At 37.5% G+C, this 144,179-nt stretch overlaps 1 protein-coding gene across 1 annotated transcript; it reads right to left on the bottom strand.

The window, feature by feature from the left end:
- Positions 1-65,863: 65,863 nt before the first annotated feature.
- LOC131874385 (uncharacterized) lies at positions 65,864-127,963 on the bottom strand. Its single transcript, XM_059217731.1, has 3 exons — positions 127,946-127,963; positions 127,557-127,870; positions 65,864-66,197 (listed from the first exon to the last, which is right to left on the bottom strand). Exons 1-3 carry the CDS (start codon positions 127,961-127,963, stop codon positions 65,864-65,866), a joined length of 666 nt encoding a protein of 221 aa, XP_059073714.1.
- Between the last annotated feature and the right edge of the window lie 16,216 nt (positions 127,964-144,179).

Here is a 144,179-nt window from a genome sequence, read left to right as displayed (position 1 = left end):
GGTAAAGTACAAAGTTGCATTGAAAAACTTTCACCAAGATATCAAAGAGACAGGACACACCAAGCCCCCAGGGACTTTAGGATCTTACTGCTCTAATATCAATATAAAAGGGACAAAACATGAAAGGGAGAGAGAGCATGATTGTACTGGCCTAGTAAGATTTACTTACTATGATTTATGAAAAAGAAAAATACCAAATTACAAAGAAAAAGGCTCAGTTTGCAAAGTAATTTGAGTATCGAAAACACAACATTGGTGTGTGCATAAAGTGTAATATTGAGTGGAGTGAGTGCCCCCACGTTAAAGTCATTGCATATGTCATATTAGGAGCAATTGTTTTCAGGTAGCATGCATCCAAAAGACAAGCACATTACCATATTGACATGCCCCCAAGAAAGGAAAAATCAAAGGATAATGGTTAAAAAACATATAGGAAAAAGCACATAAGGGATCCACTAACTCTGAGGTCAATATGCTCTTATGATAAATAATGTATATCAAAAATATTTGTATTTAATTGACCTAATCCCCCAAAGGTACTGGAAATATGAACATAATGGAATAAGATCACAAGAGATAACACAAAAATGTATTTTGAGTCAACATGGAAGAGACCAAAAAGATATCTCGCTTTGCATTGTTCTCAAGTAGACAACACAAGAGAACATTATGAAGAAGAGCATATGTACAACATAACATATATACAACATATAGAAGAATTGAGATACAAATGGAAAAATGTCACAGTGGATTTGTCCTCTTTATTATCTCATACCAATGGAGCAACAAGGTACATTCAAAGAGAACCAAACATTACACAAAAACATATTGAGCAACACATCACGAGGGAAGCACATTATGAACAAGAAAACACATAAAAGAGAATCTAGGGCATGAATGAAGCTAGTCAAGCGAATCAAACACCTTCCAATCTTTCTTAACATCATCTAGGGATGGTGGACAAGATGCAAGAGGAGCCACTTCAAGAACAACATATGGAGCTAAAACAAGTTCCAAACAAGGACCATGGGCAACAAGATTTGTCTTATTGCATATCAAATACACTTGTAAGCCAAGATGAAGATCATGTATCTATAGTGAAAACCACTTATTTGATGTTTTGACCCTTCAAATTGATTGGTTACATTGTCATTTCTATCTTAGAATTTCACATTCAAAAGTATTGTACATAAGAAGAATAGTTGTGAGGGTCATAGCATTTCATTTTACTCTTGCCCATTACATTGCTTGAAAGTTCCTAAAACCTTTTTCAACAACTCCAAATTGTGTATATCCTCTTAACCATTCCATAAAACCACTCCACTTTGAATAATCTTGCCAAATAATTCACAAATATTTTCTATGCTTTAACGTATTGCATGCATATCTATAAAAATATTTTCTACTAGATTAACAAATAAATGACTTTAGGAAAGAACTTTGTGATCAATTACAAAATCAGGATGATGGAGATAAGAATGCTTTAAAGGAATTATGTCAGAAACTGAGTCAAGAGAATGGTGTCATGAAGAATGAAATGAAAGCTATGACTATGAGGATATCTAAGGAGATTAAAGACCGAAAGAAGAATGAAGAAAATCTTGCTATATCTTTGAAAGACAGATCTGAGGAATGCATTAGGTTGGTGCATGAGAATGATGTTTTGAGAACTGAATTGGTGCAATCAGAGAATAATGAGCAAGAGTTGGAGAGAATGATGATAATCCTACGAGGAGATCTGGATGTTGCAAATGAGTACAAAGATAAGTTTAGTTCTACTAAGCTTGATGAGTTATTGAAGGATCAAAGGGAGATTGGAGACACTAGAGGTCTTAGATTTGAGCATGGAGAAAGCTCTTGTATTGCAAATCAAGATGACACATTCAGTCAGAAGGTTAACTGGAATCAAAATTCACTGGTAAGGCAACCCAATGCACATAAATTTAATGGTAGATGATTTTTTTGCAATAAGTTTGGTCATAGAGAAAGTCAATGCATAAATAGAGAAAATCAAAATAATAATTCAGTTCCCAGTCAGTGTTCAAATTGTAAAAAGTATGGTCATAGGACAAAAGATTGTAGAATGAATATGAGATGTCATGCATGTGGAAAGTTTGGACATATGGCTAATCAATGTAGGTTGAGGAATGGTCAAGGTTACAGTAAGGCAATTCAAAAGACTAATGTTACTTTCTATGCATGCAACAAAGTAGGACACATTGCTAAATTTTGCAGAAGCAAGAACCTACCGGCAGGAAGTGATAAATCTAATGAGAAGGGAAAGAAAAAGGTTGATGATATTCAGAAGGTGCATGAGAAGAGGAAGTCTGAAGATCATCTGGCAGAATCAAATGCCCTAGATGTTCATTCGACTGAAGCATATACCCTAGTTACTCAACTGGCAGAACAAAATGTTCCTGCACCCGCAAGAAACTCATTCGGTAACTAAAGCATTTGCCTTGTGGGGAGGCAAATTGATGACAGATCTTGCATTTCCCCTGGTAGTGGTGTAAAAGATTGTTTTAGACTTTGGAGAAGTCAGTTTGAAGGTTAACCGACGAATATTTGTTGGATCTTGGATCTTTGATCTTTGATATAGTTTGGTTTATCGGTAAGTCACTTTATGAGTTATGGTTTGGTCATACATATATAGTTAAGTACTTCAAAATATTTGGTAGTGAATTGGAATTTTGATCCTAGATGTGAAGAAGGGATATTTCTTGGTTATTCTAATGAAAGAAAAGCATATAGATGTTATAAAAAAAGATTGCAGAGAATTGTGGAGAGTGCTAATGTAAAGGTCGATGAGAAGTATAGAGATCAAATTAGAACTTATGAGAGAAAATCGGAAGTGAAGATGATCATAACTAAACTGATAGCATGTGTACTAGAATAAAATGTTGAACCAGTTACTCTGGAAGTATCAAAAAATTCAACAGTAACTGAAGATCATAGCAAAGGAATAGAAAGTCAGAAGACTCCTAGGTATGTAAGGTTGAATCATTCAAAAGATCAGATAATTGGACAAGAAGAAGGTTGGCAGCTAAAGAGATGTGGATTGGGCTGGAGATATAGGTAATCAGAAAGGCTCATCCAATGAAGTTTTCTTTCTTGGAAAGAAACTTGTTTCATGGATCAGCAAAAAAAAGTTATGTACTTCTTTATCTACTATTGAAGTTGAGTATGTTGTTGTTGTTACTAACTGTACACAAGTTCTGTGGATAAAGAAAATGTTGAAGGATATAAGGGTAGATTTCAATGAACCGATAGTTATTCACTATGATAACTCTATTGCTATTGACATATCAAAGAAACTGGTATTTCATTCTAAGGCCAAGCACATTTCTATCAAGTATAATTTTTTGAAGGAGAAGGTGGAAGCAAATGAAATCAGATTGGTTTGAGAAATCATTTGAGTACTTCAAAGACAGACTAGGAGTTTTTGCCCCTCCGGTAGAGACTTGAGTGATGTTGACTAGCATCAGTCTGACATGCATTTATCAGAACTATCATAAATTTTAGATTGATGAGTTGGTGCTACTACTCAGGGGGAGTAGTTAGTTGTGTGGTTCAGAGGATTTATGACTTTTCTTTGATGTTTATGTCAGATTTGTGGCATTGATGTCAAAGGGGGAGATATATATATATGTGAAAAATAGAGCTTAATAGAGATATCAGTCAAACAAGAAGAAACAAAATTTCAGATTGGTAGTATCCCATTGGGGAGTTTGGTTCAGGTCTATGGATGGTTAATTGGTACAAAGATATTTGTTTCAGAACTTCATTGTTATATCATTTTGGGAGATTGTTGGATGTCTTCCTTTGGGGGAGACTTGTTTGGCATTTCTTGGCACTTGGATGGTTTTCACATCTAGTGTTGCCATCAATGCCAAAGGGGGAGATTGTTGGCAATTTGGATTAATTGATTGTGTTGCATTGATGTCAACACTAGTTATTTTGTTGTCTACCGGGTTCTGGTAGAGTGGTTGGTTTATGATGTTGATTTGGAGATCTTCTTCGGTATGCTCTAGTTTGTGGAATTGGTTTAGATTGGTTATTCATGTGTTCCTGATGCGTATCACATTTAGTTGGTTTGGGATTTGATGATCCAAAAGCTATCATTTGTTCTAGTAAGCCTTTGTTACCGGTAAGGGTTTTACCGCCAGAGCTTTGTTGAAGATCTTTTGATGAATCCAATAAGTGGTGTTGGTGCAGCTTCTAGAAGGTTATCAGGATGTTGATGGTTATCTTGTTCGTGTTCCAATTGATCGATGGTGTTTCATTTGGCTTATGGCGGCCTATTATAGGTCCGGTCTTAATGTTATTATGTTAGGTTATGGACCGGTTTATGTATCGTGTTGGTTGATGCTCTAGATGCGTTATCGGTTGGATTTATTGATTTGTTTGTGTTGTTTTATCCTTAGGCCTTGGTTTATCATTGGTTTGCGGGATTATGTAACAGATTTATTGTATTATCTTTTAGGTGGCCGACCTAATTGTTTAGGTCCCAGGTTGGTATAAATATGATGTGAGATCTCTTTGTAGATCATGGGATTAAGGTTATGGGATTATCTAGTGCGAATAAATTGGTATTCATATGAAGAAGGTTTGGTCAATCATAGGTGATCGAATTGGGTTTGTGTAAGAAGTTTTAGGCCTTCGGTATTGAGATTAACCAAAACTGTACTTAGGCATAGGATATGTTATTCTCGTAGTTCAATCTTCATTCCAGATTGTAGTCTGATGTTTTTTGTAGTCAATGAGGCTCCTTTTGTGATGAGAAGTGTGCTCTAGGTTGTTTCCCTTCTTGCATGTGCAGGCCCCTTATTGTAATATGTATTCATCTGATTAGTAGATAGATATTGTGGGTCTCCAATCCCACCATGGTTTTTCCTCATTGAGGTTTTCCACGTATAAATCTGTGGTGTTATGGTATTCATCTTTATGGTTGCATTATGGCTTATTGTTATATGCTTTTATGTTTACCGATTGCTGACTTGTTGTGTTAATAAGGTTAAATTTCTCCATTCTTGTAGAACACTGATTCACCCCCCCCTATCAATGTTCTTGGATCCCAACAGAGGTTGTTGTAGCAAGAACAGGAGCAAGAGAGAGTTGTGAGAGCCAAGAGAATCAAAGAGATTGTATGGAGGAACCAGAAAGTCTCAGAGAGGTTGAATAACTAAGAGAGCTTGAATGGAGAGAAAAGATGGATTTGAAATGAGAGACGAAGAGGGAAAGAAGGTCGGCAATCCGTTTAGAAGATTCTCAACCGTTTTCACCAACATGTGCAAGTGACAAGTGGAAAGGCACGCTCAGAACCGACATTCGAACGTTGAGATGTCATAGGACAAATGCACAGTGCGCAAACCTCCACATGGCGTGCTAGTGTCCGAATGAATCATGCTCAAAAATAGCAAGAGACAAGGGAGACACATGGCTAACAACAAAGAAAAGCTAAAGGATAGCTGTTGAAAGGTGTCTTGAGCATCCTAAGAGGGAAAAGGCTAATGCAAGGGCTAAAATGAGCCTACTCGGGTGCTAGGGGAATGGACACCAAAGTGGTTACAAAAGATGTAGGTTGAATTACAAAGGGGTATGCAATTTTCAACACTACATTTTGCCCCCACTTTAGCGGGCTTATGAATCAACATGATTATGCACACTAAAGGAAATCTATTGAACATAAAATAACATCATGATACCAAAAGGATACTGTAGAGGAAGCGGATAAATCTCCAAGACATGAAAACATGCCCCCAATCTTAAGACCTACAAAACAAATGCATTAGATAGAAAAACCTGCATGAGAGAACAAGGTTAGAGAATAAGGGAATCCCAAGACAATAGGGTTAGAACATGAAAGCACAGAACAAAGAAACTATGATCCTGAGTCAACAAAGTAAAAGAGAACTCGATGTAAAAGGTTGTATCAGTACCATGCGTCATCCACAAAATAACAAGAAACAACAAATAGAGGAATATTAAAATGAAGAGAATAATGTGAGGATTGATCACTTCAGGGAAGAACACACCCGGAAGTCAAAGAAGCAATCAATGTCGAAGAGATAGTACATGACCTAGACACTAGCTCGATGCATCACTATCGGTCATGATGATAAAAAAGATAGATCTAGCAAGTTGTGTTATGCCAAATGATTAAAGATAAGTAGCACCAACCTCGCTCTGCACTACCAAAAGATAAGATAAATAAGATAGTCACGATAGGGAGGTAGATTTCCTTTGATCAGATGAGATTTGGAATGGATATTGTTACTTGATACATCGCAAACATGCTAGCTACAGACTAACATGTCGGATGATAAGATAAAGATAAATGATAAATAAGACAACGTATCAAAAATGAGCCTTGCTTTGGAGGAAAGCCCCTTGTTACGAAAAGGTACAACATAAACAGTCATCATTGGTACGAGATATGCCAGTATGGATAGAAAAGTACATTATGCTAGATAGCCATATGATAGGATGATGAGATATGTCGGTATGGATAACCATATGATAGGGCACTGAGATATGGCGATATGGATAACCATATGATATAGCGATCAAAAGATATATTTGTTGGCATGGGTAGTGATACACTAGATAGCCATGTGATAGGGCAGATGAAGATATATTTTTTGACATTTGGGTAGTGACACGCTAGATTGCCATGTGATAGGCAAATGAATTTGGTAAGTAGTAGATTGGCCCCTACCATGGCAAACAAGAAAGATAAATTAAGAATGGTTTGGCCCCCATGTAGGCGAACTGGAAAAGAAAAAGATCAAGTGGTTTGGTCCCCACCTAGGCGATCTTGGAAAAGAAAAAGATCAAGTGGTTTGGCCCCCACCTAGACGATCTTGGAAAAGAAAAAAAGATCGATTCACATCAAGTTCACCAAAATGTAGAGGGGATTTTTCACCTCCAAGATGATGAATCTCAGAGTACAAATCGATCCATTGCTACCTCACTCAAACTCGTGCTAAGGTGAGCCAGGGGATGAAAATAATAGAGTTAAGCTAATAGACTGCAGACGAGACTCCCGGATGACTTTGTTGAGTCCCTGTCCTTGGGATGACTGCGTGGAGCTAGGACACCAGCATGATGCGCTATCATCCAGTATAGACAAAACACAGAAAATCGTATGGGGGTAACCGATATAATTATAATATTAAATAAATTTGGAAATATAACAGGATAAACTAATTACATAGAATGAGAAATCTTAGAATGACTTGAGAAGAGGGAAAAGAAGGAAGCTCACAACCAGTCCACGATATGAAGCATCTTGCTAGATGATCTTCTTCCGATGATTATAAACCTACGCACGAGCTAGAAAGGAAAATCTTAGGGGCTATGTTTCAGAGTCTGCCTCAGTCAGACCCCCATTTGGGTGTTCTCACCTCCATGGACAACCCAGATAGATTGATAGAATAAAAAATAAATGCAAGAGAAGATAAATAATAAATGATAGAAGAGGGATGTGATAAATCCCAAGATGTTCAAAGATAGGATAAATAAATAGATATTACCGAATAGGCTTGACAAAAGCCAAGAGAGTTGCAAGAGATATCATGAGAGCTTGAGAGTGTTGTAGCAAACTAGACACTGTTATAACAAGAACATGAGCAAGAGAGAGTTGTGAGAGACAAGACAATCAGAAAGATTGTATGAAGGAACTAGAGAGTCTCAGAGAGGTTTAATAACCAAGAGAGCTTGAATGGAGAGAAAAGATGGATTTAAAATGAGAGAAGAAGAGGTAATAGAAGGTTGGTGAGAAATTTAGAAGATTCTGAGTTGTTTTTAGTGACATGCGCAAGTGACAAGTGGAAAGGCGCGCTCAAAACTGACATTCGACCATTGAGATGTCATGGGACGAATGTACGGCATGTGGATGTATGTGCGGTGTGCAAGTGTCCGAATGAATCATGCTTAAAAATAGCAGGAGACAAGGGAGACATGTAGCTAACAAGAAAAAAAAGTTGAAGGATAGTTACTGAGAGGTGTCTTGAGCATCCTGAGAGGGAAAAGGTTGATGCAAGGGCTGAAGTGAGCCTACTCAGGTGCTAGGGGAATGGACACCAAAGTGGTTACAAAATATGTAGGTCAAATTACAAAGGGGTTTGCAATTTTTGAAACTACAATCTTTGCATATTCATCTTACCTTTTATTTTGGTCAAGACTTTAGTCCATGGTTGAAACTCATTCACAAAGGTCTAGAAGGGAAGCCGAAGAAACTTTAAGGTCTTTAAACATGAGTACTTATGAGTTTGATGGAGATGAATTTACAATCCATTTGGCAATCGTAGTAATATACCAGACCATGACAATGACAATAATGAGAACAAGAATGGAAATGAAATGACAATGATAATGTATCTGTGGATTCTACAGAAGTTGAGGAAACTATCATGGATCCCCATTTTAATAAATTGGTTCAAGAAATCATGAAGAGGGATACACAATATTTCCTACAAGTTATGGAACAAAGTGGAACAAGATTACCCTATGATTTTGATATGTCACAAATTTTGGAGGATGATCCAAATCAAGCAAATCTAGCTAATACAAGGCTTAGGAGGCCCAATAATGGTGGTAATAGGAGAGAGCATCTCGTACTTGAGTCACCTTCCTCCCTATTTCAAAAACCTAAAATTCCAAACACATACACTCATTCTCATGCCAGTTATGATAGAACCTCTCATGAACAACTCTGCAGTCATCCTTTCCCATGGAGAAGAACTACCACCACACATGCTCATGATGATACCCAAGATCATACCAATGCATACAATTAAAATTAAGAGAACATTCAAAATCATGACATGAGGAGACCCCATGTCAGATTTGGGGGCAATACTCAAGATCATTCTTATTATACCTCCCATCTTCATGGTCATGACATGTATCGACCTAGACCTAGTGCTCCTAATTACAACACCATACCAAGTGGTCCATATGCAATCTATAATTATGTCCCTCCTCCATATGAACACATCTATGATCAATACCATCCATATATGCATTATATCCCTCCTTGTTCACCTAGTGGATTAGGCATGGGACTAGCTCAAAGAGAAAAGACACGGCAAAAGAATAACTTGCAACAACAAATCAAGGATTTGCAAAAGCAAATGGAAAACATGAATACACCAAAGCAACAATACACAATGAAAGATATATGTCCTTACCCATTTGATAGAAGCATTCCAATGCCTCCATTCCCTCCACATTTTGTGACACCAAAATTTGATAAGTACAAAGGAAAAGGGGACCTTAAGGCACACATAAGAAAAATTTTCACTTGCATTGAGGTAGCAGGAGAAGAAAGATACTTGATGAGATTGTTCCCACAAAGCTTAGGCGAACAAGAAATGGAATGGTTCTCCCAACTTCCACCTGGAATTAAGTCATGGGGTGATTTAGCAGAGGCTTTTATACAACATTTCTCATACAACATTGAAACAGATGTGTCAGTAGCTACCCTATGCTATACTAAGCAGAAAAATGGGGAATCTTTTGCTTCATTCTTACAGCAATGCAGAGGTCTTGCTTGTCGATGCTCTTATGATATCCCACAAAAACAAATGGTAGAAATGTTCACTCAAAACGTCAACAAGGATATTGGATAGGAGCTAAGAAAAGCTTGTTTGTCTACCTTCAATGAGGTCATTGAGAAAGGAATGGCAACAGAAAAAGTCCTTATTGAGCAAGGTGTCATTAAGATATTCAAAGAGAACAAAGAGAAATCAAATGGGAAAGACAAAGCCTGCGTCTGGAACAAGAATAAGAACACAGTCAATGATGGGGTAGTAGATGCAAATGTTATGGAAAAGTTCTTCCAATATGAACAATCAAGTGAACAATCAAAGGCAATCAAAACTCTGAAGAAAGTACACTCTGTTGGGAGAACCAATTGAAATAGCATTTAAGAAGTTAGTGGCGAACAAGTTCATACCACTATCAAATAATCCACCATATGAGCCAAAAGTAAAACCAAATTGGTGGAATGATGATGAATATTGTAACTATCACAAGAGTAAAGGGCATTTAACTAGCAATTGTCACAAATTGAAGAATATCATACAGGATCTCATTGACAAAGGTGACATAGAAGTTGATGGTCACACCTCCAATGAAGAGCATGCGATGTGTAAGGAGCCATTTCCTAAACATGATAAGGGAAAAAAGCCAAAACTATAGACAATCAAGCTAATTATACCAAGAGACCCTATGATTGTGATTCTATTATTAATGACATCTCAATGGATAATCGTGTTTCTACCATCATCATAAAGGACAAAACTCCTAAAGGTTCCACCCAAAGGAGTAAAGTTGTTTTAAAAGGCATTGTACCATCTTCCTCATCCTCCAACAATGAAACCTCTGAATGTAATGTCACAACCTGTCAAGGTAAAGTCACTTTACAAGGAATTCCATCCAAGACCATAGCCTCATCATCCACCAAGAATGAGTATGACCTTGTAGATCAGCTAGGGAAAACACCCACCCTCATTCCATCCTTGAGCTTTTACACATATCCCCTTCACATAAGGCTATCCTTGAAAAAGTATTGAGAGAAACTTCCATACCCACTGATCTGAATGTGGACCAATTTCAAGCCATGGTGGGATACCTTTATATTTTGCATAGCCTTACATTCACAAAATCCGATGTTACATATGTAACCAAACCTCATAATGCACCTCTACATATTGAAGCCTTTCTCCATAAAAACTGAATAAAATGAGTCTTGATAGATGGAAGAACAGGTTTGAACATTTATACATTGAACACTATTAAACAATTGGGATATTCTGAAAAGGTTGTGAATTCTATACATGCTATCACCATTAAGGCATATGATGATAAAGAGCACTCATCCAAGGGCACAATCACCTTACCTCTTAGAGTTGGGCTAGTTACGAAGGATTTGGTTTGTCAAGTCCTTGATCTAGATCTCATATATAGCATACTCTTGGGACGTCCATGGATTCATGAAATGAGAGTTGTTCCTTCAACATATCATCAATGTGTTGTGTTCCCACACAATGGAGTTGAAGTAATTGTTAATGGTGATCCAAATCCATTCATATATTGCAATGATCTGTGGCCAAAATTGGAAACAATTATACCAACCAATAGAGAAGTAACTCCATCATCAACATATGTGGATCTAGAATCCTTGAAAGCTTCTACATCAAAGAAAGTAGAGCTCAAAGAAAAATTCAAGGTTAAAGACATGGGATGTGGTGAGTATATCTTTCATGTTGATCAACTCCCACTATATCCTAAGAAATTCAGTCAACAAGAACAACCTACAAACAATTTTCAATATCAAGGAATTGGGTGTGAACCACCTAGTGTTGTGGCTACTAAGTTTGAATGCAAATCTCCTCTAGCGGTGCAAGAAACTCTTGATATCAATAGTCCTAATAGTGGTTCCAACAAACAATCTGTTTAATATATCACCAACCCTCTTGAGAACTCATATAGCCTTACCATTTCATCCACTCATTCGATTTCCAATCCACTCCTAGACTTGGATCAACAAGAATCACAAAAGCCCTTACTAATTGGGGATCAAAAATCAAGCATCCAAAAGAAAAATCTAAAACTCAAAAATAAAGAAAATTCCTTTAGTCCAAATCAAAATCAAAAGCTATTGTACTTTGCAAAAATCAAAGTCAAGGATAAAAATCCTATGAAGAAAAAACAACAATAGTTGATCTCCCCTAATACCAAAATAACTTGAGGCAAAATTTCTAATATTTCAAGTCAAGAAGTAGTACTGTTGATCCTAATTCTCCATCATGCTATCCTAATTTCACTTCTTTTTGCAATCTTAAGCCTTCATAACTCATCCACTTGTTCCACACATCCATTCTCTTTTGGCGATATATCACATCAATGGACCTTTAATGGAACTTCCTTGAAGGACTTTGTTGTCAAGGATGCCCAAACTGCTTTAGGTGACACACATATGGGCCTACGTAGTTCACACATTAGTAATTCTACCCTAGTTCCTTCATCAAGGAAGACAATCAATGGAGCAACACATCATTCAGTCAAGGAACGTCGAAGCTACAATCATAAGGTAAAGCTTCGCACATTTGAGGTGGGTAACTTAGTTCTCAGAGAAAATCCTAAAAATCAGCAAGATAGAGAGAAGAAGGGCAAGTTCAAACCAAATTGGCTTCGTCCTTACGTCATCACAATAGTCTATGGATCATGTGCATATCATCTCTCAACACCAGATGGAGAAACTTTGGAAGATCCTATCAACAACATACACCTTCGCAGGTTTTACACATAGCTCTTCAGAATTTCCTAATTCAAAAATACAAAAAACTAAAAAAATATGTCAAAAATATAAAAATAATAAATAAATAAATTGTTACTTGGTGAAAACCTGGCAAACAAGTGCCTTGTGACACAAAAAAAATTAAAAAATAAAATAAGTAAAGAGAAATAAATCCGTCCAATGGTGAAAACCACTTCAGTGGTGCCCTGGGCAAGTACCATGGTGAAAACCGGGTTACCAGTGCCATGTGTAGAGACATGGCTCCTCCCTCCTTCAGGATTCAATCTCATCCTTTCACTTTGCACAAACTCACAACCTATCCATCCATAATAAATTTAACCATTCCCATCATGGCTTGTTATTGATCTACCTAAGATTAGTTATCCATTCATAATAAACCTCCCTTTTCACCCCTTTCCTTCCATAATAAATCAGGTCCAATCTATAACTGGGACAAAAATCCTAAATCTAGTGATGGAAGTGGTACCCTGAGCATCACATGTTTTGAGGAGCATTGTCCTTTTCTTTCTCCCTTTTTTCACACACAATCCACAATAAAAAGATCACTTGCATCACCAATCCGCAATAAAGTTTTGATCTTCTTCACAATAAAGTATTAGTTTCATGGATTCAATCAGTTCAGATGAGATGCAATCAGCAGTGGTATTTCAACAAATCAAATCTTTCAGCAGACTTTGGCAACAACATGGTTTTCAACATGATCTGTCCTTTATTAGGATAACAACATTGTGACCAGATCAAACATGTTAACATATGTATAATAAACACAAATAACTTGAACATTTCATTGCGTGTCAGTGTCAAGTCTTGGTTTTTTTTCGATTTCATCTTTTGGTGACATGTCTTTTAGCTTTTCTGGGATGTCTTTGACTAGAGATTCTATCTCCAAGATGTCTTTGAATAGAAAGGTGAGGATGGGGTATGTTCACCTATTTTTTTATTGTTTGTGGATTGTCTCTTAGTAATGATATGTCTTGTCCAAGGATATGAGGACATTGTGAGTCTAGTGTGAATTGTGCCATTCCTTGTTTGCAATTGTCTAATCTCCATGCAAATGGTTACAATGACTTTTTGGGTCAAACTTATACCTAGATTGTCATAACCTATTTGCCATAATAAATCTCATTGATGATAAAGCACAAGAAGCTCTTTCACTTCCATATCTTCCATCTTCCATTCCCCTTTTGTGATTGACCTCCATCGTCCTTCCTGAGTCCATGTAGCCCACTATCACATGACTAAGTATAATGACACACAAAAAATATCTGCATTTCATTCACCTACATCATCACATGTTATCATATCTCATTCCATACATACATTTAAAAATCACAATCACATCACATCAGGCACACACCGCTAATTAGCATATCATATATATAGTTGCGTTCTCATTATGTAAACAATTATAGCATGTTAATAATCATACATTCATCCACATATAGTACATCTACATTTGCATAAGCATATAAAATAGAAAAAGAACAAAAACATATTGCATATCATCATGGATATATTTTGCATCCATAAGTATCATAACATCATCATAAGCATCATAAAATCAGCATAAAGCATATAGAAACATCACATAGAAACACATGCATATAGTTGCTGCAAGGATGGATTATCTCATATATATATATATATATATATATATATATATATATATATATATATATATATATAAAATAAACATAATGTGTCATAATGTCGATATCTCATAAGGATACAAAATCACCCGAAGGTGTCTACATCATACAAAATACTGATGCAAAAACTAGATCTAAGAGAGCTATGATGAACTCCCTCCCTCGGAGTCAGTTGCCCTTGAAGGAATTTGAGCTCTCAAAGTCCCTACTCTAGGATCACCTCCTTTGTCTCCTCCTCCTAGTGGTGCAGGTGGACCCATAAACCCGCCATAGATTCCTGTCGTCTGTCTCGCTCCCCTATGGTAGTTGTCCTATAAGCTTTCCTGAAGCTCGTAGCCCTCAGCTCATGAGGAAAAACTACGTAGTACATATCTCTCCAATAGGCTATCTCCTCTCCTTACCATAGGACATATGCATATTGAGCCTTGTGTCGTCATCTTCTTGCATGCCTTCCCTTAGTGCCTCCTCAACCTTAGTGTATCTATGGATGGTATGATCCCTCTCCCTTTGCATCTCTGCTAACTATCACCTCAATCAAGTCACATCTCTCTCAAGATCCTCGATCTCATCGGCATGTCTTGCTACAATCTCTTACGGCGCTAGCAGCTTATCCTCCTCCTCATCTCCACCTTGAGCACCTCTCCCTAGTAACTGTCCATGTACCTGTCTACCAACCTATAATACTTTTCCTCCTCTTTCCCTCGGTTGTCTCGGTGACCTCCCTCCCTGTGGATCCTGTCTCTCCATAGTCCTCTCTCCAGCATCCCTATGCCCACCCCTACCCCTCACCACCCTCCTTGATGCTCCTCTCCTCCACCTCCTTCATCTCCCTCCACCCCTATCCTCATCATCCTCATCATCATCATCCTTTGATATCACAGGCTCATCGGATCTGTCAACCTTGGTACTGGATGTGCTACAAAATAGGCATCATACTCTGCATCTATACCTATGCCAACCACATACCTCAGTAGATCTCATGGCGTAGGAACCATCTACTTGAATTGTGTAACTGCAGCATCATAGAAAAAAATCGGCCCCTAGTGAGCCTACTCTCGCAATGTTCGTGCAAACTCTCTAGATCCCTGAGGCATCCTTTGCTGCCACCCAAACTACCTGCATACCCTATTAATGAGATGTTTGTCCAGTATATAAGATGTTCACCCAATCAAATACCTGCTCCTAAAAAACATATGGAAGCTTTGTAGCATCCTCCTCCCAATCCTCACAGTCAAGATAGGGTCTCCATATGACACTATCTATGTCATCTATAACCCATCTCCAATAGTCCACCTTCCCAATCTATGGTTGTGAAGTGATCATACTGTACAAGTGTGTGTAGGACTATCCATGCCCTCTCCCTTTGAAGTGAACCCGTCTAATCACTGCAATGTGTTCATATGACCACACCTGTAATAGAGTCACCCTGCAACCACCGAGATACACAAACTGGTGAAGCTCATGATACAAATGTGCTAATACACATGAACCCCATGCATATCTAGTGTGTTGTGTCACCAACATCTCTAGAGTCCTCCCCTAGCCAACAACCATACCTCGTGTTCCCCTGTCTGGACAAAGGTAACCACTAATCACTCCTCTGGCTACTACTGGTAGTCTGCATCTAGTAGCTAGCATAATATCCTAGCTAACATTACCTAATCTCATCTCCAGCTCTGGGTCACCAAAGACTCATATCAGTGCATCCTTATCACCCTCTCTATCATACGACACTAGCTTGTCTTGGATCGGTATCCTCAGATCCCTATAAACATCCTCTAAAATGACTAACATCTCACCAGTCGACAAATGAAACAAACAGGTCTCAGAGTGTCGTCTCTCTGCTAGAGCAGACAATAATTCTTTGTTCACCCAAATCTCAGGCAGATACATGATGTGTCTCAATCCCATACCCTCGACAATTGCTCGATCCTCAAAGGTCAACTCTGGTTGTAACCTCTGTGTCACAGAGAATCTCTCCCACAACTTTATTTGGGGTAAGTACTTTTGCATCCAAGCAAACCAATCATGTCAATCCTAGTGGTACTCATGTCCATCAGATAGCACTTATGTCTATCACATGGCACTGCATCCTAGTGTATATGTTTATCACATTGCACTTGATCCTATTTAGAGGCCCTACTTGAGTGTATCCTCTTAGCAGCTTATCCAATTGACAACGTATGTTCATCAAAAAATTGTCAATTCTAGCCTATCTCTCAGTTTGTCTCCCTAGGGAACCTACTTGACTGTATCCTCTCAGCAGCTTATCCAATCAACAACATATGTTCATCATAGAACTATCAATTTGATCCTGCTAAGACACAAACACGTTCTTACAACACAAACATGGTTTTCATCAGCCCAAACGTGCTTTCTTGCCCTAGACGCGCATGTATATCACATACGCGCCATTGTCCTACATAGTCGTGCTTGTTTTTCACAAACGCACCCTTTATGACACAGACATTCCTTTTGCACATAGGTGCATCCCTATCAAACCTAGACGTGATTACATTCGCATATGCAACCAAACCTAACCTAGATGCACCTATCCCACCTAGACGTGCATGGCACTTACCTAGACGCGTTTGTAGTGCAAAATACCAATTTCATATTTTTGTTTATCTACCCTAAAATGCATTAATGACAGCAATAAATGCAAAAACGTACAAAGAGGCTTTGAGGTACTAACTGGCTCACCCATGTCGTCTAGTCTCGGATATCGCCGGACTCGATCGAATCTGTGAACTCTATCCATCATCGCTAACTGCTCTAAGTTCTCTCTCTGCACTCTGATCTCTTATGTGTGTGGATGCAAATGAGGATGTTTTCCTTGTTGCCCTATCATATAGGCTACTTAACCCTAGTTTCACGTGTCATTTTTTCTTTCCTGTGTCAGCGTCTTCTTCCTACGTGACCTTGTCACTGTATCTTGTCAATCCTTTCTAGCCTTTGTTTCTTATCAAGAGATTGTCTGTGATCTTTTCAAACATTTTCATCCAATCTCTTAAGGGGGCATATCATTCCCATCTTGGGGCAACTTTCTATCAGTTTATCTTATCTTCTTTAAGCCAATGCAACAAGTTGCATTGTCTCAAAGAGGGGTAAAATGTAGACACCTAAAATTGTCTTGTCTAATTAAATAAATATTTTTATTTATTTAATTATTTTATCCTAAGTCTTCTATTAATTAAATAAATTCTTATTTATTAATTAATTTATTAATCCTGTTCTAAGTCTTTCCTCATTTAAATAAATACTTTAATTTATTTAAATTGTTCTTTTCTTAAATTAAATAAATATTTTAATTATTTAATTAATTCATTAGCCTTTTCTATCCATGACACATGTCATTCATCTCTTAATTCTTCTCTTACCTACATCTTTATCATTTAATTATTTCCTCTACCTACCCTTTAATCCTAGCCGACCATTTATCTTTACACCTCTTAATCTTATCCCTTCATTTCTTACAATGTCTTCTATATAAGAGGATACTCTCCTTCATTATCAACACAAATGAAAAAATAAAGCCTTCTTGCAACCAAGCTATCAACCACATTTCCGTTCTTTGTTGAGCTCTTGTGCACACATAAAATCTGAGAGCAAATATATCAAACAAGATCAATGGAGATAGGAAAAAATGGAGATTGAAGCCCTACTAGACATGTGAATGGTATATCTTGTTTTATTTTGTTTATTTGCATGGTTTTAGGTATCCTCATTTGTGTATGGTGGATGCTTTTCATTGTTAGGCTAGGGTTTTGTGGTTGGATCCTTGTTAGTCTTTCAATATTGTTGTTTCCATTATTCACTTTTCACCATATACAGTTACTACATTATCCACCTTAGTTTGTAATGCAACAATTTCTTTATTTTTCTTCTCAATCTCTTCATCTTTCTGACTAATTATTTCCTACAACTTAAGTTTTTCTTTATTCCATTCTTCTTCTTTTTCTAACATATCCATATATAAATCCAAAGCTACAAACATCCATGAGAAATGAGTGGGTTTTCTCTTTCAACATGGGGCCTTTTATGAACTAATTCTCCTTCTTTTTCCTTTTTTGGTTCTTGCTTGACCATTACTTCTAATGCAACAGCTAATCCAATAAGGCCATTCAAACTTATATTCTCTTGAAGTTGTTCTTCCTCCATTACTGGGCACTGTTGTTCTTTAGATAAATCTCTCATTTCCTCATTTATTGCCACCTCTTCTTATCTTTCTTTTGCGCTAGGGGTAGAGTGCTCGGACCCTGAAGAGTCAATATGAATATTTATCCTACGCTCATTATGTCTAATTTTCCTAGGTTTCCCTCTGAGCCTGTAGATTATTCTTTGTGGTGTCTTCTCAACTATTTTGGAGGGCTTAGCATGTTTAGGTCTTTTAACAGACATACCAGCTTGAGTAGTGGTAGCAGGCGACGTTCTCTCTTCTTTTTTCCTTTTTCTAGGGCTCAGGGTTTCCTTTTCTATTTTTTGTTCCTGTGTCTCTTCCCTTGTTGCTCCATTTTTCTTTGCCTTACCTTTCTCCTTTTGGAAAATATCCCTAGTCCTTTTTGGAGTTTCAATTTGAATATTGACATTAGGGTCTGCTGAAAATTTACTTGTATCACTAGATGAAGGTTCTGCTACAGGAGAGTCTGTACCCTAGATGTTGAAGCTCCTAGGGTTATTTTAACAGTTTCCTCTATTACCTAGCCCTTGATACTAAAGATTGACCCCTACTTCTAGCATTTATTACTTTAAATTTCTTTATTGCCATGAATTCATCCCAAGTCATATGGGAGACATCTTGTAAAGACCTTTCAACAAGCAATTTAATCAAACAATGATGAGAGACAAAGTTTGACCTACCTTTATGAGTTTCAGCTACCATGATTGAGAGTAAATTTTACAGAACATTTGGCACGTTCATCCTTCGACCATGTCTCATGTGGCTTAGCAATTTGAAATGAAGAGAGTGGAGGCATGATTGTCAACCCTCACAGGTAAGATATTTGATCACGTACACTGCTACTTGCTTCCATTTTTCTGGCAAAGCAAGTCTCCTAGTCCCCTGTTTGTTCACATTAAGAGGAGGGTCATGAGGTCTAGAGAACTCTACCCTAGAAGACCTAGCATCTTTAGACTCAGGATATTTTTCTCCTTTCACCATTGCTTCACCATTGGAGAAGGTTTGAGCAAATTCTAAAGCAATGTCATTGTCAAACCCGTTAAGCTTCAGGAAATAATCCATCCAATCACATTGTCTGAATTTCGGCTCACAAAGGTGATCCTACAATAGTATGATATGATTTGTAGGCTCATTCATGATAAGAGACCCTCTCATAGTTTACCTTTAGTTGTATGCTTCAGATTCTTGAAAATACTGTGATTTCTAAAATATTATTCTGAAAATTCAAATGTTTCCTGCAACTGTCGATCTTCTGCCAAAACAAAACCCTTCAAATTCATATTTCTCAGCTTATCACATAATAATGACAATTAAATTCATTGAAGAAGGCTTTTATGACTTAAAATGTTGGCAGCATCAATACAGCTAGGCTCAAGTGTACAATTTTAAAAGAGAAGTTATATCACTTAATACAGACTATCATAAATGACAAAATGGCATATTTCAAAAAGATTTTATGATGAAAGTTTTTATGACGAAAGATTTTATGACATGGATGACACAGATGACACATTATGATAGAATGCACAAGCTCTGGTCCTACTGGAAGTAATTGCAATATTGAATTGATAAATTGGTTGAAAAGGAAAAATGTAAGGGAGTGGAGTGATTGTGGAAGAGAAGAACATGAGATGGAATGATGATGTGTTTATTTATGGAGAATGTACTCCCACAAAAAGTAGAAGTGTTTATACATGTGATGACATGACTAGGGAGAAGGTGGAACATATAGTCCACCTTCTTTGGCTGCAGGAATTCCAGAATGGGAAGTTGCATTGAATTGCTACTGGAACTCATGTTTGGAAGATGGTTTATGATAAATCTTTAGGCGATGACCATTGACTAGCAACTTGAATTTTATAGGGTCAATAGTCATGAGTTGCACAACTCCATTAGGAAAAACTTCTGCAATGTCATATGGGCCTAGCCATCTTATCTATAATTTGCCCATGTTATCCTTATATCTAGAATCATAGAGGAGTGCCCAATCTTTTGTTTGGAACTCTTTTCCCTGATCTATTTATCATGTCATTTGATCCTTTGATTTTGTAGTGTTTTTGTCTGATGTAAAGTTGATTTTATGATTTCTTCCAAGGCATTTAACTACAAAATTATTTCTTTCTATGCTGGATATATGTCTAGTCCAAGTTCAAGTGTTGTTATGAATGTTTTATGTTCAAATTCAATTGGCATCATTGTTGTTTTGCCATATAACATCTCAAAATGAGTAAATCATGTTGTTGTTTTCCATGATGTTCTAAATGCCCATACTGCTTCAGGTAGTCTAGCTTCCCAATCTTTTATATGTAGAACCAATGTTTTAGTGAGAATAGATTCAATTTCCCTATTTGTGATTTCGGCTTGTCCATTATCTTATGGATGGTAAGGTGTAGATTTTCTATGCCTGATATTGTATTCATTTACAAATGTTATGACAAGAGTGGAGGTAAATTGAGCCCCTTGATCTATTACTATTTCTTTGGGAACTCCATAATGAGTGAAGATTTCTTCATAAATAAATTATGCTACTTTGTTATCCCTTGCATGCTTCATGGCCTTAACTTCAACCCATTTTGTCACATAGTCAGTATAGACCAAGATGTAAGACTTTCCATTTGATGAAGGATCAATAGGCCCTACAAATTCAAGTCCCCATTTGTCAAAGGGTGCCACTACCATTATGGATATAATGAAATTTCATCTGATCTTGTTAGTCTACCCATTCTTTGGCATCTATCACATTTTCTGGTGTATTTGGTTGCATCCTTGTGTAGGGTAGGCCAATAGTATCTTGTATTGAGTATCTTAATGGCTTTCCTCCTAGCTACAAAATGTCCTCCATAGGGCTCATCATGGCATGCATGTAGGATGTCATAAGTTTCATCCTCTTGGACACAACTTCTCATTACTTGGTCTGGTCCAGTATAGAATAGACACCCTGCTACCTAAGATAAATTAAAGCTCTTTTGTTGTGCTGGCAATTGAGTAGGTCGAGGTGCACTAGCATTTGGGTTAGGAGGAGGAATTAGGGCTTGCTATTGTTGAGGTTGTTGAGATGGTTGTAGGTGACCAGTAGACTGGTTTGGCCATTGGTGTCCTCCCCTCCATTGGAATGTCTGCTGCCAATTCCCTTGAGGTGATTGCCAACCCCCTTGAGGTTGAGACCATGGAGATGGGGATTTCTTATAATTAGGCCATGTATTTTGATTATTCCAAGGTTGTGAAGGAAAACTTCCATATTTTTGTGGGTAAGAAGGTTGCCACTGACTATTAGAATTATAAGAAATTGTATAAGGATCATTGAAAGATAGTGGTTCTTGTAGCGTGCCTTGTCTTGGAGCCGATGGCCTTCTTTGTGCAATGTAGAAAATTCAATCTTCATCTCCTTCAATTGGCTTGAACTCTGGTGGAATTGGTTTGCTTTCATTATTAGCTATTGTTTTACACACGTAATCCTTTTTCTTTTGTCTACAGTGAGGGCAATATTCTGCCAACATTGCCTCTGCCTCCTCATCCTTCTTTTTGACTTGAAGTGTATCCAACTAAATAGCCATATTGTTTATAATGTCTTGCTTGAAATTTGATAGAAAATTAGTGATCTCCATCCTTAAGACTCCATTAGTGGAGGATCTACCCATACTAGGTTGATAACCTCTTCCTTTCTTGACAACTTCTCTAGAGTAGTTTTGACATATTTTCTTGATGTCATCCTGAGGGACTTGAGTTATATCTCCTCCTCCCATCAGGTCCAAAGCTTTAGTAGAACTCTCGTTGATTCCTCTAAGGAAGAGAAGCTTCTAAGATTCTGGATTAAGTGCATGATCTAAGGATTTTTGTTGAAAAAATAAGAATCTTGAAATGAAGTTCTCCAAACTCTCATCTTCCTTTTGGTGCATCTGAAAGATGTCATCTCCCCTCATATTACAACTTCTACAATACTCTTTATATTTCTCAACAAATTTTATTTTCATGGTTTCCCAACTATTTACAACATCTCTTCCTAAACTCATGAACCATCTTAATGTTGCTTATTTCAGAGTGGTAGGAAACAGTTTAAGCCTATGAGCATCTGAGGTGTAGTCATAGCTTCTACAGAGGATATCAAATTCAAACAGAAAAGTATTTGGGTCCTCTATCACTAGGCCATAGAATTTAGGGAGAACTGAAGCAGGGATATTTTTGAGATTATTTATATCATTTTGATCAGTGATAGGGAATTCAAAAGTGGTTTGGTTATTTTGATTCTGTGCAACCATCCTTGGTTGATGAAGTATTAATGAAAATGGGTTCTCAAAAGGATTTGGGTTAGTTGGGTCTTCAAGATTGTTAAAATTGTCAAATATATCAGCTAGATTTATATCTTGGTCTCTTCCTTCTTCTAGTTGATTAAAGGATTCTTCCAAGTAATTATTAGGATAGGGATTAGTAGGAAGAAATCTCCCTAAATAATCCCTTCTCCTATGCATGTAGTGTTTAACTCAGAGATAGCAGTGGATCATTACTCTATGAAAGTGAAAATTAGATGTAAAACAAATTCTGACACTACAAATAAGTGCAAAAGTTTCCCTAGTTTGACACCATCCCCGACAACGGTGCCAAAAATGCTTGGCTCTCTTAATGGTTCTAATAACTAGACTCTGAGGACATGACTTAGGGATTGGATATCTATACTAAGTAGTTATATGATCATCATGAAAGCTCATTTCTCTGTCAACCTGGGGTGTATACTTGAAATGGGTTAGCAAGGTATATGCACTAAAGTCCTCATTGTAGTCATTCTACTAAGAATAAATTGCTTTTGAAAGTAAATAACTGAAATTCTTGAATAGATACTACCTTGAATTCAGAAAAACAGAAAATCAGTCCATAGCAAGCAGGCAGGAAACTACTCTATCTGCCTTGGTTGTAGGAACAATCACATGATGATTTCCAGTGGCTGCAAGAATAGTCAACTGCCAAGACAGAAAACTAAATACTAAAAGAAAGTAACCGTTGAATACAAACAATCAAATTCTTACTAAGTGGGACCCCTTAGAAAGTCTTCACAAAACTCAACTAAGTGTTGCAAACTAGAATATTATCTTATTAATCTGAAAACACTTGCTACATCATAGTAATTGCTGAAAACTATTCTACAATAAAGAACTGAAGATTACAATAGCTGATGCTCATCGTCCCTACAAAGGGATATCTAAACTTATTTATAATAAAGAAACTCCTAACTAACTCTAAATACTGGTGGTCCACTCCCATAACATTAGGAGGATGTCATTTATTACAACATAAGAAAGAGGACAGGGAGTTACACTCCAAATAGGAAATAGTCAAGTTGTTTCAACTATAGAGGAAATCTAGGGTAACTATCCCTCCTAGATTTATTCTCCTACAAACATGAATACCGATGTTTCATAATTACACTCTTTGAGCTATAGATAGTCGACTATTGACTCCTTCAATACTCATCGTGTTGAGACTTTGTCTTCAACAAACTAACTAGCATTAACTTCCACATTGTGAATCTTTGACCTTTTCTTGTTCTTAATTAAATCTTGCATCATGTCATTAACGTGTACAAAACAAAGGTATATCTATTCCATGCCAGAATAACATTTACCTAACTACATGCAAGATTAATATAGATAAATCACATAGCATGGCCACTTCATCATTAATCATATTTTTATCCAAAAGGAATATATATATATGGGTAAGTTCATGTTATTTTGTCAAGTTCATTAAAACATAACAAGATCATTGTTCTAACAGAGTTTTAGGACTTAGACAGTATCTATATCTTTGTCAAAACCTATTAAAAGTATAGAAAACATAGACAAAATAGAGTCATTATTTAAGCTCATCGAGTGCAATCAAATGTTTATTTAAGATTTAGTTTCAAATTTGGTAATATTTTCAAATTTGTAATCACATAAGAAAGTTAATATTGCAAGCTTTCTTCACCTTGTTTCTCAACATTTGGTATCAAAGCTAACAGTTCTGCTAAGAGGGGGATGCCTTTCTCTTTAAGTGTTGAAGGTTTTGCTACAATGGAAGATATTATTGAGTAGTTTTTCAGATTTGAAAAGATGATTGAAATTCATGGCTTCTACTTCTCTCATAAATATTGAGAAATTTAATGGCATTAGCTACAACATTTGGAAACTAAAGATGGAAGATCTTTTGGAAGAAAGAGATTAGTGGTTGTTAGTTTCACATGAAAAGAAACCAAAGGACTCTACTTTGGACAATGATGCTTGGAGAAATTGGACAAGAAGGCATGATGAACCATTGTGTCTTACTGATTTTGTCCTCTTGAATGTCTCTATATAAGACACCACATATAAGTTGTGGAAGAGGATTGTTGACATTTATCAATCTTGTAAGTTTGCCCAAAGGAAGGAATCCCATTGGATGCAGGTTGTTATTTAAAAATAAGTTTGGATTAGATTGATAGTTAGAGCAGTATAAGGCTAGATTGATGGTCAAGGGCTACTCCCAAAGAGAGGTTGTTGCTTTCCATGAAATTTTCTCTCCTGTTGTAAAATTGACTTCTATTACATTCCTATTTTCCATTGCCACTGCTTGTAGACACTTAAAAATAATTATTTCAATTATTTTTAATTCCTCGCAAAATTAATTAATTAATTATGTTAATTCAAATTCCTCTCAATATTAATTAAATATAATTAATATTGTCACTATAGCATATGATTGATTTATTTAATAAATCAATCCCTTTCTTTATTCTTCTAAAAAAATCAAATCCTCACAAATCTTCCTCTTAGCTAATCAATTTCAAATCATCTTCTTAATTCATTCTTCTAGAAACTCCCTAAACTCACTTAACATTATTCTTCTAATTTTTTATTCCCTCCACTCATTCTCTCTCCTAGTCAAATTCTCCTACAAATATTAATCCCACCTAACATTTCCTCTAATCCCTCTCCTAATGAGTCGTTAATGGTTAATCATCATGATTAGCCACAAAGTCAACTCTGTCTTTTTCATCCAGCCACTAGCTTTAAATGCTCTTTTCTTAGGTGAATGTAAGATTTTTTGAAATTACACATTCCTCTAGGCATCCCCTCTCCCAAGGAATTTTTAATTCCTTTTTATTCCTCCAATCCCCATGATATCCTTTTTTGGAGAATTTTTAATTCCTCCAATGCACCTTGTGGAGTGTGGAGATACGAAATGTCTTTAAGGCATATTTCTTGGTCTCCACACCCTCTCTTGGAGCTTGTGTGAGCTCACAAGTAAATCTTAGCCCTTCATCTCGAATCCATCCTAGCCATCCGTTTTTCTTTCCTCTTCTTATAAATAGGGCTCCATCCCTTCATTCAAAACATCTTGAAATCCAGTAAATTTATGCTGCCCTTTTAAGCCCAGGAAATCATCTTGGCAACTTGATCATCTCATCCTTATCATTTTTCAAATCCATTTCATTTGTGCACAACATTGGAGAGCCATCCACATCCAACAATCAAAGGAGCACATCAGGTGGAGCATTATCAAGGGGTGCCTTCACTTCATCAAGCTCAATCCGAAGGAGAAGGTAAAATAGCAAGGTGAAATGGTCTTTTAATGATATTTTAGCATTCTGCATGTTTATTTCGTTATGTTTTGATCATTTGACCTTCAAATCTGTTTCCCCCCCCTTCATTTTGGTATGCCCAGTGGGACCCACGTCCCTAAGAACTAATATTTTTTTGGGGGGGTTTTGTGAGTTGTGAGACGCAGGTTCCAGAATAGTGCGATTGCAAAAAAACAAAACTTTTTTGCAGGTTCCAGAATAGCGGCTCTGTATTTCTGCTCAACTTCTTTTCTGTTTCTATTGCATTTTTGTTTCTGTTCTTTTTTTGTTTTTGTTTCAGTTTCAGCACAATAGCTCTGCGATTAGCGCGAGCATTTTTATGGGAATTTGAATTCCTGTTATCCGATATGTTATTTGCTCTGTTATCTGATCTGTTTAATTATAATCGGTGGGAAAGTAGGAGAGTATGCTCTTGTCTATATAGACAATCAGAAATCCAGACCTTTCACTTTTCTATTCTGTTTAGCGCGACTGTATGCTCTAACCGTAGAAAAGTGTGAAAATAGGAGAGTATGCTCTTGTCTATCTAGACAATCAGAAATCTGGGCCTTTGACACTTTTCTATCTGTTTAGTGCTACTGTCTGCTCTGTTAATCTGTCTGAAATTTTTGGGCGTTAACTGTAGTCTGCATTTCTTTTTTTTTTCATTTCCTGTTATCTGCTCTGTTTAAAGATAATATGTCTGATCGCAGGAAAGTGTGAAAGTAGGAGATTATGCTCTTGTCTATCTAGACAATCAGAAATCCAGACCTTTGACATTTTTTTTATTTTGTTAAATTTAGGGTTTCTGCTTTTTTTAATCTAGGGTTTTTGTCTGCTCTATTAAATGTAAGGTTTAAAAAAAAAAAAAAAAAATTGTTTTTTCGCTATATCTTCTTTATCTCGACTCCATTTTCCTCCAAACTTCACTAGATTCTCCGCATTGCCATTTTCCACATTTCCTTCCTTGGAGGCCTTATCCCAAAAATCCACTTTTTGAAGCCCAAAATCTCATATTTCTCTATTTTTAGGGTTTGTCATAACTCCTTCCCCTTTTATCCAATCCCTCCAAATTTTTCTCATATTATCCATCTCCAACTTTTGCTTCTTTGTCCCTCTTGGACAAATTTTCCCATTCCTTCATCTCTCCTCCAAAATCCCCATTTTTCGCTTGCCTATCCCTTGGAAAGTGGCAAAAACCTAGTCAAACACCATTTACCCATCAAAGCTTTCTTCAAATCCACATTTGTCAGTAGTAAAAAAGTTTTTATTTATGTTTTTCTATTCATTCCCAAAAAGTCAAAAAAATTAATATTTTTGTCATTTTGTTGTTTTTTGCAGGACGCTTGTTGAAGACTCTATTTTTCCAAACTAATCAAATTGTTTTGCAGGACGTTGTTGAAGACTCTATTTTTCCAAACTACTAATCAAGTTGTTTTGCAGGACACTTTTTGAAGACTCCATTTTTCAAACTACTAATCAAGTGGTTTTGCAGGTTGCCTAGCTGATTCAACCAAATATTGTGCATTTATTTAAATTAGGCACCTAGATATTAATTAAAATGGAATGAACCATTGTCTTATGTGTCTTTAAGAAAAGCGTAAAGGTGTGAAAGTATGCTCTCATCTTACTAGACAATCAGAAATCCAAACCCTCCAACCTTTTCTTGTTTGATTGTGTGTTTACATCTGGCAGGCCTGCCCTCCCAATTTGCTCTTTGAGAAGGTAAGAGGAGAACAACCCAAGTGAGTACACCCAGACCTGGGGTTCCCAACTCACTATAATAAATAGGCCATTGACTATGAAAGGGTTAATGGTTGGGGCTATATGAGATTTCACTCTCACATTGGGTGCTTAGTAGGATCCTAGAGATCTCAATCATGCTTGCGTGACTACTAAGTTCTTGGTGCTTCGTTGGGCTATAGGCCTCAATTGCGCTTGCGCAACTTCGAAGGGTAGCTCCTAACAGGAAGACTTACTAAACACCTTGTTCATAGTGGCCAAAAACCTTCTAGTCATTGGTGCAGGAGGTCGGACCTCTGAAGCGGCCCATATTCTTATGGCCCTTAGTAGAGACACAAAGTTTGCCATGAGGAGTTTTCATGGGAATTGATGCTTGGCTGCCCCAAGAAGTGAGTTTCATGGAGGGGAGCCATTGGGGTCAAACATCTAGGTGTCCGCTCTAGGTAAGCATAGATGGGAAACCAATTGGGATTTAATGACTATTGTCCTTGCCAGCCTTAAGAATGTTGTATATGAGCATGAGTGTCTTTGATATAATATGCATTTGATCACTATGTTTGCTTTGTTTGATACATACTTGCCAAGAGTAGACTAAAAACACATCACTCTCCCCAAACACTTTGCAAAAACATTTGTCAAGACAAACAATTGTCCAAGTCATTACCCACACAAAGTCCAAAATTGTGTCAAAACTCTGTCCGTCCCATTTTTCATAAGCCTAAGAGAGAAGCTAAGAGTCCGTCATCTCCGTCAACATTCAAGTTTTTCCTTTGAAACACCTATTATCGTCCAAATCAGGGTGGTCGTATCCCTTCATACAACTTGCCATTTAAATCTATCCTCCATTAAGTCGTATTCATTCCAAAGACAACCTAGTCATCAAATTTCTTCTAAACCATCACTACTATACCTCCTCCATCAATCATCCTCAAATTTCCTAAGTCCTTTCATCACAAATTTCTTAAGTCCTTTCATCACAAATATCATGTATGGTCGCAACTCGATCCCAAAAGAAAAAGATGGCTGAACAACAATATGGCATGCCAGACATTGGTGTCCTATATGAAGATCCCACACAAGATCATACACAAAGTGGGCAACCTAGCGATAAAGATCAAAGTCAAAATATTGACATGATTAACCAAGATGAACTTTGTCTGGAAGTGCAAACTTTCCTAGCAGATTCTTATAACCAAGAGATCATGGAAAAGTTTATTAAACACAATCCTACTGCACTTCTGAAAACTCTCCTTGAACATGGAGCTCAACTTCCGCCTGAATTTAATAGATCCACCCTCACCCAACAACCACAAGGAGACCTCGCTCCCACATAAAGTGTTGCACCTACTATTCAAACTCAATCAATTGCAGCCCCATCAATCATCCAAGCTCAATCAATGCCACCCGCGGTACCTCCCACCGTGGTCTCCATCCCACCTTCTTCCTCCTTACCATCCATACCACTATCAAATCCAATCTAATCCATTCTCCAACAAACTTCTATACCACCTCCTTCTATTCAACCACAAATTTCTATTTCACAAACTTCCCTTCCTCCCAACAATGTCACAAATTTTATCCGGGCCGTATTCAATCCTGTCACAACAGTTGGTGGACCGCAACCAACTGTCCCTCAAACCCCAGCGACATCAGTCATCACATCCCACGTTCCCACCTCCTCATCATATCAATATATTGGTGGTGGTGCACCTTCTTTGGTTCATCCAATTCTTGGGGCAAATACAATTCATCAATATCAAAGTCCACAACAAGACCTCATCAAGGAAATTCAAGACATGAAGAATATCATCAAGGACATGAAGCAAAGGACTAATAAAAGGAAAACTTACTCATTTGAAGAGTTTCTCCCTTGTCCTTACGACCCCTCTATATCAGTTGCACCATATCCCCCGGGATTTGAGATTCCTAAATTCACCAAGTATGAAGGCAAAGGAGACCCCCGCGATCATGTTCGATAATTCCACATCTTATGCCAAGAAGTCTCCTATAGTGACCTTTATCTTCACAGACTCTTTCCTAAGAGTCTCATGGGAGACACCTTGGCATGGTTCTCATCTTTACCACGAGGTTCCATTGTCTCTTTTCCAGACTTGGCAGAAAAATTTGTGGCCCACTATGCATACAACATGGGTAATGATGTATCTTTGATGGACTTATGTAATACAAAACAAAGGCTCGGAGAAACCTTCACCAATTTCCTACAAAGATGGCGACATCTTATCAAGAAATTCCAGTGGGACATGCCAAAACAACATCAAATTGAGCTATTCCAAAAGAACTTGGTGCCTGAACTTTCAAGACCTTTAATATCTCAATGTATCAAATCGTTCCAAAAATTGACAGATAAGGGCCTCACCCTCGAACGTATCTTGTTGGAGGAAAGAACCCTGAAACATTACCAGAAATCAACACAAAGTTCTTCCTCTTATTATAATGATAAGCCAAAATTCTGGTCCAAAAACAAAAATATGGTCAATGATGGTATAACTGATGTAAAGCGGGTCCAAACCTTGGCCGCTCCCCGAAAATCCACCACCAATAATAATCAATTCAATAATCGAGACAACCAAAACCAATCCCAAAAACCTCACAACAATGTCTCAATCCAGGGACGACCACCCTGATCGAATAACAGGACTCCAAGAGATTTCACTCCTCTGGCTGAGCCTACTGAAGTGGTGTTTCAAAAACTTGTCCAAGTAGGTGTAGTGGTTTTTCCAATTACTCGCCCATTTGACCCCAATCAACCTAAACCAAGATGGTATAATGAAAATGAGTATTGTGAATACCATCGTATCAAGGGACATGATACACGAAAGTGTATGAAACTGAAGATCTACATACAAGATCTCATTGATAGAGGTGAGATTGAAGTAGAAAATGCAAAACCTAGTGATAACAATGACAAACTCAAAATGTACCAAGAACCCTTCCCGAATCATGATAAAGGAAAAGGCTCATCATCTAACGCAATGGGTTATGACTACGCTAATCACATAACCGGTTTTGATTTTTTAGTAGGTCGCATTGAACCTGCAAACAATAATGTCAATGTCATAACCATCCAAGGAGTTAATCCTCCTTCTTCCCAAACAAACCAAATCCTGCTCGGATAGTCATTCAAGGCGCCACGCCTTCCACCTCCCATTTCCAGAATGACTGCAATGCAACTACACGTCGAGGAAGAGTCACCATCCAAGGAGTCCCTCCCCCACCAAACCCCCCACCCATGTCTTCCACCCATCGATATGACCTTCTTGATCAACTTGGGAAGACACCCACGCAGATCTCTATTTTGGAACTTCTCAAGACCTCCCCGGTCCATAAAGAAATTTTGGAACAAGCCCTTCTCCAATCACGCATTCCAGATAACATCAACGCCACCCAATTCCAATCCCCCATTGGAAACCTTTCTGCCCAACAGCACATTGTATTTAACTCCAAAGATGCTCCCGCAAATGAAGACCATAACAAACCTTTGCACATCGAAGCTCTTATCCACAAGCACAAGCACAAACGTATCCTAATAGATGGTGGATCCGGGCTTAATCTGTGTACATACAAATTAATTAAACAATTGGGACTTTCTGAGGATCTGATAGACACATCAGGAAGGACCACAATAAAGGCATATGATGATGCGGAAAGAATTTCAAAGGGCATGATCACCTTACCTCTTCAAGTGGGCCCCATTACAATTGAAACCCCTTGCCAAGTACTAGATCTTGATCTTCCCTACAACATTCTCCTTGGGAGGCCATGGATTCATTCCTTGCGGGCCGTACCCTCCACCTATCACCAATGCATCAAATTCCCCCTATAACGGAAGAGAGATCACTATCAAAGGTGATCCCCAACGTTTTCAATATTGCAAACTATTAGAGGGGAAGCATCCATATCATTGCCCACTAAATAGACCCTCGCCAATGCCTCCATCTGACACATCAAATGTTGCCTCCATATCATCCCAACTAGATAATCAAATCAAGATCTTGGACAATGGCTGTGGAGAATACAAATTGAAGGACGTCTTATTAATAGGCAACCTCCCTCTCTCTCCTAAGTCATTTGGCAAACCAAAAGAGATAAAAAAGGACCCAAAACCAGTCATGCAATACCAAAACACCACCTTCTAGCAATGGGGCCCACTTGATAACGAGAGCCTCGAAGCAGATATCTCTTCATGGTTGTACCGGGATGAAGATGAAGATTCAACAAGAATACCCAAAGAAATGTACCCAAAAGCATCTGCCATAGTTGAAAAAATGGGTTACAAAGGACACGGCCTGGGACCAAAGGAGAAAGGAAGAAAAACACCCATAAATCCTATCTCCTACATATACAACAGAGGCTTGGGGTACACCTCGGTGCCTAAGATTACTATCGTTGGTGCCCCTTCTAGTCCTTCTTCAGATATTGAAAGTGTTGACGAAGAGGAATTCCATGAAATGCCTTATGAATATGAGAAAGATATCTTCTTGGACGCTTACATCAATACCATCACCCCCGTAACCCCTCCCACTTCACATGAGCTACATCTTGTCCATCCTAAACTCATTGACTGGGGCCAACAAGACAAACCCACTTTAGATATCTGCGCTGACGATAATGCTCTCATTGCTCTCCTAACAGTGCAAAATATGGAAGATTGTAGCAGAATCGAGGGTATTCAACTACATGAAAAGAGATACTTTGGTAGTCAAGTCAATGCCCTTAGCCACAAAAAAGACAATAAAAGAAAAAGATATGATTCCCTAGGTGAAAATCTCCCTAAGGTGCCTTTGGATGAACAAGAAATAAAAACAAAGGGCGTATCTGAAAGTGAAAACCTGGAAAAGGCACTTGACGATGAGAGATTTGACCTCCCTACCATTGGTTACCTTTCACAGGACAAATCAAATTTGTCGATAGAAGAAACAGACAGCATCAACATGGGCACCGTGGTCATTCTGAAAAATGTGCTCATTGCCAAATCCCTCACAGAAATCGAGAAACAAGACTTCATCAACTTCCTTATAGAGGTAAAAATCAATTTTGCATGGTCTTATTCCAATATGCCTGAGTTGGACCCTGCCTTAGTGGTTCACAATCTCGCCGTCCACCCAGATGCAAAACCTATAAAACAAAAATTGCACAAAATGCACCCACATATTGCACTCCTGGTCAAGGCGGAACTCCAAAAGTTGTTAGACGCAAAATTTATCAAACCAATAGATTATGCTGAATGGGTCTCCAACATTGTACCTATCGACAAACCTGCTGGGGGCATCCACATCTGCACATATTTCCGAGATCTAAATATAGCTTGTAATAAAAAGATGATTTCCCGCTCCCCAATATAGACATGATTGTGGACCTTACAGCAGGACATGAAATGTTATCGCTAATGGATGGGTTTTTTGGATACAACCAAATCAGGATAGTAGATGAGGATCAACATAAAACTGCATTCACAACACCATGGGGTACCTTCTATTACCAGGTCATGCCTTTTGGCCTTAAAAATGCTGGAGCTATGTATCAACGGGCAATGACAACAATTTTTCATGACCTCTTGCACAAAATTATGGAGGACTATGTGGATGATCTGCTAGGAAAATCCAAGACAAGACAAGAACACATCCCCATTCTAAAACAGATCTTCGAAAGATTGGAGAAATACAAGTTGCGCCTGAATCTCAAAAAGTGTGTGTTTGGCGTCACATCAGGAAAACTACTGGGATTCATTGTTTCCCATAGAGGCATCGAGGTTGATCCCGCAAAGGTAAAAGCTATTATGGAAATGCCTCCACCAAAAACTCTCAAACAACTGGGCAGTCTCCCGGGAAAACTCCAGTCTGTCAAGCGTTTCATTTCATAGCTAGCAGACAACTGCCATCCATTTGCACACCTATTGCGTAAAGACACAAAATTTAAATGGGATTGCCTATGTCAAAAGGCCTTTGAGAAATTAAAAGAATATCTAGCATCACCTCCTGTATTGATGTCTTCTACTCCTGGAAAACCCCTTATTTTGTATATATGTGCTACTACAGTGGCATTGGGGGCATTATTGGTGCAAACAGATGATCAAGGGAAGGAACACACCATTTACTACATCAGTCGAACGTTGGTAGGATATGAACTCAATTACACCCCCATTGAAAGAGCATGTTTGGCATTAGTGTTCAACACAAAAAAACTACGACACTATATGCTAAATAATAAGACAAAATTAATTGCTAAAATTGATCCACTTAAATATCTCTTGTCCAAAGCTGCTCTCACTGGCAGAATCACCAAATGGGTCATGCTCTTAAGCGAGTTTGACATTGAGTATGTGGACAGAAAGGAAATCAAGGGACAAGTCATTGCAGATCAGTTGGCTGAAGCTCCACTTCCAAGTGACCATCCTCTTCTCATAGGATTACCAGATGAGTTCATTATGACTGTTACCACATCCTCCACATGGAAATTGTATTTTGATGGCTCCTACACTCAAAATGGATCGGGGGCAGGAATATTATTGGTCACACCTCAAGGAGATGGCATCCCCAAATCATACAAGATAGCCTTTGCATGTACCAATAACATAGCAGAATACGAGGCCCTCATCACAGGTTTACGCTTGGCTATCCATTGGAAAATAAAGGAATTACAAGTCTATGGTGATTCCCAACTCATCATAAAACAAGTCAATGATGAATACCAGACAAAAGATGATAAACTTCTTCCCTACCGTACCATGGTTGAAGATCTTAAGCAATATTTCATGGCAATCAAGTTTGACCAAATCCCATGAACAAACAACAGCGCTGCAGATGTAATGGCCACCATTGGCTCCCTCCTTCAAATGCCAGCACACAGTCAGAAGTGTGAGTTCTTGGTTGAGCAATTGTTTATACCGGCATACGACCTACCAGAGTCTAAAATTGTGTGTGTTCTCGTTGGTCCTGAGTCCCCTTGGTACCAAGAAACCTTCGCTTTCCTCAAAGACAACACCATTCCCCCACACCTCACCAAAACCCAACAACAAACCTTCATCTGCCGATGTGCCCGTTACACCATCCTTGCAGACACCTTGTTCAGAAGGCATTTTGATGGTTCCCTCCTAAGGTGTTTAGATAAACAAGAAGTAGAATGGGAATTATGCGAAGTACACGAGGGTATCTGTGGGGCACACTCAAGTGGACTCACATTGGCTAAAAAACTTTTGAGAACAGGATACTATTGGCCTAAAATGGAAGAAGATGCATACAATTATGTGAAGAAATGCATCCCTTGCCAGTAGCATGGCGAAAAGATTCATGCACCGTCACAAGAATTGCAGTCATTCATTACACCATGGCCCTTCTCACAGTGGGGGCTCGATCTCATTGGGAAAATCCACCCTTCATCTTCCAACAAGCATAAATTCATTATCACCACCACCGAATACTTCACCAAGTGGGTAGAGGCTATCCCTCTTACTTTCACCACCGGCAAGCAAATATCCAAATTCATCCTGAACTACCTAATTTTTCGATATGGCATCCCAAAAGTTATCATCACAGATAATGGTAAACAATTTAAGAACCAGGATGTCAAAGAACTCTGCCAAAAATTCAACATCCAACATCGCTTCTCCACTCCATATTACCCCCAAGGCAATGGCCAAGCTGAGGCTTCTAATAAAACCCTAATAAAAATCCTCAAAAAGGAAGTCAATGAAGTGGGCCGTGATTGGCACCTCCAAATCCATCCTGCATTGTGGGCCTACTGCACCTCCATCTGCACCCCCACAGGCGCCACTCCTTATTCCCTAGTATTTGGTTCTGGAACCATCCTTCCCCTTGAGATCAAGATCCCCTCTCTAAGGGTATCACTGCAAAACATCCTACCAGAGGAAGAATACAGAATTGCCCGCTTACAAGAGCTAGAATTGTTAGATGAAAGGCGCCTCAAGGCCTTGAATCATCTTCGGGTATATCAAAACCTTTTGCGCATAAGTTATCATAAAAAAGTCAGAACCTGAGAATTCCAAGTTGGTGATCTTGTCCTCATGGAAAATCAAAAAAATCTACAAGAAAGAGAAAAGAAAGGCAAGTTCAAGCCTAATTGGCTTCGACCATATGTAATCACAGCGAAATATGGATCAAGAGTTTATCAGTTGGCTACTCCTGAAGGCAATCCTTTGGATGATCCAATGAATATCATGCACCTCAAAAGATTTTATGCTTAGTCCTCAGAAAGTCTTAAATTGTCAAAAAAAAAAAAAATCAAGAATTTTTTTTTTTAAAATGAGAAAAAGATCCTGAAAAAATCATCACTTTGGTGAAAACCTGGCAAACAGGCACCTTATGACACAAAAAAATTAAAAAATCAAAAAAAGAAAGGAAAAAAACAATTCGTCCATTACTGAAAACCACTTGGTGGCACTATGGACAAGTACCTTAGTGAAAACCTCTGTGCAGACGCCAAGGTAAATAACCGGATCCATTGTCTATCATGTCGATACTACAAATCATCTTCCATCCAGCCCACCCATGTGTAACATTCCTTCTTTTCTGCCTCCCAATAAAACATGTGTATGATGATGAAGTCTTTGCCTGAGTCATGAACAAGGAATGTCCCATTGAAACTAAGATTTTATGCCTCTATGTGTAAGCTTCAGGCAGTCTTGAGAAACAATCCCAAGTCCATCCTAGTTCTACTCTTGGCAAGAGGTATCATGTGGTTGCAAGGAAGAGACTTGTTAGATTTTGTTAGATCTTTTCATATAGGCTTGCATCTTTTGCCCTACGACTGTCACTATTTACGACTGCCTGGGTTCTTCCATATCGAGGTACGTTATGATAGGTGCATACTGGGGCATATTTCATAGTATGGCATGTTTTGGATCCTTCTTGTATAAATCAGCGACCTGGTACTAGTGTTTATCAACACTTACCCTCGTGTACAAGAGGTATCAATGTGTTTGAGGGTTTCCTTGCATGAACCCACAACTCTGTATTAGTGTTTCTTAACACTTGCATTATTGTGTGCAATAAATTCCCGTTTGTCTACAGAGTCAGTCCACGCCCTGCATTTCTCATGGCATCCTGATTTCTATAATCAATGGTGAAAGTCACTCAGGGAAACATCAAACTAGGTTGGCTCTCCACATTTGTTGTGCACAAAATCTCACCATCATTCCATCAAATCCTAAACTCAATAATCCCATGGAGTTCTCAATTGCCCCCATTTTCCTCTGCGGTCTCACATCTTGTATTCTTCTTTCCAAATACCTCACGACTGCTTCATATTTGTTCCTCATCTATCCCTTCCACCTTAATTTTTCTTTCTCTATTTTTTTTTTCCTCACATAATCAATTATGATTCATGTCTTATACAGGATGTATCCTTCCTAAAACTAGACGTTGTGATCTGATCATGTCTTATATAGGATGAATCCTTCCTGAAACCAAATGTTGTGATCAATCATGTCTTATACAGGATGAATCCTTCCTGAAACCAGATGTTGTGATCTGATCACGTCTTATACAAGATGAATCCTTCTTGAAACCAGACGTTGTGATCAATCATGTCTTATACAGGATGAATCCTTCCTGAAACTAGATGTTGTGATCTAATCATGTCTTATACAGGATGAATCCTTCTTGAAACCAGACGTTGTGATCAGTCATGTCTTATACAGGATGTATCCTTCTTGAAACCAGGCACTCCGATCATGTCTTATACAGGATGAATCCTTCCTGAAACTAGACATTGTGATCAGTCATGTCTTATACAGGATGTATCCTTCCTGAAACCAGACACTCCGATCATGTCTTATACAGGATGAATCCTTCTTGAAACCAGACGTTGTGATTAGTCATGTCTTATACAGGATGTATCCTTCCTGAAACCAGACACTCCGATCATGTCTTATACAGGATGAATCCTTCCTGAAACTAGATATTGTGATCAATCATGTCTTATATAGGATGAATCCTTCCTAAAACGAGACACTTTGATCATCTTTGTCTTATACAGGATGAATTCTTCTTGAAACCAGACTGAATCTAAATCTTATCAATCGAATCAAATCAAATCTATCGAGATATCAATTTTGCAAAACTCCAAAGATCAAATACCTCAATTGATCTCCCGAGGGGGCATCACCATACCATAATCTATCAATCAAGAGCTGGGGCATCCTATCAAACTAATATCAACATCAAAACAAGATTATTCTTTGAATCAATGTGTCATCACACCTCGCTTCAAAGAGGGGCAAAATGTAGACACTTAAAAATAATTATTTTAATTATTTTTAATTCCTCGCATAATTAATTAATTAATTATGTTAATTCAAATTCCTCTCAATATTAATTAAATATAATTAATATTGTCACTATAGCATATGATTGATTTATTTAATAAATCAATCCCTTTCTTTATTCTTCTAAAAAAATCAAATCCTCACGAATCTTCCTCTTAGCTAATTAATTTCAAATCATCTTCTTAATTCATTCTTCTAGAAACTCCCTAAACTCACTTAACATTATTCTTCTAATTTTTTATTCCCTCCACTCATTCTCTCTCCTAGTCAAATTCTCCTACAAATATTAATCCTACCTAACATTTCCTCTAATCCCTCTCTTAATGAGTCGTTAATGGTTAATCATCATGATTAGCCACAAAGTCAACTCTTTGTCTTTTTCATCCAGCCACTAGCTTTAAATGCTCTTTTCCTAGGTGAATGTAAGATTTTTGAAATCACACATTACTCTAGGCATCCCCTCTCCCAAGGAATTTTTAATTCCTTTTTATTCCTCCAATCCCCATGATATCCTTTTTTGGAGAATTTTTAATTCCTCCAATGCACCTTGTGGAGTGTGGAGATACGAAATGCCTTTAAGGCATATTTCTTGGTCTCCACACCCTCTCTTGGAGCTTGTGTGAGCTCACAAGTAAATCTTAGCCCTTCATCTCGAATCCATCCTAGCCATCCATTTTTCTTTCCTCTTCCTATAAATAGGGCTCCATCCCTTCATTCAAAACATCTTGAAATCCAGTAAGTTTATGCTGCCCTTTTGAGCCCAGGAAATCATCTTGGCAACTTGATCATCTCATCCTTATCATTTTTCAAATCCATTCCATTTGTGCACAACATTGGAGAGCCATCCACATCCAGCAATCAAAGGAGCACATCAAGTGGAGCATTATCAAGGGGCGCCTTCACTTCATCAAGCTCAATCCGAAGGAGAAGGTAAAATAGCAAGGTGAAATGGTCTTTTAATGATATTTTAGCATTCTGCATGTTTATTTCATTATGTTTTGATCATTTGACCTTCAAATCTATTTTCCCCTCTTCACTGCTTTTGATTTCGAAATAGATACAATGGATGTTAAAACTTATTTCTTGAATGGGGATCTTCATGAGGATATTTATATGCAATAACCTAAAGGTTTTATTATGAAAGGGAAAGAACAATTGGTTCGTAGTTTAAAGAGATATTTGTATGGTTTGAGCAATCACCCAGGATGTGGTACCAGAAGTTAGATACTTTTGTATCGAAGTTTGGTTATAAGAGGATTGAGGAATATCGTTGTATTTATATTAAGGTTATTGATTATCATATACTTATCATTCTCTTGCATGTTGATGATATGTTATTTATGGGTAATAGCAAGGTGATGATTAGAGAACTCAAGGCTCAACTTTCTAGCACATTTGATATGAAAGACTTGGAGGATACAAAATATATTTTTGGGATCAAGATTAGCAAAGATCGGATTCGTAGAAATATTTGATTAAGCTAGAGTAAGTATGTTGATACTCTTTAGCAAAGGTTTAATATGCATGATTGTAAGCCAATTAGTATTCCTTTTCCAGTTGGTACTAAGTTGAGTTTAGACATATGTCTGAGTTCTGGTGATGATTACGAGGATATTTCTAAGTTTCCTTATGCTAGTTTTGTTGGGAGTTTGAAGTATGCAATGGTTTGAAGTAGACCAAAGATAACCCAAGTAGTGGGAGTTCTGAGCAGGTTTATTTCTAATCTTCGTAAATGGCATTGGACTTTTGTTAAGAAATTGTTTATATGTTTCTGAGGTACTTCTAATTGTAGTTTAGTTTATCATGGTAATGAGGATGGACCTATGTCATTAGACATACATGGATTTGTTGATGCAAATTGGATAGTAGACATGTACAGTCGAAGGCCCACTAGTGGCTATGTAATTACTTTATTTGGAGAAGCAGTGGGTTGGATGAGTAAGAGGCAGCCCACAATTGATTTTCCCCATCACTGAAGAAGAGTATATAATGTATACTCATGCCTCTAACGAGGCAGTATGGTTACAAAGACTTGGTATTGACATTGGTTTTGATTGCAGGACTGTGAGGATCAAATGTGACTGTCAAAGTGCTATATGTTTGACCAAGAATCTTATGTATCATGCTCATACTAAGCATGTCAATGTTTAGTATCGATTTTTGCAAGAAATTGTTGATAATGTTAAGATATTGATAGAAAAAGGTGATACATTAGATAATGTTGCAGATTCTCTTATGAAGTCAGTGACCACGAAAAAGTTCTCTTGGTGTTGGAAGGCCATGGGCCTTGATCACTATACTTGATTTTATTTTATGTGTCTCTTGGATGTAATTTTAATGTATAATTTCAAGTGGGAGAATTTTGGGATAAGGTGACATTAACCTTGCAATCCTAAGCCATTCACATGTCTCCATATTCTTTGGAAAGTGTTCCCTATGACATATGAAATAATATTAAATATTTTTACTTTATGGCTATTTGCAATTGCATTTTCAAGAGGTGACAAATATAATTCAAAATGGATAAAATACACTTTTTCCCAACTCCATAATGAGACATGAAGGGTCATTCATAAGGAGACCAAGTTTGGGAGGAGAAAAGGTGTCCATTTGGGGATTTGAACAGTCACCGCAAGCTACAAAGCACTTGGAATGTGTAAAGACTAAGTGGCTTTGGGTCACCTTTGGGTTTGGTGCCTATGGGGAATCACTTGAAAATTTATTTGTTATTTTATTATGTCTATAAGGTATTCATTATCCAAGGCATGGTTTTTTGCAAGTGGTTTCGGCCCCTTATTTTGGGAAAAGAACAGTGATTTTTCCTATCCCATTTGGCTATAAATTGGAGCCAAGGCGTAGTTGTTTAATCATCAGTTACTCATTGTTTCCAAGTAGTTTGGGGATCATTTTGAGAAGTGTAGTGAAGTGTATTATTATGGTGTTCTCTCTTTTAAAGAATAATAATATACTCACCCTCATTCTTTGGTGGAGTTTTTTTCCAAAATGGTTTCCCACATAAATTCGATGTCTCTTTTGGTATGTTTGATTCTATCTTTATGTTGAATGGTGCAATCACGTGTTCATTTCAGATTTAGTTTTAGATTTGTAATCACATAAGAAAGTTAATATTTCAAGCTTGCTTTACCTTGTTTCTCAACGCATATGTGTACCATATTTTTAATAGCTTTTGGCATACTTGTCCAAATTTGAAATAAATTATTTAATATTGTTCTACACTTCATTATTTACACATTCCAATTTTTTTTTTTGTATTTTCGATTATTTTTTAACATGTTATGTGACGTGCATGCTTGATGACCTGATTTTCAAGATGCATGTACTTTCAAAAATCATTAAAAAAAATACTCAAGAAAAAAATACAAAAAAAATATACAGCTTCTAGTGCTCACTCTTAACTATATTCCTACCAATGGGTTTCTCAAAATTCAAAATGCAACTAAAAAAATTGGGGGGCTCACACTAGAAACTATGTTATATTTTGCTGAAAAAATTGGAACACTTTTGTGTGTGTAAAGCATTTGACCCTCTTAATCTTATAATATTTCAAAAAACTTTAGTAGTTTAGAACCTAGATTTAGAGTACTACAATTCATATTATTTTTTGTATATTCAAATTTTGAGTGCATGAATCTCAAATTACTTATCCAAGTTCAAGTTTAGCTAATTTCATAAGAAGAAAAAAGTAGCCACTTATACCCCCCTTTTTGTCTAGCATCTTGGTGCACTTTCTTAATTAGACCTCAAGTACAAATTCAAACTATGAATTTGTCTTGACTTCATGAACTTGTCCTTTAATAGAATAGAGATCTAGTTCAAACTTGTAGGTGTTTCATTAATGAAGATGCATTGTTTCCATATGACATTAGACAAATTTTAAAATCTCATCTATTTGATCTTCATGTTTCAATTTTTTAAAACTATCATCATCCCTCTCATTTAATTTTTAGCATCTTTAACCAATTTACTACTCTCAACTATCAACTCACTATATTTAATTAGTCAAAACCTAGCAATCACACCTTATGTGCAATGGGTACATTGAAGAGGTGTGCAAGGTCATCTAGGAAAAAATTGGTCTATTTCAAGTTGCATACATTTGTGGAATACATGAGGTCAATTGGAAGGCCACTTAGCAAATGATGTTTGTACAACAAAGGTGTTAATGAATAAGTGATAGCTTCAAATCAATTATGCATCCTCTTACAAGGATCAAAATACGATTGAAACAAAACCTTTGCATAAGGAAGATAATTAGACTCCAGTACCCATAGGCTCATGTTGAGAGAGAGAGAGAGAGAGAGAGAGAGAGAGAGAGAGAGAGAGAGAGGGGGGGGGGGGGGGGGTTAAAATTAAGGAGAAGATGAGCAAAGTTTTTTTAAACCAACTTTATACATGATTGCATTCGCTTGAAAGTTTCCAAGGACTTTTCAACAAACCCATTCTGTGCATATTCTATGATCCTAGAAAGCCATGACAACACATATTTAGGGAATTCTACCAAACAATTTGCTCCCTCATAATTAAATATATTTAACTAAAAAAAAGAATATTTCTCTAATTACAAAATATTAAATTAATCTATAAATTATTATGTAATATTTTTTTATGATATTTATTATTGATTAATAGTTTAAATATGATATAATTATATAATAAATAATACTTATTTAATGTATAAATTATTATGTGATATTTAATATAATAGTTTTAAAATTGCATTTATAACATCTAACAAAATCCCCTTCCACGATGTTATGGTAGATGCCATACCTTACTATAGAGCACCTATTTTAGCACAATGAAGGAGAAGATAGGCAAAGGTTTTTGAGACCAACTTTCTACATGTTGATTGCATTTGCTTGAAAGTTTCCAAAGACTTTTAAACAATTTCATTTTGTGCATATGCTATGAAAGCCATATGTGGCAACACACCTTTAGGGAATTCTACCAAACAATTTGCTCCCACATAATGATGCGAAAGACTTACACCCCTCATAGAATACATAAAACTGATCATTCACATGACAAGATTGCAACAAAACCCAATTTGACTCACAATTGTATTTATCAAAATTCAAATCCATCTTTACAAACTTTACAAATATCAGTCTTCAATATCCTCCCTCACAATTCTAAAACTCGTCCCTCTTCACATAGAGACAAAAAAATCATACCAATCCTTCTCTGGCATCTCTGCTAGTTCTCTACCTTCATGTACCTTCATTCAGTATCTGTCTTTTTCCAATTTCCTCTTTTGTCTTCCTCTATTCTATTCTCTTCCATACATTATCTTCAACTCATATCTCCTTTGAATTGATGTGTGATTTTCTTCTTTTCACACTTTCTATCCATTCTTCTCCTCTCTTCCTATGTTGGTCATGTTCCTTTCTTCGATTTCCAGCTTTCTCTTAGAGTTGTCCTTGATGTCGTCCTTCTCAGCCTGTCCTATTGTGTTCTATGCATTTCCTTTCAATCTCCATGCAATCTCTTCATTATTTTTTTCCATGTGCTTGCTATTCCTCATATGCACTCCATTTTTGGCATTTTGGTTTCTTTTAAAATAGAAAGTTCTTAAAGCATTTCAACCAATCCATCAAAGCAATATCTCCAATGGTTCATGTTCCTTATTCTATAGTTGTCTGCCTTAAAATATAGACTTTCCAATGCCTAAAAGAAAGATGACATTTCATTTCCCAAGAAGAGACATATGAGCGTTGAAAAATAGGAAATGAATAATCTTCAAAACACACTGCCCATCCATGTATCTCTGTGCACTTCCATCCAATCCGTATTTTGTTTTTCAAATACTCCACATTGCAATAAAAGAGTACCAAACCAAGCGTAAAAATCCAAAGAGAAGACATAGATTCAGAGAATCTTCAAATGTTGTATCTTCTTTTTCTTCTTTAATTGCTATATTAAGCAATGTATTTAACATTAATTATGAAGCGTTTCATAAATAGATAAGTCTAACTTCTATCTCTAATGATAACTCCAGACCTCAACGATAAATGTAGATAGCTAGTAAATTGTTCACAAAGTTCCTTCACAAGGATTGACTTACCATACAAAGATGTTTCATGACTAGTTGTCTCTGATTTTGCACAAATCACAAATGGTCTATCATCCACGTCATGATGTTTGGAATCAACTATCGGAGATGAAAAAATTTGTCATCAGGAGCTCAAAATCTCACAAAAACTGGCTAAGATGTGCAAGTCAACTTTTCGAAGCCATTCTGCATCAAACCTCATGGAGCTCAAGATATTAAACTTTTGCCAATCTACTAACATAAGCCAAGAAATAATTAAATTTTTAAAACTAGAAGGAGTTTGATCACGAAACCTTCATCATTAATTCCAGGATGTATTCAACAATCTTCTAATAAGAGGATTCGTTGTAAAACTTCACCAATCCATCTGAACTTTTGTTTCTGCGCAAGCTGTTCGACATGTGCCCAAACCAAAATATCACCAAATTAAAATCTGTCATATGTGATCATGGAGTGTGTCTTCTAAGGTTTAAAGATACTAATGATCACCAAACCAAACCAAAAAAATGAAGAAAACAAATTCAAAATGCTTTTGATCGATGCTAATTACCAGTTTGCCGGATTTGAACAAATTAAATACTAGCAATCGCATCTTAGTGTGCAATGGGTATGCCAAAAAGGTATGGAAGGTCAATTTGATATTTTTTTTGCCTACTTTTTTTTGCATGCATTTGAGATCCATTGGTAAGTCTTTTAGAAAATGATGTTGTTTTTGCAAAAATGGTCTCAATAGAGGATTGATAGTTTCAAATCAACTATGTATCCACTTAGAGGGATCCAAACATGATTTGAATAGAACCTTTGAATTAGGAAGATAATCAGGCTTCATTGCCAACAAACTCATGTTATGTTTGCAAGAGGGATAGAATGAGAGGGAGAGAGGGGGAGAGAATGGAAAGAGGTGGAGATAGAGGGGGAAAGAGTGAATGAGAGAAAGTAGTAAGGAGATAGAGATAGAGAGGAAGATAAAAGTGGAGATGGAGACAGAGGTATATAGAGATGCAAGGGATACATAGATAGAGAGGAAGAGATAGAAAGACAAAGATGGAGCTATGAATGATATATAGAGAAATGAAGGGAGAGGAAGAGATATAGGTGTTTAGATAGATAGAGAGATAACAAGATAGACATAAAGGGAGAGATGGAAATAGAGAGGCAAAGAGATTTAGATATAAAGGTCTAGGAAAATGGAAAGATGAGAGAGAGGGAGAGGTACGGATTGATAGAGAGTGAAAGGTTATGGTCTATTGTTTGCATACATTTGTGTAGTTCATTAGGTGAATTGTTAGGTCATTTATCAAATGACATTATTTGTGTAAATTAGGTCTTGATGAATAAGTGATAGCTTCAAATCAACTATGTGTCCACTTACGAGGGTCCAAACATGTCTAAAACAAAACCTCTAAATTAGGAAGATAAGAAAGCTCCATACTCCATATTATGTTTGCAAGAGGGGGAGGGGAGATATATAGATAAAAATACATAGATATAGAGGGGGGGGGGGAGAATGTGGGAGAGATAGAGATAGAGATATCTAGATAGAGATGGAGATAAAGATGAAGATGAAGATAGAGAATGATATGGAGAGGAGAGGAAGAGATGTGTGTGTGTGTGTGTGTGAGAGAGAGAGAGAGAGAGATGCATATATATGAAAATAAATATATAGAGAGGGAGAGAGAGCGAGAAATAGAAGAAGAAATGTGGAGAAAGTGGTAGAGAGAGACAAAGAGATATATATAGAGAGAGAGGTATAGGAAGAGGGAGAAGGATAGAGGGAGGGAAAGAGATGTACATATATAGACATAGAGGGATAAATGTATAGAGATAGAGGGGGGAGAGGAAGATAGAGTGGGAGAGGAAGAGAAAACAAATAGATAGAGAGATAAAGAGAGGGGGAGGGAGAGATAATTATGGAGAGAGAGAGAGGGGGGGGGAGATAATGAAGAAAATGTAAAGATATATACAGGATGTGTGAGAGAGAGAGAGGGGAGGGGAGATAATGAAGAAAATGTAAAGATATATATAGGATGTGTGTGTGTGAGAGAGAGAGAGAGAGATACATATAGATGGTTAAATAGAGGGATAGAGATATAGAGATATAAGGAGATATAGAGAGGATGAGAGACGTAGAGACTAAAAAGTAAAGAGAAGTAGAGGAGAGAGAAATAGGGAAAATAAAGAAAGAGAGAGAGAAAGAAGGAAAGATAGAGGCATATGGGATGAGAAACAAAGAGAGATAAATACATATGGGAAGAGACAAGGAGAGAGGTAGAGATAGAGGGAGAGAGGATAGAGGAGTGAGGAGTGAGGAAGAGGGATATGTGGGGAGATAAAGAAATGTGAGAGATAGTGGGAGGGAAAGGGATAAGGTTAGAGAGAGAGAGGGTGCTATAGAGAAATATATTGATAGAAAGGGATAGAGAGGAGGGAGTTGTAGATAAATAGAGATAGAGATATATAGTAGGATAGATGGAGTGAATAAGAGAGACAGAGAGAGAAAGACAAAGAGATAGTGATATAGATAGAGAAAGGTACATAAAGAAAGGGATAGGGAGAGAGAAGAGAGATAACGGTAGAGAGGTATGGATAGAAGAATCTAGAGAGGAGCAAGAGAAAGATAAAGGGACAGAGAAATAAGAAAATAGAGATATAAAGTAGGAGAGATGGAGTGAATATGATGCAAGAGCACCAGTGTAGTTCTTACCGGTTGAGCAGTCAGCAGTGGAATTGCTTGGAGATCGTGGCATTTCTTCTTGTTTGAGAGTTTAGCATTGTGTTTTTGGGTTTATTCCCTTAATTTCGTTGTCTTTGTCGTGTTCGAGTTTTATGGCATTTGGATTTGTTTCCAGTGAGATATTGATTTTGGTATTGGCTTGGTTGATATGTTCTTGCCAGTTAGTCTTGTTGTGTGTTGAGCGAAGTTGGATTGGTTTGTGGTTGATCTTCGTGACTCGTGGATCATTGATTTATGTTTCTTTGGTTTTTTATGATGTTCCTGGAGGACTGCATTATGTTTTGTGCATTAGAAGTTGTTCTTAGTGTTTTGAGCCGACATGTTGTCGTTAGCATGTTTCATGAACCGGTTGGTCTTAGGCCGACTTCATCAAGTTATTATTATTTGTGGACGGTATAAATAGAAGTTTGTGAATCATTTGAGAAAACATAAAATAGAAGATAGAAGACAGAGTTTAGATTGAGTGAAGATGTAGAACCAACGAGATTCTGGTCTGGTGCACTAAAGCTGGAAGGGCTGAGGTCCAGATTAGGTTTGAACCGACAAACTGTTTCCAAAGGCCGATTTCATATGTGGATGATATGCGGATCTTATGTTTGTGTTGTAAGCATTGTTTGTATCCTGGACTGCGATCCAGCATGTGGCATATGTAATTCTTCAAGTTGTTTTCAGAATTGTTCATATTGTTTACCGGTTGTTTATTTTGTGATGTTATCGGTTGTTCTTTCTGCTATTTCTGGCATTGTGTTACTGGTTATCAGTATATCATGCATGTTATTTGTGTTAGGCTGCAAGGATAGGATGCCCTTCATTGGATCTCCCTACCTTGACTGCATCAAGTGGTATCAGAGCTGGTTTGTGAACCTGTTGTTGGAGGAAGACCCGATTATGCATCGGTTGGTTGGAAAGGAAGTTGAGGCAACTTGTGGACTTGTTCAGATCATCGATCGTGATGCAGAGCAAGGTTTACAAGTAGATCGTCAATCCTAGAGCTTGATCTTGAGGCAGTTAGTGGGTGGAGACTTGAACAGAACGCCGATTGAGGCAAACTGCAAAGTGGACTGGTAGATCACTAAGGAGAGGCAACCAGAAGTTGTAGTTAGATCATCAAACCCCCTGAAGCAGTTGCAAGTACCTACTGACATATCGTTGAACCAAATCAAGTGATGGGACTCACTTTTCAATTAACCCTGAGAGTCTTATGCAAGAGCATCGGTGTAATTCTTACCAATTGAGCAGTTAGCAGTGGAATTGCTTGGAGATCATGGCATTTCTTCTTGTTTGAGAGTTTAGCGTTGTGGTTTTGGGTTTATTCCCTTGAGTTCGTTGTCTTTGTCGTGTTCGAGTTTCATGGCATTTCGATTTGTTTCTGGTGAGATATCGATTCCAGTATTGGCCTAGTTGATATGTTCTTACCGATTAGTCTTGTTGTGTGTTGAGCGAAGTTGGATCGAATTGCGGTTGATCTTTGTGACTTGTAGATCGTTGATTTATGTTTCTTTGGTCTTTTCTGATCTTCCTGGAGGACCGCGTGATTTTTTGTGCATTGAAAGTTGTTCTTAGTGATTTGAGTTGATATGTTACCGTTAGCATGTTTCATGAACTGGTTGGTCTTAGGCTGACTTGATAAAGTTATTATTATTTGCAGATGGCATAAATATAAATTTGTGAATCATTTGAGAAAACATAAAATAGAAGATAGAAGACAGAGTTTAGAGATTGAGAGAATATGTAGAACTGACGAGATTCTGGTTCGGTGGACTAAAGTCGGAAGGGCTGAGGTTCGGATTAGGGTTGAATTGACATACTATTTATGGAGGCCAATTTGATATGTGGATGATTTGCGGATCTTATGTTTGTGTTGTAAGCATTGTTTGTATCCTGGACTGCGATCCAACATGTGTCATATGTAATTCTTCAAGTTGTTATTAGAATTGTTCATATTGTTTACCGGTTGTGTATTTTGTGATGTTACCAGTTATTCTTTCTGTTATTTCTAGCATTGTGTTACTGGTTACCGATATATCTTGCATGTTATTTGTGTTAGCTTGCAAAGATGGGATGTCCTTCATTGGATCTCCCTGACTTGAATGCATCAGAATATGAGAGAGAGGTACAAATATAATGAAATATATAGACAAAGGGGAAGGTATCTAGATAGAAACATAGAGATAGAGAGTGCATGAGTCAAAGAGAAAGATGACAAAGTAATAGAGAGACAAACACAAAAATACAAAGGGGACAGATATATAGAGATAGAGAGGATGAAACATGGACAAATATAGAGAGAGAAGATAGAGATAGAAGATAGAGATAGAGAGGGGAAAGATAGTTAGAGATAGCAAGGAAGAAATAGGAAGTGTGTGTACATGTGAGAGAGAGAGATATAGAAATAGACTTAGGGAGGAAAAAACATGGAGTATGTATGTTTGTAAGAAATCTAGGAGAAAAGAGAGACATAAGAAGGTAAAGATAAAGAGGAAGATATGATGGAGTTGCAGATAAAAGAGAGGGGGAGCGATATAACAAGAGGGAGATATAAATAGAGAGGAACACAAAGAAAGATAGGGAAATAGGGAGATATAGGTAGAGAGATATAGATAGAAAGAGAATGGGGATAGAGAGAAATAGAGAGATAAAATAGGAGAGGTAGATATGATTAGATATAGATAAAGAGAGGGAGAGAGATATAGGGAGATAAAGATAGAGGCTCAACAAGAGTTAGATAGAAACAAGGTGACAAAGACAAGTAATAGAGAGAAGTTTATAGGGAGAGATAGAGAGGGGAAAGATAAAGAGATATGGAGAGAGGGACGGAGAGGGAGAAAAATATATAAAAATAGATAGAGAGGAAGGAAAGAGGAGTAGATAGATATAGAAAGGAGGGAGAGGGAGAGAGAGAGAGAGAGAGAGAGAGAGAGAGAGAGAGAGAGAGAGAGAGAGAGAGAGAGAGAGAGAGAGAGAGAGAGAGAGAGAGAGAGGGATAAAAAGGAGAGTTGGAGGGGTGAGAGAGAGAAATATATAAAGAGTGAGAGATGGAAGGAGAGATGAAGAGAGAGAGGGAGTTGAATGGAAATAGAAAGGAGACAATGAGAGGTAAAGATGGGAAGATATAAAGGTAAACATGCAGGAAGTGTCCAATAGAGGGAGAGCTATAGAGAGTAATATAAAGAGTACGAGAAATGGAGGGATAAATGGAGAGAGAGAGAGAGAGAGAGAGAGCAGGGGGGAATATAGAGATAGACCTAGTCAATAATATGAGGTAAAGGAGGTAATAGAGACAAGTAATATAGAGGGAGAGGGAAGGATGAACAAGGAGTCTATGTGTTCGAGTGAAAACGAAATATAAAAGTATAAATAGGGAGGGAGAAACATGAAGTGATTGTGTGAGTGATCTAGATTAGGTGATAGAGATAGAAAGGGAGAGCAAGAGAGAGAAAGAGAAATAGAAATATGATAGGAGAAGTAGATATCTATAGAAATTTTGGGCAATAACAAGAGCAAGGGAGAGAAGGAGAGGTAGGATAGAACGAAGATAGAAAGAGGGAGACAATGAGACGGGAAATGGGGAGATAGAAAGGTAAAGATATAAGATGTGATAAATAGAGGGAGAGATAGAGAGTGGAATATAAAGAGACTAAGAGAGAGAGAGAGAGAGAGAGAGAGAATGACTAATCAAAATTTAGTCTCTTTCACTCTATGACTTTTAATTTAGATTTTGTAGTTTGAAATTTACTCTATTATATTAATAAAAATTCAAAATATAATTTTTATATATTGATTAACATTTTAATAAGATAAATAATTATAAATTAAATTAATTTTAATGATTTTTAATTATTATCATAAAAAAGATATGAAGCGTTAAAAAACCAAATTTAATGAAAAATTAATATAATTAAATGCAAAGTCAAAATATATGAAATTCTAAATAATAGAAATAAGTAAAAGTAATTTTTAAATTTATTATAATTGAAAAATTAAAAATTTAAATAACTAGAGATTAAATTAATTCTAATAAATTTTAATTATTATTTGTAATTTCTTTAAAAAAAGAAAAATTAAAACAATTTTCAAATTTAAATTTAAATTAAAAATTACAATAAAAAACTAAATGAAAAGTTAAAATATATTGAAATCTAAATATTAATAAAATGGTAATTCTAAAAATTAATAGTTAATATGCCTGCTAATGGGCTTTTGAGGGCAAATCCTCCTAGGAAGGGCGCCAAAAGTCAGGAGTGGGTTCCGTTAGATAAGGGCTGGACCAAGATCAACTTTGACAGGGCTTCAAGGGGGAATCTTGGGATCTTCGAGGTAGGGGTCATAGCCCGTGATGAGAGTGGAAGTATTCTTGCTCTTGGAGCTAAGAGACTGACGGATGGTATGAACAATGAAGCCGAGTGTCAAGCGGCAATTGAAGCCATTCTTTTGGCTAAGAAATTGGAGGTGAAAAAACTCTTCCTTGAGGGGGATTCCCAAATTGTGTTGAATGGTATTGCTAGAGGATGGATGGAGGCCTGGTACCTGGACAAACATATCAGAAGGATGAATTACCTTCTAAGTGGGTTTGATGATTTTAAGGTATCACATGTTCTTAGGGAAGCGAACGTTGAGGTTGATAAGCTTTTGAACGTTGGTGCAAATGGTTCTTTGGCTGACCATTTTAATTTATTTGAGGACCTAAGGAATGTGTGTCCTCTAGAGTTTGGTTGATAGTGCTTAGGAAGCGAAAGGAGAATCTGAGACGTGTTGATGAGTTTTGTGTGTTTTGTTTTTGATACACATGATGGAGGGGAAGGGATGAATCACATAGCTAGTGAGCTTTGATATGGTTGCAAGTTGTATTGGCAGCATAGGTGTGATGATGTCAGCGATTGGCGATTTGTTTAGCTGATGATGCTTGGTTTGAAGTGATGCGTGTGAAGTAATTATTTCTTGGAATGGCTTCGGTTATTTTAGGGCCTTGTCTCTTTGTGTTTTGGCATTTTGCAACAGACGGTTTTGGCTTTCATGAGTGCAAGTTTCGGATGAGAGTGTGGGGAAGGATGGAAGCCAACTTCTTGCTATCTACAGACGGCCAAATGCCTGCATTTCGTGGTTCAATTTCAAGCAATCGACTGTTGAACGTTTTCAGGGTTGATGAGGAAGTTTTTTAGAGGGTTGTGCACCTGATGTTTGGGGAAGAATTTCTGGACTCTAACTATCACCCACGAACAAACCTGGATTTCTCATCCTTGTTTGTGGCACTGGCCCTGATGGTGGGAGGTTCGTCAGATGAGGTGTTGTGGGTGACCTCCCTTGTGCTGAAACCTAAATGGTCAGGTAGTCTGGCAGAGGTGGTTGCTCGTGCGGAGATTGGCAAGGGTCTGAGAGTGGTGCAAGGGTCATGGTGGCATCTTGGCAAGGAAATGGGAGTTGTGCAGTCATTGGTGGTGTGGTTGTCTTCTCATTCTGTGGATGCTCAGTTGGAGGATGCAAGAAAAGGGTGGAGGGATGTCGTGAAGTTTGTGCGGGAACTAGGACTGGCGGAAAGAGCAAAAATGCATGGCAAGCATACCCTGGTGAAGTCGTAGGCTCCAATAGATGAAGATGGGTGGCCGCTGGTGCGTCACCAAATCCCGCGGAAGAGTGCGAAGGTGATGGATCGCAGTTTTCTTCGAGGTGGCAGGTCTGGAACCTTGAGAGGTGGTGGGATGGAGATACCCAAGGCAGGTCCTAGTCAGGGCATTCCTAATTTCTCTAGAGAGGAGGCCCTTGGTTGGTTTTGGTAGGATGGTCCTATGGGGGTTGTCGGGTGTTGGGTGGGGAGGCTTTGTTGTAAGGATTGCATATGGAATGGTAGGCTATGTAGGTGTGGTGTCAGTCTCGGGTTCTTTTGGCTTTGTATGGGCTAGACCCCATTCTGTGGTTGGCTGTTGAACAGCTTTAAGCATGTATACTTTCCTTTTTAAGCAATATAAATCTAACCTGGTTATCGATCAAAATAAATAAATTAATAGTTACTACTAAAAATATTAAATTAATAAATAATTAAAAATATATATTTTTATTGAAAAATAATATCTACATATGTATTCAAAAATTAAAGAATTTTTATTTAATATATATTAGAATTAATTATTTATATAAATATATAAAATAATTAAAAATGGCGCGAATTGCCCAAGATTTGAATTTGCATCAGATTTTGAAGGGGCAGCAGGTCATCTACGGCATGGAGAATGGAAGCGGGCATGGAGCAAATTGTGGAGGCACTGGCGTCTGGGCTTGAGAGGCAAGAGAGGTGATCCCCATGGAAACCATTCGAGATTTGGCGACGAAAGAAAAATGGAGGACCTCGAACTCCAAAAAACCTCAATTTTCATTGTCATCTCATGATGGAAACCAAGCGGATCCACGTATGCATCGGCCTCAATGGGTTTTTGAAGGGGGTAGATGACTTGACAAATGCCATCCTTTTTATCAAAATCAACACCACGCAGATTCTCCTCTGGGAAGACGTCAAAATCCAAGTCACAAGCAGCGTCTAAATAAATATGGGCCTTCATGGACCAAGCAAAGGTCGAACTCTCAACATAATCCAAGGAGGAAGAATCCCCTCCCCACAACAAGTGTAGCAGAGCATCTTTAAAGACATGGCTTCAAGAAAGGCAGGAGTGGGTGGTTCAGGCAAACAAATATTCCTAAAGCAGATCACTTCAACAATTGGAGATCTAGGAATCTAGGAATCTAGGAATCACCCCCCGAACCAGTGAAGTATGGAGAAGGAAGAGAAAACTCAAAGAAATCGGTGAATATTCTCGGAAACCTATGGAACCATAAGATCAGGTAAGTGACACTTCCATTGCTACAATCCATTTGGAAGATAGTAGAATCAATGAGATTAGGGATGATCTCTGAAGTAAAAACATATTTGTTAAATGGGGTGGGGGCCATTGGGGCAGGCAAATTTGCGAACTGGTGTAGAGATCAATGGGGAAATGGGATTAGGGTTAATTTGCTCCCTAATTATTACTTCATGATTGAATTCCTGGATGGAAATGAAAGATGGAAAACCCTAAACAGTGGCCCTTACATCCTGGATGGTATTGGAGTTCACTTGATAGATTAGCAATCGAATTTTGATCCTAGGACCCATATCTTGCCTGAATGTCTGGTATGGGTAAGGTTGTACAACATTCCATCAGAATATTGGAACACAAAGTCTCTGAAATAAATTAGCAAAAGCTTCAGATCCTTTATATCAGCAAGAGAAATCATGGAAGACAGGATTTGGGGAAGTTTTCTCAGGATATGTGTCAATGTCAAATAGATCTCAAGTATGCCAAATAAAGTCAGAATCTTGGGTGTTGGGGAGGTGTGGACCCAGAGAATTGACAGAGAGGATCTAATGTTCATTTGTCCTAAATGTTTTTCTAGAGAACATATAGGTGTGGAGTGTGAGCTAAAAGCAAAAATCTCTAGAGTATATTCATGCACCCAAAATAAGGACTTGCCCTATTTAGGAAGCATTGTCAATGGCCAGAGAGAGGATCCCCTCACTGATCCAGGATTGCCAGAATAGATGGATGAAGGCAAGGACTGCATAGGGTCCTAGAGGAAGCTATCGATTGAGGAAATTATGGGATCCCCTGAGATCCCTTCTAACTCTACATCCAAGACATACCGAAAGTCATCACATCAGTGTGGCATAGCTCAGATTCATTCAGAAACATCATTGGAAGGTAATGTGGTAGGCCTGCAAGAACTACTTTTGGAAGTGAAAAATTTGCAATCCGAGATAGAAATGCAGATGAAGGCTCTGCCAGAACCACAAGGAGAGGATTTGTCCTCTCCCACTATGGGGGATTAGGGAGATGAGGATGTCATTGAGGGACCAAGGCAAGAGATGCATGAGGTAATATGTACTCATCCTGAACACATCACTATAGAACATGATGGAGACATAGCCACAGGTGACTTGGAAGCCCAGTTGGAAGCTACTCGGGATGGGGATATTGGATTCGAGTGGGAAGAGGATGATGAAATAGAGCTTCATGAACTGGGAGACTGCAGCACAAAGGGGTTTGAGGTCACTATATCTAAAATCAATAAGCCCAACACCAAACCTAAAGGCAGGAGACGGTGCACATCTAACAAAACAATGTTCAAGATAGCAACAATGGTTGTTGGGCAAACCAAACTTTTGATAGGGAAGGGTGCTCCCCTTCCCCAGGGGCAATGAGGATCACAACTTGGAATGCCAGGGGCTTAAATGCCCCTGAAAAATGGCGCTTGATCAAGTGTCAAATAGATGAGTCAAAATGAGATATATGGGTTCTTCAAGAAACAAAATGGAGTAGTGTTGATATCGATAAAAAAGATGAGGTTGTGGAGGCAGTGGTCTGGGAAATTTGTGGAAGTTGAGGGGGCTTTGGGAGGCATTGGCATCATTTGGAATCCACTTGTGGTAAAAGGTGAAGTAGTGGATGAGGGAAAGAATTGGTAGTGGAGTAGGATAGCTCTACTAAGTAGCAATGAATAATTTTTCACGTTCAATGTATATGGGCCTACAGTCACCTCTAAAAAAAGGGAGCTTTGGAATCTCATTATGAACAAGTTGGAAGGCAGTAACAGGGAAAGAAGCATCATTGCAAGATATTTCAATGCCATTATGAATGATCAAGAGACTCAATATTGTCCAAAGGGATTTTTAGAATTTTGTGGACCACAATCAGCTTATGGATATTGTCCCCAAAAATGGTGTCTATACGTTGTCAAATAGGAGGGCAGGTTTCTCTAATATTGTAGAAAGGTTAGATAGGTTCTTTTTGTATGGAGATTGGATAGTACAAAACCCCCTATTAGATACATCAATCCATCCCCTATCAAGTTCAGATCATTTCCCTATTCATCTAAATATTCCATCGTACCACCCTGGGGGAGGCATCCCTTTCAAGTTTGAGAAAATGTGGAGTAGGGGTCCCAACATACAGAATTTGATTTCAAACTGGTGGGGTGAGATTTCTGTGGGAAATAACTCACACATGTATAAATTTTACAAAAGGATAAAATACATAAAAACAAAACTCAAAGAATGGTCAAGACCAATTCAAGAACATTTTGTAGAAAAAAGAAGAGTGGAGAAGGAACTTGGTAAAATCAATGAAATTGTTATCTGTAACAGCATGAGTAATGCGAACTTACTAAGAAAAAAGATGCTAAAAGATGAGCTCAATGAGATTTTGAAAAGGGAAGAAATTCACTAGTGGTAGAAATCCAAAGAGATGTGGCTCAAGGAAGGAGAAAGAAACAACAAGTTTTTCCATAGATCTGCAATTGCTAATAGGAACAGGAACATAATTTCATAAATAAGAAGAGAGGATAGTAGCCTAGATTGGAATTCAGAAGATGTCTGCAAATAAGCAGTAGAATGTTTTGAATCAATTCTGAACAAAGGCAACCAAGTGGATAGAGTGGCTAGGGACAAGATCTTTGACTCCATCCTAGCTGTAATATCTGAAGATCAAAACAAAGAATTATTCAAAAATATTGATGAAGAGGAAGTCATAAAAGCAACCTTTCAACTCAACCCTAACAAGGCCCCTGAACCTGATGGTCTCCCTGCAGCTTTCTTTCAATCCTATTGGGGAATCATAGGAAAGGATCTTCATCGAGCGGTGGAAGAGTCAAGGAAGAAGGTGTCAATGTTGGGAGCCATCAACCATACTTTTCTAGCTCTAATTCCAAAAAAACGTTGCCCCCAAGAGATGGGAGATTTCAGACCGATAGTCCTTTGCAACACAGTATATAAGATAGTAACAAAGATTATTGCAAATGGGTTGAAACGGATTATAAATCTCATTGTATCTGATGAGAAGAGTAGGTTTTCCCCTGGGAGATAGATTGTGGAAGGTATTATTATGGCCCATGAAACACTTCACTCGACCAGGAAAACCAGGAATGCTTGCATGATTTTAAAGTTGGATATTTTGAAAGCATATGACCTGGTGGATAGTGAATTCCTCCTTGAGGTTTCTGAGAGATTTGGATTCAGAAGCTATTGGATTAAGTGGATAAAGAGCTACTCATCTACTCTATTTTATGTTTTAGTTAATGGGTCTGCTCATGGATTTTTTCCCTCCACCTCATGGATAAGACAAGGGGACCCAATCTCCCCTTTTTTATTTATCATTATGCCAAAGGCCCTTAGAAGAACAATTTACAAATTGCATCAGGATGGGCATTGGTTGGGGGTGAATGTGGCAAATGGAGTTGAGCATACTACTCATCTTCAATTTGCAAACGACACCATTCTCTTTGGTGTCTCAAACAGGTGTGAAGCAAGAACCATTAAATCTTTCCTAGATGAGTATTGCAAGGCATCAAGGCAAAGCATTAATTGGAATAAATCAGAAGTCTTCTTCATCAATATACAACCTAAGTTGTAGAGAGCCCTATCTAGGATTTTAAACTTAAAGGTTGTCAATTTCCCAAGAAGGTTTCTAGGCACTCCTTTGTTTGTGGGTTTAAATAAGATTAGCTATTGGGACATTTTGATCACAAAATGCAAGGCTAAGCTAGAAATTTGGAAGGGTAAGTGACTATCTTTGGTTGGGAGACTCGCCATGATCAAATCAGTACTGGTTATGATCCTTGTATTCTCAATGGCATGCTTGAAAATCCCTATGGTTGTAGAAGGCGAGCTCATCCAAATCATGAGAAAGTTTATGTGGAACAGAGTGGGTGAACAAAACAATTTTCCACTAGTTGCTTGGCAGAAATTCAACCGACCCAAGGAATCAGGGGGTGCAGGCATTCGCCAACTGTCTATAATGAACCTGGCCATGGGTGCAAAACTAGTCTGGGCCCTATGTAGTGGGGGTGAACAGAAATGGATTAGGATTCTCAAACACAAATATATGGATTCAGTTGAACCAAAAAGGATCCTCATGACTATTAACCCTCCCAAGGGATCGGCAATCTGTAATTATATACTAGAATGCAAGGACATCATCAGCACTCATGTAACTTGGGAAATTGGGAACGGGCAGAATTCATTCTTTTGGAATGACTCATTGGGAGGCAGTGCGATATTGAGTTTTCTCCCAAATTTAAATGAAATTGAGGAGACTACTCGAATATGGGGAAGCAAGGTTAGTGATTTTGGTGAGATAGTTCAACAAAATGGAGTAAAAAAGTGGGTATGGTGGTCTTTTGATAATTTAGATGTTGATCAATAGCAAAAAGATAGCTTAAGCAACATTATGAGCACTTGTATGATCATCCCATATGGGGATATAGATATAATTTTATGGTGTGGATCCAAAGATGGGAAATACAAGGTCAGTTTGGGCTATAAACTCAAAGAAGCGGCTATAATTAACCAAGAATGGTCGTCGAAATTATTGTGGAACAAGCATTGCTTGCCGAAAGTTGGGGTATTTGCCTAGCTGGCATTACAAAAGAAAATTCTAACCAGTGATAGGCTTATGAAATTTGGAGTTCAGGGACCTCACAGATGTGTTCTATGCGGAAAGAATTTGGAGTCGGTAGACCACTTGTTGATGTCATGTGAGTATTCGAACAAGTGTTGGTGGCATTTTATGCAAAAACTGAATTTTTCCTACCCATTCCCGGTAGGGATCAATGATTGGTTTAGATTGTGGCCATAAATTCATCGAAGGCAATATTTGGGGACCTATGGTTGATCCTTCCATCCCTTCTAATTTGGGAATTATGGAAGGAGAGTAACTGGAGAATTTTTCAGGACAAAACCATGGATTCGAGAGCCATCTGCCAGAAGATTGAAACATAATTGATTGAGGTAACTAATGAAGCTACCAAACGAAAAACATTGAAAAAAAACTCATATACAGGATGGGATTGTAGACTAAAACTCACCTTCCCAAACCTCTCAATTATCACTCTCTTTGGAAGTAACTGCAACAATCTCCCATCCAATTCCAAGCCCCTAATTTAGTGGAGTGCCCCTGAACCTATTTGGGTCAAGCTAAATTTTGATGGGGCTTCTTTGGGAAACCCGGGACCTAGTGGCATTGGATGTGTTATCATGGATGAATTTGGAAACTCACTAGATGAAGTTTCAAAGCACATTGGGCTTGTACAAATAATGTGGTGGAGTTTTGGCCTGCATTTCATGGCCTTTAGGTGGGTGTCATTATGGGGGGGGGAGGGGAGAATCCACTTAGACAGTGACTCATTAAATGTGGTAAATGCAATCGGGAAGAATGAGACTCCAAGATGGATCCTCAATCAATGGCTTCGCTCAATCAAATCTTTGTTGGATGGATTGGATAGTTTTCGCATCAGCCACGTGTATCAGGAAGACAATGTGGTGACAAATAGTTTGGCAAAAGTGGTGGCGTTGTCTATTGATTCATAATTCAGTTGTACTATGATCACATCATGAATTCAGTTGGGCGTCCTTTTTCATTCCCTTGTGTCACACCTCCCTCATTTTTCTCAGATAGATGGATTATTGAACTTCATTCTTTGCACTCCGAGTAGCTATGATTTGACATGTCTTATATGATTCAGATTTCCTAGTTCATTGAAACTATAATTGGGACGGCTCGTAAGTTAGGTGGCACGAAAGATCATTAATGATAGGGGTGATTGGATATCTCACTCCTTTTTTGAAATCATGAGAGAATATGGATAAGTCTATTTATAGGTCTTTCATTTCTATATTTTCATATTGTCTTGTGTTGCTAAGCTAGTTTGGAATGGTAGGGGTTTGTGTTATCGAATAGCTAGGGATGGATACGCCGATTATGTTGGAGTCCACCAAATGACAGATGGCCTTTTTGGGAGAAATCTCTGACAAGCGGCTGTTAGCAGTTATGGCAATGAAGCATCCCCTCATTCTGCATGTCGAGAAAAAGATTTTGGGTTGGGATTTTCTTAGAGCTTATCACCGTTACCGAGTAAATTTAGACATCCCGACCATGTTTGTTGCCATGTTGATTTATATGGGGGTGAGAAACCAGAGAGTCAAGAAGATGACTCAAATGATATTCAGACATTGCTTCCTTGGCGAAATTGACACTATCTTGGACAATGTTGATGCCAATTTATGCACCCCACTACTGCAAAATTATTATATGTCTTTGGGAGCAGGTGTGGAGGTCAAGAAATTTGTGGTGGTACAAGCCCTTGATTAGGAGAGCCAGGTCGTTGAATGGGATGTGAAGGATCATAATATTTCCTTCCTGGTAAATACTCTTGGCATTTTGCCCGGATTTAGCAAGTCATGGAAGAGGCAGTATGTGTTGGTAGAGGGTTTGAGTGGTAGGAAGGATATTGGTATTCAAGAAAGCGATGAGGAAGACCCAGAAAATGATTGGGGGTTTGGTCTTGGTGAGGAGTGGAACCTAACCGATGATTGGCTCCCAGAAGAGATGGCGGACTCTGAAGCCCATACTGATTGTGGAATGGAGTGCCCGGTGGTTTTGAGAGCAGTCATGATTCAAAAGGCTAAAGCTCTTGAGCAGAACTCGCATGAGGAGGAGGATAGCGACCCAAAGTCCATCGGCCCTAAGGAGGCAGATGTTGGGTCTTCTTGAGCCATAGGCTCTGGGTTTTTTTGTTTCCTTGTATATATGTAAGGAAGTGGCCCTAAATTTTGTATTATGTTTGGCTATGTTCGGCTATGTTCAGTTGGGTTTTCTACTACATAGGGTGGTTAGTATGTTTTTAGATGGCAAGATTGTTTTCCTAGGAAGATTTTGGGATCTATCGGATGTAATTCATGGGTACTCGACCCATTTTGGAGATAGTAGGGGTATATAGTATTAGATTATGGAAGTTGGTTCTAGTCCAGAAAACACATATATGTAAAAATCTTTTCATATTAATATAATGGGTGTTGCCCCTCTACAACTATTTACCTATCAAAAAATATATACAATAATTAAAATAAATTTAAAAGTACAAAAATATAATAATATTTTAAAAAATTAAATATATAATTGCTCACTATTTGTACTATATATATACACACATAGTATAAGTAAAATAAATTTAAAAAAAGTTTTTAAAAAATTAAAATGAAAAAGTTTAAGTTCTTTGACTAAAAACGTCAGTCAATATAGATATTTTAAAAAGTAAATAACACATGAGCTTGGAGTTAATGTTGCAGTTATAGCCCGTAGCCAAAGCCCATGATGAGGTTGTTGTAACATTCAAAAAATTATGAGCGGTCAAAACGAAAATGACTAAAGTTAGTGTTTGAACTTATTGCAATTGAAAGCATAATGAAGGCGAGAAACCAAAAATTGATGAATGAAAAAGAGGCAAAATTCAACAGTGGGGATGGTTTCTATCGTCTTGCATCCCTTTTAAAACAATTTGTGTCATTGATTTCTAAATTTAACTGATCTACTTCATATAGGGTACGCCTTCGGCGTGATAATTTTTCTAATTAAAAAATAATATTAAACTAATATATTAATTATTATGTATTATTAATTTAACAAAAAAACTATTATATATTATTAAAACATTTTTTTAGTGATATTTATTATTGATTAATAGTTTAAATATAATATAATTTATATAATAAATAATATTTATTGAATGTTTTAAATATTATATGATATTTAATAAAATTTAAATAATATTTAATATCAATTAATAAGTTAATATAATATAATTATATAATGTATTATATTGTATAATATAAAATTACATATTATACTTTATAAAATATGAATAATAAATAACATAATATATAATAAAGAATATTATTTATAATTTATGTAATATAGTGTATAATATAAATATGAATATAATAAATATTATTTATATAATAAAAATATAAATAATTTATATATATTACATGATTTAAATAAAATATAATAAATAATATGTAAATAATAATATAATATATAATTTCTTTTCAAATATAATTTATTATTATAATATGTAACTGTAGGTTTATACTATTGTTTATTAGGTTTTAATAAATATTTGTTTAACAAATTATTTGTTTGGAGTGAACTGATTCTAATAGGTGGTTTATTGAGGTAGGGAATGTGAGCGATGTCATAAGTCAACTATAGAGTTTTGTGTCTGCTATAGGGAATGACTATAATTGATGTTAACTTAAATTATTTTGGTGAATGAAAAACAACAAAAAATCAATCGTTGGGATGATTTTAATCTTCCTGCACTCTGTCTTCAACAATTTGCACCATTAGTCAATCGATCTATTTCATATAACGAAACATAATTATATTTGTTTGGTTGACCTGAATTAATTCATACCAAAAAAAATCCTTTTTACTTAAAAATATAATTAAATTACTCTCTAAATCTAGTCTCTTTATTTTATTTTTAGGTAAATGCTACCCAAAGGGGGTAGCTCCCTTTTATTAATTTACAAAATAAGATTACATCATGGAAAGTGGTGTAAAAAAAAACTAATCTCGACACCAAAATCTAGCACTTTATTGACTTTTTCTTGAAGAACACATCTAAATTTGATTCAATTAGTTGGATGAGATCATATGTCATCCTTTTTCATACTTCACTTGAACTTTGTCTAAGCAAACCGTATTATCCCTTTCTTCCCTTGCTTCTCCAAATTAAAGGTTCTAGCCAATGAACCATTTATAACATATTTGTCAATTTCATATAACATTTTTGAAACAGTCAGTCGGTTGTTAGCAGTCACCAAATGATGCCCATTCTGGTGGCCCCAATCTCTAGACCCCAATGCTTGAATAATTGGGGAGAGGAAATGCTTGTCTATCAATCCATTATGGACATGCCTATAGAAGTTGATGGTCAACCATAGGACCCAAGAATCATCTGTAAGAAAAACACATGTCACACAAAAGAGATCAAGCAAAGATTGTATGTTGTATAACAACCGAGCAATTCTATATTATTGCACAAAAGAATTGGAGATACAATATTGGAGTTACAATGTTGGAGGTACAATTACAATAAATGAATGACTTGCTTTATAGAAAGTAAGAGATGCCCTAATCCTAAGATTTGATGAACTAAAGCAATACAAAGTAGGAGATAAATTAAGCTCAACTACATCTATAACTATGTTAGAAAAGCAAACTCTAGACAATAACAAGCACCTTAGTTTAGCTTAAGTTAAAAAGAAATTAAATGACCTAATTAATAAATAATTAGATAATTGTCCTAAAATTATTCCTACACTCTCCCTTAATATTAAATTAGGGATAAGCTAAAGAGCTAATGATGAATCCAAAAGGCATGCATGAATGAGTCCCGACAACTAGGCTTGATTAGGTACTCGTGTACAAAATAATACAAAGCAATACAACTCAAATGGGAAAAAAACCCTCTCCAAAAGTGAGGGATTCAATGAAATGAAAAGGGTAATACATGTGACTAAGTTGAAGGACTCCAAGTGGCCCCCTAAGTACAAAATTAGTCACAAAAGTATGATGAATATCTCCCCCCATAATGAAGAAAATCCAATATTGAATATGAAGGCTTTAGGATGAATGTTGAAGATGATCCAAGAGTAGAAAACCACATGTCTACCCTTAGGAAGAAACAAATCCATTGGCCAAGGCTGAAGCAACTCCATGCAAGGAGATGGAAGAAATAATCTCAAGATGTGTTTCATGGAAGATTGCTTGACCGTCCAACTTTTTGAATCAAAAGATGCCAAATCGATTAAAGCAAATCCAAACTACTATGAAGATACTTGCTAAACAACCTCTGAAGGCACTAAAGATGGGATGACAAAAATGCTCAAACTGTCATCAAGGAAGAATGGAATATCCTCAATCATGTCTCCAATGTTTGTAATGTGTGACTCAACAAATAGCCCTACAATATCTAGCAATAAGTCATCCCACAAAGCTGAAATTGTAAGGGAATAATCAACCTACTAAATTGAATCAATGAGGGCTATGCATAAACTTATGCCAATATGATCAAGAATAACAGAAAATGATGAAGATTGAGATGGAGTCACAATATGAGTGAGAATTGAGAGACAAGCCTCAGATCAATCTGGACATGAAAGACTCGTGATATACTCTAGCAACTCAAAAGTACCACTATCATAGGGCATATGATCAACACGTGCAAGGGGAATGACACAATCTACTGCAAGATCCTATGGAAATGGAGAGAAATGAGGGTCTCCAAAGATCTCCCACAGGTGAGTCCAAAGTGTATGAGGATATTCAATATCAATCAAAGCACACATAGTGTCAAGAACAACACTAGAACCAATCACTCCTACAACATGGTCATTGATGATCCTCCAAGAAAGATGACCCCTCATGTAGAATTTTATGATCAACTTTAGGAGCCAAGAATCATTTGCAAGAAAAACACCCATCACACAAAAGAGATCAAACAAAGATTATATGCTCTATAATAACCAAAAAATTATGTATTATTGTACAAAAGAATTGGAGATATAATATTGGAGGTACAATGTTGGAAGTAAAATTACTATGAATGAATGACTTGCTTTATAGAAAGAAAGAAATACCCTAATCCTAAAATTAGAAGAATTAAAGCAATGCAAAGTAGGAGCTAAATACTCAACTACATCTATAACTAATGTTATAAAAGAAAACTCTAGATAATAAAAAGCACCTAAGTTTAGCTTAAGTGAAAAAGCAATTAAAATACCTAATTAATAAATAATTAGATAATTGTCCTAAAATTGCTCCAACAATGCCCCTATCCATCGTGCATCAAAAAAAATTTGTCTGCCCTATCCTACCTTAATCCACTATCCTCCACTCCATCGTGCATCAAAACAACTTTGTTCACCCCGTCCTACCTTAATCCACCATCCTCCACTCCATCGTACATGAAAACACCTTCGTCCACCCTATCCTACCTTAATCCACCACCGTTCACTCCATCTTATCTCAACCCACCACTCTCCATTCCCTCCTCCATTTCTGCAACTTCCCTTCCACCTCCCACGCTTATCATTCCTTACTCACCTCCTAACACCATCAAAACCATCTCATCCATTGAGACCATCCAACCACAATCCCCATCTCCTATTCCTACCATCATTCAAAATCAATCCTATGAACCTCCCATCCTTCCTTCCACTCCATTTGTAGACACCTAAAATTAATTAAATTAATATTTAATTAATTTAAGCCTTTCCACATAATTAATTTAATTAATTGTGTTGGTCTTTATTCCTCTTAAAATTAATTAAATCTTATTTAATTAATTTTATCATTGCAACCTTATAATTAATTCAAAATTGATTATTCCCCTTTTCTTCTAAAATCATTTTATTTCTTCTAAACCTTGCTTAGTTAATTAATCTCAACTAACTACACTAATCATGTGATTCCTGCAAGTCACTTTTCTTAATCCTTACTTAGCCTAATTAATTATTCCTTAGTCATGCTTATCATTATCCTCCAATTTTATTATCCTCCACTCATTATCTCTCCTCATGTCACATCCTCCTGACTTTCCCACTTGCATCCTAATCCCTCATTAAGCCACGTAATCAATCGCCTTAACCACTTGCACATCCCTAATCACCTTGATTAGGGATGAGTCAACTCTTTGGCATAAATGAATTTTCCATCTCATCCTCCAATCTTAAATGCTACCCACTTTGATCTTTTCAAAGAAATTCAAATTCTTTGAATCTCCTTATGCATCCTCTTCCCAATGAATTTTTAATTCCTTTTCTCATTTAGTCTTCCGACACATCCTCTTATTTTGGAATTTTTAATTCATTCTCCCTTCCCCCAAGGAATTTTATATTATTTTCTCTTCCCAATGTACTTGAGAACTCTTCCCCATATACCTTGAGGAGTGTGGAGACAAGAAATGCCTTAATGACAAATCTCCTGTATCCCACACCTTTTCCTCTCAATCCTCTCCTCCATTTCAAATCAATCTCAACCCTTCATCCCAAATTGATCTTGGTCCTCCATTTTGGCCTCCTCCAACCTATAAATTGGAGTCTCATCTCCTCACAAATTATCCACTTTTCATCTAATCTTATGTTGTCCATTTGAGATCCAAAATCATCCATCATGCCATCATAATGCCAAAAATCTTGTCTCATGTAAAACAATCCATCTATCCTTATCATCTAATCAAAATCACTCTTGTTGTGTAGTGGAGAGAAATCCACAATCCTATCAAAGAGCTAATCCAAACAAGCTAAGGAGGGGTGCATCCTTGGCTTCACTGAAGGCTCAATCCGAGGAGGAAGACAAAAGTTTAAGGTACGATGGTTTGATTTGGGTGTTTTTTTAATGTTTTTATGATTTATGTCACTAACCATTGCACTTAAACTTTTTTTCCTCTTCACCATCTATCCCAATAAAATATCCTCCCATCCTCCCTTCCACTCCATCTACCCCAGTTGAAGAACCTCCCATCCTTCCATCCACTCCATCTATCCTAGTCAAAGAGCCTCCTATCCTTCCATCTACTCCATTGACCCCAATTGAAGAGCCTCTCATCCTTACTTCCACTCCATCTAACCTAGTTGAAGAAGCTCCCATCCTTCCATCCACTCCATCCATTCCAGTCAATGAACCTCCTATCCTTCCATCCACTCCATTGACCCCAATTGATGAATCTTCCATATCGCTATGTGCACCAATCCTATCATGCCAATATCTTATTCTAGAGAATGTTGATATGTCCATCTATCCAAATCAAGATCCCACCATCCCATCTACTCCATCTCAAGATCCCTTATCATCCCCTCATCTAATTAAAGATCTTCCCGTCCCATATACTCCCCTTCTTGATCCTTTATTACCTCTTATCCAAACCATCCCACCACCCTTACTTTATCCCCTGGGTTCACTTACATTCATCCACGATGGTTCACTTGCAGTAGAAGAACACTCATGTTCACCACACACCTCACTTTATCCCATGGGTTCACATGCATTCATCCATGGTGGTTCACTTGCAGCAGAAGAACACCTCATGTTCACCACCCATTCTCCTCCATCTAATAAAGGACTCGCATCTTGTTACCTAGAGAACAAGTATCTTTTTTTAGATAAAATGCTCAAAAAAATGAACTATCAAGGTAAAGGCTTAGGCCTACATGAGCAAGGTACATTGGATCCCATCCATGTCAAAGCACATCCAGGATTTCATGGTCTCGATTATATATCCCATGGCAATTCGTCCAAAAATGTTGGTCCAACTAATGTAAAACCCAAGTGTTTTTCTAGACCTACCATCCCATCTTCCCATCGTTCCTCCAAACCATTTATTTCCATCCCCCCTCCTCCATCGTATAAAGCCAAAACAACCATCCATCTCCCTCCTTCATCCTCTAAATCCATTTTGGGTCCCTATATCCCAAAGTCCACCATCACATATCTCCCACATGATAAATCCATTTTGGGCCCTTATATTCCAAAACCCCATCCTTCATCTTACCCTCCTCATCCCCTGATACACATATCCCATATTCCCATCACCTATCATAAACATCCTACTCCTATAGTTCCTAATCAAGATCACAAAGGCACATATCCCCACATTCCATCTAACATCCTACATCTATCACTCCATCCATATTCCCTCCATCTCCTACACCTTCGCACACTTCTTCCAAGGCTACTAGCAGCAATTTGGATGCCAAATCACAAATGCATAAAGCTAAAAATCCACAAAAATATAAAAATGACCATGTCCACTCAAAAAGACATGCTCAAACAAAGCAAGATCTAATAAAACAATGTAATAAATCTTAAAGGGCCCACCAAAGAAAAAGCAAAAAACAATGTGGATCCCAAAAAAAAAGAAGCAATGCATCAAAAAGAAAAATCTCCAATGGCATTCAAAGTTGCTAGTCCACAAGCTAAACTTCATTTCCCTCCATCTCCTAAATCTCTTTTGGGTCCCTATGTCCCAAAGCTACCTACCATTACTCCTTTATCATATCTACATGCTCCCTCCATTCCTCCTCCACTCATCCCACATCCCCCACAACATGTGCCAATGTTGGTCTTGACAACATCCCCCTATCACACACACTCTCCCCCATTCCATTCAAACACTTTCCACCACCATATCCCTTACATCCCTTATATCTCTCATCAAAGCCATATAATCCAATCCTTTGCATAATCCACTCATTCCTAATATAGTTGTACCAGCATCTAGTGAATACTGCAAATGGGCTCCTATTACCTCAATATGAAACTTGATGCTTGAGTCCTTCATCCATCTCCCTTATCACCTATCCCCCAAATCCATTTATCCTAATCCATCTCCATCCATAAATTTCTTTCCCAAAAATTAGAAAATTCAAAAAAATTCAAAAATGTCAAAAAAAAAAATTCAAAAAAGGATAAAATAGAAGAAAAGTTCGTCCAATAGTGAAAAATTGGCAAATAGTCGCCTTGGACAAGTACCATGATGAAAACCTGGCAAATAGGCATTGTGTGTAATTCCCTCCATCCTTTTTCTCTCCACACTTGGGGGAAAGTTCTTCTTACCATTGTGTGTAATTCCCTCCATCCTTTTTCTCTCCACACTTGGGGGAAAGTTCGTCCAATGGTGAAAACTTGGCAAATAGTCGCCTTGGACAAGTACCATGATGAAAACCTGGAAAATAGGCATTGTATGTAATTCCCTCCATCCTTTTTCTCTCCACACTTGGGGGAAAGTTCTTCTTACTATTTAGCCATTACCTCCTCCATCTCATCTACCTACCATACCCAACACATCCTATCCATTTCACTTCCTTGATCCTCCTTGGATCTTGATAAAAATAAAAGTCCATCATGTATACATGCTTTGGACACCTCTTGGCATCCATTTCCCCATCACAATTTTTCCTCCATCATCCTTCCTATCCACACATCCTTCCTCCCATCCATATAATCCTTTCACATTCCTTCATAGTCCTTATCCACCCATCATCATGCCTTTCATTCACTTCCCTCAACTTCCTATCATTCCTCCTAACATATCCCTACTAAGTGCCTCATTACATGTGAGATATCCTAAAAGGGGCATCTTATCCCCTTGTGACATAGTCTCTAGAGACCCTATCACACCCATTGTGCATTCACTAATCCATCCATCCACCAATCCTGATTTCCTAGTTCCTCCATCCCTTCATCCATAACCCGATCCTCTCCCAATCCTCATCCCATAATGCTTCCATCTCCAAAGCCTTTTTAGCCTATCCTCCATCCTTTTTTCCCTCATCCTTGCATCTCCCAGTCCTCATCCATAATTCTTCCATCTCCAAATCCTTTTCAACCTATCCTCCATCCTTTTGTCCCTCATCCTTTCCTCTCCCAATCCTTTTCAGCCTATCCTCCGTCCTTTTGTCCCTCTCCCAATCCTCATCCCATAATGCTTCCACCTCCAAATCCTTTTTAGCCTATCCTCCATCCTTTCATTCCTCATCCTTTCCTCTCCAAATCCTCATCCCATAATACTTCCATCTCCAAATCCTTTTCAGCCTACCCTCCATCCTTTCGTCCCTCATCCTTTCATCTCCCAATCCTCATCCCATAATGCTTCCATCTCCAAATCCTTTTCATCCTATCCTCCATCTCTCAATCCCTCCAATCATATCATTCCATCACCTCTTACATCCTTTATCATTAGTATCTAGCCCTGGGATACCCCCACGCAATCCAATATCATCCATCCAATCAATCCATCTACTCCTTGCAATCCACCATCACAAGAAAATCCTATCCATCTCCTTTAGCTATCCAAAAGAAAACACAAAATCAAATCATCCAATCACATTCATGGTCTTGTTCCTAATCATCACCATTGGTATGCATCCTTCCCAATCCTTGTGTTGTTTTAGGATATATCATTCCCACATCAACAACAATTTATCCACCATCAATCCAATCCTGGTGTTGTTTTGAGATATATCATTCTCACATCAACAACACCCCATCAATGATCAATCCATCATGACTTTTCATCTTCACTAGGGCAATATCATGTTTTTCCTAGGTCCTCATCCATCATCCATAGCTCTTATACATCTTGTAAATAGTGTCTTGTACATATTGTTGTTCGTGTGTTTCCATCTAGATTCGCTTGTGCATATGTGTCCTTAGGACTTGTCCTTTATGTCAAGTCGGATGTGTGTCATCAAGATCATATCCCATCAAGTGGTTCTTCAACAATAACCCTTGAGCATCTTTGTCATCGTGATCATATCAGGTATCTTTTGTCATCCAATCTCTTCAAATACCTCATCCAATTATTAGTTTGCATAGGATGTATCCTTCCTCTAGTCAAACAAAATCAAATCCCATCCACCAATTATCCTTTTGGAAAAAGATATTTGAGGCACTCGTGTTGGCTTTGATTCTTTTTTATCTTTGTTTATATTTTTTAGCTCCTTTGTTTTGTGTCCTCTTGGTCGCCATGATCCTTTATATCATGGTGTGCTAGGAATAACAAAACCAAGGGTTTGATCTTGTTAGTTTTTGTTTTTCTCTAGTGTGTTTTTAATGTGTCCCATGTTGTTCCCTCGTGAGGTCTTGGTTATCTCATGTTACACTAGGACATATCTCTTTGCTTGTAGTTTTTCTAGCATCATTTCTCACAAAGTTCTCTGTAACTCTATGTGCTACTAGACTAACCTTTTTGTGTTTGTTTTTGTTGAGTCAATCCATGCATTGGCTATGAAAATCACCTTGGTTCCTCATACCCTGGTGCATCATATACAATGCTAAAGCAAAATAAGTGCTCACTTTAATAACAATCAATGTTAAAGATACTTGTACTCCATGATTCATTCACATTTTCAAATGCATTGCATTCACATGGTTCTTTTCCTTTCATGATTTCACTTGAGAATGTGTACACTTTCTTCATCTTTCTAGCCTTCCTCTCTAGCCACCATCTCGTCCAACATACCAAAAGCTCTCAACTACCCAAAGTAAATCTAAAAGAGCTCTAGATCACTCTCAAATCTCTCCTATTCACAATGAAAATGAATTGTAAATTACCAAATTTGATAATATAAGGCCTCCCAAAGCCCTAATTTCATCATCCTGGTCCCTTTAGGACCATTTTTCTTCTCATTTCTTCTCGCGATCATCTTTTTTAGTGTCGTTCTCACCTGCTAAACTTGTTTCTTGTCCTTCTTCTGCTTAGCCCTTCAATTCTTTGGTGTCTTATTGTCTTTGCACCAACGCTATTCTAGCGCCATCGCAAAGGGGCAAAATGTAGACACCTAAATCTGACTAATTGAATTTAGCTATTCCGAACACATTTAATTAAATAATTACATATTATTTAATTGATTGGCAATCTTTCCTTCTAGCTAATTAATCTTATTAATTAAGATTAATTATACTATAGTCCACTTTTGATTAATTAATTGAATTTACTCCCTTCTCTATTAAATATATCAAATATGCAATTTGATTATTTAATTCATGTTGACTTTTTCCTCTCAAATTCCCTCATAGAATTAATTAATTCTATTTTCCACATGTCTCCTAACTTTAATCCCTATTTAACCCTTCCCCTAGCCTAACCAACCTAATTAACCAAAGGTTTTAGTCAACCTTATCCCTTGCCCTCACCATATGTGTGCACATTCCCAAAATATCTCAAATTCCCTAAATATCCCAAATTTCATAAAATTTAGGGAAAATGTCTTTGAATTTGAGGAAAATTTCCTAAAATTTGGGAAAATATCCCAAATAGTTAATGTAGGTATGTATGTATGTATGTGGCTTAGTTAAACATGCGACAAATATGAGAGAAATGCTCCACAAACAAGTTCTTATTATAACATAGCTCCACTTTGAAATAAGTTTATCAAGTTCATATTCTGAGCCAATCGGCTTAAAGTTGATGTAAATGATTTAAATCTCATACTCGAACTTTGATTTAGTTGTCCACTGCCTTCAAGAAGGAAGGATGGGAGTTTAGCATCGTGGGAAAAATGAAATGAAAAAAGAACTCAAATTACTTTGAAATTAATGGAAATGCATACAACTATCTCATTAAAAGAAATTGGGAGTTTCAAAATCCATAGGTATATACGGTGAATGAAGACTCTTTGTAAAACAACGGAATTCTTTTGGAAGAGAATTTTATCGAATTTGAATACTATTTTTCTCTGTCAGAAATTGGAATTATTGCATTGTGGTTCCAGTTAGAAAGCTAAGTCATGATCGTACACAGTTGGTCGTAGCTTATCACTCCATAAGGAGGGATTCTACCTGACATTTAGATAGCAAGCTATTCTAGGTCACATACTTATTAAACATAAGTTGTCTTAAGAGTTTAAAATCTCATGCATTCAATTGTGAAAGAAAAGAAATACGTATCATTCTTTTAAACGAAAGCTTTCATCTCTTTTAGCTGGAAGAGTAGGGTTGGAATTAAGGAATAGGAAATCAATGAAGCCATACAACAAGTATACTCAGACCATGTTTTGGGGGGGAAATGTGAATATGTGTTTTAAACTCTATAAGAAATTTTAGAGTAAGTAATTTCATTATTCTCATAGGAACAACACTGAAAATAATATGAGGTGATTGTAAATTTCCTTTCAACAAGAATTATATAGCTGATTAAGATAGACATAAATTGAATCATGAGTTGCCATTGTTAATAAAATCTTAAAAATTGGTACAATACTAGATATTATCATGACTCTTAGTGTCAAAAACCAACAACAATGATGAGTTAAAATTAGTTAATAATTCAATAATTAATGTCAGGTGATAAGGGTCATTTATTGGCTACTCTCCATGAGCGATAGTAAAGAGACTGTGGTAAAATGTGAGTTATTATTGTTTATGGTAAAAAGTGGAAACAACAATATTGAAAGACTAAATGAATTCAACCACAAAACCCTAGCCTAACAACAACAAAGATCCACCATAACATATGAAGATTACCTAAGACAATGCAAATCAAATGAAATCACAAAGATTATACCATCACATGTCCAATAGGGTTTGGATCTCCATTCTTCCTATCTCCATTGATCTTGCTTGATATATTTGCTCTCAAATTTTATATGTGCACAAGAGCTCAACAAAGAACGGAAATGTGGTTGATAGCTAGATCACATATGAAAGTTTGAATGCTAGTGTAGTTGAGTAGTCGTTGATTCAGTAATCGAGGGTTTGATAATGAAAGAAGCATCTCCTTATATAGAAGACACTATAAAAAATTGAGGGATAAGATTGAAAGGTGTAAAAGATAAATGGTCGGCTATGATTAGAGGGTAGGTAGAGAAAATAAGAAAATAATGAGAGGGTAGGTAGTGTAGGAATTAAGAGATGAATGACATGTGTCATGGGTAGAAAAGGTTAATGAATTAATTAAATAAATAAAGATTTATTTAATTAATAGAGGAAGTGGGATCAATTAAATAAATAAAAGTATTTATTTAATTTAGGAAAAGGGGAATTTAAATAAATAAATGTATTTATTTAAATGAGAAATAAGGCTAGAAGAGGATAAATGAATTAATTAAATAAATAAAGATTTATTCAATTAATAGAAGAATTAGGTTTAAATAATTAAATAAATAAAAATATTTATTTAATTAGACAGGACAATTTTAGGTGTCTACATTTTGCCCCTCTTTGAAACAATGCAGCTTGTCGTGTTGTTTCAAAGAAGATAAGATGAACTGATACAAAGTTTCCCCAAGATGGGGATGATATGCCCCCTCAAGAGATTGGATGAAAATGTCTGAAAAGATCACAGACAATCTCTCAATAAGAAATAAAGGGTAGAATGGACTGACCGGATAGGTTAGAGTGACAAAGTCACGAGATAACGAAGACTAACTCGGCTAGGGCTAGGGCTAGGGCTAGGGCAGTCTATAAGATAGACCATGAGGGGAAAACATCCTCATTATCATCCACACATCCAAGATATTAGAGTGCAGAGAGAGAATAGAGCAGCATCAATCAGCAGCAATGGCATTGGTGCATAGATTCGATCGCGTTCGCCGATTTCAAAGGCCAACAGATGCAAGAGAGCCGGTAAGTACCGCATAACCTCCTTGTACTTTGTCATAATAAATGTTGTCATTAATGCATGTTAGGTAGCGCATTTGATGCATTTTAGAATATGTCAAGCGGAGGGAAAAAAATGTTGAGGTGCGTCTATGCTGGGGTAGCACACTAGAGACACTGGTGACACAGCATATCAGATTTGCATGGAGACCGTGTCTACTGGCACATTTGTATTATGAGCTTCATTAGTTTGTATACCATGGATTAGTAGGATTGGGTTGTAGAGTGACATTGTTGCAGGTGTGGGCTTATGAGCATCTGTCGGTTACCCGACCGATTCATTTTAGAGGCAGGGGCCATGGGTGCAGTTTTGTGCATTTATATGATATGATTACATCTTAGTCGCAGATCAGGAGATTAAAGTACTGGCGCAGGGTCATCGATGAGATTGACGTTGTAATATGGAGGTCATACCGAGAGTACAAGGAGTGGGAGGATGATGCAGTGGAGCTACCATATACATTTCAAAGCAGGTATCTGATTGGGCGGACACCATATGTGCTGGAGAGGCAGTTGGTGGATAGGGTGGGCAGGCAGTTCGACAGGATATAGCAGATGCCACGAGGTTCTGGGATGTATGCTCGGACAATGAGAGATTAGGCGCACTTCGGGCCATTATTGTCGTATGATCAAGTAGTGATGCAGCTGGTAGAGATGATTCCCTTGCCTTGGGATGTGTGGCCAGAGATAGAGGATGCAGGGATGGATGCAGAGTATACTGCATATTGGGCAGAGAATCTATTTCCACGGTTGACAGATCCAGGGGAGCTAGTAGATGGAGATGGCGGAGGGGATGGGAATGAGATGGAGATGGCAGAGGTAGAGGCCGACGGAGGAGGCGGGGTGTGGTAGGAGAGAGGAGAGTGGCTCCACGGAGAGAGGGTGGAGAGGAGAGGTAGGCTCAGTAGGGTCACATGGTGAGGGGAAGAGGTGGATTGCCTTTACAGGTGCCAGCAGTACAGGGTCCCAGACAGGTACAAGGATAGGGACAAGGATAGGGGCAGCCATAGGTATAGGGCTAGGAGCAGCCACAGGGGGAGGGGGGAGAGGAGGAGGATGAGTTTCCAGAGTTGAGGGAGATCTACCAGGGATAAGCAGATGAGATCCAGGATCTAGAGAGGGAGACAGCTAGACTCAGGAGATAGCTGAGGGACACAGAGCGAGAGAGGGATCAGGCTATCCAGCATTATACAGAGGCTGAGACAGCACTGAGGGCAGGGAGATAGGCAGCAAATGACACAAGAGATGGATACGCCTATTTTCTGTGAGTCGGGGAGGAGATAGGTTACTGGAGATACGTATACTATGGTGTCGTTCAACCAAAGCAGTGGGCTAGGAGCTTTCGTAGACCATCACAGACAACGACGACCACTAGAGGGAGGGACAGGAGACAAGCATCTAGCGGTGGGGTCATGGGTCCTCCACCACCACCAAAGAGGGGGGACAGGAGAGATGATCCTGGGGCGGGTCCTTCTAGGGCTCAGACTCCGTCGAGGCCAAGCGACTTCGAGGGAGGGAGTTCATCATAGTTGTAGAGGGCTCCCTATGCATCAGTTTTGTACCATTTTGTATGATGACACCTTCAGGTGATTGTAGCCATATGATTTTGACATCATTGTATCATGACACTTTTGATTTTGAGATATATATATATATATATATATATATGAGATGATTCGTCTTTGCGACAGCTATATGCATGTGTATCTATGTGATGTGATGCATCTGTATGTTCTATGTTGCATGTTTCTATATGATGCTTATGAGATGGATGCAAATATTTACATGATGAAATGCAATATTTTTGTTCTTTTATGTTTTTAAATATGTTATGCAAATGTGAATGTATGAAATGCAGATGAATATGATAATGCAAATGATGAGAATGTAAAATGTGCTAACATGTGTTATGTGCAGGATGTGATGCAATTGTGATATCTATATGTATGTATGAAATGTTGATATGTGGTAATGCAGGTGCAGCTGCATGAAATGCAGATATTTTTGGTGTCATTATACTTAGTTATATGATAACAGGCTACACAGACTCAAGAAGGATGATGAATGTCAATCAAGAAAGGGGGATGGAAGATAGAAGATGTGAAAGTGAAAGAGCTTCTTGTGCGTTATCATCATTGAGCTTTATTATGGCAAGTAGGTTATGACAATCGAGGCATATGTTCGACCTAGAAAGTCATTGTACCTATTTGCATGGAGATAAGACAGTTGCAAACAAGGAATGCCTCAATTCATACTAGACTCATAGTGTCCTCATATCCTTGGACAAGTCATAGCATTACTAAGAGACAATCCACATACAACAAAGAAAAATAGGTGACGATACCCCATCCTCACCTTTCTAGTCAGAGACATCCTGGAGATAAAATCTCTAGTTAGAGACATCCTGGAAAAGCTAAAAGACATGTCACCAAAAGATAAAATCAAAAGAAAACCAAGACTCGACACCAACATCCACTATAGTCCTCAAGTTTTTAGTGTCTCTTGTCACTTGTATAAATCTATTTGATTGTGGTCACAATGTTTACTTTCACAAAAGGATAGATAGCACTGAGCCATAATGTTGTCTGAGTCTGTTGAAAGATTTGATTCATTGAAGCCCATTGCTGCTTGATGTGTCTCATCTGAAACTTACTGAATCCATGCAACTGATACTTTATTGCAGAGAAGATGAAACTTTATTACGGATTGGCAATGCAAGTGCTTCTTTATTGCGGATTATGCACGGATAGACTGAAGAAAATTTGGAAGAAATTGTACTCCTCGAAACATGTGACGCTCTTAGTTCCACACCCATCACTAGACATAGGATCTGCCTTAACCACAGATAGGAGCTGATTTATTATGAGTGGAAAGAGGTGAAAAGGAAGGATTATTATGAATGGCTAACCAATCTTAGGTAGATCAATAACAAGCCATGATGGGAATGGGTAAGTGTGTTATGGATGAGTAGGCTATGAGTGTGTGCAAAGTGAAAGGATGAAATGGAATCCTGAAGGAGGGAGGAGCAATGTCTCTACGCATGGCATCAGTGACCCAGTTTTCACCATGGTACTTGCCCAGGGCACCACCGAAGTGGTTTTCATCATTGGACGAGAATGTTTTTCTTTACTTTTATGGATTTTTCAAAAAAAAAAAAAAAATTATTTTTTTTATGATTTTTTTGGTATTTTTGAATTTTTTTTTTTGTATTTTTGAATTGGGATACTCTGAAGAGCTATGTGTAAAACCTACGAAGGTGCATGCTATTGATGGGATCCTTCAAAGGTTCGCCCTCTGTGGTTGAGAGCTGATATGCACCGAATCCATAGGTTGTTGTGATGATGTAAGGGCCAAGCCAATTTGGTTCGAACTTGCCCTTCTTCTCTCTATCTTGTTGATTTTTAAGATTTTCTCTGAGAACTAAGTCACCTAACTCAAATGTGCGAGGCTTGACTTTATGATTGTAGCTGCGACTCATTCATTGTTGATAAGCCTTGAGATGATTAAAAGCAGTTTGTCTTCATTCATCCAATAGTTCAAGTTCTTGTAAGCGAGTGTAGACACTTAAAATAATTATTTTAATTATTTTTAATTCCTCACATAATTAATTAATTAATTATGTTAATTAAAATTCTTCTCAATATTAATTAAATATAATTAATATTGTCACTATAGCATATGATTTATTTAATAAATCAATCCCTTTCTTTATTCTTATAAAAAATCAAATCCTCACAAATCTTCCTTTTAGCTAATTAATTTCAATTAATTAGTTAACTTACATGATTCCTACAAATCATCTTCTTAATTCGCATAATTAATTAATTAATTATGTTAATTCAAATTCCTCTCAATATTAATTAAATATAATTAATATTGTCACTATAGCATATGATTGATTTATTTAATAAATCAATCCCTTTCTTTATTCTTCTAAAAAAATCAAATCCTCACAAATCTTCCTCTTAGCTAATTTATTTCAAATCATCTTCTTAATTCATTCTTCTAGAAACTCCCTAAACTCACTTAACATTATTCTTCTAATTTTTTATTCCCTCCACTCATTCTCTCTCCTAGTCAAATTCTCCTACAAATATAAATCCCACTTTACTTTTCCTCTAATTCCCCTCCTAATGAGTCATTAATGGCTAATCATCATGATTAGCCACAAAGTCAACTCTTTGTCCTTTCATCCAGCCACTAGCTTTAAATGCTCTTTTTCTAGATGAATGTAAGATTTTCAAAATCTCACATTCCTCTAGGCATTTCCCTCTCCCAAGGAATTTTTAATTCCTTTTTATTCTTCTAATCCCCATAATATCCATTTTTGGAGAATTTTTAATTCGTCCAATGCATCTTGTAGAGTGTGGAGATACGAAATGCCTTAAAGGCATATTTCTTAGTCTCCAAACCCTCTCTTGGACCTTGTGTGACCTCACAAGTAAATCTTAGCCCTTCATCTCAAATTCATCCTAGCCATCTGTTTTCCTCTCCTCTTCCTATAAAATAGGGTTCCATTCCTTCATTTGAACATCTTGAAATCCAATAAGCTTATGTTGCCCTTTTGAGCCCAAGAAATCATCTTGGCAACTTGATCATGTCATCCTTATCATTCATCCTACTCATTTGTGCACAATATTGGAGAGTCATCCACATCCAGCAATCAAAGGAGCACATCAAGTGGAGCATTATCAAGGGGTGCCTTCACTTCATCAAGCTCAATCCGAAGGAGAAGGTAAAATAGCAAGGTGAAATGGTTTTTTTATGATATTTTAGCATTCTGCATGTTTATTTCGTTATATTTTGATCAATTTACCTTTCAAATCTGTTTTTCCCTCTTCATTTTGGCATGCCCGGTGGGACTCACGTCCCTAAGAACTAATGTTTTTTTTTTTTAGGTTTTTTGTGAGTTGTGAGACGTAGTTCCAGAATAGCGTGACTGCAGAAAATATATATATATATCTTTTTCGCAGGTTCCAGAATCGCAACTCTGCATTTCTGCGCGACAGCTCCTCCTTATTCTGTTATGTTTCTATTTTATTTTTTTATGTTTCTATTTCTGTTGCAGCACGACAACTCTATTATCTGATTTGTTATTTGATTTGTTGTCTACTCTATTTTAGTATAATCTGTGTGAAAGTAGAGTATGCTCTTGTCTATATAGACAATCAGAAATCCAGACCTTTCACTTTTCTATTATGTTTAGCACAACTGTATGCTCTGACCATAGGAAAGTGTGAAAATAGGAGAATATGCTCTTGTCTATCTAGACAATCAGAAATCCGGACCTTTGACACTTTTCTATCTGTGTAGTGCTACTGTCCGCTCTGTTAATCTGTCTGAAAATTTTAGGTGCTAACTATAGTCTGCATTTAATTTATTTATTTCCTATTATCTACTCTGTTTAAATATAATTTGTCCGCCCACAGGAAAGTGTGAAAGTAGGAGAGTATGCTCTTGTCTATCTAGACAATCAGAAATCCAGACCTTTGACATTTTTATTTTATTCTGTTTAGTGTGACAATTTTCTCTATTAAATCTAGGGTTTATGTTTGCTTTGTTAAATCTAGGGTTTTTGTTTTGTTAAATTTAGGGTTTCTGTTCTGTTAAATTTAGAGTTTCTGGTATTTTAAAATTTAGCGTGTTAAATTTTTTTCTATTTTTTTGCCATATCTTCTTTTTCTTGACTTCATTTCCCTTCAAACTTCACCAGATTCTCCACATTGCCATTTTCCACATTTTCTTCCTTGGAGGCCTTATCTCAAAAATCCACTTTTTGAAGCCCAAAATCCCATATTTCTCTATTTTTAGGATTTACCATAACTTCTTCCCTTTTCATCCAATCACCTTCAAATTGTTCCCATATTATCCATCTTCAATTTTTGCTTCTTTGTCCCTCTTGGACAAATTTTCCCATTCCTTCATCTCTCCTCCAAAATCCCCATTTTTCGCTTGCCTATCCCTTAGAAAGTGGTAAAAATCTAGTCAAACCCCATTTACCCATCAAAGCTTTCTTCAAATCCACATGTGTCATTAGTAAAAAAGTTTTTATTCATGTTTTTCTATTCATTCCCAAAAAATAAAAAAAATTAATATTTTTGTCATTTTGTTGATTTTTGTAGGACGCTTGTTGAAGACTATTTTTCCAAACTACTAATCAAGTTGTTTTGTAGGACACTTTTTGAAGACTCCATTTTTCAAACTACTAATCAAGTGGTTTTGCAGGTTGCCTAGCTGATTCAACCAAATATTGTGCATTTATTTAAATTAGGCACCTAGATATTAATTAAAATGGAATGAACCATTGTCTTATGTGTCTTTAAGAAAAGCGTAAAGGTAGGAAAGTATGCTCTCGTCTTACTAGATGATCAGAAATCCAGACCCTCCAACCTTTTCTGGTTTGATTGTGTGTTTACCTCTAGCGGGTCTGCCCTCCCAACTTGCTCTTTGAGAAGGTAAGAGGGGAACAACCCAAGTGAGTACACCCAGACCTAGGGTTCCCAACTCACTATAATAAATAGGCCATTGACTACAAAAGGGTTAATGGTTGGGGCTATATGAGATTTCACTCTCACATTGGGTGCTTAGTAGGATCCTAGAGATCTCAATCATGCTTGCGTGACTACTAAGTTCTTGGTGCTTCGTTGGGCTATAGGCCTCAATTGCGCTTGCACAACTTCGAAGGGTAGCTCTTAACGGGAAAACTTACTAAACACCTTGTTCATAGTGGCCAAAAACCCTCTAGTCATTTGTGCAGGAGGTCGGACCTCTGAAGCGGCCCATATTCTTACAGCCCTTAGTAGAGACACAAAGTTCGCCATGAGGAGTTTTCATGGGAATTGATGCTTGGCTGCCCCGAGAAGTGAGTGTCGTGGAGGGGATCCAGTGGGGTCAAGCATCTAAGTGTCCGCTCTGGGTAAGTGTAGATGGGAAACCAATTGGGATTCAATGACTATTGTCCTTGCCAGCCTTAAGAATGTTGTATATGAGCATGAGTGTCTTTGAGATAATATGCATTTAATCATTGTGTTTGCTTTATTTGATACATACTTGCCAAGAGTAGACTAAAAACACATCACTATCCCCAAAAACTTTGCAAAAATATTTATCAAGACACAAACAAATTGTCCAAGTCATTACCCACACCAAGTCCAAAATTGCGTCAAAACTCCGTCCGTCTCATTTTTCATAAGCCTAAGAGAGAAGCTAAGAGTTTATCCTCTATGTCAACATTCAAGTTTGTCCTTTGAAACACCTACTATCATCCAAATCAGGGTGGTCATATCCCTTCATACAACTTGCCATTTAAATAGATCCTTCATGTTCATGCCAAAGACAACCTAGTCGTCAAGTTTTCTTCTAAACCATCACTACCATACCTTCTTCATTAATCATCCTCAAATTTCTTAAGTCCTTTCATCCTCAAATTTCTTAAGTCCTTTCATCACAAATTTCTTAAGTCTTTTCATCCTCTCAAATTTCTTAAGTCCTTTCATCACAAATTTCTTAAGTCTTTTCATCCACAAATTTCTTAAGTCCTTTCATCACAAATTTCTTAAGTCCTTTCATCCTCAAATTTCTTAAGTCCTTTCATCACAAATTTCTTAAGTCCTTTCATCCTCAAATTTCTTAAGTCCTTTCATCACAAATTTCTTAAGTCCTCTAATCCCCAAATTTCTTAAGTCCTTTCATCACAAATTTCTAAAATCCTTCCATCACAAATTTTCTAAGTCATTTCATCCCAATTTTCCTAAGTCTTTTCATCACAAATATCGTGTATGGTCGCAACTCGATCCCAAAAGAAAAAGATGGCTGATCAACAATATGGCATGCCAGACATTGGTGTCCTATATGAAGATCCCACGCAAGATCATACACAAAGTGGGCAACCAAGCGATCAAGATCAAAGCCAAAATCTTGACATGGTTAACCAAGATGAACTTTGTCCAGAAGTGCAAACTTTCCTAGCGGATTCTTATAACCAAGAGATGATAGAAAAGTTTATTAAACACAATCCTACTACACTTCTGAAAACTCTTCTTGAACATGGAGCTCAACTTCCACCTGAATTTAATAGATCCACTCTCGTCCAACAACCAAAAGGAGACCTCGCTCCCACACAAAGTGTTGCACCTACTATTCAAACTCAATCAATTGCAACCCCATCAATCATCCAAGCCCAATCAATGCCACCCGCGACACCTCCCACCACAGTCTCCATCCCACCTTCTTCCTCCTTACCATCCATACCACTATCAAATCCAATCTCATCCATTCTCCAACAAACTTCTATACCACCTCCTTCTATTCAACCACATATTTCTATTCCACAAACTTCCCTTTCTCCCAACAATGTCGCAAATTTTATCCAGACCGCATTCAATCCCATCACAACAGTTGGTAGACCGCAACCAACTATCACGCAAACCCCAGCAACATCGGTCATCACATCCCATGTTCCCACCTCCTCATCATATCAATATATTGGTGGTGGTGCACCTTCTTTTGTTCATCCAATTCTTGGGGCAAATACAATCCATCACTATCAAAGTCCACAACAAGACCTCATCAAGGAAATTCAAGACATGAAGAATATCATCAAAAACATGAAAGAAAATACTAATAAAAGGAAAGCTTACTCATTCGAAGAGTTTTGCCCTTGTCCTTACGACCCATCTATATCAATTGCACCATATCCCCCGGGATTTGAGATCCCTAAATTCACCAAGTATGAAGGCAAAGGAGACCCCCGCAACCATGTCCGAGAATTCCACATCTTATGCCAAGAAGTCTCTTATAGTGACCTTTATCTTCGTAGACTCTTTCCCAAGAGTCTCACGGGAGACGCCCTGGCATGGTTCTCATCTTTACCACGAGGTTCCATTGTCTCTTTTCCAGACTTGGCAGAAAAATTTGTGGCCCACTATGCATACAACATGGGTAATGATGTTTCTATGATGGACCTATGTAATACAAAACAAAGGCTCGGAGAAACCTTCGCCAATGTCCTACAAAGATGGCGACATCTTATCAAAAAATTTCAGTGGGACATGCCAGAACAACATCAAATTGAACTATTTCAAAAAGAACTTAGTGCCTGAACTTTCAAGACCTTTAATATCTCAATGTATCAAATCCTTCCAAAAATTGACCGATAAGGGCCTCGCCCTCGAACGTGTCTTGTTGGAGGAAGGAACCTTGAAACATTACCAGAAGTCATCACAAAGTTCTTCCTCTTATCATAATGACAATCCAAAATTCTGGGCTAAAAATAAAAACATGATCAATGATGGTGTAACTGATGCAAAGCGGGTCCAAACCGTGGCTACTCCCCAAAAATCCACCACCAATATTCATCAATTCAACAATCAAAACAATTCAAATCAATCTCAAAAACCTCACAACAATGTCTCAATCCAAGGACGACCACCCCGATCGAATAACAGGACTCCAAGAGATTTCACTCCTCTTGTTGAGCCTATTGAAGTGGTGTTTCAAAAACTTGTCCAAGCAGGTATAGTGGCTTTTCCAATCACTCGCCCGTTTGATCCCAATCAACCTAAACCAAGATGGTATAATGAAAATGAGTATTGTGAATACCATCGTATCAAGGGACATGATACATGAAAGTGTATGAAACTGAAGATCTACATACAAGATCTCATTGATAGAGGTGAGATTGAGGTAGCAAATGCAAAACCTGGTAATAACAATGACAAACTCAAAATGTACCAGGAACCCTTCCCAAAGCATGATAAAGGAAAAGGCTCATCATCTAATGCAATGGGTTATGACTACGCTAATCACATAACCGGTTTTGATTTTTTAGTAAGTTGCATTGAACCTACAGACAATCATGTCAATGTCATAACCATCCAAGGAGTTAATCCTCCTTCTTCCCAAAGCAGACCAAATCCAGCTAGAATAGTCATTCAAGGTGCCATGCCTTCCACCTCCCATTTCCAGAATGACTGCAATGCAACTACACGTCAAGGAAGAGTCACCATCCAAGGAGTTCCTCCCCCACCAAACCCCCCACCCATGTCTTCCACCCGCCGATATGACCTCCTTGATCAACTTGGGAAGACACCCGCGCAGATCTCCATTTTGGAACTTCTCAAGACTTCTCCGGTCCATAAAGAAATTTGGAACAAGCCCTTCTCCAATCACGCGTTCCTGATAACATCAACGCCACCCAATTTCAAACCCTCATTGGAAACCTTGCTGCCCAGCAGCACATTGTATTTAACTCCAAAGATGCTCCTGCAGATGAGGACCATAACAAACCTTTGCACATCGAAGCTCTCATCCACAAGCACAAGGTCAAACGTATCCTGATAGACGGTGGATCCGGGCTTAATCTGTGTACATACAAATTGATAAAACAATTGGGACTTTCTGAGGATCTGATAGACACATCAGGAAGGATCACAATAAAGGCATATGATGATGCAGAAAGAATTTCAAAGGGCGTGATCACCTTACCTCTTCAAGTGGGCCCCATTACAATTGAAACCCCTTGCCAAGTACTAGATCTTGATCTCCCCTACAACATTCTCCTCGGGAGGCCATGGATTCATTCCTTGTAGGCCGTACCCTCCACCTATCACCAATGCATCAAATTCCCCTATAATGGAAGAGTGATCACTATCAAAGGTGATCCCCAACCTTTTCAATATTGCAAACTATTAGAGGGGAAGCATTTGTATCATTGCCCACTAAATAGACCTTCGCCAACGCCTCCATCTGACACATCAAATGTTGCCTCCACATCATCCCAACCAAATAATCAAATCAAGATCTTGGAAAATGGCTGTGGAGAATACAAATTGGAGGACGTCTTATTAATAGGCAACCTCCCTCTCTCTCCTAAGTCATTTGGCAAACCAAAAGAGCTAAGAAAGGACCCGAAACCAGTAATGCAATGCCAAAACACCACCTTCCAGCAATGGGGCCCACTTGATAATGAGAACCTCAAAGCAGATATCTCTTCATGGCTGTACCGGGAAGAGGATGATGATCCAACAAGAATATTAAAAAGAAATGTACCCAAAAGCATTTGCCATAGTTGAAAAAATGGGTTACAAAGGACACAGTCTGGGACCAGAGGAGAAAGGAAGAAAAGCACCCATAAATCCTATCTCCTACAGATACAACAGAGGCTTGGGGTACACCCCGATGCCTAAGATTACTATCGTCGGTGCCCCTTCTAGTCCTTCTTTGGATATTGAAAGCGCTGACGAAGAGGAATTCCATGAAATGCCTTATGAATACGAGAAAGATACCTTCTTCGACACTTACATCAATACCATCACCCCTGTAACCCCTTCCACTTCACATGAGCTACATCTTGTCCATCCTGAACTCATTGACTGGGGCCAACGAGACAAACCCACTTTAGATATCTGCGTCGACGATAATGCTCTCATTGCTCTCCTAACAACGCAAAATATGGAAGATTGTAATAGAATTGAGGGTATTCAACTACATGAAAAGGGATACTTTGGTAGTCAAGTCAATGCCCTTATCCACAAAAAAGATAATAAAAGAAAAAGATATGATTTCCTAGGTGAAAACCTCCCTGAGGCGCCTCTGGATGAACAAGAAATAAAAACAAAGGGCATATCTGAAAGTGAAAACCTGGAAAAGGCACTTGACGATGAGGGATTTGACCTCCCTACCATTGGTTACCTTCCACAGGACAAATCAAATTTGTTGATAGAAGAAATAGACAGCATCAACATGGGCACCGAAGTCATTCTGAAAAATGTGCGCATTGCCAAATCCCTCACCGAAATCGAGAAACAAGACTTCATCAACTTCCTTACAGAGGTTAAAATCAATTTTGCATTGTCCTATTCTGATATGCCAAGGTTGGATCCTGCCTTGGTGGTTCACAATCTCGTCGTCTACCCAGATGCAAAACCTGTAAAACAAAAACTCCGCAAAATGCACCCGCATATTGCTCTCTTGGTCAAGGCAGAACTTCAAAAGTTGTTAGACGCAGAATTTATCAAACCCATAGACTATGCTGAATGGGTCTCCAACATTGTACCTGTAGGCAAACCTCTTGGGGGCATCCACATCTGCACAGATTTTTGAGATCTAAATATAGCTTGTCCTAAAGATGATTTCCCACTCCCAAACATAGATATGATTGTGGATCTTACAGCAGGACATGAAATGCTATCGCTAATGGATGGGTTTTCTGGATACAACCAAATCCGGATAGCAGACAAGGATCAACATAAAACCGCATTCACAACACCATGGGGTACATTCTATTACCGGGTCATGCCTTTTGGCCTTAAAAATGCTGGAGCTACATACCAACAGGAAATGACAACAATTTTTCATGACCTCTTGCACAAAATTATGGAGGACTATGTGGATGATCTGCTAGGCAAATCCAAGACAGGACAAGAGCACATCCCTATTCTAAAATAGATCTTTGAAAGATAGGAAAAATACAAGCTGTGCCTAAATCCCAAAAAGTGTGTGTTTGGCGTCACATTGGTAAAACTACTAGGATTCATTATTTCCCGCAGAGGCATCGAGGTTGATCCCATAAAGGTAAAAGCTATTATGGAAATTCCTCCGCCAAAAACTCTCAGACAACTACGCAGTCTCCAGGGAAAACTCTAGTCTGTCAGGCATTTCATTTCACAGCTAGCCGACAAGTGCCATCCATTTGCACACCTATTACGTAAAGACACAAAATTCAAATGGGATTTCCTCTGTCAAAAGGCCTTTGAAAAATTAAAAGAATATCTATCATCACCTCCAGTTTTGATGCCACCTACCCCTGGAAAACCCCTCATTTTGTACATATGTGCTACTACAGTGGCATTGGGGGCATTACTAGCGCAAACAGATGATCAAGGGAAGGAACACGCCATTTACTACATCAGTCGGACGTTGGTAGGATAAGAACTCAATTACACCCCTATTGAAAGAGCATGTTTGGCATTAGTGTTCAGCACACAGAAACTACGACACTATATGCTAAATAATAAGACAAAATTAATTGCTAAAATTGATCCACTTAAATATCTCTTGTCCAAAGCCACTCTCACTGGCAGAACCGCCAAATGGGTCATGCTCTTAAGCGAGTTTGACATTGAATATGTGGACAGAAAGGGAATCAAGGGACAAGTCATTGCAGATCAGTTGGCTGAAGCTCCACTTCCAGGCGACCATCCTCTTCTCACAGAATTACCAGATGAGTTCATTATGACTGTTACCACATCCTCCACATGGAAATTGTATTTTGATGGCTCCTACACTCAAAATGGATCGGGGGCAGGAATATTATTAGTCACACCTCAAGGAGATGGCATCCCCAAATCATACAAGATAGCCTTTGCATGTACTAATAACATAGTAGAATACGAGGCCCTCATCACAGGTTTACGCTTGGCTATCCACTGGAAAATAAAAGAATTACAAGTCTATGGCGATTCCCAGCTCGTCATAAAACAAGTCAATGATGAATACCAGACAAAAGATGATAAACTCCTTCCCTACCGTACCATGGTTGAAGATCTTAAGCAACATTTCACAGCAATCAAGTTTGATCAAATCCCACGAACAAACAACAGGGCTGCAGATGCAATGGCCACCATTGGCTCCCTCCTTCAAATGCCAGCACATAGTCAGAAGTACGAGTTCTTGGTCGAGAAATTGTTTATACTGGCATACGACCTACCAGAATCTGAAACGGTGTGTGTTCTCGTTGGTCCAGAGTCCCCTTGGTACCAAGAAACCTTTGCTTTCCTCAAAGACAACACCATTCCCCCACATCTCACCAAAACCCAACAACAAACTTTCATCCGTCGATGTGCCCGTTACACCATCCTTGCAGACACCTTGTTCAGAAGGCATTTTGATGGTTCCCTCCTAAGGTGTTTAGATAAACAAGAAGCCGAATGGGCATTACGTGAAGTACATGAGGGCATCTGTGGGGCACACTCAAGTGGACTCACATTGGCTAAAAAACTTTTGAGAACAGGATACTATTGGCCTAAAATGGAAGAAGATGCATACAACTATGTGAAGAAATGTATCCCTTGCCAGCAGCATGGCAACAAGATTCATGCACCGTCACAAGAATTGCAACCATTCATTACACCATGGCCCTTCTCGCAGTGGGGGCTCGATCTCATTGGGAAAATCCACCCTTCATCTTCCAACAGACATAAATTCATTATCACCGCCACCGAATACTTCACCAAGTGGGTAGAGGCTATCCCTCTTACTTTCACCACCGGCAAGCAAATATCCAAATTCATCTTGAACTACCTAATCTGCCGATATGGCATCCCAAAAGTTATCATCACAGATAATGGTAAACAATTTAAAAACCAGGATGTCAAAGAACTCTGCCAAAAATTCAACATCCAACACCACTTCTCCACTCCATATTATCCCCAAGACAATGGCCAAGCTGAGGCTTCTAATAAAACCCTAATAAAAATCCTCAAAAAGACAATCAATGAAGCGGGCCATGATTGGCACCTCCAAATCCATCCTACATTGTGGGCCTACTGCACCTCCATCCGCACCCCCACAGGTGCCACTCCTTATTCCCTAGTATTTGGTTTTGAAGCTATCCTTCCCCTTGAGATTGAGATCCCCTCTCTAAGGGTATCGCTGCAAAACATCCTACCAGAGGAAGAATACAGAATTGTCCGCTTACAAGAGCTAGAATTGTTAGATGAAAGGCACCTCAAGGCCTTGAATCATCTCCGGGTATATCAAAATCGTCTGCGCATGAGTTATCATAAAAAAGTCAGAACGCGAGAATTCCAAGTTGGTGATCTTGTCCTCATGGAGAATCAGAAAAATCTACAAGAAAGAGAAAAGAAAGGCAAGTTCGAGCCTAATTGGCTTGGACCATATGTAATCACAGCGAAATATGGATCAGGAGCTTATCAGTTGGCTACTCCTGAAGGCGATCCTTTGGATGATCTGATGAACGTCATGCACCTCAAAGGTTTTATGCTTAGTCCTCAGAAAGTCTTAAATTGTCAAAAAAATAAAAAAATGAAAAAAAAAAGATCCTGAAAAAATTGTCACTTTGGTGCAAACTTGGTAAACAGGCACCTTATGATACAAAAAAAAAAAATTAAAAAAAAAAAGAAAGAAAAACAATTTGTGGCGCTATGGGCAAGTATCTTGGTGAAAACCTCTGTGCAGGTGCCAAGGTAAATAACCGGATCTACTGTCTATCATGTCGATACTACAAGTCATCTGCCATCCAACTCACCCATGCACAACATTCCTTCTTTTCCGCCTCCCAATAAAACATGCGTATGATGATGAGTCTTCGCCTGAGTCATGAACAAGAAATGTCCTAGTGAAACTGAGCTTTTATGCCTCTGTATAAGCTTCAAGAAGGCTTGAGAAACAATCCCAAGTCCATCCTAGCTATACTCTTAGCAAGAGGTATCGTTTGGTCGCAAGGAAGAGACTTGTTAGATTTTGTTAGATCTTTTCATATAGGCTTGCATCTTTTGCCCTACGACTGCCACTATTTACGACTGCCTGGGTTCTTCCATAACCAGGTATGTTATGATAGGTGCATACTGGGGCATATTTCATAGTATGGCATGTTTTGGATCCTTCTTGTATAAACCGGCGACCTGGTACTAGTGTTTATCAACACTTACCTTCTCGTGTACAAGAGGTATCGGTGTGTTTGAGGGTTTCCTTGCACGAACCCACAACTTTGTATTAGTGTTTCTTAACACTTGCATTGTTGTGTGCAAGAAATTCTTGTTTGTCTGCAGAGTCAGTCCACACCCTGGGTTTCTCATGGCATCCTGATTTCTATAATCAGTGGTGCAAGTCGCTCAGGGCAACATCAAACTAGGTTGGCTCTCCACATTTGTTGTGCACAAAATCTCACCATCATTCCATCAAATCCTAAACTCAATAATCCCATGGAGTTCTCAATTACCCCCATTTTCCTCCGCGGTCTCACATCTCATATTCTTCTTTCCAAATACCTCATGACTGCTTCATATTTCTTCCTCATTTATTCCTTCCACCCTAATTTGTCTTCCTCTTTTTTTTTCTTTTTTTTTTTTCCTCACATAATGAATTCTGATTCTGATCATGTCTTATACAAGATGAATCCTTCCTGAAACTAGACGTTGTGATCTGATCATGTCTTATACAGGATGTATCCTTCTTGAAACCAGACGTTGTGATCTGATCATGTCTTATACAGGATGAATCCTTCCTGAAACCAGACGTTGTGATCTGATCATGTCTTATACAGGATGAATCCTTCCTGAAACCAGACGCTCTGATCATGTCTTATACTAGATGAATCCTTCCTGAAACTAGACGTTCGTTGTGATCGATCATGTCTTATACAAGATGAATCCTTCCTAAAACCAGACGTTGTGATCGATCATGTCTTATACAGGATGAATCCTTCCTGAAACCAGACGCTCTTATCATGTCTTATATAGGATGAATCCTTCCTAAAACCAAATGTTGTGATCAATCATGTCTTATACAGGATGAATCCTTCCTGAAACCAGACACTTTGATCATCTTTGTCTTATACAGGATGAATTCTTCCTGAAACTAGACTGAATCTAGATCTTATCAATCGAATCGATCAAAAAATTTTAATCTTACCAACCTAAGAAATCAAGCTAATCAAAGAACTTGCTTTTTCATCACATCAAATCTATCGGGACATCAATTTCGCAAAACTCCAAAGATCAAATACCTCAATTGATCTCCCGAGGGGGCATCAACATATAGTAATCTATCAACCAAGAGCCGGGGCATCCTATCAAACCAATATCAACATGAAAACAAGATTATTCTTTGAATCAATGCGTTATCACACCTTGCTTCAAAGAGGGGCAAAATGTAGACACTTAAAAATAATTATTTTAATTATTTTTAATTCCTCACATAATTAATTAAATTTATTATGTTAATTAAAATTCTTCTCAATATTAATTAAATATAATTAATATTGTCACTATAGCATATGATTTATTTAATAAATCAATCCCTTTCTTTATTCTTCTAAAAAATCAAATCCTCACAAATCTTCCTTTTAGCTAATTAATTTCAATTAATTAGTTAACCTACATGATTCCTACAAATCATCTTCTTAATTCATCATTAACCTAATAAATTCTTCTAGAAACTCCCTAAACTCACTTAACATTATTCTTCTAATTTTTTATTCCCTCCACTCATTCTCTCTCCTAGTCAAATTCTCCTACAAATATAAATCCCACCTAACTTTTCCTCTAATTCCCTTCCTAATGAGTCGTTAATGGCTAATCATTATGATTAGCCTCAAAGTCAACTCTTTGTCCTTTCATCCAGCCACTAGCTTTAAATGCTCTTTTTCTAGATGAATATAAGATTTTCGAAATCTCACATTCCTCTAGGCATTTCCCTCTCCCAAGGAATTTTTAATTCCTTTTTATTCTTCTAATCCCCATAATAACCATTTTTGGAGAATTTTTAATTCCTCCAATGCATCTTGTAGAGTGTGGAGATACGAAATGCCTTTAAGCATATTTCTTGGTCTCCACACCCTCTCTTGGACCTTGTGTGACCTCACAAGTAAATCTTATCCCTTCATCTCGAATTCATCCTAGCCATCCATTTTCCTCTCCTCTTCCTATAAAATAGGGTTCCATTCCTTCATTTGAACATCTTGAAATCCAATAAGCTTATGCTGCCCTTTTGAGCCCAGGAAATCATCTTGGCAACTTGATCATGTCATCCTTATCATTCATCCTAATCATTTGTGCACAATATTGGAGAGCCATCCACATCCAGCAATCAAAGGAGCACATCAAGTGGAGCATTATCAAGGGGCGCCTTCACTTAATCAAGCTCAATCTGAAGGAGAAGGTAAAATAGCAAGATGAAATGGTCTTTTTATGATATTTTAGCATTCTGCATGTTTATTTCGTTATATTTTGATTAGTTTACCTTTCAAATCTATTTTTCCCTCTTCAGAGAGAGACCATGTAGTCTTCATCACTGATAATGTTTTGCAAAGAGACTCGTAAAGAGGGTAACTCGACCTTGATAGGCAAGATAGCTTCAGCGTCGTATACAAGTGAATAAGGTGTGGCTCTTGTAGGTGTGCGGATGCTTGTGCGGTAAGCCCGAAGTGCGGGATTAAGTTGGATATGCCAATTGCAACCAGCATCATCGACTGTCTTTTTTAGAATTTTAAGAATGGTTTTATTAGACGGCTCAGCTTGGTCGTTACCTTAGGGGTAATAAGGTGTGGAGAAACGATGGGTAATATGGAAACGATCACAAAGTTCACGAACATCTTGATTTTTGAAGGGACGCCCGTTATCGGTGATGATGGAAATAGGAATACCGTATCGACAAATGATCTAGTTGAGAATGAATGTAGCAATCTATTTTCTAGTGACTTGTGTAAGAGGCATGACTTCGATCCATTTTGTGAAGTACTTTGTGGCGGTGATGATGAATTTGTGGTCATTGGAGGAAGGAGGGTGAATCTTGCCTATGAGATCAAATCCCCATTGGCAAAAGGGCCAAGGAGTCACAATTGGTTGAAGTTCTTGTGCTGGCGCATGAATGAGGTCTCTATGAATTTGACACTGCTTACATTTCTTGACAAACTGATATGAGTCTTTTTTCCATATTGGGCTAGTAATATCCAGTCCTGATGAGTTATTTGGCTAAGGTAGGACCACTAGAATGTGGACCACATATCCATTCATGAACTTCTCGTAATGCAATATGAGCTTTGTCCCTATCCAAACATCTAAGGAGAGTGCCATCTAGACCTCGATGGTATAGGATGTCGGCTAAAATGACGTATCAAGAAGATTGGCGAATGAAAGTGTGACATTGGTTGTTGGATAAGTCAAGCGGAAGGGTATTATTGTGAAGGTATGTGAAAATGGAACCATATAACTGGGAATCAGGACCAATGGCATATATCATCTCAGTAGGAGTGATCTCATATGAGGGAACCAAAAGGTTATCCACCAAGAACTCATAGCGGGTTTCATTCTGTGGTAGATCGATCAATGAAGCAAAAGTAGCCATGGCGTCCGCGGCTCGATTCTGCTCTCTTGTTATCTGCTCAAAGTTTAACTTCGCAAAATGTTGTTTCAAGTCATCCACCATTCTTTTGTAAGGCATTAATTTTTCATCCTTTGTTTAATACTCATCATTTGTTTGACAAATTACAAGTTGAGAGTCCCCAAAATCATGAAGTTCCTGGATCTTCCATTGAACTGCAATTCGTAATCCAATTATTAATGCCTCGTATTCTGCTATGTTATTAGTGTAAGGAAATGACAATCAATATGATTTTGGTATGGAATCCCCTTGAGGTGTGATGAAGAGGATGCTAGCTCCTACACCATGTTATGTGTATGAGTCGTCAAAGTATAGTTGCCAAGGCTTTGTGTGTGATATTGTCAAGATGGATTCATCAGGAAATTCTGAAGTTAGAGGAGCATCATCTATCATTGGAGCATCTGCTAATTGATCTGCGATAGCTTGTCCTTTTATTGCTTTTCTGTCCAAATACTCAATGTTGAATTCACTCAGAAGCATCACCCATTTGGCTAGTCAACCAATAAGCGTTGATTTATTGAGAAGGTATTTCAATGGATCGATCCTTGCAACCAACATAGTTTTATGAGTTAGCATGTAATGTCGTAATTTTTGTGAAGCAAAGACCACAACAAGACATGCACACTCTATGGGTGTGTAGTTTATCTCATATCCTACCAAGGTGTGACTGATGTAGTAGACTGCCTTTTCTTTGCCCTCAGTACCTTGTTGTGCTAAGAGTGCCCCCAATGTTGTTGAAGTAGCGGATATGTATAATAATAGGGGTTGATCCGGAACCAGTGGCATCAAGACTGGTGGATTCAGAAGATAATCTTTGAGTATCTAGAAAGCTTGTTGACAATTATCGTGCCATTTGAATTTGATGTTTTTGTGTAGCAAATGCTGAAAAAGATGATATTTATCCACAAGTTGTGCTATGAATCTTCGTATGGACTAGAGTCTCCCTTGCAAAGATTGAAGTTGACTGATATTTCTTGGTGGTTGCATCTCCAGGATGGCCTTGACTTTTGTTGGATCGGCTTCAATTCCTCTTTTTGAAACAATGAATCCCAGGAGCTTCCCAGAGGTTACTCCAAAGACACATTTCTTGGGGTTTAATCTTACTTTGTATTTTTCCAGCCAATCAAAAATGGCTGAAAGTATGTCCAAATGTGTATCTCTATTTATTGATTTTCCCAAGAGGTCATCAACATAATCTTCCATAGTAACGTGCATAAGATCATGAAAGATAGTAGTCATGGCTCTTTGATATGTAGCGCTTGCCTTCTTGAGCCCGAAGGGCATGACATTCCAGCAGAAAGTTCCCCAAGGACAAGTAAATACTATTTTGTGTTGATTCTCAGATGCGATTTTTATTTGATTATAGCCAGAGAATCCATCCATCAAAGATAACATCGCATGACCTGTTGTGAGATCTACGATTAGGTCAATATTTCGTAATAGAAAATCATCCTTAGGACAAGCTTTGTTGATGTCTCTGAAATCTGTGCATATTTTGATGCTACGCTCTGGTTCGCTAATAGGTACTAAGTTGGAAATCCACTCAGGATAGTCAATTGGGCGTATGAATCCAACATCCAATAATTTTTCAAGCTCTACTTTGACTAATAATGCCACTTGTGGATGCATCTTTCTTAATTTTTGTTTCACTAGTTTTGCCCCCGGTTTGACTGTCAAATGATGCATTACTAAATCCGGATCCAGTCCAGGCATATTAGCATATGACCATGCAAAATTGATTTGTCACTCCATAAAGAAACTTATGAACTTTGGTCTTTTTGTCTCTGTCAGAGATTGTGCCAGGAATATGTTATGTGGAATTTCTTCTCTACCAATGTTTGTTTTGATTGTCTCCTCTACCAATATAGATAATTTTTCTTCATATGATGTCGAGAGAATGTCGAGTCTTCCATCCTCGGGTGCCTCAAAGAGGTTTTCACCCTCGCATACATCCTTTCTTTTTACTTTTTTGGGGTCAGAAAGTGCCACAACGTGGTTTTCACCATAAGACCCTTGATTTGTTTTTATTTTTATATTTTTGTGACTGGAAGGCCCAACACCCTCACCAAAATATGCCACGTTGTTGAGTTCTATAGTGTATCCCACCTTATGGTCCCCAGGGGGAAGATCATCTGGCATGCCTAGATAGTCGATAAAGGCTTCATCATTTTGGAATGTGTCGAGCTGTACAGTTCCTTCGTGGTCCTAGTCAATAAGTTGGTGGTGAACAAGGGGAAGGCCTTCAATTTTGTCAAAGTTAGCGGGACTAAGGGTGAAGATGAAGTTATATTCAGTTATGTCGAGGTAATTATCGAAGTCATCATTGGCACTCTCCTCATCTGTCTCGATCGTGAATGAATCCAAATTGTCATCACTAGTAGCGCATTCCAGGACAAGTGTTCTCATTCTTCGTGATTTTGGCCTAGAACCTAGAGGCAAGGACTGTGTGGGATCCTTAGGGGTTGCCTCTTGACCAACTTTGAATTTTCTATAAAATTCCTCTTCTTCTGTGGGTTCACCTGATTCTTTGAACATTTTGGTGAGTTCATAGTCAATGGAGGATTTGTCTGAACCCCATTCCCATTCATTGGAGTCTGTGGAATAGCGGTTCTCTTGTTGATTTTTGGCAGCTTTGATTTGCAATGCTTCTTCTATCTTTCGAGCATTGACCTTGGAAGACATGAAACCAAGTCCTTTCAAGCATTCCTTTTTGAATGTAAAGGTTCAATGATGCCTTGCTTTCTTAAGCCAAGAGGAATTTTGCCATCATACCCAAATTTTTGTAGGATCTTGAATCCTTTGCCATATTTTTCACATGGTATGTTGATGTGATCTTGTGTATCCTTTTCAGGATCTTTGTAAAGAATTTTATATAAATCTTCTTCCTCCACTTCACCCCACTTTTGGAAGATAGTAGGATCCCATTTGAATGTAATGATGGATACCCGTTTAGAAGGATGGGGTCGTCCATATTCTTTTGGTGAACTCGTAACCTATTGTAAGCACATGGTTTGATTCAAAGTGTATTCACCCATGCCTTTGTCCTGATATTTCCCTTTAAGCTCACCTTGTTTTGATGTCGAAGGTTTTAATGATTCAAGATCAATGTAGGCAGAAGAAGGGACAACTTCCCTATTGCTTGGAATGATCGTCTCAGTTTTTGGTCTCAAGTTATTGCAGTATATAAATGGATTAGGATCACCATTAACTATTATTTTAACTCCATTGTGAGAAAACTTAATGCATCGGTGGTATGTAGATGGGACTGCCCTCATCTCATGAATCCAAGGATGTCCTAACAATATATTGTATGTGAGATCAAGGTCTAGGACTTGACAAACCACATCCTTAGTAACTGGTCCAACTCTGAGAGGCAAGGTGACTGTGCCTTTGGATGAACGCTCTTCATCATCATATGCCTTGATGGTAATTTTGTTTGTAGAATTCACAGCTTTATCCAAAAATCCCAATTGTTTAATAGTGCTCAATGTACAAATGTTTAGACCTACTCATCCATCTATCAGGACTTGTTTTATTCGATGTTTGTGTAGGAAGGCTTAAATGTGTAAAGGTGCATTATGTGGTTGGCTCATGGAGGAATCGTCAGCTTCTGTGAATGTCAGGGAGTGTGGAATGGAAAGGTATCCCACCATGGCTTGAAACTGGTCCACATTTAGATCAGTAGGAACAGGAGTGTCTCTCAAGATTTTGTCAAGAATGGCTTTATGTGCGGGGGATATGCGTAAAAGCTCAAGGATTGAGATAAGTGTGGGTGTCTTCCCTAATTGTTCTACAAGGTCATACTCAGGTTTGGTTGATGAGAAAGTGGTGTTTTCAGCTGGAGCACCTTGCAAAGTGAATTTACCTTGATGGGTTGTGACATTACATTCAGAGGTAGGTTCGGAAGAAGATCCAATGCCTTTTAGGACAACCCTAGGTCTTTGGGTAGAATTTTCAGGCGTTTTGTCCTTGATGATAATGGTAGAGACATAATTGTCCACCGAAATGTGATTGATAGTTGAATCATAGTTATAGGATGCTCTGGTATAGTTGGTCTGCTCATCTGTGGCTTTAGATTTTCCCTTGTCATGTTTTGGGGATGGTTCTTTAAACATTTCATGTTCTTGATTGGATGAGTGTCCTTCAATCTCAATGTCACCTCCATCAATAAGATCTTGTATGATGTTCTTCAGTCGATGACCATTTCCTGTTTTATGACCTTTGCTCTTATGAAATTCACAATACTCATCATCATTCCACCAATTTGGTTTAACCTTTGGCTCATATGGAGGCAAATCTGGAATTGTGATTATCTTGTTTGCTACTAGCTTCTTGAAAACTGATTCTAGTGGTTCTCCCAATGGAGTGTACTTCCTTCGTGACTTTGAATTTGTTTGAGTATTCACTTGATTTTTTGTAGAGCTTGATCCCGAAAAAATGATTGTGGGTCGTACTGTATTGGCATCAACAACACCATCATTGACTGTGTTCTTGTTTTTATTCCAAAATCTTGGCTTGTCTTTTCCTTTATAGTCCTCTTTGTTTTCTTTGAATATTTTGATGATGCCTTGCTCAATTAGGACCTTCTCTATTGCTAAGCCTTTTTCAATGACGTCTCTGAAGTTGGACAAACAAGCTTTTCTCAGGCCATAACCAATGTCTTTGTTAACATTCTGGGTGAACATCTCTACCATTTATTTTTGTGGAATTTCATAACAGCATCTACTGGCTAGATTTCTCCATCTTTCTAAAAATGATAAAAAATATTCTCCATCCTTTTGTTTGGTGTTGCACAAAGTGGTGACTGATATATCTGTCTCTATGTTGTATGAGAAATGTTGGATAAATGCATCTGCTAAGTCACCCCATGACTTAATTCTAGGTGGAAGTTAAGAGAACCATTTCATAGCTTGATCACCTAAGCTCTGTGGAATAATCTCATCAAATATGTCTCTTCTACTGCTACCTCAATGCAAGCTGTGAAAAATTGTCTTATATGTGCCTTAGGATCCCCTTTTCCTCTGTACTTATCAAACTTAGGTGTCACAAAGTGTGTAGGAAATGGAGGCATTGAAATGCTTTTGTCAAATGGATAAGGACATATGTGGTGTAGGAGCACCCTTCCAAGCTCTTCCTCCTTCTTTGTTTTGTTGGTGTTATGCTTCTTTTGAAGCCATTGTTTATAAAATAAAGAGCCATGTGCTCATTGGTCCTCGTTAGGGTCCTAGTTGAGGTCTTAGGGTCATGAGTCAAAATTGAGGATTTCTTGGAAATAGGGGGTATGTGTACATTTGAGGTGTTTAGGGGTCCCTCATAGCATGGTGGTGTCCTTAGGTTGGCCCAATGTGGGTCTAGGCATCAAGAAAAGCAACATTGGGAAAGTTGCTCAAAAGTTGCAAAAGTTGCATGACAACTTTTAAAAGTTGTCAAGCAACTTTTTCACCTAGTGGCCGAAATTCTTAGTTTGGCGTGGAAAACCCTAATATGGGCACACAAACCAAGGAGAGGGTAGTATGAGTAATTTCAAACCCTAAGTTAAAGGGTTGGATGTCAGACATTGTACGGCCCAAGCAAACTAACTGACTGTGACTGCAATTTTTGTTGCCAGTCGACACAAATGGAGTAAAGAAAGATCATTAATGGATTGATTTTCATGCAAAACTGGGTGGAGTGTCTTGTATGGTGTGTTAACTTTCATTTTGAGCAATTAGATCAGGTTTTGGTTAGTAAGTGAGGTGTTTTTGTAAATAGTTTGTAATTTGCTTTCTCTCTGTCCAGTTTTGGACTGGTTTGAATAAATGGGCTCATAACTCCATTCCCCATTGTGGAATCACCATGAAACCATGGGGAATGAGAGTACAGACCTTGTACTATAGTTCAATGCAAGCAAGGCCCTTGAAAATGCAAGGAGGCCATACAAAGACCCACTCTTAGGCGAGACTGGACAGTGCTTGGCTAGGAAGGGTCAAGTTGCAGAGGTCTTGGAGAGCAAGGTTGGTCAGAGGAGAGTGAATCCTTTAGAGGAGGTGTAGAGGACTGTGTGAAGCACCATTGGTGTGAAGGAGGAGTCTCCACCAATCCAGACAAGGTGGATAAAACACAAAACATACACTATGACCCAGGTAGACCATAAAAACCCTCACAAAACCCTTAAAAACCCCAAAATTCGCCCAAGGCACTGTACGACCACTTGGAGGCCCAAAACCAGAGAAATCCTTGAGCCCTTGCCAAATGAATGGTAGTCCATTTTGGGAGTTTGGGTAGTTTGTGCATCGTTTGCAAGAGAGAGCCCTAAAAGTCCAGATTGGAGGCCTAATAGGGGCTTTTCCTTGTAGCCCTATTTTGTGGGAAATGAGCAAAATGGTGGAATCGGTAGGAGGGGTGAAGGTTGAAACTTCTTGGGGGCACATGGATGGATGTAAAACATGGTTTAAGACCTGTCCTAACCTTGCTAGGACCTAGGAAGTAGTAGGACAAGCCAAGCCCTTATTAGCCATAGTAAGGGGTTTTGAGTCTCATGAGTAGGTGAGACCTTAGGAGCAGCATTGAAACTCATTGGTGGGTGGATTGGGAAAGGTCAAGGGATTACTCAAGCAAGGGAAGTCCTAGAGACCTTAGGGTGTGAAGAGAACACCAAGTGATCCAAGGGAAGAATCCAAGAGCATAGACTAGGCTAGTCTATCCCAAACCCCATCCCATCAGATTGGTATTAGAGCAGGTTAAAGATTTGGTGGACTGTGTATGTCTCTATATACTGGTGAATCATTAGGGGAGAACAGAATGGTCACTAATGCAGAGTTGGCTAGGGAGGTAGAAGAATAGAAGGAGAAGAATAGACTCCTTGAAGAAGCTATGAGCGAGATAAGGGATAAGTTGCAGGAAGTGGTGGATCAGAGGACACAAGGACCTTGGGGTGAAGACACCAAAGATAAAGGCAAGAAAACCATTGACATAAATGACATTATACCTGAACCATATCCCTTGTTTAATGAAGAACCATTTGTAAAGGCTATTAAGGCTTTGAACACCAAATCTTTTGAAGGATTGCCACATTTCAGTGGAAGGATGGACATAGACACTATCATGGAATGGATTGAGGGCATGGAAAACCAATTTGAGTGTGAGGGAGTGACAAAGGCTCAAAAGGTTAAGGTTGCCAAATCAAGATTAAGGGGAGCAGCTTTAACATGGTGGAAATACCTGCAAGAAGAGAGAGTTAGCATGGGGAAGCTACCTATTGCCAATTGGAAGGCCATGGTGAGCAAGATCAAGGAGAACTACTTACCAGAGGATTATGAAGTCCAAATTCATAAGAAGAGACAGGGATTGAAGCAAAAAGACCTTGATGTGACCTCCTACACCAAAGAATTTCAAAAACTTTGTCTTAGATCCAAAGTCCAAGAAGATGAATCTATTAAGGTGGCTAGGTATCTAAGCGGCCTAAAGTGGAACATTCAAGAGGAGATAAGCCTATGGACTCCTACTACTATTCAAAAATGTCATCAGCTTGTTGTCAAGGTGGAAGAGAGGAACAAAAGGAAAGGAGACTCTAATAATAGGGGTAGAGGCAGAGGTAGAGAGCAAATGAATCACCGAGGTGGTTACCAAAGCAAGTCAAATGAGCAGAGGAACCAAGGAGAATCCAAGTTGACTGAACATGGCAGTGAAACCAATCTTAGAGGGGGCCATTCTAGAGGAAGAGGTACACAAGGTGGTCCAAGTAGGGGTAGAGGTACCTGCAGAGGTAACTCCTACTTTGCAACTATGAAGTGTTATAATTGTGGTCAATTGGGACACCCGACATATAGATGCCCTGACAAGCCTACCTCATCAAACAGTGGAAAGAGGGTTGCTTATGCACATGAAGACTCTTCAAGCAGCAAGACACCGGATGTGGACCAAATTGAATCAAAAATTGGTGAGAATCTAATGTTCAATATGATTTTGATCAGACAGTCGGTTAAGGAGGAACCCAAACATAGGAGAGCATTGTTTAGGGTGAGATGCAAAGTTCTTGGTAAAGTGTGCAAGGTGATAGTTGATTCAGGCTCAACTGACAACATCATATCAGAAGAGGCAGTTAGGAAGTTGAAACTCACAAGAATACCCCACACTAGCCCTTACAAGGTGACCTGGTTGAACAAAGGACAGAGTGTGCTAGTCAATGAACAGACTTGGGTAGAGTTCTCTGTTGGAGGATACAAGGATAAGATCCTTTGTGATGTGCTGCCTATGGATGCTTGTCATCTACTATTAGGAAGACCCTGGCAATTTGATAGGAAGGTGATCTATGATGGAGAGGAGAACTCCATATCATTCAAGAAGGATAGCAAGACCTTCAAGATTTAGTCCTTGACAGAGAATGAAGAGGGAACTTCAAAAACACCTAGTTTCTTATTGGCTACTGGTAAAGAGTTCTTAAACTTGCTACATGAGGAGGAGATAGTGAAGTGTGCCATCTTTGTGAAACCAAAGGAGGAAGAAGACAAGTTGCAAGTAGAAGTACCCAAGGAGGTGAAGCAAATGTTGCAAGAGTACAAGGACATAGTGAGTGATGGAGCACCTGCAACACTCCCACCAAGAAGGTCTATAAGCCATCAAATAGACTTTGTTCCCGGTGCATCCCTACCTAACAAAGCTACATATAAGCTCACACCTAATCAAAAAAAGGAGGTAGCAAGGCAAGTGCAGGAGTTATTGGAACAAGGACTGATTAAGAAGAGAATCAGCCCATGTGTAGTCCCGGTAGTGCTAGCATCAAAGAAGGGAGGCAAGTGGAGACTTTGCACTGACTCAAGGGCAATCAATAGGATCACCATAAGGTATAGGTTTCCTATTCCTAGAATAGACTATTTAGGAGGTGCTATGTATTTTACCAAGTTGGACCTTAAAAGTGGTTATCACCAGATTAGAATCAAGGAGGGAGATGAGTGGAAGACTGCTTTCAAGACCATAGAAGGATTGTATGAATGGCTTGTGATGCCATTTGGACTCACCAATGCCCCAAGCACCTTCATGAGGTTGATGAATGAGGTGTTAAAAGATTTCACAGGCAGGTTTGTGGTGGTGTACCTAGATGACATTCTCATCTATAGCAGAACCAAAGAGGAGCACCTTGAGCATTTGAGGTTAGTCTTAGAGAGGTTGCATGAGGAGAAGTTATCCATCAACCTAGAGAAGTGTGACTTCTTGAAGCAAGAGCTGGTCTACTTAGGATTTGTGGTGTCTAAAGGAACCTTGAAGATGGATCCAAGCAAAGTGGAGGCAATCTTGAATTGGCTTGCACCTAGAACAGGGACTGAAGTTAGGAGTTTCCACGGATTAGCTCAATTCTATAGGAAGTTTGTGAGGAACTTCAGTGGCATATGTGCACCCATCCTTGACACCATAAAAGGAGGCCTTAAAAATAAGTTTAAATGGACTTAGCAGGCTGACAAAGCATTTCAATTGTTGAAGCAAGAAGTAGCCAAAAAACCTATCCTTCTCCTACCTACTTTTGATAAGCTATTCACGTTGGAGTGTGATGCAAGTGGAATTGCAGTAGGGGGTGTATTGAGTCAAGAGGGAAGATCTGTGGCATTTTTTAGTGAGAAGCTTAATGAAGCAAAGAAGAAGTACTCAGCCTATGACCTAGAGTTGTATGCATTAGTGCAGTCTCTTAAAAAATGGAGGCATTACTTACTTCCAAAGGAATTTGTGGTGTTACAGACAACTAGGCATTGATTTACATTAACACTCAAGAGAAACTTAGCAATAGGCATTTGAAATGGATGGAATACCTCCAATCCTTCACCTTCACCATCAAGCATAAAAAGGGGCAACTCAATAAGGTGGCAGATGCTTTAAGAAGGAAGTTGTTGACAGTTCAAGAACTACAGTTGCAGAGCATAGGAATAGAAGGTTTTGAGGACCTTTATGAAGAAGATGAAGACTTCTCATCAGCTTACAAGGTTTGCAAGGAGTTTGAGAACCATTTCCATGGTGAGTATGCAGATTACACTCTCCAAAATGGTCTCTTGTTCAAGGGTAATCAGTTGTGTGTACCAGGAGGATCCATGAGGGAAAACCTCATCCAAGAGAAACACAATGGTTGTTTAAGTGGACACTTTGGAGTCAACAAAACCTTGGATTTAGTACAAAGGTACTACTATTGGCCAAAGTTGCCAAGAGATGTGAAAAGATATGTAGAACAATGTGGTGTGTGCCAAAGAGAAAAAGGAGGATCAAGCAATGCTGGTCTCTATCAACCATTGCCGGTCCCTAATAGGCCTTGGGAATGTATAAGCATGGACTTTGTAGTAGGACTTCCCAAGACAAAGATAGGTATGGACAGCATCTATGTGGTAGTAGATAGATTTTCCAAGATGAGCCATTTCATTCCATGTAAAACTACACATGATGCTAGCTATGTTGCACATCTCTTCTTTAAGGAGATTGTTAGGATTCATGGACTCCCTTTAAGCATTGTTTCAGACAAGGACAACAAGTTCATGGGCCATTTTTGGCAAACATTATGGAGGAGACTTGGAACTAATCTCTCATTTAGCTCAGCTTACCATCCACAAACTGATGGTCAAACTGAAGTCATCAATAGGGTGTTAGGCAACCTGTTGAGGTGTTTAACTAAGGAGTATGGGCAGACATGGGACCTAATCATTCCTCAAGCAGAGTATGCATATAATGACAGTGTGAATAGGACCACTGGTAGAAGTCCTTTTGAGGTTGTCTATGGTAGACATCCAAGAGGAGTATGTGAGTTGAGAGACCTTGGTACCTTGGAAATGAAGAGTGGGCAAGCAGAGGACTTCACTCAAACCATCAAGGAAGTCCAAGAGAAAGTCAAGAAAGCCATCCTTGAGTCTACTCAAAAATTGAAGGCCAAAATGGACGAGAAAAGGAGAGAGGTTCAGTTTAAGGTGGGTGACTTTGTGATGGTCCATTTGAGCAAAGCTAGGATGCAAAGTGGTAAGCCTACCAAACTGCAAATGAAGAGGGTAGGACCTTGTAGAATTCTGTCAAAGTATGGGGAGAATTCTTACAAGGTTTACCTGCCTTCAGATTTGGCTATATCACCAGTATTTAATGTAGCTGACCTGATCATGTACAAGGGTGAAATAGCAGGGCAAAAGGAGAACCAAGCCAAGGTGTTGCAGGACCTAGATGTTAATATCTTACCACAAGTGAAGACGCCTATAGAAGAGGAGATCTTGGAATCCAGAGTAAAGAAGTCCACTAGACACCAAGTCTACATGGAACACTTGGTGAAGTGGGCAGGTCAGCCTAAGTCTGAAGCTACCTGGGTTGAAGAGAGTAGGTTCAAGACACTTGGCATAAACTCAGCTCTCATCTCTTCTTCTATTTCTTAGTTGTGTGCAGAGGGGGAGTATGGTGCAGAAGTACCCTTCCAAGCTCTTCCTCCTTCTTTTTTTTGTTGGTGTTATGCTTCTTTTGAATCCATTGTATATAAAATAAAGAGCCATGTGCTCATTGGTCCTAGTTAGGGTCCTAGTTAAGGTCTTAGGGTCATGAGTCAAAATTGAGGATTTCTTGGAAATAGGGGGTATGTGTGCATTTGAGGTGTTTAGGGGTCCCTCATAGCATGGTGGTGTCCTTAGGTTGGCCCAATGTGGGTCTAGGCGTCAAGAAAAGCAACATTGGGAAAGTTGCTCAAAAGTTGCAAAAGTTGCATGACAACTTTTTAAAGTTGTCAAGCAACTTTTTCACCTAGTGGCCGAAATTCTTAGTTTGGCGTGGACAACCCTAATATGGGCACACAAAACAAGGAGAGGGTAGTATAAGTAATTTCAAACCCTAAGTTAAAGGGTTGGATGTCAGACATTGTACGGCCCAAGCAAACTAACTGACTATGACTGCAACTTTTGTTGCCAGTCGGCACAAATGGAGTAAAGAAAGATCATTAATGTATTGATTTTCTTGCAAAACTGGGTGGAGTGTCTTGTATGGTGTGTCAACTTTCATTTTGAGCAATTAGATCAGGTTTTGGTTAGTAAGTGAGGTGTGTTTGTAAATAGTTTGTAATTTACTTTCTCTCTGTCCAGTTTTGGACTGGTTTGAATAAATGGGCTCATAACTCCATTCCCCATTGTGGAATCACTATGGAACCATGGGGAATGAAAGTACAGACCCTGTACTACAGTTCAATGCAAGAAAGGCCCTTGAAAATTCAAGGAGGCCATACAAAGACCCACTCCTAGGCGAGACTGGACAGTGCCCGGCTAGGAAGGGTCAAGTTGCAGAGGTCTTGGAGAGCAAGGTTGGTCAGAGGAGAGTGCATCCTTTGGAGGAGGTGTAGAGGAGTGTGTGAAGCACCACTGGTGTGAAGGAGGAGTCTCCACCAATCCAGAAAAGGTGGCTAAAATACAAAACATACACTGTGACCCAAGCAGACCATAAAAACCCTCACAAAACCCTTAAAAACCCCAAAATTTGCCCAAGGCACTGTATGGCCACTTGGAGGCCCAAAACCAGAGAAATCCTTGAGCCCTTGCCAAATGAATGGTAGTCCATTTTGGGAGTTTGGGTATTTTGTGCATCATTTGCAAGAGAGCCCTAAAATTCTGGATTGGAGGCCTAATAGGGGCTTTTCCTTGTAGCCCTATTTTGTGGGAAATGAGCAAAATGGTGGAATCGATAGGAGGGGTGAAGGTTGCAACTTCTTGGGGGAACATGGATGGATGTAAAACATGGTTTAAGACCTATCCTAACCTTGCTAGGACCTAGGAAGCAGTAGGACAAGCCAAGCCCTTATTAGCCATAGTAAGGGGTTTTGAGTCTCATGAGCAGGTGAGACCTTAGGAGCAGCATTGCAACTCATTGGTGGGTGGATTGGGCAAGGTCTAGGGATTCCTCAAGAAAGGGAAGTCTTAGAGACCCTAGGGTGTGAAGAGAACACCAAGTGATCCAAGGGAAGGATCCAAGAGCATAGACTAGGCTAGTCTATCCCAAACCCCATCCCATCAATATGTCTCTCATTGTGTAAGTTGGCTTCGATGTATTTATCTCCTCTATTTTCTTTTGTAAGTCCTTAATTTGTTGTTCCAAATTGTTCTTAGGTGGAGACCAACTTCTTGGACCATACCCCATGCCTAAGGCACCAGGTGGAGGAGGATCATGTTTCATATATGGATGGTATTGATCATACACATGTTCATATGGAGGAGGTCTATAATGATGCTGCGTATAAGGACCACTTGGTCTAGAGTCATGATGAGGAATGGAATATCTATTTTTTCCATGTATATCATACTCTACAGGCATGTCATGAGTTTGTTCTAATGTGCTGCCCCCAAATTTGATGCGGGGTTTCCTTGTGTTCAAATTTTGAACATGCCTTTGGATATTCAATTGCTTTGGTGGTTGGTCCTTAGCATTGGTATGTGATTGAGTATATTTTTCTGCATAAGACCTCCATAATGGTCTACAAAGGTGAGTATCATATGCTTGACCATGTGTATGTGGGACCTTAGGTTTTTGAAACAAAGATTATGGTGACTCAGGCACAAGATGTGGTCTTCTATTGCCTCCACTATTAGGCCTCCTTTGATCCATGTTGAGGTGAGGTTGTTGCAAAGGTTGATTTTCCATTATTTGAGATATGTCAAAATCATGAGGGATCTTGGCTCCACTTTGTGCCATCACTTGTAAGAAGTATTGTCTATCTCTCCTCATTATTTCCTCAACCAATCGATTGAAATGGGGATTCATAATGGAGTCTTCCACTTCTGGTGAATGTACTGAAATGTTGTCCATATTGTCATTGTGTGTATCATTGTTTTTTGTAGTGTCCATGTTCTCAACATTTGGAATGTTTCTATAGGCATCCATGTCAGGTAATGTGTTATGATCAGAATTGAAAAAGACAGCATTGTCATACTCATAGGCACTCATGTTTGTGGACTCTTGAGCCTCTTTAGTTTCTCTCCTAGATTTTTGGTAACGGGTTTCAACCATGAACTAGGTATTGACCAAGATGTATGAAACTGGATGAAGATAGAAAGAGTATGGAAGACCAGGATTGGGATGGAATGTAAATGAATCTGAGGTTTACTTGCAATGTCCAAAGTGTAAGACCAAGTATGTATGTAGTAGAGTAGGTGTGGCTTCCAAAGAGATGATAGCTTCTCTTGATGAGGTAAGTTGACCTTGACTGTAAGTAAGACCAAATGAGACCCAAAGGTGATAGACCTTGATGAGGGACCACTTAGCAAAATGTTGTTGTATGTAGTGTGTTGACAAAGTACGATGAGGACAAGCAAGTGACCTTTTGACTCAAATTTAGACAAATATGAATGTAATGCAAGATGTAAAGAAATGATGGACTTTGTGAGACCCAAAGGTAGGTTGAATGCTAGATGAAAACTTGGAGAAATAACCTAGGAAGCTCAAGAATTCTGAAACCGATTGTTCTTGTTTACTGGACTGTGAGTTTTTCAATTCTGAACACAGACGTGCCTGTATACTTCACAGACGCGATTTAATGACAAAGTCGTGGTTCTAGCAGACACAGACACGTTTATAAGTTTTTGTAAATGAAAGTTTCTCAAAAGAACACAGACGCGTTTCTGCCCTTCACGTACGCGATTATATGACACAGACACGTTTTTGAAAACTGGGTGCAATTTTTCCAATTTGTGAAGTTGTTTTGTTATGACCCAATCTGAATTTTTGACTATTTTTCATGACAAGAGGACACAATGTTGATGAAGACTCAATGTTTGCAAGTGTTTAGACTCAAAAATGACTCAAAGAAAAGTGTGTTGTTTGATGTAAAATTGTTTTTACATACACTTGAAGACATAAAAGACACAATGTTATGATTTTTGGTTTTGAATGTTTGAATGTTCAAAATAAGACAAGCACAATTCTTATGGTTGGCCAGGACAATAGTTGTTGATCCCACATTAGGCTACGCTATTTAGAGCAGATACTTAGATGCTTGACCCTATTGGCTCCACCCTCGGCACTCACTTCTCGGGGCAGCCAAGCATCAGTCCCCACAAAAACTCCCTATGGTGAACTTTGTATCTCTACTAAGAACCGTATGTGTGTGGGCCGCTCCAGACCTCTGACCTCCTGCCCCAAAAACTAGAAGGAATTTGGCTTCTAAAACAAAAAGGTGCTAGTAAGGGCATCCACTCGTGTGGCCATACATGTGGCACTTTCAGCTCTGTAAATACAGAAGGCTCCCAGCTGGTAGGGGTTATGCCCTACAACTGATCAAATAAATTTGATCAAACGGGTTTATGGGGAGACATAGTGTCGGTATGAACTAATCAGCACACATTACCCATGGTTTTCACCATGGATATAGTTGTTTATAGTGGTTCGGAAGAGGTGGGTTTTCCTCGCTACCACTTGGGTCATTCTCTCCTCACTAGTAGTCCTAATGACCACACGGGGAGATAGGCCCTCTAAAGATTAAACAAAAATCGCCTAATGCTCAAGACACAAAAGACACTGGTTCAATTTTAGTGCACCAATTGAAGTGTTTGATAATCTATGAAAGCAAGGTACACAATAAAGATCAAAAGAAAAATCCTAATTAAGGTCCTGCAACAAAGATTTGTTAGTAGTTTGGATTGTTTCAAATGATCACCCCTTCCTGCAAGCACACAAGTTAGGTTAATTTTAGATCCAAAAGACTTTGTGAAATAGGGGTCTTCGACAAAACGATTTTGCTTTCAAAACAAGTTGCACCAATTTTGATAGCTAGATCAGAAGATGTTAGCTCAAAACAAACCAGATCCGAAGTTCGAATAACGAAGTAAAACCTTAAAACTGGATAAAAGATTGAAATGCAAAAGTTGAAACACAGACGCGATTTTACACTACACAAACGCGATTCTGCAACACAGACACGTTTCAGCACCTCACAGACGCGTTTCTGCAAAAAATGTAAAATAGTAAAATCTGCAAGACACAAACACGATTAAAATGATCACGGACGCGGATAAATCTCGCAGACGCGATTAAATCGCCCACAAACGCGCCTATAATAAAAACCTGCAATTTGGAAAATGAAAAAATACTGTTAGAAACACAAACGCAATTCAGAGGTTCACAGACGCGGTAGAAAATCAAAAAACGCGATCTCAAAATGCGCAGATGCGGAAATTGTCGAAATGTTGTCAGAAATGTCAAATCTGCATCTTCAAAAACACAAAATTTGCAACAAAAGATGTCAAATGCAAAAGGGACAATGGTCCCACCGGGCGTGCCAAAATGTTTATGGTGAAAAGTGGAAACAACAATATTGAAAGACTAAATGAATTCAACCACAAAATCCTAGCCTAACAACAACAAAGATCGACCGTAACATATGAAGATTTCCTAAGACAATGCAAATCAAATGAAATCACAAAGATTATACCATCACATGTCCAATAGGGTTTGGATCTCCATTCTTCCTATCTCCATTGATCTTGCTTGATATATTTGCTCTCAAATTTTATATGTGCACAAGAGCTCAACAAAGAACGAAAATGTGGTTGATAGCTAGATCGCATATGAAAGTTCGAATGCTAGTGTAGTCGAGTAATCATTGAGTCAGTAATTGGGAGTCTGATAATGAAGGAAGCATCTCCTTATATAGAAGACACTATAAGAAATGGAGGGATAAGATTGAGAGGTGTAAAAGATAAATGGTCGGCTATGATTAGAGGGTAGGTAGAGAAAATAAGAAAATAATGAGAGGGTAGGTAGTGTAGGAATTAAGAGATGAATGACATGTGTCATGGGTAGAAAAGGTTAATGAATTAGTTAAATAAATAAAGATTTATTTAAATAATAGATGGAGTGGGATCAATTAAATAAACAAAAGTATTTATTTAATTTAGGAAAAGGGGAATTTAAATAAATAAATGTATTTATTTAAATGAGAAATAAGGCTAGAAGAGGATAAATGAATTAATATAAATAAAGATTTATTCAATTAATAGAAGAATCAGGTTTAAATAATTAAATAAATAAAAATATTTATTTAATTAGACAGGACAATTTTAGGTGTCTACAATTACAACTACTTCTATTTAAGTCTATTTGAATTAAATAAGGAATAAGACACATTAATATGAGGATTAGTGAAATTTGCATTACTGTTAAATAAGGATTTCATACTTGTACTCTTGGGTGAGCAGGTTGCTAACTCAAGAGAAAAAGTATGAACTCAGAATTCTAAGAAGTTAAGAATGTTCTTCAATGTAAAGTTATTCCATAAGAGTCAATGTCACCATGAATTGGTTACCCAGCATGTGAAACTTGAGCCTAAACATGAATGTCAGCCAGTGAGCTCTTTAGAGTCAATTGCAGTTAGCACATGAGATAGGCATGATGGCTTGGAAAACATCCTTAGGTTAAAGTATTACCAAGTAGGGTGATGAACAATGACTACATGCATTGGCATGTTGCAACTCTTAAATACTTTGGCCAAGGTGATGCTACAAACTGTAAGTGTTAGTCAGTTCTTTGATCTAGCTATACAACCCAGTCAAAGGTCATACTAATTAGGAGTAGCCTATGGTGTGTGATTGAGTAGGTATTGTGTAGGGTCAAGCACCAACCTCAAATGGCATTAATACAACTTCTTTTACTTCCCTACAAAGGGTCAGGCCTTTCCAGTTGGAAAAGGCACGAGGGACTAGTAAGTTCGTCGTTGGGCGGAAAAGAACCCTGATGATACTCTCCCTCTCCAAAAAATGTAAAGATCATTTAAAGTTAAGAATGAGAATCAGGAATCTATAAAAACTAAACCTCTCTTGAATTCTTGTTTATATTGTACTTTGTTTTACTTATGAAATTATGCTTATGCAAATGTTTAACATATTTTCTAGCATACTTTCTTACTTTTAGTTTCAAAAAAAGTTAACTAGTTTTCATGCTTAAATATTTCAGTTCAGTATTTTCTATTGTTGCAAAATTGTTTAGTAGCTAGATGATGCATGTTACATGTGGTATCAGAGCCACCGACTTACTAAACCTAGGGCTTGCCACCACAAGAAATTTTACAGTAGTAAACTGAAATGAAGCATTTTGGTTTTTTTCTAGGATGTGGATTCAAACCACAAATTGTAAAAGAGCTCAAGATCCAGTATACTCTCAGCTTTGGAGAGTGGCAAATTTGAAACACGACCACTCATGTTGCTCTCCACTCTCCGACAATAAAAATCTTGCTAATGAAATTAAAAGACTAAAAAGAGAGAGAGAAACTTGGACAACTTCAACAAGATAAGCAGTGAGAGCAACTATCCTGGCCAACAAAGCGCCTAAAATTGAAAGCAAACTAGCAAACCTAGTTTTAAACAAAAATGAGTTAGTTGACTCAAGGGAACCTCTTGTACCTACTCCAAGTTTCCAATTAGTTCCATTTTTTGAATTTAAAGGGCAGGAAGAGCCCATAATTGAATCTAACAGTAGCTCTTAGAAAGAGTCTTGTTAATGTAAAAATGTAAAAATCAATTTTGGAGTGAATAATAATAAAATATCAATTTTGTAGTGTGTAAATTTTATTTCAATTACACGCAAATAGATAATTTGAAGACTGAATGAATGTTTAAATCAATAGGTCATTAAAGTAATATTAAGATGCCTCATATGCAAGATGCCAGAGGATAATTTGGACCACCAAAGACTCTAGTAACCAAGCTAGATAGGCTTATTCTCATGATGCAAGACACCCAACACAAGCTTCGAGTTTTGGAGCAGAGGGAGGGGGGTCACGCTAAAAATCAAAATGAGGAACATGAGTCTCAATTTAGAGACAAATAATCCAAACAAGAACACACTCATCAAAGTGAGTATATTATAGAGGTACTCAGTCTCATACCCAACATAGGAAGGATAAACAAGTAGTGGAACTCTCATCTCTAATGATATGAAAAAGGTTAAACCCCATCAATATGATGGATTAGATGGAGGTGATGTCGTTGATGCATGGTTAATTGGTATGGAAAAAATATTTTGAAATCTAAGATTATATCGAGAATATGAAAGCAGTTTGGGGGGCCTACCAGTTGACTAGAGAGATTGTCAGTTGGTGGGAAAATAAGAAAGTTGAGTTAGGTTCAAAGCCAGCCAATGTGATATGGGATAAATTTGTAGAGATTTTTAGGTAGAGATGGCTGCCTCGGTTGTTCTTTGAGCAAAAACTGACATAATTTCAGAATCTAAGATAAGGGGAACTCTCTGTGCATGCCTACTAGGAGAAGTTTACTCACTTACTTAAATATTTGCCCCAATTCCAAGCAGATGAAAAGTATAGGATCGATAAGTCTATCATGGGTCTTAACAATCATATAAGGGGATCCGTAGATGTCTTGGCCCCTTCAACCATGGATGAAGCCTATGAGAAGGTTGTCCGACAAGAGAAAAAGCTCTGAAAAGATGATTCCATAAGGGACGGGATTAGGAAGAAGGGTAATTGGTCTCAACCTTCCCAAACTTTTAAAAGAAAGGGAGACAAGTACAGATCATGCAACAAAAATGGTAAAGAATTCAAAGGAGGTCGGCAGGACAACTGAGGGGATCGGAAGGGCTTTGATAAATCCAAAAAGGATAATGAAGGGAATAATAGAGGAACATAAAAGAGAGGACCCCCAAGAGGATTCTATACCTATGAAGGCAAGCAATACACTAATCAGTATCCAACAAAAACATAGGGAGGGCAACAACAGAAGAATCCTTTGCCACCATAATAGACAACTTTTTAGTAGAGGATACATGTAGTGGTGGATAATTGACATGCAGAATATTAGTTCATCCCAATGGAAAATCCAGGTAAGCTTTATGGAAACCCTATAACAATGTCAATAGATAAGGAGCTACTGAAAATTCCATTTCTCCTAGACTACTTAGTAAAATTCCTAAAAGAGTTGATTTCATGGCTAAGTCTTGGTTTGTTGAGTATGCCAATCAGTCAAGAGCTCGTGTAGAGCCATGCCTATTTGGGGCAAGAGTTGAACTTCCTGGCTTCACCACAAAAGTTGATTTATATGTAGCACCTTTAGGCACCTATGACGTCATATTAAGTATGAATTGGTTGGGTCATCACAAAGCTAGGGTTAAACTGTTATGATAAGATAGTAGAGTGCTTAGATGACCTAGGAAACAAACTACTCTTACAAGGAACCCATAAAGAGGTCAAATTGTGGTAACTCTCCACTATCCAATTAAAGCAGAGGATTGCCAAGTGTTCATAGTTAAAATGGAGGAAATTAATGACTCCAATGATGACAAATATCAAGATGACATGATGATGTATGAAACAAGTTATCAACATGGAGGAGGTTCTAATGAGAGCAGGAAACTAGAGGAGTCATTTGAGGAAAGATATCCTTATCTTAAAAACTACCAAGATGTGTTTCTTGAGGATCTACTTGGGTTGCCACCCAAAAGAATATTTGATTTCTCCATTGAATTATTGTCAGGGGCAACCCCAGTGTCAAAATATTCCTATCATATGACAAATGTTGAACTCATGGAATTAAAAGCATAGTTGTAGGAGCTACTCAATAAGGGTTTGATTAGACCTAGTGTGTCACTGTGGGGGGTGGTAGTATTTTTTTGTCGAAAAGAAGGATGGGACCCTTTGTCTCTACATTGACTATAGAATGTTGAACAAATTAACCATCCAAAATAAATACCTCTTGCCACACATTGATGATTTGTTTGATCAACTGTGTGGAGCTGTGATATTCTCCAAAATAGATCAGTGGTCAAGGTACCGCCAGTTAAGACTTAGGGATGAGGATATCCACAAAACAACCTTCAAGACTCATTATGGGCATTATGAGTTCAATGTTTTACCTTTTGGGCTCACCAATGCCCCAACCACATCATGAACTTGATGAACAGTGTATTCCATGACTGCCATGACAAGTTTGTATTGGTATTCTTAGAGGATATCCTAATATACTCTAAGAATGAAGAAGAGCATCTTCAACATCTACAAACAGTTCTTCAACGCCTGCACAAAAACAAGCTATATGGAAATTTATCCAAATTGACCTTCTTTCAGAAAGAGGCACAATATCTAGGGCACATCATCTCAGCCAAGGGAATAGCTGTAGATCCAACAAAAGTTAAGGCTATTTTTGAGTGGCCAACTCCTAGAAAAATTCATGAACTAAGGAGCTTTATGGGTCTAGTAGGTTACTATAGAAAGTTCGTAATGAACTTCTCATGCATAGATTACCCAATCACTTCACTTTAGAGGAAGGGAAAGAGACTCGAGTGGACTGAAAAGTGTCAGAAAGCATTTGAACTCCTAAAAGAAAAGTCGACCATGACACTAATTTTAAAAGTTCCAAATCTCAAGGGCCATTTTATGGTAATCACCGATGCATCAGGGGAAGGATTGGGCGAAGTCCTAATGCAAAATGGTTAGGTTATAGCCTATGAGTCCTGAAAACCCAAAAACTGTGAATAAAACTATGCACCTCATGATTTGGAGCTTGCTACAATAGTCCATGCCTTACAAATGTAGTGTCAATATTTGTTAGGCAAACCATTTGAGCTTTGATCTGTTCACCAAGGACTGAAATACATTTTCACCCAAACCAATCTCAATGCACAACAAAGACAATGATTGGAATTAATCTCCAACTATGACTTTGAGATAAGCTACATCGAGGAGAAGAAAAATCGGGTGGCAAACGCCTTGAGCCATCAACATCACATTAATATCATAACTGCAGTACATATAGATTTCAAGAATCGTGTGCTTTAATAGTTAGAGGGTGATAAATACTACCAACAAGTAAATGAATCCCTACAACTTAACCCTCAAGATCCAAGATATGAGGGCTTCCAAATAGAAATTGATAGGATACTAAGGTATCAAGGAAAAATGTATGTGCTTGAATCCCTCGAATTAAGAAACTTAGTATGGAAAGAGGTGCACTCAACACCATATTTTGGACATCCAAGAGTTACTAAATGATGGGATGGGGTATGGGATAGACTAGCCTAGTCTATGCTCTTGGATCCTTTCCTTGGAATACCTAGTGTTCTCTACACACCATAGGGTCTTTTAGGAGTTCCCTTTGCTTGAGGAATCCCCTAACCATGCCCAATCCACCCACCAATGAGTTGCAATGCTGCTCCTAAGGTCTCACCTACCCAAGAGACTCAAGTCCCCTTACTATGGTTAATAAGGGCTAAGCTTCTTCCACATTTCCCAAGGTCTTAGCAAGGTTGTTTCAGGTCTTTTCCAAGGTTTTTCCACCCATTCATGAGCCCCCAAGAGGTTTCAAGCCTTCAACCCCTTACCGATTTCACTATTTTGTGTTTTTGCCTTCAAATAGGGCTACAAGGATTAGGACCAATTAGGCCTCCTAACCGGTCTTCTAGGGCTCCCTCTCACAAACGATGCACAAACAACCCAATCTCCCAAAAAGGACTGCCATTCATTTGGCAAGGACTCAAGGATTTTCTAGGTTTTAGGCCTCTAGGTGTCTGTACTTTGTCCTTGGTGGATTTTAAGGTTTTTGAGGGTTTTTGTGAGGGTTTTTAGAGTCTGTCTGGGTCACAGTGAAGGTTTTGTATTCTAGCCACCTTGTTTGGATTGGTGGAGGATCCTCCTTCACACCAATGATGCTTCACTCACTCCTCTACACTTCCTTCAAAGGATGTATTCTCCACTAATCAACCTTGCTCTCCAAGACCTCTGCACCAACAGCCATTCCTAACCGGGCACTATCCAGTCTCGCCTAGGAATGGGTATATGCTTGGCCTCCTTGCATTTACAAGGGCCCTGATTTATTGGGACTATAGTATAGAGTCTCCACATCCATTCCCCATAGTTTCATGGTGGTTCCACAATGGGGAATGGAGTCAAGACTTCATTTACTCAAACCGGTCCAAAACTGGACAGTAAGACTGCAATTCACAAACTATTTACAAACACACTCTACCGGTAATCAAAAAGTTAATCTAATCACTCACAATGAAGTTATATACATAAAAGAAAATGTTCCACATAGGTTTGATCACAAATCAATCCATTTGCTTGCTTGGTAACTTCATTCAACACAAACTGGTAACTCAAAAACAATCACAGTCAATATAGTTTGCTTGAGTCGTACAATCTCTGACAACCAACCCTTTAACTTAGGGTTTGTAACATCTTATACTACCCATACCTCAGTCGGTGTGCCACATTTAGGGTTGTCCACACCAACCTAATGATTTTGACAACATGGTGGAAAAGTTGCTTAACAAATTTTAAAAGTTGTCATGCAACTTTTGCAACTTTTGAGCAACTTTCCCAATGTTGCTCTTCCTAACTTCTAGACCCACAATGGGCCAACCTAAAGACACCACCATGATATAAAGGACCCCTAAACACCTCCAGGACACACCTACCCTCCATTTACAAGAAAATCACAATCTTGACTCATGACCCCTAAGATCTCCTCTAGGACCCTACCTAGGACCTATGAGCACATGGCTCATTATTTTATGTACAATGGCTTCTAAAGAAGCATAACACCAACAAGACAAAGAAAGAGAAAGAGAAAGAGTCTAGAAGGGTGCTCCTGCACCACTAAACTCCTAGCTGATATTAAACCTTTGTACTTTTAAATAGGAATGAAAAAGGATGCCACAAGGTTTGTGGCTAGATGTTTATAATGCCAAAGAGTTAAAGCATAACATTAGCACCCTGCAGGTTTGTTACAACCAAATGTAGTTCCCAACTGGAAATGGCAGATAATCGGTATGGACTTCATTCAAGGATTGCCTATGTCCATAAATAAACATAATGTCATTTTGGTAGTGGTTGACAGACTTACTGAGGTAGCCCACTTTATACCAGGAAACTTAGTCGATGAGGCACCTATTATTGCCTCCAAGTTTGTGTAGCATCCTAAATTATACTCCCTTACAATGTTTTCCTCATTTGGGATCTCACCTCGGGAGCCTTGATTCTACTCACACCATGCAAATATCTTATAATATTCATAATGCACACCTCTTGCCCCTCTTTTCTTGGTCTTTGATTGGTCAGGACTAGGGCGCTAGTGCTCCAGTACTCCCAATCAAGGCCCATTTTGGGGCCCCTTAATGGTAACATAATTTTGGTGGGGACCTAGATATCATGTTAACTCACATTGGAAAATTAAATTGTTTTTTGATAGGCATGTATAAAAGGAGGTCTACCCCTCAAATTTTGAGACCAATTAAAAAATTGAGATCTACATTCAAGTGAGCAAGCAATCAATCTTCTTTCAAGCATTGGAGCATAAGTAAGGTCAATATTCAAGCATTGGAGTTGATATTCATGTTATATGTTTATGAAGACTTCATGAAACCCTAATTCCTTGTGGAGACAAACAAAACTCCATTAAAAGGTACGACATTAGTGTTTCAGACATTATTCAACATCTCCCTCAAAAGGAGATCATTTCCATTACTATAATTCAATTATATTTCATTTCTATTTCATGGTTAATTCAAAATTAGGGTATGATCTAAGGTCACCCATATTCCCACCTAATTAGGAATAAATACGGAGCTGCAATATTCAAAACTGGCTTTATTTACATAGACGAATGGGTTCCCCTTCGGATGGCGAAAAGTGCATAGGTCTAAAGGGATGGGCATTCTATTCTTGACGTTCTAGGACCTCCTTCTAGGAGTAGATCCGAGCATTCACATTTTACTTAGATCTAAGTTCATGGCTCAATCTACCAACTTTAGCTCACTGTTTATGCATTTTTACTTCAATTCCAGCACATCTACCCTAATTACAACATTTTCACAATTCAACTTAAAAGAGGATAATTGACTCCCAATCCTGTGAATCCAATATAATTTTTAGCCCTATCCTTGCTTATTTGTGGCTAGATCTATTAGGTTCACTCCTCTTTAATGCGGTGGACTCTAAGAAAAATATTAGTGGTTTTACTACATCGTTGGGTAAAACCCTAATATTTTCACCATTACAGTTTGTACAGAAAATAATATTGCATGGAATAATTGAAAAAGATTATATCAGATAGGGATGCCAGAATGATATCCAAGTTCTAGCAAGCTTTGTTTGTAGCCTTTGGTACTCAATTAAATATTAGCTTCGCCTATCATCCAGAGATAGATGGACAAACAGAAAGGGTCAATTAGGTGCTAGAAGATCTTCTAAGAATGTTCTTCACGTATTAGCAATATAACTGGGAAGATTATCTTCCCTTAGTTGAGTTTGCATATAACAAATCCCATCAATCGTGTATTAAGATGGCACCATTTGAGGTACTTTACATATAGGAGGTGTAGAACTCCTATTAGCTGGGATAAGTCGAAATATAGGATAACCCTTGGTCCATAAATACTCTTAGAAATGGAAGAGAAAGTGAAGTTGATTAGAAAAAGGTTAGCAGAAGCTAACAATCGATAGAAAAGCTATGCAGATGCAAAGAAAACTCCCAGACAATTTGAAGTGGGAGTGAAAGTGCTTCTATGGGTCAAGCCCCACAAAAGTACCATTAAATTCAAAAATTCATCCAAACTTGCACCTTGATATATAGGACCATTTGAGTTTCTGGAAATTATCAACTCGATCGCTTATAAAGTTGCTCTACTACCAGCTCTTTCTCAATTGCATGATGTGTTTCATGTTTCTTATCTTAAGAAGTACATATTTGATTTTGCACATATGATCAATTGGAAATCATTGTAGGTACAAGACCCAGGCGTGGTCATGATCGATCCATTCTAAGAGCTCGAGGTACGCAAGAGTCGCTTACGTAACAGAGAAATCACTCAGTGCAAGGTCCAATGGATCAATACTCTAAGGATAGTGCCACCTATGAAGACTACAATGAAATCCACTAAAGATTCCTGCATCTATTTAATATTTATAATAGTTGAACTTATTTTTTTTATTATTCTTGGATAAACAATGTCTTCGTGTTTTTCTTTTATGATACTTAAAATCATTCAGGACGATGATTCACAAGGAGAAGGATATGTTACATCCCACTTGTGCCCTAAATATTTTGATGTTATTTTATGCACTCATACTTATTGCTTAATATTGTGGAATGGTGATTCACAATGGACATGTTAATGAGTTAGCTTTAATAATTATGATATATGAATTGATTACTTCTTTTATCAATAAATACAATTATAGAGTTATGCCAAGATTTTAGACTAACTATATGATTTTGACCTAGTGTATGCAGGAAGGTCGTCATCCTCCGAGAAGGGAGGTAAATTATCATCAGGTTGGGAGGTAATAGAAGAAGGACCTAATTCCATATGGAACCCTAATCTATAAGTTGAGACTCATTGAGTTGTGATAGCCTTATTATTGTCAACCAATGTTTATCTAAGTAACCCTACTAGTCAATCTATGTGATTATGTTTGTACCATCCTTGTCTTGGATTATGGTGTTCATTTAAAACAACCAAACTATAATTAAGGTGTTTTATTGTAAATCTATATGTTTTTAAGCCGAGAGGCTTCTACAATGGCAGCAAATTTATGTGTCAACATTTGGGGGTTTTCAATAATTTTGACGGTCATTTGGTTTTCAATTATTTAAGGTTTAAAATAATAATTAATTAATATAGAATGTAAAATAATTAATAGATTAATAGATTTGGTTTTCAAAACCGTTACGAGACAGTTTCACTCCATCGGATAATAAAAAATTGCAAAAACGGTAATGCATCATTCTTTGAATTGTAGTCTTGTCATTGGCAAAAGTAATTTGGAGATAGAGAGGGATCAATTGTGCAGTTTCAACGTCAGATAGAAGTATGTGATATTGTTTTACAGATTTCATACTGTTTTCATATTGTAGGTTTGTTGAATATGAATTAATGAGTCTATTTTATTTGCAAAATAATTGTAGAATCATCAACATATTAATATTCAACTTTTTGAAAGCTACTTGAATTAGTTCTTCATTAGATTTATATCCCTTTTCTATTCCCTATAAAATCCCCAGAAATTAAATTTCATGTTAATCAAAACAAATCTTATCACTTAAGTTCCCTACATGTTACAGTTGTGTGATGTCAGGTTTGTTTGAATTCTTTTGATATCGGGTTTGTTAGAATTATCAATGCAATCCCCTATACTCGCATGGGTTGAGATCGGATTGGTTTCGCTTTTTCATCTTCCCTGGAAGTCAAAGTTGTATAAATAGAACTACATAATCAAATATGCAAGTAATGCTACACATTTGCCTGACACATTGTTCCAAGCCTGATGATCCTGCCAATCATCTATAAATGGAGGATATCTTGCAAGTATTTTAGAAATGACGGTACCTCTTTCACTACGTTATCTCTCGGATCTGAAGGAAGTCATTTTTTTTGTGGGAACTCGCGTCCAACTGGCAACGGCCCTATGATGTGGCATTTTGCGGAATCACCATCCTTCCACCAGCCGATTTGGAAAATATTTTGGGTCTATAATGTAATGTGATCTTACCCTATTTCACCCACTTTGTATTGCCAGTTACAGACCTCTGAGGGGATTCGTTATCTAGAGGAAAGACATAAATAAACAATACAAAAATAGAGAACAAAAATACACACCTCTAAATTAGTAAGACTTCAAATAATGGAAGCTTATAAAGAGAATTCCATTGGTTCAGCGTTAAAATATTATGAATTAAACGACACTAACATTAGAATTCAATTTTATATATTATTGTTACAATCTTAAAGTTATTCCAGTTATTCCATCAACCTGTGGAAACTCGTACATAGATATATATTTATTCCTTTCTTGGAGAAATTAACAACATACTCCATCAGTTTAAAAATAGTTTGGTTATCTCATCTATTATGTAGATTTTTTTCAACTGCTCCATAAATCTCTTAGGTCTAATTATAGAAATATTTAGATTTCTTAAAATATGAAGTATAAAAGTTATTCCACTTGTTCCATCAACATGATATATATTTATTCTCTTCTTAAAATATTATGATAAATTAAACGACACTAACATTAGAATTCAAGTTTATATATTGTTGTTACAACCTTAAGATTGAATTGTATGCAAAGCTCATTACATAGGAAAAAGATTGGATGAAAATATTGAGTAGTTTTAATGAAGTTTAATCTACTTAAGAATGATAAAAAGAAAAAGTAAGAAATTAAAAAAATTAAAAAATAGATATCCTATTTGCAATGCATCATTTTATTTTAATTTCTCTTTAAAAACAAAAAATGGATATCCTATTTTCAATGCGTCATTTTACCTAATAATTTTTTGCAATGATATGCAGTGCAATGCATGGTAAATTTTTATGTTATTATTCATGGGTAAAGGAGGTTTGACCTGGATTTGGGGTTGTAGAGGGATTCTTTAGCATTTATTCATTTGTGAATTTTTCCAGGAGGAGGTTTGACTTGGATTTGGGGTTGTAGAGGGATTCTTTAGCATTTATTCATTTGTGAATTTTTCTAGGTTGACATTTATAGAAACATATGTGGTAGAATCTATGTTTTCATTATCTTTATGAATAGCTTCTTTCCAATTTTAATAAACTCATTTGAATTATAGAAATGAGGAGATCAATGCATTGGAGAAGGAATGTAAGATGCCAGTGAGAGTTGTAAATCTATTTTACAACTAATTATTGGTTCATTTAACAATTAAAAACAATGAATTTATTTCAATTTAAAAATCTGAAATGATTTGCATACAAAAATAAAAGATAGAATAAAAATGTTTCAAAATGTTTCTTATATGTCTAAATTAATTAAAGGTTATGAGTAAGATAATTTTACGTATAAGAAACTTTGAACTATTTTAAAATGTCTATATTTTAATTATAATAAACTTTGAAGCTATTTTAAAATGTATTTATTTCATTAGAACAAAGTTTCACGGTAATCATTTCATTAAAAAATTCAAATAAGGAAAAACAATATCCATAAGAAAAGTACATAATATTAAAGACTTTTTTAATATTTTATAAAAATAACAATAAGTTTTATGAATGCATTATCCGACAATAGTTACCTATTTATAGCCTTACCTTAACACTAAACTCTAATTAACTATAACCTTAACCCCTAAACCTAATCTCTCTAAATAAATGTAAACCCTAACCTAATCTTAAAGTTAACTCTAATCATATAGTTTTTAAATTTTTTAAATTATATCATAAACGTTTAAACCCTTAATTAATTTTTTGGTTTGATTACCATTAGGTTATGATAAACATTCAAAAGCATACTCTAATAATTTCAAGTTCTATAAGTTTTAGTTTTAAATTTATTCTAAAACTAATTGTTGATTCATTTAACAACATTTAAAAATAAATTTATTTTAATTTTAAAATTTGAATTGATTTTCATGCAAAAATAAAAAGGGTAGAATAGAAATTTTGTTAATATATTTAGATTAATTTCTTTTCTTTTTTCAATTTCACAACTAAAATCATACTCTAACAATTTAATATCAATTAACTTTTACTAATGCCTATAGAGTATAAGTTTAACTTTTATTTTAAAATATATAAATAAGGAAATAAAATATTCACAAGAAAATTATATAATAATAAAGATTCTTTTAATATTTAATAAAAAATGATTATAAGTGTTATGAATGCATCATCCTACAATAGTAACCTACTAGCCTTACCTTCAAACTAAACTCTAATTAACTATAACCTTAACTCCTAAACCTAATCTCTCTAATTGAATGCCAACCCTAACCTAACCTTAAAGTTAACTCTAACAATATAATTTTAAAATTTTTAAAATTATATCATAAAGGTTAAACCCTTAATTAATATTTTGGTTTGATTACCATTAGGCTTTGATAAACATTAAAAGCATACTCTAATCATTGAAAGAAAACTAAGTTTAGTTTTAAATTTATTCTAAAACTAATTATTGATTCATTTAACAACATTAAAAAAATACAAACCCTAACTATAATGAAAACCTTACCATAATAAAACCCTCACCTTTACAATATCTATAATCTAGACTTGATTGAACTCTAAACCATAACTTGACCCTAAACTTAAATATAACCCTAACTTCACCCTTACTACAATCCTAACCCTAACCCTTAACACTAACACTTAACCTATGATACAAACCCTAACTCTTGAGATAATCCTTTAAAACGTAATCCTAATCCTAAGCCTAAACATAATATTAACCCTATCCCTAACCTTAACCCTAACCATGATATAAATCCAAACCCTAACCATTAGCCTAACCCTAACAATGATGTAAACCCTAACTACAATACTAACCCTAACCCTCTAATATTATCCTTAAACCCTTAACCCCAATCCTAATGTTGCGATATAAACCCTAACCCTAAACACAAAACTAACCATAATCCTAAATCCTAATCCTAACCCTAATCATAGTCCATGATATAAACCCTAACCCTAGAAATAATCATAACAATAACACTAAATACTAATCCTAACAATAGTTGTAAACCTAACCCTAACCTTAACCATAAATCCAAAACCTAAACCTAATGATGATGTAAACCCATACTACAATCCTAATCCTAACCATTAACCTAACCCTAAAAGTGATGCAAACCATAAATATAAATCCAAACTATAACCATAACAATAAATATAAACCCTAAACCTAGACACAATCCTAAATGTAACTCTAAATCCTAAGCCTAACCATAATCTTAACCCTTTCCCTAACCTTAATCCTAACCATGATACAAATCTAAACCCTAACCGTTAGCCTAACCTTAACAATGATGTAAACCATAACTATAATCCTAATCCTAACCCTTAACCCTAACTCTAACCCTCTGATATAAACCCTAACCCTAACATTGTGATATAAACTGTACCCCTAAACATAAAATTAACCATAATTGTAAATCCTAATCCTAACCCTGATCCTAAGCCCATGATATAAACCCTAACCCTAGAAATAATCATAACAGTAACATTAAATCCTAACCCTAACAATAATCGTAACACTAATCCTAACTCTAACTTTAAACCCTAAATCCAAACCTAACCATTAAGCTAACCCTAACAATGATGTAAACGCTTCCTACAATCCTAACCCTAACCATTAACCTAACCCTAAAAGTGATGTAAACCATAACCATTAGCCAAACCCTAACCCTAACCCTAACCATGTTGTAAATCCAAATTGTACCCATTAACTTAACTCTAACAATGATATAAACCATAAACATAATCCTAATCCTAACCCTAACCTTGCACATAATCCTAAACATAACTTTAGAAATCCTAAGCATAACCATAATCTTAACCATATCCGTAACCTTAACCCTAACTATGATATAAATCCAAACCCTAACCATTAGCCTTACCCTAACAATGATGTAAACCCTAACTACAGTCCTAACCCTAACCCTTAAAACCGTAACTCTAAGCCTCTAATATAAACCTTAAACCCTTAATCCCAATCCTAATATTGTGATATAAACCATAACCCTAAACACAAAACTAACCATAATCGTAAATCCTAATCCTAATCATAATCCCATGATATAAAGCCTAACCCTAGAAATAATCATAACAATAACACTAAATACTAATCCTAACAACAATTGTAAACCTAACCCTAACCTTAACCCTAAATCCAAAACCTAACCATTTACCTAACCCTAACGCTGGTGTAAACCCGTACTACAATCGTAATCCTAACCATTAACCTAACCCTAAAAGTGATGCAAACCATAAATATAAATTCAAACCATAACCATAACAATAAATATAAACCCTAACCCTAGACACAATCCTAAATGTAACCCTAAATCCTAAGCCTAACCATAATCTTAACCCTTTCCCTAACCTTAATCCTAACCATGATATAAATCTAAACCCTAACCATTAGCCTAACCTTAATCCTAACCATGATATAAATCTAAACCCTAACCATTAGCCTAACCTTAACAATGATGTAAACCCTAATTATATTCATAACCCTAACTGTTAACCCTAACTCTAACCCTCTAATATAAACCCTAACCCTAACATTGTGATATAAACTTTACCCCTAAACATAAAATTAACCATAATTGTAAATCCTAATCCTAACCCTAGTCCTAAGCCCATGATATAAACCCTAACCCTAGAAATAATCATAACAATAACATTAAATCCTAACCCTAACAATAATCATAACCCTAACTCTAACCTAAAACCCTAAATCCAAAACCTAACCATTAACCTAACCCTAACAATGATGTAAACCCTTACTACAATCCTAACCCTAACCATTAACCTAACCCTAAAAGTGATGCAAACCATAACCATTAGCCAAACTCTAACCCTAACCATGTTGTAAATCCAAACTATACCAATTAACTTAACCCTAACAATGATATAAACCATAAACATAATCCTAATCCTAACCCTAAGCCTATGATATAAACCCTAACCTTGGACATAATCCTAAACATAACCCTAAATCCTAAGCATAACCACAATCTTAACCCTAACCCTAGCCTTAACCCTAACCATGATGTAAATGCAAACCCTAACCATTAACCTATCCCTAAAAGTGATGCAAAACACAACTATAACCCTAACCCTAACCCTAACCCTAAGTCTAACCCTATTATATAAACCCTAGCCCTACACATAATCCTAAGCATAACCATAAATCATAAGCCTAAGCATAATCTTGACCCTGACCCTAACCCTAACCATTAACATAAACCTAATAATGATGTAATATCTATCTATAATCCTAACCCTAATCCTTAACCTTATGATATAAACCCTAACCATAGACATAACCCTAACCATAATTCTAAATATTAATCCTTTAAACCACAATCATAAACTTAACCATAACCCTAACCCTGATGTTAATCCTAACCCTAATATTGTCATATAAACCCTAACCCTAAATGTAAAACTAACCATAATCATAAATCCTAATCCTAACCCTAATTCTAATCCCATGATATAAACCCTAAACCTAGAAATAATCATAACAATAATACTAAATCCCAAGCCTAACCATTAACCTAACTCTAACAATGATATGAACCCTTACTGTAACCATAACCCTAACCATTAACCTAACCCTAAAAGTGATAAAAACCATAACTATAACCCTAACCCTAACCCTAACCCTTAACCCTGAGTATAACCCTATGATATACATCCCAACCCTACACATAATCCTAACCTTAACCTTAAATCCTAAGCCTAAACATAGTCTTAACCCTAACCCTAACCCTGACTCTAACCATTAACCTAACCCTAACAATGATATAAAATCTATCAATAATCCTAACCCTAACCCTAATCCTATGATATAAATCCTAACCCTAGACATAACCCTAACCATAATTATAAATGTTAAGCCTAAGCGCAATCTTAAACCTAACCATTGTGCTAACCCTCACCCTAACATGGTGATGTATAAACTGCAACCCTAAACATAAAACTAACCATAAATGTAAATCCTAATCCTAACCACAATCTTAACCCTAACCCTAATCATGATGTAAATCCAAACCCTAACCATTAAACTCACCCTAACAATGATGTAAACCCTACCTATAATCCTAACCCTAACCCATAACCATAGCCACCCTAGCCCTATGATATAAAGGTCCTAACCCTACATATAATCTTAACCATAACCCTAAATCCTAAGCCTAACCATAAATTTAACATTAATTGTAAAACTAAACATGATGTAAATCCAAACCCTAACCATTAACCTAACCATAAAAATTATGTAAACCCTAACTATAATCCTAAACCTAACCCTTAACCCAAACCCTAACCACAATCATAACCGTAACTTGATGATATAAACTCTAATCATGGAGATAATCCTAACCATATACCTAAAAATTAAGCCTAACTAGAACCTTAACCCTTACAATGATGTAAATCTAAACCCTAACCATTAACCTAACCGTAACAATGATGTAAACCCTAACAATAATCCTAACTCTAACCTTAACCCTAGACATAATCCTCACCATAATGATAAATCCAAAGCCTAACTGTTGGTGTAAATAATTATTCATCTTGGATATTATTACACTTACTTAAGTTTACTTAGGAAATGCATTTCATAGTAGTTTGGGTATGAGACACTTGGGTGTTTGTGCCACATTGGGATAGTGTGTGTAGGAGAAATTCCACCTTTTATGGTGTTGATCTTGTTGTTACACTCCACATTCAATGGGTGATCCACCTCATGTGGACTATTATATTATTTCTCCTACCTACCCTTGTTTCTTATTGAGCCACATGTCATGTTTGTGTGCTCACATATCCCTAGCCTTGCCTATATAAGCAAGCTCATCTACATTGTATGTAATTGATATTATTGATCATTTTCTATTGATGAGAATACAGTTTATTCTTGTCCTATATTGTGTCTCTATTTTGTACATTTCATTGAGCTCTTGATCTTGGCAAAATCTCACATGGTATCAGAGCCATTGGGGCTTCATTGATTCGTCTTGAAGAGGCATTATTGCGACATCAAGAGGCAGATCTGAGGAGCGGCATCTTTTGGAGGCGTCCTAGACCAAATCCGACCCCGCCATTGCGTCCAGAAGGTCGTTTCCATGAATTTTGGTTATAAAGTCGGTCCATTTTGGTGAGAAAAAAAATTTCGCCAATTTTACTATTATCGTACGGATTTCGAAATTTTTTATTAATTTTTCGAAAAAAAAATAATTATTTTCTGAAAAAAATTTGAAAAAAAAAAATTCATCAAAAATTTCGAAAAATAAAAAAAAAGCGATCAAAAATCAAAAATCAAAAAAAAAAAAGCAAAAAGTGTTTTTTGGGGGTCCGCAGACCCCCCCCCACTGTATGTGTGTTGCAGGTATCGCAGGCATACCTGCTGTCGGGGTGTACCTGTCCACGCCGCCGCGCCATGTACCCACAGATCGCCACGCCCCGCCCGCCGCCCACAGGTCCCCACAGGTCCCCCCAATCTCCCCACCGGCGCCCAGGTCTCCTCCCGTCGGCGCCAAGGTTCACCACCGCCCGCTGCCGAGAAAACCACCTATCGTTGCCGTCGCCTTCCGTCGGCCGCTTCCCTCTGCACGTAGCCGCCACCTCCGCCGGCCGGTCACCTCTCCCGCCGGCCGCCTCGGCTCTCAACCCGCCGCCGGCCCCTCGGCTCCGGCCGCTCCCTCCGCCGGAGACCACCTAAACAAGTGGCCCCATGTCCGCCATGTGGCAGGCGACCACTGGCCCACAGTCGACTTCCGTATGACATGTCACCTGTGCCACACAGTCCATTCGTACGCCACTGTACAGTGCCACGTCAGCATTTGTACTGCACAGTCACCTTCCCAAGCAGCAGTTCGTACAGTACGGACGCCCAGTCAGCAGGGAGGTGAACTTTTTGTGACGGTCATATGGCCATCAAATTTAACCCTATATTTTTCTGACGTCATCATTTTTCAAAAATTTTGCAGGCCCCTCTCATTGAGCTTTTTGATTTTGCAGTTCAACTTCAAATGGCCATAACTTGCTCATTTTTGCTCCTTTTTGGGTGCTTTTTTTTTTGAAATGGGCTATAATTTCGTGTAATTTCACGTGGTGGAATTATTTTCTGATTTTGATGGACATATTTTTAGAATTCTCAGTTTTTGGTGACTGTACCTGTCCAATCCCCATTTCTGCAACTTCCAGGTCTCCGTTCGGGCTCATACGAACTCCTTTTCAGGTGCCATTTTTTTTGAAAGTGCATTATTTTTTGTCTACTCTCAGAATATGCTATCAGTTTGTAGCAATTGTGGGTAGAAATTGTACTTTCATCATATGGTCTTATTTGGCCAATTTGGCATTTGTATTGCATAGATCTATCTTCTGATCTTTTGCTTTGTAGTTCTCAGCCTATTGGGGCAGTTGTAAAACAAAATCAGAAGTACACCTTGCCATTGTTTGCAAGTGGCCTATTGTACACGCACTACATATAAAGTGCCAAAATCATCATTTTTGGGGGGGTACTTTGATTGAGTGAATTTGGGGGGGTGTCTCTTGTGCTTTTGTGCTCTTGTGTTCCTTCCTTTTTGCTGCTATGGGTTCTTCTAAGTTTCCTCTCTTAACTCCTCATAATTATGCTACTTGGAAAATTGATGCATGGAGTAAACTTATGGAAAAAGGACTCACTCATTACATTGATGGAACTATTGTTACTCCCGCTGATCCTAAGGTTGATCCAGTTGGTCACTTGGATTGGCTCACTAAAAATATCATGGCAATTGGTACCTTAAGAAAGTATGTATCAAAGGATCTCATTTTTCATATTGAGAAGTGTACTCTAATCAAGGATGCTTGGCAAAAGTTTCAAGACTTGTATGGTCAAGTTGATGAGATTAGGGGATATCAAATTGATAGTGATCTCACCATGTTAGATCCCAAGAACTTTGATACTATACAAGATTATGTCACTTAGACAAATGAGTTGAGGGCACAACTCAAAGATTGTGGCATTGATAAGAAGGATACTCAATTGATATTCAACTTGATAGGCAAGCTTCCACAAGAATATGCAGCATTTGTTTCTAGTTTCCAAACCCATAGGATGACAATGGGTTCAAGCTACACAATGCCTACATTTGATGCTTTCAATGAAATGTTGATGATTGAACAAACTAAGTTGATAAGCATGGGCATTCTTAAGGCTTCTAAGTCTCAAGCATTAGTGGCAAATCAAGGGAACAAAGGAAATCAAGGAAAGGACAACTCAAACAAGAAGAAATGGCAATCAAAGCCTAAAGAAAAAGCACCATCTTCTCCACAACAAGGAGATTCATCCTCTTCCAAGAGAGATAATTCACCAAAGAGGGAGAGACCTACTTGTGCTTGTTGTAAAAAGATTGGTCATGAGGAGCATCGTTGCCATTCTAAGAAGATTGATGAGCTCACACATATCATCAAAAAGCATAACATTGATTTGCCTAAAGTCTACAAGAAGGATGATTCATCAACTTCCACTTCCTCACATTCAAAAGGAAAAGGGCAAGCATTCATGGCTTCTACAAGTGGGAAGACTCACTCTTTTGGAACAAGAAAAGGAAAAGCTCTATGTGCTACTATTAGTCATGATTCAAAGAGATGGCTTCTAGATTCAGGGGCTTCTCATCATATGGCATCTTCGCAGTCTATGTTCTCTACATTTGAGCCTTGCACCATGCCACAGATTTTGATGGGCAATCATACATACATGGATGTGATTGGGAAAGGATCTATTGACATTGGGGATAACTCCTTCAATGATGTGTTGTGTGTACCCCACTTGACAAACAATCTCCTTTCTATCTATCAAATCACACATGGCGCAACTAAGAGAGTTGTGGAGTTCACACCTAACTCGGTTTTCATTAGAGACTTGGAGACTAGAGCTATCATTGCGACTGGGGTAGTTGATCATGCATCTCAGTTATACTCCTTTTCAGATTTTGTTGATGATGATGATTTCACATTTGATGATTCTACACATGATGATCACACTTCTTGTGATGGTTCAGATTTTGAGGAGAACTTTGGGCACTTGAACATGGGGATTCTCACATGTGACCCCATTCTTGAGCCTTGTATTTCATCTCCTCATATTGATATCACATCACCTATTGCACCTAATGATGCGGATAGTGCGACAATTTTGTCTTCATGTGATTCAGTGCAGCAGGATATTCATTGTCTTCCAGCTTCAGATTCATGGGATGATTACTTGACAGACATTGCAGGTTTATTTATGGAATCCTACATTGCAGATTTGGGAGACATCATTGATGACATTCATCTTCTCTTTGATGAAGGTGATCCTTCTTCGATTGTTGTGAGGGCACACTCTGACCCTCTTGTTCATTCTCTACATGATCATTCTTTAGAGGTTGACATGATTGTGGATACTTATGTGCAGCAGTTGGAGGAGGTCTCTTTATTTTTTGAGGAGACATGTGAGTCTTTGGGACATGTTCTACATCCATCTCCACTAGATCTTGGAGTGCCTTTTTCAGCAGTGTGGCACAGTTTACCACCTTTGGAGGGGGTATCTTTCAGCATTGACATGGGGACACTTGAGCAGTTTTCAGAGATTCCTTTCATCATGAGTTTTCTTCATACATCTTCCCTTCATGATTGGGGAGACTTCATGGATACACCTTTGGTTTTGTTTCTTCCTAAGGGGAGGAATGTTGTTCGACGTTCGTGGAGCAGTTTCTTCATACATCGAGCTTCTATCATTGGTGCAGATTCCACATTGAGGGGGGGCTTCCTAGCTTCTCTTCTTCTCTCATATGGGGGGGACTTTTTCCTCACATGGGGTTTTGTCCTTCACATTCTTCTATAAGAGTTCTCTTGTATGTTTTTCATCTCTCTTTTGGGGGAGGGTTTTTTCCCATTGGGTTTTTCTCTCTTTCCCCGCTTTATGGGAGATTGCATTTGCATTTGTACATGGGTACCTAACATGGCCTCGTAGCCAGGACCCATCTTGCATTCCTTAGTTGCATTGTAGACTTAAGTGCATTCCCCTAAGTTGCACTTAAGGGGGGGTGTTGGTGTAAATAATTATTCATCTTGGATATTATTACACTTACTTAAGTTTACTGAGGAAATGCATTTCATAGTAGTTTGGGTATGAGACACTTGGGTGTTTGTGCTACATTGGGATAGTGTGTGTAGGAGAAATTCCACCTTTTATGGTGTTGATCTTGTTGTTACACTCCACATTCAGTGGGTGATCCACTTCATGTGGACTATTATATTATTTCTCCTACCTACCCACCCTATTTCCTACCTACCCTTGTTTCTTATTGAGCCACATGTCATGTTTGTGTGCTCACATATCCCTAGCCTTGCCTATATAAGCAAGCTCATCTACATTGTATGTAATTGATATTATTGATCATTTTCTATTGATGAGAATACAGTTTATTCTTGTCCTATATTGTGTCTCTATTTTGTACATTTTATTGAGCTCTTGATCTTGGCAAAATCTCACACTAACCACAATCTTAACCCTATCCCTAATCCTAACCATGAAGTAAATCCAAACCCTGATCATTAACCTAACCCTAACAATGAAGTAAACCCTAACTATAATCCTAACCCTAATCATAACCCTATGATATAAACCATAACCCTACACATAATCTAACCATAACCCTAAATCCTAGCCTAATCACAATCTTAACGCTAACCGTAACACTAAACATGATGTAAATCCAAACCCTGACCATTAACCTAACCTCAACAATGATGTAAACCCTAACTACAACCATAACCCTAACCCTAATAGCAAGACAAAATGAACTCTATTCCTTATTGAAGTAGGCCTACTATTTTAAACCAAATCAAATTCTAACCCTAATAGTAAACCATAATGAACCATAATCCTTATTGAATAAGGCCTACTATTTTGATTCCAATCCTAAATATAATTATAAATCTAGAATTGAACCAAATGGAATCCTAAATCTAACACAGTATCAATCCAAAATATACAACTATACAACAATATATAATTTGAAATTAATTTATGTCATGTCTTTCAATTCATGCTTCAACTGCTACTAGCTTATATATATTTAATAATATATATAGAATAAGCTGAGAGATATTCTTCTCGAGGCGCCTATTGCCATTTACTGTTGATAAATTAATAAAAAATAGGCGCCTCTAGAAGGATATCTCTCGGCTTATTCTATATATATAAGCTAGTTTATGATAAATGAAAACTTTCATGAAGTCATTTGAATATTATAATTAAAATATAATTTTACGTATACATATCTATATATAATATATATAGGTAAATATATGTGTGTGCCCATAGTTAAAAAGGATATGTACTATCACGTGGCTTAGTAAAGCATGCCACAAATATGAGAGCAATTCTCCACGAACAATCCTTATTATAACGTAGCTCCACTTTAAAATAAGTTTATCAAGCTCATATTGTGAGACAATCAGCTTAAAGCTGATGTAAATGATTTAAAGATCTTACTCGAATTTTGATTTAGTTGTTCATCGCCTTCAAAATGGAAGGATGGGAGTATAGCATCGTGGGAAAAATGAAATTAGATAAGAAATTTGAAATTAATAGAAATGCATACAGTCGTCTCATTAAAAGCAATTGGAAGGAGTTTTGAAATCCGTAGGTATATACACTGAATGAAAACTCTTTGTAAAACACGAGAATTTTATCAAATTTGAATAATATTTTGCTCTATCAAAAATTGGAAGTATTGTGTTGTGGTACCAGATAGCAAGCTAAGTTGTGATAGTACTCAATTGGCCGTAGCTTCTCACCCCATAAGGAAGGACTCTACCTGACATTTAGCTAGCAGGCTATTCCAGGTATTAAACATAAGCAGTGTTAAGAATTTCAAATATCATGCATTCAATTGTGAAAGAAAAGAAATACATATCATTCTTTTAAGTGAAAAATTTCATCTCTTTTAGTTGAGCAAGGTTGGAATTAAGGAATAGGAAATGAATGAATCCATATGACATGTATACTTAGATCATGTTTTTGGGAAAAATGTGAATACGCCTTTAAAACTCTATAAGAAATTTTAAAGTAATTTTGTCGTTCTCATAGGAACAACACTGAAAATATTATGAGGTGATGGTAACTTTTCTTTCAACAAGAACGATACAACTGATTAAGGAAGCCATAAACTGAATCATGAGTTGCCATTGTTAATAAATGTTAGAAACTGGTATGCTACCAGAAATTATCATGGCTCTTGGTGTCAAAAACCAACAATAATGATGAGTTAAAATTGGTTAATAATTCAACAATTAATGTCAGATGTTAAGGGCCATTTATTGGCTACTCTCCATGAGCAACAGTTTAGAGACTATGGTAAAATATAAATTATTGCAACTACTGATATTTAAGTCTGTTAGAATTAAATAAGGAATATGACAAATTAATATGAGGATTAGTGAAATCTACATTACTCTTAAATAAAGGATATCATATTTGTACTCTTGGGTGAGTAGGTTGCTAACTCAATAGCATAGGTATGAACTCAAAATTCTAAAAACTTAAGAATGTTGTTCAAAGGAAATCTATTCCATAAGAGAATGTCACTACGAATTGGTTACCCAACATGTTAAACTTGAGTCTAAACATGAATGTCAGCCAGTGAGCCTTTTTAGAGTCAATTGCAATTAGCGCATGAGATAGGTATGATGGCTTGGAAAACCTCCTTAGGTTAAAGTATTTCCGAGTAGGGTGATGAACAATGACTACATGCATTGGTGTGTTGCAACTCTTAAATCACTTGGCCAAGGTGATGCTACAAACTGTAAGCGTTAGTCAGTTCTTTGATCCATCTATACAACCTAGTCAGAGGTCATACTAGTTAGGAGTAGCCTATGGTATGTGATCAACTAGGGATTGTGTAGGGTCAATCACCAGTCTCAGATGGAATTAATCCAACTTCTTTTACTTCCCTGCGATGGGTTAGGCCTTTCTAGTTGGAAATGGCACGGGGGACTAGTAAGTCTGTGGTTGGGCAAAAAAAGCACCTTGATCATACTTTCCCTATCTAAACAATGTAAAGATCATTTAAAATTCAGAAGGAGAATCAAGAAACCATAACACACTAAACCTCTCTTGAATTCTTGTTTATGTTTTACTTTATTTTACTTATGAAAATATTTAACATCTTTCTAGCGTACTTTCTTACTTTTAGTTTCAAAAAAAGTTACCTAGTTTTCATGCTTAAATATTTTAGTTTAGTATTTTATATTACTCCAAAATTGTTTAATAGCTAGATGATGCATGTTACAACAATCTCTTATTTAAACTTGATCTTCACTATATCATCATGCTTGTTGTAGAAACCAAATCATCATGAGTAGATTTATTGGTTCCTTCTTTCAATAAATTTATTCAATACAATCTTATTTCCATGAATTTTCTTTTTTTCCCATTGATTCCTGTTTGATTTGAATTATCAGTTTGACTAGACAAGCCATTACTGCATATGGTGTCTTGTTAAGGACAACTAATTATGAGAGGGCACAATGGAAATCAGTTGAATCTGATTTATTTTAGTAGGATTTGTTATGAAAATGGTGTATCAACCTTGCATATAAATTTAAAGTTACTATGAAGTAAGTTTTCATTTCAACATGAATTGGTCCGAAATTTTCCCTAAAACTTTGAATTGGATAGATAAGCATGTTGATAATTTCTTGTTGCAAGATCATGTCTAGATTTGAAGTTGTTTTTGAAAGTTGCAACAGAAGTTTTAGAGTCAATTTTGAGGGCCTTAGAGGATCCAAGTTGGCTTGAAAGTGTTTTTAACCAATTTTGTGGGTTATGGCTTGATAGAGAACATTGTGAGATTTTTGGCACTTCAAACGGTTCATCAATTGAACACCCAGTTCAAAATTTATGGCCTCTAGAAGTTGGGTCTCCTAAAATGAAAAATATTAAAATGTGTTTGACACATAAATGAGATGTAAAAGGGAGTTACACATGTTTGTGTGTGAATTGACACATCATAGGTTAACTTATATTGGAGTAAGATGGGCACCACTTTTGAGTGGTTTTAGCCCATGGTTTTGTAATATCGTTTGACAGTTTCATGTATTAACATCTCCTATATATTAGGTGCATGAGATGGAGGTTGTGTGTAAGAGTCTGATAGATATTGAGTTTCCTAGTCTAGATATCTATGGGTGATACTCCCATGATAATCTTTCTCTACAAGTATATTGTAATTTGTTGATTTTTGAATAATATATTGGGCATCTTTTCAAGTGTGGGGTTTTTCTCTCGAAAGGGCTTTCCCCACACAAATCATTATGTTGTGGTACACATGCTTTTCATGTTTATTTTTATTAAGTTTCTATAACTATTGTAAAGGTTTGTTAAAAAATTGCATTACCCTCCTCTCAAGGTTAGTGTAGGAAGTTGTTCTACTACTTAACTTCCTTATAAGATCCAATATTCTCTATTTAGTATCTTCACATTTCTACTATGCATTATTTCACATCGATCTCTCTACATTTATTATCCATAGTCAAGATTTTCTTTTCTCTATATTGTAGCCTTATGTCAAAATCTCTATGAACTCTGCGCTCAAAGTAATTAGATTTTTGTAGCACTATAATTTCTTGTGTTTTTTCAAGTCACATGTGTCCTTTAGTAATTGTTCCTTATTCCGAGAAAGCTCATTGTAAGACTAGGCCAGACAAATGATGCATCATTTGTATTTATTGTCATGTGTTGATGATCTTTTTATAAATTCATAATCTCCTTGTTGTCTATTCAATATGAGACCCAAATATTTTTTGTAATCTTAATAATATTTCCCTGATTTGCATTGTTTTTGGGGATAGACTGATATTTGATTTACTTGCGTAATATATGTTCGTTAAATTAATTTTCCGACTCTTTTAACATCTCTTGTTCTTGCCTTATTATCTCCTCCAATCCTTCCCAAATGGTGGGCAATTTGTTTATATCTTCCATTTTTTCTTGGCTTACTTCTAAATTTGTGAATTTATCTACTGCTTTGTTTTCTTCTCAACTAGCATGAGATACTTCATATCTACTGTCTTTTTAGTATATCCCCAATTTTCTGAACCCACCATTTAGCTTCCAGTTATGTTCTTGATTCTTTATTACCGCTTGCATATAGATCATCAAATCTCCTTCTATATCTATATTGTCAATTCCTTTTGAGATACATAATTAGAGCCCCATTGCAAAGGCCTCCATTTTTGCTTCATTGTTTATGGCCATTCCAACTCTCTTTGATGAAGCCCAAGTTAAGTTGCCTTCACAATCCCTATTTAGACATCGCACATCAACAGGTTTTGGGTTGCCTTTTGCAGCCTCGTCAAAGTTTAGTTTTCATCTATCAGGTCCCAGTTCCCTTGTATTACTCATCTCCATCTCTTCAACTCTACCCATATTTTATACATATCTTCATCCTAGTTTGTGAAGGACATTCTTGCCTTTATAAAACATTTTGCACTGACAATCTCACAAATGTTGTCCTTGATTTTTTTAATGAGTCCATCAATCTCAATACTCATGCCATTGAATATTCATTTATTTTGTTCTTTCCATATATGTTATGTAACTAGAGAAGGGATAACTAACCATTTATTTTGTTCTTTCCATCTATGCTATGTAACTAGAGAAGGGATAACTAACCATATACTTTCCCATAAATATTTCCTCTTCATGTTCATCCAGCTTGATATGAATTCTACAAAGTCATTTTGGCAAGGACTGAGCCACCCTAATTCGGACATCACCCAGTTCGAACAATTTTCTGGCAAATGGATAGTTAATCATTAAATGATCTAGTGTTTCACTATTTTTCAGCATATAACACATATTATTGGTCCATTTATCCCAAATGTCATGAGGTTATCATTTGTAAGGATTCTTTTGTGAAAATCAAACTATAGGAATGCTCCTACTTTAGGTAGTATGACAAAGTGCCAACACAAATGAGATAGCCACGAGTCACCTTTATTAGTTTGATTTTGAATCACATATCCCATTTTGATGGAGTATTCCCCTAGAACTTGGCTCTGCACCAGATCACTTCATCTTCATTGTTGTTGATGTGGACTTTTCTCTAGTTCTAAAACATTGCTAATCTCCATCCCAACTATTTTTGGAATTGGGATTTGGGAAAAGTTTGTCCATTTGTATTTTTCCTACTCGATTGAGTATCTCTAATCAAATAGTTTATTACCAATGGCCCCATCTTATTCCTTATGATATTAATGTAATCTTTTAATCCCTCAATATCTACTAGCGGTCCATACCCATTCTAGGAGTCCATCCAAAAATCTTCTTTTTTTTTTCCATTATTGATTTTCCAAATTATGTGTTCCGAAATTAATCTTTTTCTTTCCCAAAGAAATCTCCAAATGGTAGAACCCCCTGATGTGTCTACAATCATAAGTATTTTGCTTGGATCACTGCAATGTAGGTATTTGTGTTGGAGTATTCTGCACCATTGTCGATTGGGTTCTTGATACATCTTCCATGCAGGTTTGGTCCCAAAGGCCAAATTTTGAACCTTAGAGGTCATCTTAAACTAGCCTTGCTAGCATTCTTTGGAAGACAAACATTTTTTAAATTGATTAAGGGGATTTTCTTTCTTCTTTTGATCCTTTTCACATGAACTTTTTGTAAAATCTCTCTAAATAAGCTTTGTGTTTATGTGTGACTCAAAAACATGACATTGTGTATATTGGTACCATTGAGAGAACATATTTTAACATTGTGATCCTTCCTACTAGGGTTAACAATTTGTTCGTCCAAGATAAAACCTTATTTATGCTATTAGAGATTGTTTCTTCCCAATGACTAGATCTGCAATTGTCTTAGATTAGGGGAGCGCCAAGATGCTTCGAAAAAGGGAAGCTATAGAGAAGATAATCTCTTTTGCAATCTTCTTTTGAGTTGCTTACTTTGTGTTGAAGAAGAATATTGATGATTTATCTTTGTTCATGGACTGACTTAATATTATAGTGTAATCATCCAATACTTTTGGATTTTGATAACTTCCCTTAGATTAGCCTCTAAAAACAAAACTATGTCATCGACAAATTGAGAGTGGGTGATGGGGCTCAATCCTTCTGTGACTTTGATGCCTTTCCAAACTCCTGAATTGTTTGAGGCTTTGAAATATTTGCCCATTGCCTATACCATTATTATGAACAAGAATGGTGAATTAGGGTCCCCTTGTCATAGCCCATTTGTTGCCTTGAAAAAGTCACATAGAAACCCATTCACCATAATTGAACATCTTGATGATGATACACAATGTAGGATCATTTTGATCTAGGATCTATTGAAGCCAAATCTTTTCATTACTACCATTAGAAAATTACAATCGATTTTATCATATGCCTTACTTACGTCGAGTTTGATCATCATTCCATTGATTTTATTTATAACCTTTGAATGTACTACCTCATTGAGAACACTTATACTCAATGATTTCCCTTCTCGGTGTGAATGGACATTCTGTTCTATTGAAATAATTGAATTAAGTACCTTCTTTAACCAGTTGAATGACTGGTAGTTTTCTTTCTTTTGAATTAAGGCTACGACTGTGTTAGTGAGGTCTTTGACAAAAAAAATCTTCTTCTTGAAATCTTGTATTAATTTCTAGATTTTCATCTTGATAAAGCTTCGACATTTCTAGAAGGAGGCTAGGAAGACATCAGGGCTTGGTGATTTATTTGGATGTAGTATAAATGTAGCAATCTTGACTTCCTGCATTGTAATGGCTTCATTTAGCATCTTATTGTCTGCCTCTATTAGGCAACATCGGATATTGTCCAGTATCGATTCAACCATATCATATCTTGGTTACTCTTCTCCTCGAGGAGGCTCTTGAAATAATATGTTGCCTCTTGTTCCAACTCTTGTCTTGTTCGCGCAATGGTGCCATTTTCTCTTTTTATTTCTTCTATTCTATTTATGCTTCAGTGTCCTTTAGTGGACATATGAAATATTTTGTGTTGATATCTCCTGATTCAAGCCACATTTCATGAGATTTATCTCTCCAATAAATTTCTTCTCATACCAGTAATTCTTCGTGTTCCTTTTTTAATTCTTTCTTCAATTCATAATCATCTGTGTACATGCATGTCTATATAATTTTTTCATTAAGTTTTTCCAATGTGGCCCCCACTTTTTCTCTCTTGAAAGATGTTCTTAAATGATTCTTTGTTCCAATTCCTTAGTTCGAACTTCTAATATTGTAGTTTCTTTTGAAAAACAAAGATTGGGATTACATTGATTTTGCATCCTTTCCACCATTCCTCGTTGATGAGGTAGTTATTTGTCCCTCCACCACATATTTTTAAATTTAAAGAATGAATTGGTATGTCCCTTTTCTAGTTTGATGACCATACACATTAGATAGTTATCCAAGATAGTGATTGGTATGGTTCAAGCTTGTGCCATATTTGGATTGTCCAACCAAATGGCTAATAGCAAGAATCTATCCAATCTCGCAGATATGTTTGTAAATTCCACCTGCCTATTTGTCCAATTATATGTGCCATTGTGTGTTGGGTTATCCACAACCCCTATTTCTCCCACAAATTTTATGAAATCATTCATTTCTTTATTTATCTTATTAAGATCACAACTCTTTTCATTTAATTTCAATACTGTATTAAAGTCCCCCTAATTATATATTGGTTGTCCATATTATTTTTTATCTTGTTGCCAATAGCTATCCATGTCTCTTTCTTTTCTTTTGTTTTTGTTGGACCATAGATATTCAACAAGAAAAACTTCATTCTTGTGTTTGTCATTTCAACTACACATCCATCTAATGGGGGGTGACTTTCTATTGATATTACCCTCTCTTGTTGGGATTCCAAAGTACTATCATGCCTCATGCTCTACCCTAAGCTTCTTGATAGGACCCTATCATTAATCTATTGTATTTCACAAATTTTTCTGCTTCATCTTTGGGAATTTTTGTTTCTCAAATAAGCACCAAATCTACCCTTCTCTTTTTAGGTGATGCTTCACTAAGCACCTCTTGTTGAGGTAATTGAGGCCCATGACATTCCATGTTAAAATTCTCATTCCCTCCAAGAGAGGGTGCTCCTCTCTTATTCTTTTAAAAAAAATCTTTGATGTTTGTTAGTCCCTTTTCTATTGCCTCCTCTTCTCTAATTTGTCTAATTGATTTCCTTCCTCTTTTTTCTTAGATTTTTTGTTCCCAACATCCTAGCCATTGATTGACTTACGCTCCTTTGCTCAATTATCTGTTAGAATTCATGAAATGCAAATCCCATAAGCCCAGTTATCTTCTGCAAGAATACCTATCACACAATAAGAGAAAAATGAACAACAAAGAGAATTGAAGACAATTAACAACAATTGAATGTATTGCTTTTAAATTGCTTGAGTTACAATGAAGGATATGACATCCTTATAAAGAAATCTAACTCTAAAAATAGAAACCCTAAATGGTGGAGTCTACAAGATAGTCTGAGAGTTAAAATAGAATGCATGAATCAGTCATGTATCCACAAATAAACATAATAAACTAATTAACGCATGAAACTCTCAAAATTCTAAACATAGTTTTCTTTTCCTAGTTTGCATTATGCATGGAGATAGATATTTATTAATTATTCATAATTAATTAATTTACTAACTAATAAATGCCAATAATTAATTACTAACTAAGGCATCGATTATTTAGTGAATTAATGCAATTAAGTGAATAATTAATATATAAATTATTTACTCCAACACCCCCCCTGAATGCACAACTGGGAGAGAGGCAAAGATGTAGGAAAAAACATGCAAAGATGAATGCAAGATGGATCCCGACCTAAAGCCTGATGAGGTACCCATGAACAAACATGCAAGTTTCTCAGAAACGGAGCAAAGGAGAAAACCTAGTGGGAACAAAACTCCCCTCCAAAAGAGAAACAAAAGAGAGTACAAAACTAATGTCTCAAGAGACTCTCTCAATAACATATGTACTACTAACCCCCCATGAGAGAGGATCGAGGCTCCAAATCCCCCTAGAATGATAGAACCCCTATGCCGATGATCAAACCAATGTGGCTCCAATGTGGAGGAAACAAAATCAATGAACAAAGAAGAGGAAAACTTGTATGTAAGGCAAAATTGGAAGGCCTGGATGCTGATCAAAGGAGAACGCATGATGATCCTGAAAAGGAAGCTCCAATGATGGTGGGATAATAGATGTGTTGAATTTGTCATCTAAAGGGAATGAACATCCTCTAATATGTCCTCAACAACTGCAGTAGTGGGCTCAATGCATGGAGCTACAATGTCTGATGGTGCTGAAGAGGAATCCTGTTGAACAGATGCAAACTCAACAGGAGGAGGAGGTGTAGAAGTCACAACACTGGTCTCAGGAACAACACATAAGTTCAAGTGACTTGAATTCACCTCAACATGCTCTCTTGAAAAAGGAAAGGAATTCTCATACAGTGGAGAATATGGACCAAAATGAGAAAAGGAGTACAAGCAGGAAGAATGATCAATTGTCCCTATAGCAACAATGTCTCCAATCTCACTGTTTGTGATGTGGACTAAATCTTGTGTAAACTCAACTGTCTTCCTCGTCCCATTACGAGCAATCTGATAAATAGAGAGAAGGTTACTAGACAAAGATGGTACACAAAGTACATCATTGAAAGTACCATCATCAATGTCTATATAACCCTTCCCACATACTGTCATAATAGTTTTGTTGCCCATCAAGATGTGTGGTGTAGGAGAAGCCTGAAAAGATGAGAAAATATCCTGAGAAGATGCCATATGTTGTGAAGCACCTGAATCCAGTAGCCATCAAGAAGAGGGTGAACTAGTGGTTGCACATAATGCATGACTCTTTTCATTCGACTTTCCATCTGTCTAGAATGAAAGAGGAGAAGAAGAACTATCAGTAGAAGAAGAAGGAATATTGCTCTTTGCAAGAAGAGCAGTCAAATCTGAAATCTATTTCTCATATCCATCAAACTTCTTTTGATAACAATATGATTCATTATGACCTTGCTTTTTACAATAAGCACAAATAGGTCTTTCTCTCTTCGATGATTCTCCCTTAGGAGAAGGTGAACCAGAGGTGTTTTGTGAAGTGGAATCCTTTCCTTTCCCTGTGGTCTTTGGATTCTATTTCTTTCCTTTGTTAGATGAAGCCTTCATGTTTGTCTGAGGTGGAGTAGTAAGAATTGTTGAAGCTTTTGAAGGCTTCAATGTACCCATCTGTATCAACTTGGATTGTTCTCTCATGAGTTGAATGGAAAATTCATCAAGAGAAGGCATGGTGTAGTTAGAGCCCATGCCATCCTTTGTAGCATAGAAGGTAGAAACAAAGACAAAATAATTCAGACCAAGCTTTACAAGAATAAAAAGGATCAACCTGTCATCTTTCTTCTCAATACCTGACTGCTTTAACTGAAGCCTCAAGGACTTAGCTTTTTTAAGAGGTCCTGGATCGTGTCAAAATCAGAAGGATTAAGACATATCAATTCATTCTCCAGCTGATAACTCCTGACTATGTCCTGCTTACCAAATAGGAGCTCAAGTTGTGCCCAAACTTCCTGCGGCGTATTGCAAGACTCAACATGAAACAAGAGATCAGGAGAGATATTCATGCAAAGACTTCCAAAGGTCTCATTACATTTGTTGAACCATTTCCTCTTTTCTATAGCACCTGTCGGTTCGAGTTATGTACCCTTGGTGACTTGATATAACCCCAACTTCATAAGAGTTATCTCAATGTGAGACTTCCACTCGAGAAAATTAGAAGTGGTAAGAAGAGGCATATTTATTTTCTCCATGATGCTGGAAAAAGTACAAAACTAGACAAGAAAAAATACAATAATAGAGCCCAAAATCAAAACTTAATACCTTTGAGAACAAGTATTGTGGAGCTCGGATCACAAGAAGACTGAATAGGACCAAAACATGCATTGTTGACTTTAGAAGGAAGAAACATAAATCTAGTAAAAAACCTGCAAATAAGGACCTAATATTTGGATAGATCTCTGAATAAGATTTTCGGCGACATTTCGTTTGTGAAAAAACGGAGTTCAGATGCACAAGATATGCCCTCGGGAGTGCAAACAGAAACTTTTGACTTCAACTAGAAAAAAAGCCTACTAACTGAAAAAATCAGAAAAAATAACCTCCAGAAATGAATCCATCTCAAAAAGAGCTTTCCGACAATATATGGTTTGTCCAATTTCACCTCTATATGCTCAAGTTATGAGAAAAATACCAATTGTTGCTTTTTTGAACTTTGAAGGGCTAAAAATAGAGAAAATCAACTAAATTTAGAAGAGCTCCACATTTAGTGGGTCCATATTGCTGATGTCAGCATGATGTAATGCTAACATCAGTGCTGATGCAATGTACTTTTGTTGCAAAGGGTTGACTTTCTTTTTTTTAAATTAAAAAAAATAACCTTTTTGTAAAACATGCACCCACTTGATTTAAAACCCACTGGGCGAATTTGGCGGAATGGATACCCCTTAGTCCTTGGCTCTTCGCTGAAGAGGTTTAGCCTATTGGCTCGTGCCCCCATATCAGGTGGCAAAAAATACTTCGTAAAGGCCCTAACCGGGCTGGAAACTCGCGAGCTTTATGCCCTTGCTGGGTTGTCATGCTCGTAGGTCTGAACCTCCATAAAAAATTAAAAAAAACCCAGCAATCAAAAAAACAAAATTAAAAAAGTTTTTGACGCAGGTGCAGGTACGACCATATGGATTTTTGTGCCTCGAAAAAACATGCCAATAAAAAAATCATGCCCCTAATGCCGAAAATAGGCAAATTATATATCAAAATTCATGGAATTAGCCTCCTAAATCCAATTGTGAGGTCGTTTTGGGCCCAAAATGCTTTGAATTTTCAGGTACTCTCTAGAACAGAGAAAAACCCTCGAACTCCAAACCCTTGCAAAATGGATTTTGTAGATTGGATTTCAGTGAAACG

The sequence above is a fragment of the Cryptomeria japonica genome, chromosome 3, assembly GCF_030272615.1.
Source record: "Cryptomeria japonica chromosome 3, Sugi_1.0, whole genome shotgun sequence".
Lineage (NCBI taxonomy): Eukaryota > Viridiplantae > Streptophyta > Pinopsida > Cupressales > Cupressaceae > Cryptomeria > Cryptomeria japonica.
The sequence above is the reverse complement of the archived record's forward strand: the minus strand, read 5'-3'. Positions and strand labels throughout refer to the sequence as shown.

Bases quoted from the DNA above. Each gene is read 5' to 3' on its own strand.
- LOC131874385 (XM_059217731.1), bottom strand. The intron at 66,198-127,556 runs GTATGCCTGCGA...TTGGCATGATAG, and splicing joins CAGGTACACCCCGACAGCAG to GATTGGTGCACATAGCGATA.